Genomic DNA, 144179 nt, shown 5'->3' on the forward strand with positions numbered 1-144179 from the left:
CCAATCACATGCGTGTGTGAGGTAAAAATTGGTGACCCTAAATTGGTCCCAGTGAGTGAATGTGAGAGTGAACTGTCTGTGATGTCCATGTCTCTGTGATGTCCCTGTGACAAGTTGGCCACTGTCCAGGGTGGACCCCGCTTAAAGCCCGAAGTCACTGGGATAGGCTCCAGTCACCTGCGACCCCAAAAGGGAACAATGGATGGATGTATTTATAATAATAATCATCTGTGTTTATCCTCCTGGAAAAGACAAAAGACATATTCTATTTGTCTCATGTTCCACAGGTCAACACTGCCCCCAGCTGGACAAGCACTGACATGACTCAATGTTTTCAATTCAATTTATGTTCCATTGTATCAAGTGCAGTATATATATATATATATATATATATATATATATATATATATATATATATATGGTCCAGGGTTCAGAATAAGCGCCTAAAAGTACTGATCACTCGTCAATCGATCGTCAATAACTACATGACACATGTAGGACGCTGTGAGGACATGACACATGTAGGACGCTGTGTGGACATGACACATGTAGGACGCTGTGAGGACATGACACATGTAGGACGCTGTGTGGACATGAGACATGTAGGACACTGTGTGGACATGACACATGTAGGACACTGTGTGGACATGACACATGTAGGACGCTGTGAGGACATGACACATGTAGGACGCTGTGTGGACATGACACATGTAGGACACTGTGTGGACATGACACATGTAGGACGCTGTGAGGACATGACACATGTAGGACGCTGTGTGGACATGAGACATGTAGGACACTGTGTGGACATGACACATGTAGGACACTGTGTGGACATGACACATGTAGGACGCTGTGAGGACATGACACATGTAGGACGCTGTGTGGACATGACACATGTAGGACGCTGTGAGGACATGACACATGTAGGACGCTGTGTGGACATGAGACATGTAGGACACTGTGTGGACATAACACATGTAGGACGCTGTGTGGACATGACACATGTAGGACACTGTGTGGACATGACACATGTAGGACACTGTGTGGACATAACACATGTAGGACACTGTGTGGACATGACACATGTAGGACGCTGTGTGGACATGACACATGTAGGACGCTGTGTGGACATGACACATGTAGGACGCTGTGAGGACATGACACATGTAGGACGCTGTGTGGACATGAGACATGTAGGACACTGTGTGGACATGACACATGTAGGACGCTGTGAGGACATGACACATGTAGGACGCTGTGAGGACATGACACATGTAGGACGCTGTGTGGACATGACACATGTAGGACGCTGTGAGGACATGACACATGTAGGACGCTGTGAGGACATGACACATGTAGGACGCTGTGTGGACATGACACATGTAGGACACTGTGTGGACATGACACATGTAGGACGCTGTGAGGACATGACACATGTAGGACGCTGTGTGGACATGAGACATGTAGGACACTGTGTGGACATGACACATGTAGGACACTGTGTGGACATGACACATGTAGGACGCTGTGAGGACATGACACATGTAGGACGCTGTGTGGACATGAGACATGTAGGACACTGTGTGGACATAACACATGTAGGACACTGTGTGGACATGACACATGTAGGACACTGTGTGGACATGACACATGTAGGACACTGTGTGGACATAACACATGTAGGACACTGTGTGGACATGACACATGTAGGACGCTGTGTGGACATGACACATGTAGGACGCTGTGTGGACATGACACATGTAGGACGCTGTGAGGACATGACACATGTAGGACGCTGTGTGGACATGACACATGTAGGACGCTGTGAGGACATGACACATGTAGGACGCTGTGTGGACATGAGACATGTAGGACACTGTGTGGACATGACACATGTAGGACGCTGTGAGGACATGACACATGTAGGACGCTGTGAGGACATGACACATGTAGGACGCTGTGTGGACATGACACATGTAGGACGCTGTGAGGACATGACACATGTAGGACGCTGTGAGGACATGACACATGTAGGACGCTGTGTGGACATGACACATGTAGGACGCTGTGAGGACATGACACATGTAGGACGCTGTGTGGACATGACACATGTAGGACGCTGTGTGGACATGACACATGTAGGACGCTGTGAGGACATGACACATGTAGGACGCTGTGTGGACATGAGACATGTAGGACGCTGTGTGGACATGACACATGTAGGACGCTGTGAGGACATGAGACATGTAGGACGCTGTGTGGACATGACACATGTAGGACGCTGTGAGGACATGACACATGTAGGACGCTGTGTGGACATGACACATGTAGGACGCTGTGAGGACATGACACATGTAGGACGCTGTGTGGACATGACACATGTAGGACGCTGTGTGGACATGACACATGTAGGACGCTGTGAGGACATGACACATGTAGGACGCTGTGTGGACATGAGACATGTAGGACGCTGTGTGGACATGACACATGTAGGACGCTGTGAGGACATGAGACATGTAGGACGCTGTGTGGACATGACACATGTAGGACGCTGTGAGGACATGACACATGTAGGACGCTGTGAGGACATGACACATGTAGGACGCTGTGTGGACATGACATATGTAGGACGCTGTGAGGACATGACACATGTAGGACGCTGTGAGGACATGACACATGTAGGACGCTGTGTGGACATGACACATGTAGGACGCTGTGAGGACATGACACATGTAGGACGCTGTGTGGACATGACACATGTAGGACGCTGTGTGGACATGAGACATGTAGGACGCTGTGTGGACATGAGACATGTAGGACGCTGTGTGGACATAACACATGTAGGACGCTGTGTGGACATGACACATGTAGGACACTGTGTGGACATGACACATGTAGGACGCTGTGTGGACATAACACATGTAGGACGCTGTGTGGACATGACACATGTAGGACGCTGTGTGGACATGACACATGTAGGACGCTGTGTGGACATGACACATGTAGGACGCTGTGAGGACATGACACATGTAGGACGCTGTGTGGACATGAGACATGTAGGACACTGTGTGGACATGACACATGTAGGACGCTGTGTGGACATGAGACATGTAGGACACTGTGTGGACATGACACATGTAGGACGCTGTGAGGACATGACACATGTAGGACGCTGTGTGGACATGAGACATGTAGGACACTGTGTGGACATGACACATGTAGGACACTGTGAGGACATGACACATGTAGGACGCTGTGTGGACATGAGACATGTAGGACACTGTGTGGACATGACACATGTAGGACGCTGTGAGGACATGACACATGTAGGACGCTGTGTGGACATGAGACATGTAGGACACTGTGTGGACATGACACATGTAGGACACTGTGTGGACATGACACATGTAGGACGCTGTGAGGACATGACACATGTAGGACGCTGTGTGGACATGACACATGTAGGACACTGTGTGGACATGACACATGTAGGACGCTGTGAGGACATGACACATGTAGGACGCTGTGTGGACATGAGACATGTAGGACACTGTGTGGACATGACACATGTAGGACACTGTGTGGACATGACACATGTAGGACGCTGTGAGGACATGACACATGTAGGACGCTGTGTGGACATGAGACATGTAGGACACTGTGTGGACATAACACATGTAGGACGCTGTGTGGACATGACACATGTAGGACACTGTGTGGACATGACACATGTAGGACACTGTGTGGACATAACACATGTAGGACACTGTGTGGACATGACACATGTAGGACGCTGTGTGGACATGACACATGTAGGACGCTGTGTGGACATGACACATGTAGGACGCTGTGAGGACATGACACATGTAGGACGCTGTGTGGACATGAGACATGTAGGACACTGTGTGGACATGACACATGTAGGACGCTGTGAGGACATGACACATGTAGGACGCTGTGAGGACATGACACATGTAGGACGCTGTGTGGACATGACACATGTAGGACGCTGTGAGGACATGACACATGTAGGACGCTGTGAGGACATGACACATGTAGGACGCTGTGTGGACATGACACATGTAGGACGCTGTGAGGACATGACACATGTAGGACGCTGTGTGGACATGACACATGTAGGACGCTGTGTGGACATGACACATGTAGGACGCTGTGAGGACATGACACATGTAGGACGCTGTGTGGACATGAGACATGTAGGATGCTGTGTGGACATGACACATGTAGGACGCTGTGAGGACATGAGACATGTAGGACGCTGTGTGGACATGACACATGTAGGACGCTGTGAGGACATGACACATGTAGGACGCTGTGAGGACATGACACATGTAGGACGCTGTGTGGACATGACACATGTAGGACGCTGTGAGGACATGACACATGTAGGACGCTGTGAGGACATGACACATGTAGGACGCTGTGTGGACATGACACATGTAGGACGCTGTGAGGACATGACACATGTAGGACGCTGTGTGGACATGACACATGTAGGACGCTGTGTGGACATGACACATGTAGGACGCTGTGTGGACATGAGACATGTAGGACGCTGTGTGGACATGAGACATGTAGGACGCTGTGTGGACATGACACATGTAGGACGCTGTGTGGACATGACACATGTAGGACGCTGTGAGGACATGACACATGTAGGACGCTGTGTGGACATGACACATGTAGGACGCTGTGTGGACATGACACATGTAGGACGCTGTGAGGACATGACACATGTAGGACGCTGTGTGGACATGAGACATGTAGGACGCTGTGTGGACATGACACATGTAGGACGCTGTGAGGACATGAGACATGTAGGACGCTGTGTGGACATGACACATGTAGGACGCTGTGAGGACATGACACATGTAGGACGCTGTGAGGACATGACACATGTAGGACGCTGTGTGGACATGACACATGTAGGACGCTGTGAGGACATGACACATGTAGGACGCTGTGTGGACATGACACATGTAGGACGCTGTGAGGACATGACACATGTAGGACGCTGTGAGGACATGACACATGTAGGACGCTGTGTGGACATGACACATGTAGGACGCTGTGAGGACATGACACATGTAGGACGCTGTGTGGACATGACACATGTAGGACGCTGTGAGGACATGACACATGTAGGACGCTGTGAGGACATGACACATGTAGGACGCTGTGTGGACATGACACATGTAGGACGCTGTGAGGACATGACACATGTAGGACGCTGTGTGGACATGACACATGTAGGACGCTGTGTGGACATGACACATGTAGGACGCTGTGTGGACATGAGACATGTAGGACGCTGTGTGGACATGAGACATGTAGGACGCTGTGTGGACATGACACATGTAGGACGCTGTGTGGACATGACACATGTAGGACGCTGTGTGGACATGACACATGTAGGACGCTGTGAGGACATGACACATGTAGGACGCTGTGAGGACATGACACATGTAGGACGCTGTGTGGACATGACACATGTAGGACGCTGTGAGGACATGACACATGTAGGACGCTGTGTGGACATGACACATGTAGGACGCTGTGTGGACATGAGACATGTAGGACGCTGTGTGGACATGACACATGTAGGACGCTGTGTGGACATGACACATGTAGGACGCTGTGTGGACATGACACATGTAGGACGCTGCTGTCACAGATCGAGTCTGAAAGTGGGAGGAGCCACGTGCGGTAAAGTGTGCGTCACAGATTGGGACTTCTGAGGTCAATAACTCCTAAACACAAAAGTCTTTGCTGATCATTCACAGCCAAAATATTCATCTTTACACTGCAGTGACACGACCTCGTTTTAACAATCAGATACGTATTTTGGGCTCAGCCAATCACACGCTCCGAATGTGAAGCCGGAGCAGAAACGAGTGTAGTTAGGGACCGTCATCAAATAGCAAAACGAAAAATGTAAACGTTTTATAGCTGGAATGGAACGTCAAATCGAGCGGTTCAATGTGAATAACACATAAAATACATCATGATGGAAACACCACAGCAACATTTATCTTTCAATCAGAAACTTAACACATATGTTTTGTGAGTGTAAAGACAATTAATATGTAAATGAGACTCCTGCAAATAGTCATCTGATGATGATGATGTGGAAGAAAGTTGTAAATAAGGCCGTCTGACTTTGTGTTGATTAATTTGTTCAACAACTAATTTTATTTGAAAGTTTTCTGTTTTATTTAAAGAAAAAAATGTTTAAAAAGTTAATTTGTTAACTTTGTTACTATGGACGATTTTTCGACGATTTGAGAACGCAGGCAAAAGTGCTCATGCCACTCCCTCGTGCTCATGCGCACTCCCCCGTGTGGACTGATACAACACACACATGCGTTTGTTTATTAGCGCGACAGAGCGCATCGCATCTCTCGTCTCCCGTAGATTTCTGTCCACTTCTGCGTCAGCTCCAACTGTCTTTCTCCGTCTTCATTTTGCCCCGTACACTGAGAGAACTATATTATGATAGATCCATGCGCTTAGGCACGCGGAAACGTGGGGACGAGCCTGACGTGGCTGCAGGTGAGCGATAGGTGCGTTTTATGATTGACACGTGGCAGGACAAATGATTTATCCACGCCACAAGGAAATATGATAAAAAAATTGCTGGAAAAAATCGTCCATACCACCTTTAAGAGTTTTTTTTTTAAATAGAATGTTTACAAATACATTTTAAATAAATAATCGTGTTATATCAATGGAAACTATTGATTGTTAGTCACTTTGGTGTTTTGCTCTGCAATGATGAAATTGCTATACAAATTTCGAAAAATTAACAGATTGTTTAGCAGCTGCTGCTGCACAAGTGAAAATCCTTCATCTGAGCCCTGTATATATATATATATATATATATATATATATATATATATATATATATATATACAGGGCTCTATATATATATGTATATATATATATATTTATATATAAATATATATATATAGATATATAAATACTAATATATATATAATGTATATATATACACATATATATATATATATACGTGTATATATGTATGTCGTGTGTTGTTGTGTTGTGCTGTTGTGTTGTTGTGTTGTTGTGTTGTTGTGTTGTGTCGTGTTGTGTCGTGTTGTTGTGTCGTGTTGTTGTGTCATGTTGTTGTGTTGTTGTGTTGTTGTGCTGTTGTGTTGTTGTGTTGTTGTGTTGTGTCGTGTTGTTGTGTCGTGTTGTTGTGTTGTGTTGTTGTGCTGTTGTGCTGTTGTGTTGTTCTGTTGTTGTGTTGTGTCGTGTTGTGTCGTGTTGTTGTGTCGTGTTGTTGTGTTGTTGTGCTGTTGTGTCGTGTTGTGTCGTGTTGTTGTGTCGTGTTGTTGTGTTGTTGTGTTGTGTCGTGTTGTTGTGTCGTGTTGTTGTGTCGTGTTGTTGTGCTGTTGTGCTGTTGTGTTGTTGTGTTGTTGTGTCGTGTTGTTGTGCTGTTGTGCTGTTGTGTTGTTGTGTTGTGTCGTGTTGTGTCGTGTTGTTGTGTTGTTGTGTTGTTGTGTTGTTGTGCTGTTGTGTTGTTGTGTTGTGTCGTGTTGTGTCGTGTTGTTGTGTCGTGTTGTTGTGTCGTGTTGTGTCGTGTTGTGTCGTGTTGTTGTGTCGTGTTGTTGTGTCGTGTTGTTGTGTCGTGTTGTGCTGTTGTGCTGTTGTGTCGTGTTGTGTCGTGTTGTGTTGTGTTGTGTCGTGTTGTTGTGTCGTGTTGTTGTGTTGTGTTGTTGTGCTGTTGTGTTGTTGTGTTGTTGTGTTGTGTCGTGTTGTGTCGTGTTGTTGTGTCGTGTTGTTTTGTTGTTGTGTTGTTGTGCTGTTGTGTCGTGTTGTGTCGTGTTGTGTCGTGTTGTTGTGTCGTGTTGTTGTGTCGTGTTGTGCTGTTGTGCTGTTGTGTCGTGTTGTGTCGTGTTGTGTCGTGTTGTGTCGTGTTGTTGTGTCGTGTTGTTGTGTCGTGTTGTGTCGTGTGTTGTGTTGTTGTGTCGTGTTGTTGTGTTGTTGTGTCGTGTTGTTGTGTTGTTGTGCTGTTGTGTTGTTGTGTTGTGTCGTGTTATGTCGTGTTGTTGTGTCGTGTTGTTGTGTTGTGTTGTTGTGCTGTTGTGCTGTTGTGTCGTGTTGTGCTGTTGTGTCGTGTTGTGTCGTGTTGTGTCGTGTTGTGTCGTGTTGTTGTGTCGTGTTGTTGTGTCGTGTTGTTGTGTCGTGTTGTTGTGTCGTGTTGTGCTGTTGTGCTGTTGTGTCGTGTTGTGTCGTGTTGTGTCGTGTTGTGTCGTGTTGTGTCGTGTTGTTGTGTCGTGTTGTTGTGTCGTGTTGTTGTGTCGTGTTGTGCTGTTGTGCTGTTGTGTCGTGTTGTGTCGTGTTGTTGTGTCGTGTTGTTGTGTCGTGTTGTGCTGTTGTGTCGTGTTGTGTCGTGTTGTGTCGTGTTGTGTCGTGTTGTGTCGTGTTGTGTTGTGTTGTGTTGTTGTGTTGTTGTGTTGTGTTGGAGCTGCACACGCGACTGGGCGACTCAGAGATAAAGTGCAATAATTTGATGAAAACATGAAAAGTTCTGAGGAGCAACTGAAAAAACGCTTCAGTAAAAAGTCGCCACTTCATTTGTTTGTCAATATTAAACCCAAAATTCTTTACGGTCGGTTCAGAATTACAGAATAAAATATACATCTTTATGTCTTAAGCTAAACTGTGTAACCGTGCCAACATAAACAGAGAAAACAGCACGGGCCCCCCAGAGAGCCCTGGGGCCCCCCACAGAGCGGCTCTGTGGCAGGGAAATTAAACCTCTTTGTTTCTATCAGTCCTTTAATGGGCCATCAGCCTCATATTGTCCCTGGCTCCCTCTCTCTCCTGTGACTGACGATTTCTCCAGAAGTCTCACTACAGCAGGTTTAAGAGAATCAGGGCCACGAGGGAGGGGCCACGAGGGAGGGGCCACGAGTGAAAGTGTGATGTTTCAGTGTGATTATGTGTGTTTTCATTGTTATTATGATGATTATAGATGATGTGAATATTATTGTGCTTTTCTCTGGTTGAAATGATGATTATGACAGATAAACACTGTAAGAGCTAAAGAAATACAACAATTAGATCTTAAAGTCACATTTACCTTTTTTAACTTGATCATATTTATCATCCTCATGACAAACTTTATCCATCTTTGCTTCATAATTCTAAGTATATTAATAAAGTACTTTAATCATGAAATGTCTTTTGTGTTAAACATGAGATAAACTTCACATGAGCTGAGCTGGCGCCCTCTGCTGGAGAAACTGTGACTCACACAAGCTGAAACAACGACCTCGATCTCTAAATGAGACGTTTAACCATCGATTAGAAAATGAAATCCATCTCAGTGGAGCAGTGACTCCACCTGCAGGTGGAGCAGAGGCAGTGCGTGCGGCTGGGGAAGAATGACACTGGGACTATCGGCACAGGAGTCCACAGGGCCATGTACTTTCCCCCCTGCTCTTCTCCCTGTACACAAACTGCTGCACCTCCAGCCGTGACGACACCACCCACATCACCGTGATGACACCGCCCTCATCGCAGTGACGACACCACCCACATCACCGTGATGACACCACTCTCATCGCCGTGACGACACCACCCTCATCGCCGTGACGACACCACCCTCATCGCCGTGACGACACCACCCTCATCGCCGTGACGACACCACCCTCATCGCAGTGACCACACCACTCTCATCGCCGTGACGACACCACCCTCATCGGGCTCATCTCTGACGGGGATGAGTCTGTTACAGGAGGTGGAGCGGTAACAACCTGGAGTTCAACACCCAGAAGACACAGCCCCCCCCCTCACATCTCAGACTCCTCCCCCCTCACAGACTCCTCCCCCCTCACCATCACAGACTCCTCCCCCCAGCCCCCCCTCACCATCACAGACTCCTCCCCCCAGCCCCCCCCTCACCATCACAGACTCCTCCCACCAGCCCCCCTCACCATCACAGACTCCTCCCCCCAGCCCCCCTCACCATCACAGACTCCTCCCCCCAGCCCCCCCCTCACCATCACAGACTCCTCCCCCCAGCCCCCCCTCGCCATTACAGACTCCTCCCCCCAGCCCCCCCTCACCATCACAGACTACTCCTCCCCCCAGCCCCCCTCACCATCACAGACTCCTCCCCTCACCATCACAGACTCCTCCCCCCAGCCCCCCCCTCACCATCACAGACTCCTCCCCCCAGCCCCCCTCACCATCACAGACTCCTCCCCCCAGCCCCCCCCTCACCATCACAGACTCCTCCCCCCAGCCCCCCCTCGCCATTACAGACTCCTCCCCCCAGCCCCCCCTCACCATCACAGACTACTCCTCCCCCCAGCCCCCCTCACCATCACAGACTCCTCCCCCCAGCCCCCCCTCACCATCACAGACTCCTCCCCCCAGCCCCCCCTCACCATCACAGACTCCTCCCCCCAGCTTTACTCACCATCACCCAGGACCTCAAGTTATTATTATTTTATTTCATTTTTATCGCCCACAAACACCTTAATTTTGACACCTCAAATTTCAATATACATTACAACAATGTCGGGTGCATTTTTCGCCCCGGGATATTTTTTCACATTTTCACACCTCATACTTTTTTCCATCTTGGATTTTCAATCAAAAGGCTTGAAAAACAAAACAAAAATCATTAATTATAAAAATAGGATGAAATATTTTAGTCCACAAAATTTAGCCTGAACTGGAAAAAAAAAATGAACCTTTTCTCTAGAGAAGAGTCACGACATTTAGTCACGCAAACTTATACTTTATGTTTATGGTCTAATTACATTCAAATGTAGATCACTGCGTCAGGCGTTTGTGAGGACCATCGATGAGGACCATCAATGAAGACCAGCGATGAGGACCATCGATGAGGACCATTAATGAAGACCAGCGATGAGGACCATCGATGAGGACCATCAATGAAGACCAGCAATGAGGACCATCAATGAGGACCAGCGATGAGGACCATCAATGAGGACCAGCGATGAGGACCATCAATGAGGACCATCGATGAGGACCATCAATGAGGACCATCGATGATAACCATCAATGAGGACCATCGATGATAACCATCGCTGAAGACCAGCGATAAGGACCATCAATGAGGACCAGCGATGAGGACCATCGATGAGGACCATCAGTGAAGACCAGCGATGAGGACCATCGATGAGGACCATCAATGAAGACCAGCGATGAGGACCATCGATAAGGACCATCAATGAAGACCAGCGATGAGGACCATCAATGAAGACCAGCGATGAGGACCAGCGATGAGGACCAGCGGCAGACAAACCTGGGGCGTGGCGTCGAAGTAAAGCACCTTCAGCGCCACCTGCAGGCTGTACTCGGTCTTTATGAGTGAACAGTTGTGGATGGTCAGCGCTGCGTTTGGCGGGAGAAGCATCGGACACTCCTGCTCCAGCTCCGTGTGCGGTTTGACCATTTCCCCTGTGTCAGTTTTCAGCACATGTGACGTGGGCGCTGACCCTGACCCTGACCCATAAACGACCTCCCTCGTCAGGCTGAAATACGGCCGGACAATGTGGTTGGAAGAATTGGTGATTTTTGCCACAATCTTCACGACTTCGCCCGGAGCAAATGCGTTTCCCTCCAGCAGGACGACGTCCAGCTCGACCAAACCGCTCCTGTACGTCCCAATGTCCGCTTTGGCGAGTGCCCTTTGGGGCCTCGTGAGGACACATTTGGGGACCGACTTTGAGTGGAAAATGAACTCCTCCTGGATTCGTTCAGGTTCCTTGATTCTGCGGCGGAGTTTAGCCTCGAGCTGGTACTTTATCGAGCCGAATTGGCAGCTGAAACTCGAGGGCAGGAATTTGGTCGGCATCCGAAGGTTGAACGGAAACGAGTGAGATCCGAAGGAAGGACGGTGTCTTTGAGTCCCATTGGAACAATGGAGTGTCTTTTCTTAAACAGCCTGCAGTGCTTGCTGTTTTCACGGTCTCCGTCATCAGTCTGTACTGTCCACCAAATGTCAGCATCGCCTTTAGCTTTCACGCTCAGGCTCAGGACCTTGGTGTCTCTGAGCAGCTCGAGGGAGACTTGTCCTTTGATGGTGTCTCCCTCTGAAAACGTCCCAGAATCATTTGTTTTGTCAAAAGAGAGGGAGAAGTGTGCGATGGACAGCATGTCTCCGTCTGAGCGAGACACAGAATGAGGAAAAGCAGAAAGTCTGAACGTGCGGAGCGTCTGGTGAATGTGGACGAACCGGTCGGATGGACGACATTAACGGGACGTCTAACATGTGAGACACGTCTCTGCAAATGTCCTGAACTATTGAAAGTGGATCTACTGCTTCTCGCTCGTTTGCATGTGCTGGGAGGAGCAACGGGTTTGGACATTACAGACTGGGAGGAGCTACGTGTTTGGACATTACAGACTGGGAGGAGCTACGTGTTTGGACATTACAGACTGGGAGGAGCTACACAGACACTGTGACGTACATTCTGTGAGGAGCATTAAACCATCACACACCAAAGTCACCTTCAACAATGACAAACCCTGGCAGCGCACAGGGCCGGAGCTAGAGGGCAGCGCACAGGGCCGGAGCTAGAGGGCAGCGCACAGGGGCGGAGCTAGAGGGCAGAGCACAGGGGCGGAGCTAGAGGGCAGCTGTTACGAACCTAGGGGTTCTGTAGGGGGGTCAGCTCCCTGGGCAGTGGGAGTCAGCACCCTCTCCTGGTTGCCAGGTGATTCTCTCCACTGCAGGTCCCTCCTAACACACCTGAGGATGGTTTGGCCCGAGTGGAGCCAGCCTGGATAGAAGGGAGGCTGGTGGGAGCAGTCTCCCTCCCTCTCTCTCGCCGCGCCCCAAGACTGGTTGCTGTGCTGTGTGGCAGCACAGTTTTACTTCTGTCTATTTTTGCACATTTTCATTGTAACAATACATATCACACTACACTTAGTTAGTTGCCATCTACACTGATACTTTAGTTTCTTTTGTCAGGGCCTGACTATTTATAATAGATAGATTATTGAGTGCTGTGTGGACTCCCCTCTTTGTTTGGCTGCCGTTGAGCCAGGTGGTCGTAACACAGGGGCGGAGCTAGAGGGCAGCGCACACAAAGAGGCAAAGTACAGATTTAGCAGGAGGTGTCGAGAGCTAGAGCCCAGTACAGACTGGATCCTGGTCCGAGGCGCAAACACTGGAGGTCCAAACGTTGGATCGGACCTTTTCAAGTCCTTCTCATCACCGACACCGCAGTGAAAGTAGCAGAACGGGGCCCCTGGGTTCACGCATCACACTGCAGAGCCATCTTCAGCTTCACCTGTGGAGATCAACAACGGGGCTGTCGGTCACTCATGGGTCAGACACAAGGGCCGACCACTGAGGATGTCGTGGGACTTTTGAATTGCAACGATCTCAAGTGCGAGAGAGCGGGGCCCGAGCAGGTCGTGAGGCTGGACCCGCACCACCAGAGCGGTCTGATCGGGTGCTCCGAGCACGTGGCACTTTGCCTCCCCCCACAGACTCCTCCCCCCTCACATCACAGACTCCTCCCCCCCTCACATCACAGACTCCTCCCCCCTCACCATCAGACTCCTCCCCCCTCACCATCACAGACTCCTCCCCCCTCACATCACAGACTCCTCCCCCCTCACATCAGACTCCTCCCCCCTCACCATCAGACTCCTCCCCCCTCACCATCACAGACTCCTCCCCCTCACATCACAGACTCCTCCCCCCCTCACATCTCCTCCCCCCTCACATCACAGACTCCTCCCCCCTCACATCACAGACTCCTCCCCCCTCACCATCACAGACTCCTCCCCCCCTCACCATCACAGACTCCTCCCCCCCTCACCATCACAGACTCCTCCCCCCCTCACCATCACAGACTCCTCCCCCCCTCACCATCACAGACTCCTCCCCCCCTCACCATCACAGACTCCTCCCCCCTCACCATCACAGACTCCTCATCAAGAAGGTCCAGCAGAGGATGTACTTCCTGCAGCAGATGGTGCAGTTCTACACGGCCGTCACCACCTCCTCCATCACCTCCTCCATCACCTCCTCCATCACCTCCTCCATCACCTCCTCCTCCGTGTGGTACGCTGGAGCCAGGGACACATGATTTACAAGATTTATGACATTCTTTATTCTCAATATTCAACTGTAGTTTTATTTCATGTGTCAGAACAAAATCAGAGGTCCTGGTCCTGATCCTGGTCCTGATCCTGGTCCTGATCCTGATCCTGGTCCTGATCCTGATCCTGGTCCTGGTTCTAAAAACAGCACAACAGAAAGTCAATGGAAGAGTCTGAGTTTTTACTTTCTCGTGCGTCAAGAGAAGAACATCTGATCACAGTTTTGAAGTACTTTTGTGTAACACCCAGAACCAGAACCAGAACCCACAACAGGAACAAGCGGCAGAAGATTAACCTGCCTGTAGTACATGTAGTACTTGTAGTACCTGTAGTACCTGTAGTACCTGTAGTACCTGTAGTACCTGTAGTACCTGTAGTACTTGTAGTACATGTAGTACATGTAGTACTTGTAGTACCTGTAGTACCTGTAGTACTTGTAGTACATGTAGTACATGTAGTACTTGTAGTACTTGTAGTACCTGTAGTACCTGTAGTACTTGTAGTACATGTAGTACATGTAGTACATGTACTACATGTAGTACTTGTAGTACTTGTAGTACCTGTAGTACCTGTAGTACCTGTAGTACCTGTAGTACCTGTAGTACTTGTAGTACATGTAGTACTTGTAGTACCTGTAGTACTTGTAGTACTTGTAGTACCTGTAGTACTTGTAGTACATGTAGTACATGTAGTACTTGTAGTACTTGTAGTACTTGTAGTACTTGTAGTACCTGTAGTACCTGTAGTACCTGTAGTACTTGTAGTACTTGTAGTACATGTAGTACATGTAGTACTTGTAGTACTTGTAGTACCTGTAGTACTTGTAGTACATGTAGTACATGTAGTACTTGTAGTACTTGTAGTACTTGTAGTACCTGTAGTACCTGTAGTACCTGTAGTACTTGTAGTACTTGTAGTACATGTAGTACATGTAGTACTTGTAGTACTTGTAGTACCTGTAGTACCTGTAGTACTTGTAGTACATGTAGTACATGTAGTACTTGTAGTACTTGTAGTACCTGTAGTACTTGTAGTACTTGTAGTACATGTAGTACATGTAGTACTTGTAGTACTTGTAGTACTTGTAGTACCTGTAGTACCTGTAGTACCTGTAGTACTTGTAGTACTTGTAGTACTTGTAGTACTTGTAGTACATGTAGTACTTGTAGTACTTGTAGTACTTGTAGTACTTGTATTACCTGTAGTACTCTGGTGCAGTGCTGTTTTTGAGCTGAAGTTTCTCTGAAGAAGAATTTGTGACACAAACGACAGAAGAATCCCGTTACCGCGACGACGTGATGTCCTCCTGCAACAGAGCAAAGTACAAGTACTACAAACAGACCAGAGCAAAATCATCTGAGACGACGAGAACGTGAACGCACTCGACAAACAGAGTGAATCATGCAGAGGCTTCAGTTACCGTGGCGACTGTGGGGGTCCTCCTCCTTTTCCACCTCCTCCTCCTTCAGGAAACAAACAAACTCAACAAACAAGTTTATTTTTATGATTTTATTCTTGGTCGTTACCGTCACGTCTGCCTCCATCGGCTCCTCTGCGTCTCCTACATCGTCTCCTCCGCCCTCGTCTACTCCGGCCTCGTCTACTCCGCCCTCGTCTACTCCGCCCTCGTCTACTCCGCCCTCGTCTACTCCGCCCTCGTCTACTCCGCCCTCGTCCCCTTCTTCTTTCTTGTCTCCTCGTTTTGGTCCCTTAACTACGTCCTCGTTAACTACGTCCTCGTCTCCTTCATCCTCGTTTCCTCTGTCCTGGTCTCGACTCGGTTCAAACTTGGTCCTTCCCAGTTTCTCTCCCGGTCGTGCATCCTCGTCTCCTCTCCCCTCGTCTCCTCTCCCCTCGTCTCCTCTCCCCTCGTCTCCTCTCCCCTCGTCTCCTCTCCCCTCGTCTCCTCTCCCCTCGTCTCCTCTCCCCTCGTCTCCTCTCTCCTCGTCTCCTCTCCCCTCGTCTCCTCTCCCCTCGTCTCCTCTGTCCTCGTCTTCACATTCGAAGCAGCCCACAGCGTCCACAGTGATCATTTCTTCTTCCTGTGATTTCTCCAGCTGAACCTGGAAAACAAATGGCCCAGAACGACTGACCTTCTGCCGTCGTACTGACCGCAGCGTCGTACTGACCGCAGCGTCGTACTGACCGCAGCAACGTACTGACCACGGCGCATGGTCAGTACGACGCCGCGGTCAGTAGCGGTCAGTGGCAGTCAGTAGCGGTCAGTGGCAGTGAATAGTGGTCAGTAGCGGTCAGTGGCAGTGAGTAGTGGTCAGTAGCGGGCAGTGAGTAGTGGTCAGTAGTGGTCAGTGGCAGTCAGTGGCGGTCAGTAGTGGTCAGTGGCAGTCAGTAGTGGTCAGTGGCAGTCAGTAGTGGTCAGTGGCAGTCAGTAGTGGTCAGTGGCAGTCAGTGGCTGTCAGTGGCAGTCAGTAGCAGTCAGTAGCGGCCAGTGGCGGTCAGTAATGGTCAGTAGTGGTCAGTAGTGGTCAGTGGCGGTCAGTAGTGGTCAGTGGCAGTCAGTAGTGGTCAGTGGCAGTCAGTGGCTGTCAGTGGCAGTCAGTAGCAGTCAGTAGCGGCCAGTGGCGGTCAGTAATGGTCAGTAGTGGTCAGTGGCGGTCAGTAGTGGTCAGTGGCAGTCAGTAGTAGTCAGTGGCAGTCAGTGGCTGTCAGTGGTGGTCAGTGGCAGTGAGTAGTGGTCAGTAGCGGGCAGTGAGTAGTGGTCAGTAGTGGTCAGTGGCAGTCAGTGGCGGTCAGTAGTGGTCAGTGGCAGTCAGTAGTGGTCAGTAGCGGTCAGTGGCAGTCAGTAGTGGTCAGTGGCGGTCAGTAGTGGTCAGTGGCAGTCAGTAGTGGTCAGTGGCAGTCAGTAGTGGTCAGTGGCAGTCAGTAATGGTCAGTAGTGGTCAGTGGCAGTCAGTAATGGTCAGTAGTGGTCAGTGGCGGTCAGTGGTGTGAGATGGTCCTCACCTGGTACTTGTGCTCTGGACTCTTCATGTGCTCCACAAACTTCCTCGGCGTCCGAAAGTGTCTGTGACACACGGAGCAGAACGGACGAGAAGACTTCTTACACTCCTGCAACACAGTACTTATACTTATACTTCTTACACTCCTGCAACACAGTACTTATACTTATACTTCTTACACTCCTGCAACACAGTACTTATACTTATACTTCTTACACTCCTGCAACACAGTACTTATACTTATACTTCTTACACTCCTGCAACACAGTACTTATACTTCTTACACTCCTGCAACACAGTACTTATACTTCTTACACTCTTACACTCCTGCAACACAGTACTTATACTTCTTACACTCCTGCAACACAGTACTTATACTTATACTTCTTACACTCCTGCAACACAGTACTTATACTTCTTACACTCCTGCAACACAGTACTTATACTTTATACTCCTGCAACACAGTACCTATACTTTATACTTCATACTCCTGCAACACAGTACTTATTGTGATAAAATGTAAATATAGGATTATATTTCTGTGATGTATTTTATCTGCATAATAGTGATATATTATCTGCATCATTAGTCTAAGAGAAAAACGGCATGTGACAAACTGCATTTGTGAAGGTGTCGTAAAGATGGGCCGGAGGAATGTTTACTCTAGGGAGGGATGTAACACCCCAGGGGGGGAGTTGCACCCCCTCTTGCATGCTTTATCTCTAAGGAAAATACCAGCTGTTGTGAAAGACAAGTGCCTTGATGTGAAGCTGACCAATGAGAAATGTGACCCGCCTATTCCATTCATGTCTAATAAAACCAACCTGCATGAGAAAAAACGTCGTGAGACCAAGGAGGGTCACAGGCTGCTTACAACAGCCTGTGACCCGGCCCGGCGTTTTCTCCCATGCAGCTACACAAACGTCTGATGTTTCTGTGTCGTTTCATATTCTAAGTTGAATTGTGTTCTCTGTGTGTAAAGGAATAGCATCGGTGTATGTCTCATTCCCTGACACTTATACTTCATACTCCTGCAACACACAGTACTTATACTTATTATTTACTTCAGACATAGTCCCTCCAGCGTGTCTTGGGTCTTCCCGGTGGGACATGCTTGAAACCACTCCCCAAGGAGGAGCAGCAGCTCTACTCCGAGCTCTCCCCCTATCTCTAAGAGCCCTGCCACCCGGCGGAGGAAACTCATTTCGACCGCTTGTATCTGCGATCTTGTCCTTTGGGTCATTAAAGCTCATGACCATAGGTGAGGTCAGAACGTAGAGTGACCCATAAATCCAGAGCTTTGTCTTTGGACTCAGCTCCTTCTTCACCACAACAGGACCCCCCACCCACCTGGAGAGAACAAGGACCCCCCACCCACCTGGAGAGAACAAGGACCCCCCACCCACCTGGAGAGAACAAGGACCCCCCACCCACCTGGAGAGGACAAGACACCTCCGGTTGAGAACTATGACCTCTGATCTGGAGCTGATTCTCATCCCAGACGCTTCACACTTGGCTCAAACCATCCCAGTGCATTTTGCAGGTCCAGGTTTGATGGAGACATCAGGACATCGTCTGCAAACAGCAAACCGGACACCCTCTGACCCCTGACCACACCCTCTGACTCCTGACCACGCCTAGAAATTCTGTCCATAAACTATGAACAGAACCGGTGACAAAGCACAGCCCTGAGGAGTCCCTCATGAACTGGGAACAGGTCTGACTTACTGCAGTGAACACAGCTCCGGACAGGAACCGGACCCCGTACTCCCGGAGCACCCCCCAAAGGACACCCCCCAAAGGACACCCCCCAAAGGACACCCCCCAAAGGACACCCCCCAAAGGACACCCCGAGGGACGAAAGCCTTCTCAGGATCCACAAAGCACATGTGGACTGTGCAAACTCCCATGAACCTTTGAGCATCAGATGGAGGGTATAGAGCCTTGAAATGAAACCTCAGAATTTTGCCACATTCAAGTCCCCAGCAGATGGCGGTATTCGGAGGCTTCGTTCCCGTGATGTGAAGCCTCATTGGTTCAGAGCGGGAGGGCATCTGACCTTGTGTGACCTGGAGCGGCGGTGCAGGACCACGTCTCCGGAGAAGTGGCTCCGACACGAGTCACACCAGCGCTCGGAGGCTCCGCGGCGCCACCTGCAGGACAAAAGATGATTAAACCAGAGGAAACGTTTGAAGAATGAACCAAACCACGAGTGAAATTAAACTAATGTTAGTAAAAAAAAGCAAGACTAAAAGTGTCAGAAGAGCAAACGACTTGAATAAAAGAGCCAGAACATGTGACTCAGCTGTTCCTCCAGTGAACAGGAAGTACACACAGTATTAAGTATATTTCAGAACATTTGTTGCCATGGAAACTCTTTTGGTGAACAGTTTAGAGCTGGTAAACAAACAGTTTAGAGCTGTGAACAGTTTAGAGCTGTGAACAGTTTAGAGCTGTGAACAGTTTAGAGCAGGTGAACAGTTTAGAGCAAGTGAACAGTTTAGAGCAGGTGAACAGTTTAGAGCAGGTGAACAGTTTAGAGCTGGTGAACAGTTTAGAGCTGTGAACAGTTTAGAGCAGGTGAACAGTTTAGAGCAGGTGAACAGTTTAGAGCAGTGAACAGTTTAGAGCAGGTGAACAGTTTAGAGCTGTGAACAGTTTAGAGCAGGTGAACAGTTTAGAGCAGGTGAACAGTTTAGAGCTGGTGAACAGTTTAGAGCAGGTGAACAGTTTAGAGCAGGTGAACAGTTTAGAGCTGTGAACAGTTTAGAGCAGGTGAACAGTTTAGAGCAGGTGAACAGTTTAGAGCAGGTGAACAGTTTAGAGCTGTGAACAGTTTAGAGCTGTGAACAGTTTAAAGCAGGTGAACAGTTTAGAGCTGTGAACAGTTCAGAGCTGTGAACAGTTTAGAGCTGGTGAACAGTTTAGAGCTGTGAACAGTTTAGAGCAGGTGAACAGTTTAGAGCAGGTGAACAGTTTAGAGCAGGTGAACAGTTTAGAGCAGGTGAACAGTTTAGAGCAGGTGAACAGTTTAGAGCAGGTGAACAGTTTAGAGCTGTGAACAGTTTAGAGCTGTGAACAGTTTAGAGCTGTGAACAGTTTAGAGCAGGTGAACAGTTTAGAGCTGGTGAATAGTTTAGAGCAGGTGAACAGTTTAGAGCAGGTGAACAGTTTAGAGCAGTGAACAGTTTAGAGCAGGTGAACAGTTTAGAGCTGTGAACAGTTTAGAGCTGGTGAACAGTTTAGAGCTGTGAACAGTTTAGAGCTGGTGAACAGTTTAGAACAGGTGAACAGTTTAGAGCAGGTGAACAGTTTAGAGCTGTGAACAGTTTAGAGCTGGTGAACAGTTTAGAGCTGTGAACAGTTTAGAGCTGGTGAACAGTTTAGAGCAGGTGAACAGTTTAGAGCTGGTGAACAGTTTAGAGCAGGTGAACAGTTTAGAACAGGTGAACAGTTTAGAGCAGGTGAACAGTTTAGAGCTGTGAACAGTTTAGAGCTGGTGAACAGTTTAGAGCTGTGAACAGTTTAGAGCTGTGAACAGTTTAGAGCTGGTGAACAGTTTAGAACAGGTGAACAGTTTAGAGCAGGTGAACAGTTTAGAGCTGTGAACAGTTTAGAGCTGGTGAACAGTTTAGAGCAGGTGAACAGTTTAGAGCTGGTGAACAGTTTAGAGCAGGTGAACAGTTTAGAGCTGTGAACAGTTTAGAGCTGTGAACAGTTTAGAGCTGGTGAACAGTTTAGAGCAGGTGAACAGTTTAGAGCAGTGAACAGTTTAGAGCAGGTGAACAGTTTAGAGCAGGTGAACAGTTTAGAACAGGTGAACAGTTTAGAGCAGGTGAACAGTTTAGAGCTGTGAACAGTTTAGAGCTGGTGAACAGTTTAGAGCAGGTGAACAGTTTAGAGCTGGTGAACAGTTTAGAGCAGGTGAACAGTTTAGAGCTGTGAACAGTTTAGAGCTGATGAACAGTTTAGAGCTGTGAACAGTTTAGAGCAGGTGAACAGTTTTACCCTGACTGTGCCACGGCGACGCTCTGAGTGATCTGCTGAAGTCTGTGCTGATGGTCCATGGAAACCATGTGCATCTGGAACGCCTGAGGAGGCAAGCAGAGGAAGAGTCAGAGGAAGAGTCAGAGAAAGAGTCAGAGGAAGAGTCAGAGGAAGGGTCAGAGGAAGAGCCAGAGGAAGAGTCAGAGGAACAGCCAGAGGAAGAGCCAGAGGAAGAGTCAGAGGAAGAGCCAGAGGAAGAGTCAGAGTGTTACCTGTGCAGAGAGGCAGGTGCAGTGGCAGATGTGGCAGGTGAAACGCTCTGACGTCAGGTCTTTCTCTCCAAATTCTCGACTCTCGCTGCTCCTCTGGATCGTCACCTTCAGAGAACCTGCAGAGGCCAACTACAAGACCAGAACCAGAACTGAAACCAGAACTGAGACCAGGACCGAGACCAGGACCGAGACCAGGACTGAGACCAGGACCGAGACCAGGACCAGGACTGAGACCAGGACCAGGACTGAGACCAGGACCAGGACCAGGACCGAGACCAGGACCGAGACCAGGACCAGGACCAGGACTGAGACCAGGACCAGGACCAGGACTGAGACCAGGACCAGGACTGAGACCAGGACTGAGACCAGGATAAGAACCAGGACCAGAATTAGGACCAGGACTGAGACCAGGACTGAGACCAGGACTGAGACCAGGACTGAGACCAGGACTGAGACCAGGACTGAGACCAGGATCAGGACCAGGACTGAGACCAGGACCAGGACTGAGACCAGGACCAGGACCAGGACTGAGACCAGGACTGAGACCAGGATTGAGACCAGGATAAGAACCAGGACCAGAACCAGAACCAGGACCAGGACCAGGACTGTACCTCTGATGCTCTCTTGTCCTCGCAGCTCTCTGGCGCCTCCTGCTGGACTCCATCTGGACTCTGAGCATCTGAAGCTCCTTCCAAAGAGCACTTAGCACTTCCTGCTTGGTCACATGACTCTGGAGCTGTCTCTGGATTGGTCAGAGTCTCCTCGGCGCTGCCACACACACAAATGCAGAGTTTGATTCACTGAACATGTTCATGAGGAGCAGTTAAATGTGCAGAGATGTTCTTACGTGGAAATGCACCTCCTTTTGGCCTCAGTCGCTCCCTCGCCGCCCGGCGTTTCCCTGACCGCCGTCTGAAAAACACCGACCTAAATCCTCCTGCACACATCGCTATAATCATGACTTTGTGCTTCTGATGTGAGGGAGGTGCTTCATGTTTGTACCTGATGTGAGGGAGGTGCTTCATGATGTGAGGGAGTTGCTTCATGTGTGTGCCTGATGTGAGGGAGGTGCTTCATGTGTGTACCTGATGTGAGGGAGGTGCTTCATGTGTGTGCCTGAAGTGAGGGAGGTGCTTCAAGTGTGTACCTGATGTGAGGGAGGTGCTTCATGTTTGTACCTGATGTGAGGAAGGTGCTTCATGATGTGTGCCTGATGTGAGGGAGGTGCTTCATGACGTGAGGGAGGTGCTGCATGTGTGTGCCTGATGTGAGGGAGGTGCTTCATGTGTGTACCTGATGTGAGGGAGGTGCTTCATGATGTGTGCCTGATGTGAGGGAGGTGCTTCATGTGTGTACCTGATGTGAGGGAGGTGCTTCATGATGTGTACCTGATCTGAAGGAGGTGCTTCATGATGTGAGGGAGGAACTTCATGATGTGAGGGAGGTGCTTCATGTGTGTACCTGATGTGAGGGAGGTCCTTCATGATGTGAGGGAGGTGCTTCATGTTTGTACCTGATGTGAGGGAGGTGCTTCATGATGTGAGGGAGGTGTTTCATGTTTGAACCTGATGTGAGGGAGGTGCTTCATGATGTGAGGGAGGTGCTTAATGTGTGTACCTGATGTGAGGGAGGTGCTTAGTGTGTACCTGATGTGAGGGAGGTGCTTAATGTGTGTACCTGATGTGAGGGAGGTGCTTAATGTTTGTACCTGATGTGAGGGAGGTGCTTCATGTGTGTACCTGATGTGAGGGAGGTGCTTCATGTGTGTACCTGATGTGAGGGAGGTGTTTCATGTGTGTACCTGATGTGAGGGAGGTGCTTCATGTGTGTATCTGATGTGAGGGAGGTGCTTAATGTGTGTACCTGATGTGAGGGAGGTGCTTCATGTGTGTCCTTGATGTGAGGGAGGTGCTTCATGTGTGTACCTGATGTGAGGGAGGTGTTTCATGTGTGTACCTGATGTGAGGGAGGTGCTTCATGTGTGTACCTGATGTGAGGGAGGTCCTTCATGATGTGAGGGAGGTGCTTCATGTTTGTACCTGATGTGAGGGAGGTGCTTCATGATGTGAGGGAGGTGTTTCATGTTTGTACCTGATGTGAGGGAGGTGCTTCATGATGTGAGGGAGGTGCTTAATGTGTGTACCTGATGTGAGGGAGGTGCTTAGTGTGTACCTGATGTGAGGGAGGTGCTTAATGTGTGTACCTGATGTGAGGGAGGTGCTTAATGTGTGTACCTGATGTGAGGGAGGTGCTTCATGTGTGTACCTGATGTGAGGGAGGTGCTTCATGTGTGTACCTGATGTGAGGGAGGTGTTTCATGTGTGTACCTGATGTGAGGGAGGTGCTTCATGTGTGTATCTGATGTGAGGGAGGTGCTTAATGTGTGTACCTGATGTGAGAGAGGTGCTTCATGTGTGTACCTGATGTGAGGGAGGTGCTTCATGTGTGTACCTGATGTGAGGGAGGTGCTTCATGTGTGTACCTGATGTGAGGGAGGTCCTTCATGATGTGAGGGAGGTGCTTCATGTTTGTACCTGATGTGAGGGAGGTGCTTAATGTGTGTACCTGATGTGAGGGAGGTGCTTCATGTGTGTACCTGATGTGAGGGAGGTGCTTCATGTGTGTACCTGATGTGAGGGAGGTGTTTCATGTGTGTACCTGATGTGAGGGAGGTGCTTCATGTGTGTATCTGATGTGAGGGAGGTGCTTCATGATGTGAGGGAGGTACTTCATGTGTGTTCTGATGTGAGGGAGGTGCTTCATGATGTGAGGGAGGTGCTTCATGTGTACCTGATGTGAGGGAGGTGCTTCATGATGAGGGAGGTGCTTAATGTGTGTACCTGATGTGAGAGAGGTGCTTCATGATGTGAGGGAGGTGCTTCATGATGAGTTAGGTGCTTCATGTGTGTACCTGATCTGAAGGAGGTGCTTCATGATGTGAGGGAGGAACTTCATGATGTGAGGGAGGAACTTCATGATGTGAGGGAGGTGCTTCATGTGTGTACCTGCTGTGAGGGAGGTGCTTCATGTGTGTACCTGATGTGAGGGAGGTGCTTCATGTGTGTACCTGATGTGAGGGAGGTGTTTCATGTGTGTACCTGATGTGAGGGAGGTGCTTCATGTGTGTATCTGATGTGAGGGAGGTGCTTCATGATGTGAGGGAGGTGCTTCATGTGTACCTGATGTGAGGGAGGTGCTTCATGATGAGGGAGGTGCTTAATGTGTGTACCTGATGTGAGAGAGGTGCTTCATGATGTGAGGGAGGTGCTTCATGTTTGTACCTGATGTGAGGGAGGTGCTTCATGATGAGTTAGGTGCTTCATGTGTGTACCTGATCTGAAGGAGGTGCTTCATGATGTGAGGGAGGAACTTCATGATGTGAGGGAGGAACTTCATGATGTGAGGGAGGTGCTTCATGTGTGTACCTGCTGTGAGGGAGGTGCTTCATGTGTGTACCTGATGTGAGGGAGGTGCTTCATGTGTGTACCTGATGTGAGGGAGGTGCTTCATGTGTGTACCTGATGTGAGGGAGGTGTTTCATGTGTGTACCTGATGTGAGGGAGGTGCTTCATGTGTGTATCTGATGTGAGGGAGGTGCTTCATGATGTGAGGGAGGTGCTTCATGTGTACCTGATGTGAGGGAGGTGCTTCATGATGAGGGAGGTGCTTAATATGTGTACCTGATGTGAGGGAGGTGCTTCATGATGTGAGGGAGGTGCTTCATGATGTGAGGGAGGTGCTTTATGTTTGTACCTGATGTGAGGGAGGTGCTTCATGTTTGTACCTGATGTGAGGGAGGTGCTTCATGATGTGAGGGAGGTGCTTCATGATGTGAGGGAGGTGCTTCATGTTTGTACCTGATGTGAGGGAGGTGCTTCATGATGTGAGGGAGGTGCTTCATGTTTGTACCTGATGTGAGGGAGGTGCTTCATGATGTGAGGGAGGTGCTTCATGATGTGAGGGAGGTGCTTCATGTTTGCACCTGATGTGAGGGAGTTGCTTCATGATGTGAGGGAGGTGCTTCATGTTTGTACCTGATGTGAGGGAGGTGCTTCATGATGTGAGGGAGGTGCTTCATGTGTACCTGATGTGAGGGAGGTGCTTCATGATGAGGGAGGTGCTTAATGTGTGTACCTGATGTGAGAGAGGTGCTTCATGATGTGAGGGAGGTGCTTCATGTTTGTACCTGATGTGAGGGAGGTGCTTCATGATGAGTTAGGTGCTTCATGTGTGTACCTGATCTGAAGGAGGTGCTTCATGATGTGAGGGGGGAACTTCATGATGTGAGGGAGGAACTTCATGATGTGAGGGAGGTGCTTCATGTGTGTACCTGCTGTGAGGGAGGTGCTTCATGTGTGTACCTGATGTGAGGGAGGTGCTTCATGTGTGTACCTGATGTCAGGGAGGTGCTTCATGTGTGTACCTGATGTGAGGGAGGTGCTTCATGTGTGTATCTGATGTGAGGGAGGTGCTTCATGATGTGAGGGAGGTGCTTCATGTGTACCTGATGTGAGGGAGGTGCTTCATGATGAGGGAGGTGCTTAATGTGTGTACCTGATGTGAGGGAGGTGCTTCATGATGTGAGGGAGGTGCTTCATGATGTGAGGGAGGTGCTTTATGTTTGTACCTGATGTGAGGGAGGTGCTTCATGTTTGTACCTGATGTGAGGGAGGTGCTTCATGATGTGAGGGAGGTGCTTCATGATGTGAGGGAGGTGCTTCATGTTTGCACCTGATGTGAGGGAGTTGCTTCATGATGTGAGGGAGGTGCTTCATGTTTGTACCTGATGTGAGGGAGTTGCTTCATGAGGTACTTCCTGTCGTCTCTGAGGTGAGGCAGGTGCTTCCTGTCGTCTCTGAGGTGAGGCAGGTGCTTCCTGTCGTCTCTGAGGTGAGGCAGGTGCTTCCTGTCGTCTCTGAGGTGAGGCAGGTGCTTCCTGTCGTCTCTGAGGTGAGGCAGGTGCTTCCTGTCGTCTCTGAGGTGAGGCAGGTGCTTCCTGTCGTCTCTGAGGTGAGGCAGGTGCTTCCTGTCGTCTCTGAGGTGAGGCAGGTGCTTCCTGTCGTCTCTGAGGTGAGGCAGGTGCTTCCTGTCGTCTCTGAGGTGAGGCAGGTGCTTCCAGGAGGACGAGTGTCACGTTGTTGCTTCCGACAGGTAAAAACCTCCTGAAGAAACAAGAACGAGTCAAAACTTCAGATTCATCAAGACGATTTAACGTGAGACGAGACGAGACCTGTGCTGCTGCTTCACCATCAGGGCCCCGAGTGTGGGCCCCGAGTGTGGGCCCCGAGTGTGGACTGTGGCCCCCGAGTGTGGACAGTGGACCCAGAGTGTGGGCCCCGAGTGTGGACTGTGGCCCCCGAGTGTGGACAGTGGACCCAGAGTGTGGGCCCCGAGTGTGGACTGTGGCCCCCGAGTGTGGACAGTGGACCCAGAGTGTGGGCCCCGAGTGTGGACTGTGGCCCCCGAGTGTGGACAGTGGACCCAGAGTGTGGGCCCCGAGTGTGGACTGTGGCCCCCGAGTGTGGACAGTGGACCCAGAGTGTGGGCCCCGAGTGTGGACTGTGGCCCCCGAGTGTGGACAGTGGACCCAGAGTGTGGGCCCCGAGTGTGGACTGTGGCCCCCGAGTGTGGACTGTGGCCCCCGAGTGTGGACTGTGGCCCCCGACTGAAACAGAGAAGCAAAATGTCAATAAACAGCAGAAATGTTTCACTTTAACTGTTGAATTCTCTCATTTGGTCACGTGGGTTGGAGCTTCTTTAGTTTAGTTTTTTACTTCCGGTGAAACTGTGACGTCATGATTTGAGATAAAGATTTAAATCTGATTCTGCGTCACGTGTTTGAAGTGAACAATAATGACGTCATGACGAACTCCTTTGACGGCTCAGCACATTTAAGCGCGTCGCCGATGACACTAAGCAGCGGGTCATCTCCAAAAGAACGAGTCACAAATGCAATAATATTAACTTTAATTCAATTAATTCTTAAGCCGAACTAAATATAAAGTCACCAACACGTATAAACAGAAGAAATACAATGTTTGTGGAGTCGAGATCTAAATGTAAAACAGCAAAACATCTGAAATGGAATGTTTTTTGTACGGGGTTCGGCTCCTTCTTTAACCTGATCAAACGCGGCCTTTACAACGCGTCAAAATGTCTGATCACGTGATTGATTAAACCAGAAGAAAGACGTGAAATAAAAAGTCACGTTATTGTTTGAAAGACTTACCAGAGTGAGTGAGGAGAGGCTTGAGCTAATGCTAATGCTAAGCCTGTTTGTTTATGTCACCACTGAAGCCGCGCGGACGGTCGCGCGCGCCCTCTGCTGGACTGGCGGGAACATGAGAGGAAATAACGTTTAAGAGAGATCAGATTTATTGTACGATTTTTAAAATAAACTTTTGTGTTTTTCAAAAATTACGAAATAAATATTGTTATAAACCCACAGATTTTTATCCAATCAATATTTGAACCTTTATTTGATTCCAAGACGAGTCGCTTCTGTTTCCAGCCGGACACATTCAGCTGATGGACCGTTACTATGGGAACAGCAGCGGCTAATGAAGCTACGGGAGCTAATATGAGGCAAAAGAGAGAAAGAAACATCTAAAAGGCTCTTTCAGGCTCCGGGGTCGGGACCGGGACTGGACCGGGACCGGGACTGGACCGGGACCGGACCGGGACCGGGACCGGGACCGGTGTTTGCAGGTGAGTCTCTGGAGCTGCGGTTTATGTTCAATATGAGATTCAGAAGGATGAGCGATTAAGACCGTTGCCATAGCGATTAACAACGGAAAACACAAACTCTCCAAAGACACACAAACAAACAACAAGGATATTTAGAGTTATTTGACTGAACGTGTACTCTGTGTACTCTGTGTACTCTGTGTACTCGAGTACTGCAGCCACATCCATCATAAGTACTCAAGAAAAAAAATACAGGATACTTTTTAATCCTGTTTCAATTTAATTTTATATTTTTTAACATAAACATAATTCAGCGTCAATTTAAACTCTGATTTTTGTAAATGTGTTCACAAACTGACATTTAACTGACATTTAACAGAAGTAAAGGTGTGATACACATTTAGCACAGATGCCCTCCCACCAGAGTCAGAACAAACAGGAGCTTCAGATGGACTTTAGTCTAAGTCATTACAAATACACAGATAAAATGATACTCAAATACAAGTATCCATCCATCTTCTACCGCTTTATCCGGGGCCGGGTTGCGGGGGCCGCAGGCTAAGCAGGAACTCCCAGACTTCCTTCTCCCCAGACACTTCCTCCAGCTCCTCCTCCTCCCGAGGCGTTCCCAGGCCAGCCGAGAGACATAGTCCCTCCAGCGTGTCCTGGGTCTTCCCCGGGGCCTCTTCCCGGTGGGACATGCCCGAAACACCTCCCGAGGGAGGCGCCCAGGAGGCATCCGGAACAGATGCCCGAGCCACCTCAGCTGGAGGAGCAGCGGCTCTACTCCGAGCTCCCCCCGTGTGACCGAGCCAAGCCCCCAGCAGCCAAGATGGCCGCCCATTCAAGTCAATGGCAGCTGCTCAGTAGCGCATGTCGCCAGTTAGTCTTTAGCTCTTTAGCCTTTAGCTCTTTAGCCTTTAGCTCTTTGGACACTGCAGCCCAGAAGTGAGGTAGGTTAGCGTACCATGTGATCGTACTGACCAATCAGAGAGAATTACTAGAGCAGAGCAGAGCGTGAGATAAAGCCAAATATTAAAGTACTGGTTTAAGAAAACTGAAGGATTTTGAACCGGAAAAAATTAAATGGTCCTCAGATCCGCGGCCCTCAGACCCGCGGCCCTCAGATCCGTGGCTCTCAGACCCGCGGCCCTCAGACCCGCGGCCCTCAGACCCGCTGCCCTCAGATCCGTGGCCCTCAGACCCGCGGCCCTCAGATCCATGGCTCTCAGACCCGCGGCCCTCAGATCCGTGGCCCTCAGATCCGTGGCCCTCAGATCCGTGGCCCTCAGACCCGCGGCCCTCAGACCTCAGATCCGTGGCCCTCAGACCCGCGGCCCTCAGATCCGTGGCCCTCAGACCCGCGGCCCTCAGATCCGTGGCCCTCAGATCCGTGGCCCTCAGACCTCAGATCCGTGGCCCTCAGACCCGCGGCCCTCAGATCCGTGGCCCTCAGACCCGCGGCCCTCAGACCTCAGATCCGCGGTCCTCAGACCCGCACGCGGTCCTCAGACCCGCGGCCCTCAGACCCGCGGCCCTCAGATCCGTGGCCCTCAGACCCGCGGCCCTCAGATCCGTGGCCCTCAGACCTCAGATCCGTGGCCCTCAGATCCGTGGCCCTCAGACCCGCGGCCCTCAGACCTCAGATCCGTGGCCCTCAGACCCGCGGCCCTCAGATCCGTGGCCCTCAGACCCGCGGCCCTCAGATCCGTGGCCCTCAGATCCGTGGCCCTCAGACCTCAGATCCGTGGCCCTCAGACCCGCGGCCCTCAGATCCGTGGCCCTCAGACCCGCGGCCCTCAGACCTCAGATCCGCGGTCCTCAGACCCGCACGCGGTCCTCAGACCCGCGGCCCTCAGACCCGCGGCCCTCAGATCCGTGGCCCTCAGACCCGCGGCCCTCAGATCCGTGGCCCTCAGACCTCAGATCCGTGGCCCTCAGACCTCAGATCCGTGGCCCTCAGACCCGCGGCCCTCAGATCCGTGGCCCTCAGACCCGTGGCCCTCAGACCCGCGGCCCTCAGACCCGCGGCCCTCAGACCTCAGATCCGTGGCCCTCAGACCCGCGGTCCTCAGACCCGCGGCCCTCAGATCCGTGGCCCTCAGACCCGCGGCCCTCAGACCTCAGATCCGTGGCCCTCAGACCCGCGGCCCTCAGATCCGTGGTGGTCATTACTTTGATGATTTGTTCAGTTATTAAACTCATGGATAGTTTTACGCCTGTAGCTCATTCGTGGCATCTCGGCCCGTTCACTTCACCTACTCGCGCTCTGATTGGTCTAGACGGTCACGAGCTGGCCTAGAGCGACGCTAGAGCGACGCTGAAGCTACAGCTTAAAATGCGTTTTTAAAGACAACTGAAGAATCTTAAAATTAGAAAAAGTCAATGACCCATAAATAGGTAAGAATTTCCGCTATATCCGACATTTCTGAAAGCTCTAGGTGCTCTAGGTGCTCTAGGTGCTCTAGGTGCTCTAGGTGCTCTAGGTGCTCCAGGTGCTCCAGGTGCTCCAGGTGCTCCAGGTGCTCCAGGTGCTCCAGGTGCTCCAGGTGCTCCAGGTGCTCTAGGTGCTCTAGGTGCTCTAGGTGCTCTAGGTGCTCTAGGTGCTCCAGGTGCTCCAGGTGCTCCAGGTGCTCCAGGTGCTGTAGGTGCTGTAGGTGCTCCAGGTGCTCTAGGTGCTCCAGGTGCTCTAGGTGCTCTAGGTTCTCTAGGTGCTCCAGGTGCTCCAGGTGCTCTAGGTGCTCTTTCAGCCGAACACGAGCAGTTTTTCATTACATTGCTCTCTAGGTAAAAAAGCTTTCTGGGCTGCACGGTTTCTTTGGCTGCAGTACCAATGGAGTGGCCACTGGGGGAGTCTGCGACATGCTGCGGCGAGCCACGCCCTATCCAGATATTATAACAGATCCATGGGCCGAGCTCCTCCCATTATCTCTAAGGGAGCGCCCAGCCACCCGGCGGAGGAATCCGTGATCTTGTCCTTTGGGTCATTAAAGCTCATGACCATAGGTGAGGTCAGAACGTGAGTGACCCATAAATCCAGAGCTTTGTCTTTGGACTCAGCTCCTTCTGCACCACAACGGGACCCCCCACCCACCTGGAGAGAACAAGGACCCCCCACCCACCTGGAGAGAACAAGGACCCCCCACCCACCTGGAGAGAACAAGGACCCCCCACCCACCTGGAGAGGACAAGGACCCCCCCACCCACCTGGAGAGAACAAGGACCCCCCACCCACCTGGAGAGGACAAGGACCCCCCACCCACCTGGAGAGAACAAGGACCCCCCACCCACCTGGAGAGAACAAGGACCCCCCACCCACCTGGAGAGAACAAGGACCCCCCACCCACCTGGAGAGAACAAGGACCCCCCCACCCACCTGGAGAACCATGACCTCTAATTTGGAGCTGATTCTCATCCCAGACGCTTCCCTCTCGTCCCAGTGCAGCTGCAGGTCCTGGTTTGATGGAGCCTCAGGACAACATCGTCTGCAGCAGAGATGAGATCCTGTGGTCCCCAAACCGGACACCCTCTGAGCCCTGACCACACCCTCTGACCCTTGACTGCGCCTAGAAATTCTGTCCATAAAAACTATGAACAGAATCGGTGACAAAGGGCAGCCCTGAGGTGTCCCTCGTGCACTGAGACACTGACTTACTGCCGGCAATGCGAACACAGCTCCAAAGGGCCCCGTACTCCCGGAGCACCCCCCAAAGGACACCCCGAGGGACACGGTCGAAAGCCTTCTCCACATCCACAAAGCACATGTGGACTGGTTGGGCAAACTCCCATGAACCCTCGAGCACCCGATGGAGAGTCTAGAGCTGGTCCAGTGTTCCACGTCCAGGACGAAAACCGCTCTGCTCCTCCTGAATCCGAGGTTCGACTATCGGTCGGATTCTCCTCTCCAGTACCTGGAATAGACTTTAGCGGAGGCTGAGGAGTGTGATCCCTCTGTAGTTGGAACACACCCTCTGGTCCCCCTTCTTGAACACCGCGGTCTGCCAGTCCAGAGGCACTGTCCCCGACCGCCACGCAGTGTTGTAGGGACGTGTCAGCCAAGACAGTCCTACAACATCCAGAGACTTTAGGTCCTCAGGGCGGATCTCATCCACCCCCGGACCCACTGAGGAGTTTGCCAACAACCTCAGTGACTTCAGGTGATGGACGAGTCAGCTTCTGAGTCCCCGGTCTCTGCTTCCTCTTCAGAAGACGTGACTGAGGGATTAAGGAGGTCCTCAAAGTCCTTCCACCGTCCGACGACCTCCCCAGTCGAGGTCAGCAGGTCTCCACCTGCATCGTAAACGGTGTTGGTGAAGCACTGCTTCCCCCTTCTGAGGCGCCGGACGGTTTGCCAGAATTTCTTTGGGGCCGACCGATAGTCCTCCTCCATGGCCTCCCCAAACTCCTCCCCAAACTCCTCCCAGCCCCGGGTTTTTGCCTCTGCGACAGCACGAGCTGCGGCCCGCTTGGCCTGCCGATACCTGTCGATGACCTCCGGAGACCTACAAGACAAAGAGGCCTGATCGGCCTCCTTCTTCAGTCTGACCACATCCCTTACTTCCGGTATCCACCACCGGGTTTGGGCGTTGCCGCCACGACAGGCACCGGAGACCTTGCAACCTCAACAATGGAGGCCGAGAACATGGTCCACTCGGACTCAATGTCCCCAGCCTCCCCCGGGGTCTGGGAGAAGCTCTCCTGGAGGTGTGAGTTGAAGACCCTCCTGACAGAGGGCTCCGCAAGACGTTCCCAACAGACCCCCACAATGCACTTGGGTCTGCCAAGTCTGTCAGGTTTCTTCCTCTGCCAGCGCATCCAACTCACCACCAGGTGGTGCTCTACAGCTCTGCCCATCTCTTCACCCGAGTGTCCAAGACACAAGGCCGGAGGTCGGAGGTCGGAGGTCAGATGACACGACAACAAAGTCGATCATTGACCTCCTGTGTCCTGGTGCCACGTGCACTGATGGACCTTGTGCTTGAACATGGTGTTCGTTCTGGACGATCCGTGGCACAGAAGTCCAATAACTGAACACCGCTCGGGCTCAGATCGGGGAAGCCGTTCTTCCCGATCACCCCTCCCCAGGTGCCACGTGGGCGTTGAAGTCCCCCAGCAGAACAACGTAGTCCCCGGTCGGTGCACTATCCAGTTCCCCTCCCAAGGACTCCAAGAAGGCCGGGTACTCTGCACTGCTGTTCGTCCCGTAGGCCGCCACAATAGTGAGAGACCTGTCCCCCACCCGAAGGCGGAGGGACGCGACCCTCTTGTTCACCGGGGTAAACTCCAACACGTGGCGGCTGAGCTGAGGGACTATAAGCCCACACCAGCCCCGCCCACACCAGCCCCGCCTCTCCCCGCGGGCAACTCCAGAGAAGTGGAGCGTCCAGTCCCTCTCGAGGAGATGGTTCCAGAGCCCAAACTGTGCTGGAGGTGAGGCCGACTATATCTAGTCGGAATCGCTCAACCTCCCTCACAAGCTCAGGCCCCTCCCCCCAGCGAGGTGACGTTCCATGTCCCCAGTCTCTATGTCCGGAGATCTGGTCGCCGAGGCCCCTGCCGTCGACTGCCGCCCAGATCTCTCTGCACCGGCCCCTTATGGCTCCTCCTGCGGGTGGTGGGCCCACTGGAGGGCGGCCCCACTTCGCTCTTTCGGGCCCCATGGGGAAAGACCCGGCCACCAGGCGCTCGCCGACGAGCACCCATCCTAGGACTGGCTCCAGGATGGGGCCCCAGTGACGCCGATCCGGGCGACGTAACTGGCCTTGATTTTCTTGTCGTCATAAAAGGCTTCTGAACCGCTCCAGGTCTGACCCATCACCTAGGACTTGTTTGCCTTGGGAGACTCTACCAGGGGCTTAAAGCCCCCGACAACATAGCTCCTGGGATCATTCGGGCGCTCAAACCCCTCCACCACGTTAAGGTCTCTGTTGAATGAGTCAAAAAATGATCAAAGTAACGTGAGTATTTGTTTCTCCTCAGGTTGGATCATGTCTGACTGGTCTGTGGGCCTGGATCTGTTCCCATGGCGACTCCTGACCCCTCGGTGACTCCTGACCCCTCGGTGACCCCGCAGCGCCCCCCTCTGGCCGCTAAAGCCCTGAGCGAGGCCTCGGTTGGCCTGAGATACCGCGACACGTCGTTCCTGATCTGGAGTCAGCAGCAGCTCCAGGCCACGCCCCCTCACTCCTACCTGAGCCGCTCACAGCACACCTGGTTCAGTAACCACGGCAACCAGCCCGTCCTGGTCCCAGAGACGGCCCAGAGGGTCCAGAGGCCGCAGGCCGAGTCCAGGATCTGCAGCGTCCAGTGAAACCACCGGAGCATGTGGCACTTGTAGTTTATTCTGTCCAATGCAGTGAAGAAAGAGAGCCACTTAGTGAGACTAAAGAGCCACATACTGGGACTAAAGAGCCACATAGTGGGACTAAAGAGCCACATAGTGAGACTAAAGAGCCACATAGTGGGACTAAAGAGCCACATAGTGGGACTAAAGAGCCACATAGTGAGACTAAAGAGCCACATAGTGGGACTAAAGAGCCACATAGTGGGACTAAAGAGCCACATAGTGAGACTAAAGAGCCACATAGTGGGACTAAAGAGCCACATAGTGGGACTAAAGAGCCACATAGTGGGACTAAAGAGCCACATAGTGGGACTAAAGAGCCACATAGTGGGACTAAAGAGCCACATAGTGGGACTAAAGAGCCACATAGTGAGACTAAAGAGCCACATAGTGGGACTAAAGAGCCACATAGTGAGACTAAAGAGCCACATAGTGAGACTAAAGAGCCACATAGTGGGACTAAAGAGCCACATAGTGAGACTAAAGAGCCACATAGTGAGACTAAAGAGCCACATAGTGAGACTAAAGAGCCACATAGTGAGACTAAAGAGCCACATAGTGAGACTAAAGAGCCACATAGTGAGACTAAAGAGCCACATAGTGAGACTAAAGAGCCATGTCATCAGTTCCACAGGAGGAGAGAGAGTGACAGGGACAATAGGAGGCTGATGGCCCATTAAAGGACTGATGGTAACAAAGAGGGTTAGTTTCTGGTGAAACCAATAACACCCTGTATCAGGAGGTCCAGTGGGCGGGGCCTACTCCGAGCAGGATAAATATCTTGAGTCAGTCCAGATGAAACAACTGACTCTTTTCCCCTCCTGGACGAATGAGGCATTACACCGACATGTTCCTCTGGTGCTCCTCCGTGTTTTCAAAGTGACTTCCTTCAGTCCTGATAACCAGCTCTGATGATGCTTCAGACATGAGACTGTTGAGCTCTAACTCCAGCGCCCGACACAGTGTGAACTCATTTGACCCGTGCAGCACCCGCGCAGCAATCGCGCAGCACCCTGGGACTCAAACCTCTGACCTCCTCGTGTTTGCTCCACTGCAGTATTAAAGTAAATAAATATGAAGTGATTCTTGTTCTTGTTTTTCTTCACGTGACTTTGTTTCACCAGATTTTTAGTTTAACATTTCTGTTTGAATTTATTTTTATTTAGTTTAAACTTCATGAGGGTTTTTCTGTTTCAAAATGAATCCGGGGCCGAGTCGCGGGGGCAGCAGTCCAGACTTCCCTCTCCCCAGACACGTCCACCAGCTCCTCCAGGAGGATCCTGAGCTGTTCCCAGCCGAGAGACATAGTCCCTCCAGTGTGTCCTGGGTCTCCCCTGGGGCCTCTTCCCGGTGGGACATGCCCAAAACTCCTCCCCTGGGAGGAGCCCAGGAGGAGAAGCGGCTCAACTCAGAGCTCCTCCCATGTGACTGAGCTCCTCCCCCTATCTCTAAGAGAGCGCCCAGCCACCCGGAGGAGGAAACTCATTTCGACCACTTGTATCCTCGATCTTGTCCTTTGGGTCATTAAAGCTCATGACCATAGGTGAGGGTAGGAACAAGACTCCTCCCCCTCTCACCATCACAGACTCCTCCTCCCCCTCTCACCATCGCAGACTCCTCCTCCCCCCTCACCATCACAGACTCCTCCCCCCCTCACCATCGCAGACTCCTCCTCCCCCTCTCACCATCGCAGACTCCTCCTCCCCTCACCATCACAGACTCCTCCCCCCCTCACCATCACAGACTCCTCCCCCCCTCACCATCGCAGACTCCTCCCCCCCTCACCATCACAGACTCCTCCCCCCCTCACCATCGCAGACTCCTCCTCCCCCCTCACCATCACAGACTCCTCCCCCCCTCTCACCATCGCAGACTCCTCCTCCCCCCTCACCATCACAGACTCCTCCCCCCCTCACCATCGCAGACTCCTCCTCCCCCCTCACCATCGCAGACTCCTCCTCCCCCTCTCACCATCGCAGACTCCTCCTCCCCCCTCCCCATCGCAGACTCCTCCTCCCCCCTCACCATCACAGACTCCTCCCCCCCTCCCCATCGCAGACTCCTCCTCCCACCGTTCTTCTTGGACAGAAATGGTAAGTAACGACAGCACTTTTTTTTCTTCTTGTTTATGAGTTTATTTATGAAAACAAAGGAACTCAGAAAATAATCCATCAGTAATTTTACATCTAGTCAGAGTTTGCAGCTCTGGCCACGTCCACACTTTGTGCACCCGCGGGTCACTTTTTAAAACCATTTCCCATCGTCCTGTCGTCTCCGTGCGTCTAAACTAGGGATGTCACCGTAGAAACCGATCAGAGAGTTCCTCCGGACAGTTACCAAGGCCGAGAGTTCATCCGGACAGTTGCAGAGAGTTCATCCGGACAGTTACCGAGGCCGCGGTCGTGTGTTTGAGAAGCACTCGTTTTGTTCGCCCGTTTGTTTCTCCGACGCAGTGACGTCGTGACATCCCTAATGTAGACCCGGCTCGGTTCTGGGACCGAATCGTGAACGTGCGTTTTTTCTGGAGAGCGTTTGTGTTTTTGGTGGACGCGGCGTCGCTCGGAGCCCGTTCCCGTCTCTACGTACAGCTACTATACAGTGCTCAAACATCGGAAAGAACAAACGGCCGCAGTGCATGCAGTACATAAACTCACTTTTTTCGTTTTTCTTATTAAAATACAAAAAACATTATTATTAACTATTATTATGCATCGACCTCAACTAAAGACAAATAAAATAAAAAACAGAGAGGGAAAAACCGTGACGCGCTGTTCGCCCGTCGCTCTGAATTAAACAGACTTTTTAAAACCGCGCGTCCACAAGAAACCAGCGTCACGACGACGACGACGGACCCGACTCGTACGTTTTACAGGTCAAACTTTCAGGATTTTCTAGAATTTACCGTCAAGATGACAGATGAAGGGCGTTTGTCTGTAGCGCAACGGCTAAAGCATGATTCGGGTGGGAAAAAAAACAGATGGGAGTTCCACCTACCCCCTAGCCCCGCCCACGTCCCTGTACTTACTGTGATTATCTGGAGGATTAAGACTGAGCGACACATGGCGAGTTCTAGAATGTCAAAGATATTTATATATGTACAATAAAAACGTGGAAATGACACTGCGAAGAGGCGGGGCTTGCAGTACGAAGAAGCGGGGCTTTAACAGGAAGTCAATAGTTTGTATTATTAAGCCGTTTTAGATGAATATTACAGTTAAAACAAATGTAAAATAATGATCTGATGTTGTAAAACTTGGTACTTTTGTTTCTTGTGGAAAGAACGAGTAATTAAAAAGAATAAACCAGGACCAAATATCTGCTGCATTTTGACAGTTTAGTTTGTGTAATTGTACAGTGACTCGAAACGCGGCTCAAACTGTAAATTTCTGGAAAATCTGCTCAGAACAAATAAAAAATGAAAGCCTTGAAGCATAAATATAAATCGGAAATAAAAAGTACAAAAATGTCTTTATTCTGAAGAAATTAGGCCCGACTCGACTTCCAAACGGTTTTTGATTTAAAAAAAAAAAAAAATCTTAAAAAATATAAAAACTTAAAGCTGTAATAAGCGAGTTTCTCTCAAAAAGACGTGACTGAAGGAAACGCCCATTTTTTACAGCTCTGAGATATAAATAACGTAAAAACACGGAGTAAGATAAAAATTTGTTTAAAAATCTAAAGGGAAAAGTAAAAAGTTCTTCCAAAAAAAAAAAGGCCATTTAATGGAAACAATTTTCACTTTTATCAAAAAACTCCACATTCATCCAGTTTTTGCCACCAACGCGTCCGAAACATGGCACGGGCGAATTCGAAAAACGTTTTTGTTTGAGAAAATAAAGTCGTCTTCGTACGATCGAAACGTGGACGAATTTAAGCGGGAGGAATTTGAAAAAAAACGAAGGCGGGGCCGGAGGAAAGACGCTGGTTTCGTTTGGACATCCTGACCTCGCGCCCGTCCCCGCGGCCCGTCCGTCGAGCGTTTGGAATAAAATGTGAGGGTGGAACATGTAGACAGCGGCACGAGGACACACGGCACAGCAGAGAACTCATGTAGTGTAGTTTACAAAAGAAAAAACACATTTTTTTCTCATTTTGATTTTTACAGACGATTGGAAAAAAAAAAAAGGGGGGGAAAAAACCCTCTGAACCCCCGGCGAGAGGAGGCGGACCACCACGGCGAGAGGAGGCGGACCACCACGGCGAGAGGAGGCGGACCACCACGGCGAGAGGAGGCGGACCACCACGGCGAGAGGAGGCGGACCACCACGGCGAGAGGAGGCGGACCACCACGGCTCGGACGCCCGACGCTCCGGGGCACGTTCCCGGTCGGAACACATTTTAAACGCCGGCAAATATCTCGCTTTAGGTTAAAAAATTGTCTGGAGATTAAAAACGCGGCGGTTTAAAACTCTGCGCGCATCGGTCGAGGCGTCGGTCGGTCTTGGCGTCAAGTTGAGGCGTCGGTCGCTCGAGGCGTCGGGTCGAGGGCGTCGGTCGAAGCGTGGTGGTCCGCCTTTAGTCCGTTTAGCGTTCTTTTTTTCCGTTTGTGGGGTTTGTCGTAAAGAGCCCGTAACGTTGGAGCGAGCGCGGCCTGAACCCGACCGCCCGTAGGTGGCGCTGCAGGGCTGGGCGACACACGGAGGGGGAGAGACATGAGGCAAAGGCACAAAAGGAACCACTCGGGAGACACGGCTGCACGATGAGTCGCGGCGTTAGCGGGATATTCGGCGTGAAAAGATGGCCACGACATACGCATCGTTTTGACTTTACGTTTACACGACTTTGTTTACATGGCAACCGCTCAGGAAAAGGCATCATTCGTTGCCACGTGATCTGCATTTAGATGTAAACGATGGTGCGAACAGATTCATGGTCAGGTCACACGGATCCTGAATCGTTTTGAGAGCTTTTGCCCTTTAACACGGCAGGGCAGCGCTTGGTCGCCCATCAATTTCTTTAGTCGCCCACACTCTCACTTTGCCTTGACCTCCTTCTTCTTCTAGACATACGTATGAGGCTCCAATGTTCCGTGTTTCGCTTCAGAGAGCGGATTGATGCTCAGACCGGGGTCGTGTCGTCAATCCGCCGCGACAAACTCAATAGGCGCTCCGATCGGCCTCCCGTCTCCAAAGAAACGACCTTTCTGAGCGTTTTCAGCGTGGAGTGGCTCGAGACACATTTCGAAACGGCGAATTAGTGAAACTTGTTGCAGTGTAAACGAGGCCTCGAGTCAGAGTACAACCTCGCGACTCGCCGGTGTCGCCGTGTCGGGCGTGAAACACAATTCGGTTTGCCAGATGTCTCCTCCCATTTCTTGTGATAATGTCCCGTCAAATAAAGCATAAGGGTCAAAATATAAAATAAAATATATAGAATGAAAAGAGTTGGTGAATGGCCCAGCCCTGGAGTAGGACTCGCACGCTCTGATGTATTCCATGACTCGGCAGATATAATCCAGCTTTGCCCACGTTTCCATCATGGAGCTCCATGGCGTCCGTCGGGCTCCATGGGGCGTCGGGCTCCATGGCGTCCGTCGGGCACCATGGCGTCCGTCCGTCGGGCACCATGGCGTCCGTCCGTCGGGCACCATGGCGTCCGTCTTCGGGCTCCACGGGCTCCATGGCGTCCGTCTTCGGGCTCCATGGCGTCCGTCTTCGGGCTCCATGGCGTCCGTCTTCGGGCTCCATGGCGTCCGTCTTCGGGCTCCATGGCGTCCGTCGGGCACCATGGCGTCCGTCTTCGGGCTCCATGGCGTCCGTCTTCGGGCTCCATGGCGTCCGTCTTCGGGCTCCATGGCGTCCGTCTTCGGGCTCCATGGCGTCCGTCTTCGGGCACCATGGCGTCCGTCGGGCACCATGGCGTCCGTCTTCGGGCACCATGGCGTCCGTCTTCGGGCACCATGGCGTCCGTCTTCGGGCACCATGGCGTCCGTCTTCGGGCTCCATGGCGTCCGTCGGGCTCCATGGCTTCCGTCGGGCTCCATGGCGTCCGTCGGGCTCGTCGGGCTCCATGGCGTCCGTCGGGCTCGTCGGGCTCCATGGCGTCCGTCGGGCTCGTCGGGCTCCATGGCGTCCGTCGGGCTCCATGGCGTCCGTCGGGCTCGTCGGGCTCCATGGCGTCCGTCGGGCTCGTCGGGCTCCATGGCGTCCGTCGGGCTCCATGGCGGCCGTCGGGCTCCATGGCGTCCGTCGGGCTCCATGGCGTCCGTCGGGCTCCATGGCGTCCGTCGGGCTCCATGGCGTCCGTCGGGCTCCATGGCGTTGGGGGTTTGGGCGCCTGCTTGCAGTGGAATGTGGTGCGTTCGGGGGTCCGGGCCCGAGGCGGGAGAGAACACTACTCTAAAAACGGGGCGTATGTACAGAGTCTGTTCAGTCTGTGTCGGAGGAGGAGGAGCTTCCCGTGGATGAGCTGTCGTCGGAGGAAGACGATGAGCTGCCACTCAATCTACTGGCCCCGCCCCCTGCGCCCGAGGCCGCGCCCCCGGCCGCTTTCTCTGCAACGACACAAAAGAAAACAAGGTTAGCATGAGCTGGCGGAGGTCAGCCAAACACTAGAGTTAGATGATCGATGAGTGTGTTTAGTGTTAGCCTAGCCTAGCCTAGCGCTCAGTACTCACGCATGAGCTTCCTCTGCTTCTTCTGCAGACAGGACTTGACGTATCTCTCCAGCTCTCGCAGCGTGGAGGGTTTGAGCGTCTCAAAGTCGATCTCGATCTCGTCGGGGTTGGAGTCTCGCAGCGACGGCTCTCGGGATTGGATGATGTGCACCACGCGGCCCAGCTTCTCGCCCGGCAAGCGGTTGATGTCCAGGCTCAGCTGCCGCTTCTCGTCGTACGTCATGGGCAGAGAGGACTCCTCCCCTTCCTCTCCGTTCGCCGAGCCGCCAGATTTACCGCCCTTTTTTGGTTGTCTGAGGAAAGGAACCGAACGGGTCAGATTTAGTTGGACTAACACAACGTGAACGAGGTGGAACGTGTGGAAAGAGTCAAAGACCTCGTGGCGGTGACTGTGCTGTTGGCCTTCCTGGCTGGAGCTTTCTTCTGATTGGCCGGTTTTGGCTGAGCGGCGGCGGCGGCGGGCTTCTTCTTCTCCTCCTCCAGTTTGTTGGCCTTGTTCCCCTTGTCCTTCTTCTCCTTGTCCTTCTTCTCTTTCTTCTTCTTTGGTTTGGAGACGGGCGCCTGCGAGAGCACGGCCAGCTGCTCGTGCACTGCCTTCAGCTGAAAGAAGAGCGGCCCTTAGTCCAACCCGAGGACGCCGCAGAGGACAAAACAGAGGACAAAGGACATAACAGAGGACACCAGAGAGGACAAAGGACACCACAGAGGACACAGTAGGACAGGACAGAGTGGGACAGGACGGGACAGAGTGGGACAGGACACGGTGGGACGTGACACGGTGGGAGACGACAGAGGGAATGGACACGGTGGGACGGGACAGAGAGGAACACAGTGGGACAGGACACGGTGGGACACAGAGGGACGGGACAGAGTGGGACGGGACACAGAGGGACAGGACGGGACAGAGTGGGACAGGACAGAGCTACAGCTGCAGGTTAACGTCGTCATGTTTGCATTTTCACTCACACACACGTCACTCAAACAGCCTCAAAGAAATAATGTTCAGAATTCCAGAAATTAAGGAGGCCATTAATATTTTTCAACATTTAACTGACAGGTCCAAATTTAACAGACAATTTTGAATTTCCAGAGTAGAAATGTCACTTCCTGTCACGAGTAATGGAACAAAACAAAACAAATCCAAAAGAGTTGGATCTGAGCTTCACAAAAGGTATAATTAGTGGTAAAGAACGTGTGAATAAAATCAAGACCAAGAGCTCAGATATTTATCCTGCTCGGAGTGGGCCCCGCCCACTGGACCTCCTGATACAGGGTGTTATTGGTTTCACCAGAAACTAACCCTCTTTGTTACCATCAGTCCTTTAATGGGCCATCAGCCTCCTATTGTCCCTGTCACTCTCTCTCCTCCTGTGGAACTGATGACATCAGAATGCTCTGGGCGTCGACCTCTTCAGAGTTTCAACACACGGTTATAAACAACAGGAAGGTTGAATCGTTCATATTTAATGTTTCTTTTTGAACAGTTTGTCTCTTTAAGTCTTTCTCTTCCATCTTTTGTCCTGCTCAGAATCTTCTGTCTTTGATCCAGTGTTTTGTGTCTTTAAGATGAAGCTGCACGACGCTCTGTGGTCCTGAACTCTAGTGTCTGACGTGTGAGAGAGCCTCTGCTGCAGTGGCTCTTTAGTCTCACTATGTGGCTCTCTTTAGTCTCACGCTGTGGCTCTCTTTAGTCTCACTATGTGGCTCTCTTTAGTCCCACTATGTGGCTCTTTTGTCCTTAGGATGAACCAGTTTGGATCTTAAAGTGTTTCCTGGTGTGAAATAAACAGGGATTTCATGTGGTTCTATCCCTTATGTCTCGGTGCCGTCAATCAATTTTAGCAGAGGCTCTCTCACACGTCAGACACTGGAGTTCAGGACCACAGAGCGTCGTGCAGCTTCATCTTAAAGACACAAAACACTGGATCAAAGACAGAAGATTCTGAGCAGGACAAAAGATGGAGAAAGACTTAAAGAGACAAACTGTTCAAAAAGAAACATTAAATATGAACGATTCAACCTTCCTGTTGTTTATAATGGAAATTTGAATCCCACGAGGTCGAAGCCCAGAGCATTCTGATGTCATCAGTTACACAGGAGGAGAGAGAGTGACAGGGAAAATAGGAGGCTGAGGGCCCATTAACCTCCATCCGCCTATTTGACCTGTGCACACGGGTCAGACCCAGATGTCGTTGCTTGATTAGAGGATTTTACGTTCCACATGTGAGTGTGATGCATCATGGGAAAGCTTAGGCCTTCTAGTTTCTGCAGATGTGCAGAACTCACACTACAGAAGCACAAACATACTAAATACATCCTTTTTAGTCTCGCCTGAATATTGTCCATTTGTTGCAGGTCCTAAGCAGGACATACTTCATTGTGTGCTTATGCTGTTCACTGTACATGCTGTTGTCATGACAACTGTGTCACGTTTCACATCTCTAGGAACAGGAGCATTTTGGTGCTTTGACCTTTTCGTATCAAAAAGTATATTCGGAACAAGTGATACAAATATGTGCCAAACTGTCTTCATACAATTTTACCTCCTTTATGATCATAAAAATTACATCTTGATGTTTTGTAGACCAGAAGTACCCATTATAACTGCTAAAAACAATGAATGTGAAAATGTGTAAATATGAGTTTACCATGAATTTCCCATAAAGAGGTGAAAAAAAATATATATAATTTTATTGGTATAATGATATATATCTAACAAAAGATCAGAAAACATGGTGTAAAATCTTGTCAGCGCGCACAGAAAACACTGGCTCTTCTGCTTGTGCGCATAAGCCGAGTGGACACTCGCTTAGGCCGTTTCCTAAACCCACCGTTCAAAAGCTTGGCTCATTGGCTAGAATAATATGTCAATCAAAATGTTCGACGTCACTGTTTTAGCGCGACAGGAACGCGGAAACGACAAGGCGTGCATTAAAAAAAGCGACATGTTTTTCCCCCGAGGGCCGTGAACATAAAACCTGGTGCATGATGGTCTCATTCTGCAGCTGAAAGTGAGAAAACACAGACCAAACACCAACATCTGTCCTTTTGTTATGGACAGAAATGCTCCAGACCAGCTTTAGAAAAGGCTATTTCCCATTTCTTCAAATGGGAAAACTTCAGGAAAAATACAAGTGGATATTGTTTTTCTGTGGATTATTACGGACTGAACTCCGTTGAGTCCGTCATAAACCGGAAAACAGGCAAGAAATGTGTTATGAAAAGTTGAGACTTTATCACAAACTATTGGTAATTGCTTATTATTCAATGTAAAATGTTTAGTTGAGAAAATCATCCCAACCCTAAAATGATGTCCAGCTGGTATTGAGGAAAAAAAGAGCAATGATGCAATAGAACTCCTTAAAGTTGGGTTTTCGCCTGCGCTGGCAGCAGTGAACAGGTTAAAGGGCTGCAGAGGGTTAAAGAGGTTTAGTTTCTGGTGAAACCAATAACACCTTCTCATCAGGGCCTTCCCAGAGTAGGATAAATATCTGAGCTCCCCGTCTTGATTCACAGATTGAGAATGACTCTTGGATGAAAGTCCAAACGTTTAAAAAAAACAATAGTCCAGATGAAACAACTGAATTGTTTTCTACAAAATGAAAAACTATTGTGTGCTCAACTTTACTGTGAGTGTTTGTCCAGAACAATAAAATATTGTAAAGCCCAAATGCACACGAGTGGTTTCCTCGCAGAGCTGGACAGTCATTGGTCAATATCAGAAGCAGATTAACCAATGATCAGAGGAACTGTCCCAGAGCGCCCCCTGTCTGCAGGGCCTCCTTCTGCAGGGAAAAATGAAAAAAAAAAAAAAAAACTTTGATATTCACGTTCAAAATAATGGTAAATGTGTTTAAAGCAGCTCTGTGACTCTCAAGTCGCGTCTGAGACCTTCACTTTGACTAAAACGCTCGGATGTGTCGTATTTTGTGACATTCTGAGGTTAACCTGTTACCACCCACCTGTCCGCCGGCGAACATTTTCTATATCTCAAATATTCTCTTACATCATCACTTTTATTTCCGTGGTCAATACCAGCAAGCCATACATCATCTTAAAGCTTATTTTCTCAACAAAACGAATACGTCATTGATTTACATTGAAAAATATGCCCCAAGAAGCAATTGCCAATAGTTTGTGAGAAAGTCTCAACTTTTACAAACGCATGTCCTGTTTGCTGTTTATGATGGACGAAACGGCTTTAATTCTGTTCATCCTTGTGCTCAGTCTGTCCGTAAGGAATCATTGAAAAACAATATCCACTTGTATTTTTCCTGAAGTTATCTGATTTCGAGATATTGTCAAGTAAACAAACTTCTCTTCGTTTCTCACCGGACGAGAATGCGCTTGTCCGGCGCATTTCTCCGTCCATAACAAATTACCTGTTTGACTTATAAGATAGTGTTTGACATCGATCTCTTCCTTAGACTGTTACCTACAGAATGAGACCATCCACGGTTTGTTTGCTACAGCCTCCGGAGGAAAAAAATTCGGCGCTTCCGAAGCGCGCGTCCATCTTTGTTTTTAGCCTTTAGCTTCTGCTAACAAGCACGCAGGAGGCTTTGAGTGACATATTATTCTAGCCAATGAGGAGAGCTTTCTCCTGGTAGGCGGGACAAAGGGTTTATTTACACAGAATTCTCCCTGTTCACGTGCGTAAGGCTGTCAGAGCCTAGATTTTTCTGCATTTTGCGACTAGATTTTACGCATCACGTTTTCTGATTTTATTAGCCTTTGGGACGCGTATTTTGTTAGATATATGTATTATTATATCAATACAAAAGTAAAATAAAAGTTATAATTTTTTTTTTTTTTTCATCTTTATATGGGAAATTCATGGGTAAACTCATAAATACACATTTTCACATTCATTGTTTTTAGCAGATATAATAGGTATTAGTGGCCTACAAAACATCAAAATGTATGTTTTATGATCATAGAGGAGCTAAAATTGTAATAAAACAGTTTGGCACAGTTGGCACATATTTGGATCACTTGTTCCGAATATACTTTTTGATACAAAAAGGTCAACAGCACCAAAATGCCTGTTCCTAGAGATCTGAAACTTTACACAGTTGTTTTCAACAAGATAAACATCATGTACAGTGAACAGCATAAACACACAATGAAGTATGTCACGCTCAGGACCATTACAAATTGACAATATTCAGGTGAGACTAAAAAAGGATGTTTTGTTTATGTTTGGGCCTCTGTAGTGTAAGTTCTGAAGCCCTGACAGTGTGTGTACATGTACATGTGCACATCTGCAGAAACTAGAAGGCCTAAGCTTTCTAATGATGCATCACACTTGCATGTGGGCTGTAAGATCCTCTTTTAATAAGCAATGCCATTTGGGTCCAACCATTGTGCACAGGGCGAAAATAGGTGGGTGGTAACAGGTTAATCCCAGTTTGTCCAGAGAAATCACAAGTTCCACTCAAACTCTAGCTCCTTTCTGGAATTCACATCTAGTTTAGGAACTTTTAAAGGCTTTATTAGATCTGCCTTGTGGTGGTCAGACGCCATAGCCGCCCTGGGACAGAGCGACACCTCTGACCACCACACGCACGCACACGCACGCGCGCACACAGACACACGCGCGCACACAGACACACGCGCGCACACAGACACACGCGCGCACACAGACACACGCACGCACACGCAGCTGGAGTGTCTCTTCTGGATGGATCTGGCACCAGGTTAACACATGGAGAAAAAACGTTAACACAGCATTCACATGGAAAACTAAACATTGTATTTAACCATTTGTTTTTCAAGGTTTTCAAAAGGTCCAATATTATGCTCATGGTCGGCTTTTTAATCCACGTTTGGTCACTCCCCCCTGGGGCTTTAGGGATGGGACAATAAACTCTGAAGTCGCTACAAAAAGGCTGGACAATCGCCGTCTAAGAGAATCGTTTTCCCGCCGGATTGTGCAGGAAAAAGCCGACGATTGTCAAAGTACAAATCCACAATAGTGTGTTTCATGTGAGACCTGCGATTCCTCGATGTTACAATGCAGGTCAGAATGTGAACAACGGTCACATGATTGCGGTCAATCGTGGTCATTTCGGCCGCGATGAGCCGGACGTGAGGTAAGTATCGTCCCATGCCTACAGTCAGGGGCTCCAGAGTTGGAAAATACATTCATGAATTCAACTGACGCACTGAAATGATGAGGGTGAATGGGCTTTAAAAACACGAAACAGTTCTGGGATAGCCTGGTTTAAAGGGGCTGTACCTGGTGTTTATCATGTGATCAAGTCAAACTAACGCAGCCTGCGTTTCTATTGGACGCCAACCAGGAAGTGCGAGCGCTGTTAGCATGCTAGTTAGTGTTAGCAGCGACATGGCCTCTGAACTGGATATAGATAAGATAAGATAAGATAATCCTTTATTGTCCCACATGGAGAAATTCCATTGATGCAACGCAGGTAGATACAGAGATAGATACAGAAGAAAAGAACAAATAACTTATAGGAAGTTTGAAAAACGCTCTCAGTAGAAGATCTCTTATAAAAATCTTAGGATGTCCGCCGGGATAACGTGACGATCTCCGGGTAAGACGACTGTTCTCCGCAGTTTCATGAGTTCCTCCTTTGTGTAAACGCGGTACGGCGCCGGCCGGGGGGGCGCAGGGGGGCCGGGGGGGCTCGGAGCCAGGGCACATCGCGATGACACGAAAACACTCAATCCAGCCAAACAAAGTCAAAACAAGTTGAATTAAAAGAAAAGCTTCTAAAGATCGTGGTCATTTTAGTCTTAAGTGTATATATTTTACTTTTTAAATACATTTTAGACCAAATAAAAGTTGAAATATGGTGACGAGATGAAGAGAACTTACGGATAAAGTGACATTTTGATATAAAAACGCTGCAGTTTGTGTTATAAATGTTAAAACTCTTCTTACTCCAGTTTAATTTAGTCTGAAATTAGACCAAACTCGATCGAGGATTCTGTGGATTCCCATGTTTGTAACAAGGTCGTTTTCAGTCCAAAAACTCGTACAATTCAAATAAATGTCTTAATAACTTTAATGACAAAGTTTATACATTTTAAGCTAAACTTATGGGTTTCGTAAAATGATGTTTATTCAGATTTTGAATTGAATAAATACAGGTAAATTTATCTAAAAAAAATGTATTTGTATTTAAGGGTTGAGGGTGAATTTAAACTTGAAACTCTAAGCATTGAATATTTAAAAACCTAGATTATTTTGAATTTTGAAACTGAAAAACGCTGTAAAATTCAGCAGCTGATATTTACAATAAAAACAATTCAAACTTTTTTTTTTTTTTTAGGGTTAAAGATTCGCCAGCATTTACAATCCAAAGTGTGAAGGGGCGGATCCAAGGTGAGAGGGGGCGGATCCAAAGTGTGAAGGGGCGGATCCAAGGTGAGAGGGGGCGGAGCGGATCCAAAGTGTGAGGGGGCGGATCCAAAGTGAGAGGGGGCGGAGCGGATCCAAAGTGTGGGGGGGCGGAGCAGATCCAAAGTGTGAGGGGGCAGATCCAAAGTGAGAGAGGGGGAGCGGATCCAAAGTGTGAGGGGGCGGGCCGGATCCAAAGTGTGAGGGGGCGGGCCGGATCCAAAGTGTGAGGGGGCGGGCCGGATCCAAAGCGTGAGGGGGCAGAGCCAAAGCGTGAGGGGGCAGAGCCAAAGCGTGAGGGGGGCCGGATCTAAAGTGTGAGGGGGCGGAGCCAAAGTGTGAGGGGGCGGATCCAAAGCGTGAGGGGGCGGATCCAAAGCGTGAGGGGGCGGATCCAAAGCGTGAGGGGGCCGGATCCAAAGTGAGAGAGGGGGAGCGGATCCAAAGTGTGAGGGGGCGGGCCGGATCCAAAGTGTGAGGGGGCGGGCCGGATCCAAAGTGTGAGGGGGCGGGCCGGATCCAAAGTGTGAGGGGGCGGGCCGGATCCAAAGTGTGAGGGGGCGGGCCGGATCCAAAGTGTGAGGGGGCGGGCCGGATCCAAAGTGTGAGGGGGCGGGCCGGATCCAAAGTGTGAGGGGGCGGGCCGGATCCAAAGTGTGAGGGGGCGGGCCGGATCCAAAGTGTGAGGGGGCGGGCCGGATCCAAAGTGTGAGGGGGCGGGCCGGATCCAAAGTGTGAGGGGGCGGATCCAAAGTGTGAGGGGGCGGATCCAAAGTGTGAGGGGCCGGATCCAAAGTGTGAGGGGGCGGATCCAAAGTGTGAGGGGCCGGATCCAAAGTGTGAGGGGGCGGATCCAAAGTGTGAGGGGGCGGATCCAAAGTGTGAGGGGCCGGATCCAAAGTGTGAGGGGGCGGGCCGGATCCAAAGTGTGAGGGGGCGGGCCGGATCCAAAGTGTGAGGGGGCGGGCCGGATCCAAAGCGTGAGGGGGCAGAGCCAAAGCGTGAGGGGGCAGAGCCAAAGCGTGAGGGGGGCCGGATCTAAAGTGTGAGGGGGCGGAGCCAAAGTGTGAGGGGGCGGATCCAAAGCGTGAGGGGGCGGATCCAAAGCGTGAGGGGGCGGATCCAAAGCGTGAGGGGGCCGGATCCAAAGTGAGAGAGGGGGAGCGGATCCAAAGTGTGAGGGGGCGGGCCGGATCCAAAGTGTGAGGGGGCGGGCCGGATCCAAAGTGTGAGGGGGCGGGCCGGATCCAAAGTGTGAGGGGGCGGGCCGGATCCAAAGTGTGAGGGGGCGGGCCGGATCCAAAGTGTGAGGGGGCGGGCCGGATCCAAAGTGTGAGGGGGCGGGCCGGATCCAAAGTGTGAGGGGGCGGGCCGGATCCAAAGTGTGAGGGGGCGGGCCGGATCCAAAGTGTGAGGGGGCGGGCCGGATCCAAAGTGTGAGGGGGCGGATCCAAAGTGTGAGGGGGCGGATCCAAAGTGTGAGGGGGGGGGGCGGATCCAAAGTGTGAGGGGGCGGGGCGGATCCAAAGCGTGAGGGGGCAGAGCCAAAGCGTGAGGGGGCAGAGCCAAAGCGTGAGGGGGGCCGGATCTAAAGCGTGAGGGGGCGGAGCCAAAGTGTGAGGGGGCGGATCCAAAGCGTGAGGGGGCGGATCCAAAGCGTGAGGGGGCGGATCCAAAGCGTGAGGGGGCCGGATCCAAAGCGTGAGGGGGCGGATCCAAAGTGTGTGTGGGCGGATCCAAAGTGTGTGTGGGCGGATCCAAAGTGTGAGGGGGCGGATCCAAAGCGTGAGGGGGCCGGATCCAAAGCGTGAGGGGGCGGAACCAAAGTGTGTGTGGGCGGATCCAAAGTGTGCGGGGGCGGATCATCTTCCATCAGCAGCTTTCAAACATTTCATGCATGTGTTTTAGAGCGGTTACGCCCTGACCGAGCGGTGAGAGCGCGTCATGGTTACGTTAGCGTATATAAGCGTTTAAATGAACTCGTCTTCATGTTTTCAGGCGGTCAGACTCGGGTACAGGCGGTCGGACTCGGGTACAGGCGGTCGGACTCGGGTACAGGCGGTCGGACTCGGGTACAGGCGGTCGGACTCGGGTACAGCCCCTTTAGCGGCTCAGCGTGACGCCAGCAGAATAGAGGACCTTTCAAAACTGTTCAGGCCAATCTCAGAGTTCCCGTCTACACGTCTAACCCCGTCTACTCCCGCTAAAGCCCCATTCAAACTGTGTCCTACCCTGTGATTGGATGGTCTGTGATTGGGCCCTCTGCGATTGGCCGGTTCACCCACCTGCTCCTGGAGCTCGGCCAATCGCGTGGCTCGCTCCTCCTCGGAGTCGGAGGATTCGTCGGAGGAGGAGTTGTTGCTGCTGTCGGAGGAGGCGGTGGATTTACTGACCACAGGAGTCGTGGAGGGCACAGACGCCTCCAGGCCCTCGTCAGGGATCTTAGCAAAACGCATCTCAAACACGTCCTGGAACAGAGACACGGGAGGGTCAGGAGGGTCAAGGGGGGTCAGGAGGGTCAAGGGGAGTCGGGAGGGTCGAGGGGAGTCGGGAGGGTCGAGGGGAGTCGGGAGGGTCGAGGGGAGTCGGGAGGGTCGAGGGAGTCGGGAGGGTCGAGGGAGTCGGGAGGGTCGAGGGAGTCAAGGGAGTCGGGGGGGGGTCAAGGGAGTCGGGGGGGGGGGTCAAGGGAGTCGGGGAGGGTCAAGGGAGTCGGGGGGGGTCGGTCGGGGGAGTCGAGGAGGGTCGGTCGGGGGAGTCAGGAGGGTCGGGAGGGTCGGGGGAGTCAGGAGCGTCGGGGGAGTCAGGAGCGTCGGGGGAGTCAGGAGCGTCGGGGGAGTCAGGAGCGTCGGGGGAGTCAGGAGCGTCGGGGGAGTCAGGAGCGTCGGGGGAGTCAGGAGCGTCGGGGGAGTCAGGAGCGTCGGGGGAGTCAGGAGCGTCGGGGGAGTCAGGAGCGTCGGGGGAGTCAGGAGCGTCGGGGGAGTCAGGAGCGTCGGGGGAGTCAGGAGCGTCGGGGGAGTCAGGAGCGTCGGGGGAGTCAGGAGCGTCGGGTGAGGGTCGGGGGAGTCAGGAGGGTCGGGGGAGTCAGGAGGGTCATGGGAGGGGCATGGCAAAAGCTAGTGTGTGTGAGGAGCGTGGCTAGAGGCGTGGCTAAATCGAGGGTGCACAGGAAGAGTTTTGCCTCATTTCTTTGACTTCTCTCAAAGCCTCTACGCCACGTTTGAACAAATCTTTATGTCATGCTAATGCTAATGCTAACGTCAGACGCATTATGAGCTGGAAATATAAGATTGTGGCTCTTGACAAAGCGAGTGCCGTGCGCCCAACAGGAAACGGCTGTTGCTAACGTGCTTTGCTAGCTTCGCGTTGCTAATTGTGAGACTCACCTGTAGCTTGCGGGCCATGGCCACCACCTCGTGATCTGGAGGGTTGTACTTGTAGCAGTTGGAAAACATTAACCTCACGTCTGTGGCGAAACTCTGCGGGTCGGTGTACTCGCTTTTGTCCATCTTTTTCTGTTTGAACAAAATAAAAGAAAGACTCAAGTTGAAGAAGGAGCTTTAAAGTTCACACATTCTGCATTATTTTCTCCTTTGGCGTCGTAAACTGTGTGAGTCGTGTTGTTCTCGGTACGATTCCTTTGCGCTAGCGCTCCATCTAGTGGCAGCAGGCGGAATTACCACAGGGAGATGAACAATGCCCTTTACTTTTGTTTTAGATACGAATATTTCAGGTGTAGTTAAGACTTAAATATAGTGGTTGTGGTTCCCCTGGTGGACAAAAGTGTAACTACATTTAATTCGATAATTGTGGATCTTTCATAACCAGAACAGCAGCGTGTGTTCATGTGACGACGCAACGTTGTAGAATCTGTATTTTAAACTTTCAGTGGTTCAGGTCAGAATCCTCAGTAGAACTCTCAGTGTCAGAGGTCAGATTTGTTGACCTGGTTTTATGGTTCAAGGTTCAACAGCCTCAGAAACTCCAAAAGACGTGATTGTGTCAGAGAAAGGACTTTAAGAGAGAAGCTGAATGAGGTCAAACGTTGGTGTGTTCCTATGACCTATGACCTCACCCGGACGGTGCTGAGGTCCATGGGGTGCTTGATGATGTCGTGATAGTCGTGCAGCTCCAGCGCCTCGGCGTCCACCGGCTTGTAGAAGGGCCAGGCGTACGCCGCGTGCTTCTTCGACAGCATCTCTTTCAAAATGGCGTCGCAGTGTTTCATCTGCTCACCCAGCTTCCCGGCGCCGACCCGTTTGGCCCCGGCCCCTGGCGCCGGGGCCCCGCCCACCGCCTCGGCCGCCCCCGGCTCCTCCCTGGACTTGGCGGAGGGGCGGCGCGACGGCTTGGTTTTGGGTTCGGGGCCCGAGGGCGAGTCGGCGCGGCTGGATGAGATGGCGGAGGTGGTGGGCGTGGTCGTGTCCGCTTTCCTCTTCACGCCCTTCTTCTGCTGAGGAGAGAGAGACGGAGGGTAAAACAAGGGAACGGTCTACAAACAGAGCCTGTGCTGAGCCAAGAGCAGCAGCGCCCCCTGCAGTCAACCTTCAAAGAGTCTCCACCATTTAACCACTTTATTACATCGTTACCATAGAGACCCCCCGTAAACAACCTCGCACAATCAGCCCTAAAACACCAGCACAGGCCGATGTTTAGTTCGGTGCCTGATTTTGGTCATTTATTACAGTAAATCTGTTTTGCTCCGGTACAAATGTAAAAGCATCTGTCAAAATAAGACACTGCATTTGATGATAGTTTTATTTTCTACAAAACAGGAAGTGTGTCACTGGCTAAACATCTTTCTGGAGTCCTGTTCAGCTTTATTCGTTATTAAATCACAAAAAGCGCTCAAATCACCTTCATTACAACTGTGTCTTTACATTAGCATTAGCTCGTTTCCCCCAGTGTAATACCCTCTGCAGCCAGTAGATGGAGCGCTAACACAAACCGTGAGGAGGGAACGCCCGACGTGTGGTTTTCAGTGCAAACAAAACTAATCCTTAGGGATAAGTTCAAGTAGCCATGATTTCAGTTTTGTAGTGGTGTTACCTTGACGACGGGCTGGGCGGAGGGCATGATGGTGGCTGGTGGCGGCTGGGGGGCCGAGGCCGGGGGCGTGGCCTGTAGGGCTGTGGGCGTGGCTGAGATGACGGGCGTCTGAGTGGGGGAGGGGGAGGAGGACTCGGCCTGCTGCTGGTTCACTGTGAGGACACAAAGTTCAGAGGTTAGTCACGACAACAAAGTCTGACGCGTATTACGACAGCAGATACCATGACGACACCATGACAACACGCGACAACACGCGACAACACGCGACAACACACGACTCTAAATGAGCGCTATAAATAACTACACAATGAAGTAGTCCAGGATGACGGTGTGATAACCTTGAATAAAAACACTGGTATGATAGTGTAATGTAGAGTTATGGATTTTAGACCAACTCTCGGAGCGGTCCACTAAACACGCGTGTTTCAGGCGTGTTGTACATGTCTGAACTGAACAGGCGTGTGTTTCAGGCGTGTTGTACATGTCTGAACTGAACAGGCGTGTGTTTCAGGCGTGTTGTACATGTCTGAACTGAACAGGCGTGTGTTTCAGGCGTGTTGTACCTGTCTGAACTGAACAGGCGTGTGTTTCAGGCGTGTTGTACCTGTCTGAACTGAACAGGCGTGTGTTTCAGGCGTGTTGTACCTGTCTGAACAGGCGTGTGTTTCAGGCGTGTTGTACCTGTCTGAACTGAACAGGCGTGTGTTTCAGGTGTGTTGTACCTGTCTGAACAGGCGTGTGTTTCAGGTGTGTTGTACCTGTCTGAACAGGCGTGTGTTTCAGGCGTGTTGTACATGTCTGAACTGAACAGGCGTGTGTTTCAGGTGTGTTGTACCTGTCTGAACTGAACAGCCGTGTGTTTCAGGCATGTTGTACCTGTCTGAACAGGCGTGTGTTTCAGGTGTGTTGTACCTGTCTGAACAGGCGTGTGTTTCAGGTGTGTTGTACCTGTCTGAACAGGCGTGTGTTTCAGGTGTGTTGTACCTGTCTGAACTGAACAGGCGTGTGTTTCAGGCGTGTTGTACCTGTCTGAACTGAACAGGCGTGTGTTTCAGGTGTGTTGTACCTGTCTGAACTGAACAGGCGTGTGTTTCAGGCGTGTTGTACATGTCTGAACTGAACAGGCGTGTGTTTCAGGCGTGTTGTACCTGTCTGAACAGGCGTGTGTTTCAGGTGTGTTGTACCTGTCTGAACTGAACAGGCGTGTGTTTCAGGCGTGTTGTACCTGTCTGAACAGGCGTGTGTTTCAGGTGTGTTGTACCTGTCTGAACTGAACAGGCGTGTGTTTCAGGCGTGTTGTACATGTCTGAACTGAACAGGCGTGTGTTTCAGGCGTGTTGTACATGTCTGAACTGAACAGGCGTGTGTTTCAGGCGTGTTGTACATGTCTGAACTGAACAGGCGTGTGTTTCAGGTGTGTTGTACCTGTCTGAACAGGCGTGTGTTTCAGGTGTGTTGTACCTGTCTGAACAGGCGTGTGTTTCAGGTGTGTTGTACCTGTCTGAACAGGCGTGTGTTTCAGGCGTGTTGTACATGTCTGAACTGAACAGGCGTGTGTTTCAGGCGTGTTGTACCTGTCTGAACAGGCGTGTGTTTCAGGCGTGTTGTACCTGTCTGAACAGGCGTGTGTTTCAGGCGTGTTGTACCTGTCTGAACTGAACAGGCGTGTGTTTCAGGTGTGTTGTACCTGTCTGAACAGGCGTGTGTTTCAGGTGTGTTGTACCTGTCTGAACAGGCGTGTGTTTCAGGCGTGTTGTACATGTCTGAACTGAACAGGCGTGTGTTTCAGGCGTGTTGTACCTGTCTGAACAGGCGTGTGTTTCAGGTGTGTTGTACCTGTCTGAACAGGCGTGTGTTTCAGGTGTGTTGTACCTGTCTGAACTGAACAGGCGTGTGTTTCAGGCGTGTTGTACCTGTCTGAACTGAACAGGCGTGTGTTTCAGGTGTGTTGTACCTGTCTGAACTGAACAGGCGTGTGTTTCAGGCGTGTTGTACATGTCTGAACTGAACAGGCGTGTGTTTCAGGCGTGTTGTACCTGTCTGAACAGGCGTGTGTTTCAGGCGTGTTGTACATGTCTGAACTGAACAGGCGTGTGTTTCAGGTGTGTTGTACCTGTCTGAACTGAACAGGCGTGTGTTTCAGGCGTGTTGTACCTGTCTGAACTGAACAGGCGTGTGTTTCAGGCGTGTTGTACCTGTCTGAACAGGCGTGTGTTTCAGGTGTGTTGTACCTGTCTGAACTGAACAGGCGTGTGTTTCAGGCGTGTTGTACCTGTCTGAACAGGCGTGTGTTTCAGGTGTGTTGTACCTGTCTGAACTGAACAGGCGTGTGTTTCAGGCGTGTTGTACATGTCTGAACTGAACAGGCGTGTGTTTCAGGCGTGTTGTACATGTCTGAACTGAACAGGCGTGTGTTTCAGGCGTGTTGTACATGTCTGAACTGAACAGGCGTGTGTTTCAGGTGTGTTGTACCTGTCTGAACAGGCGTGTGTTTCAGGTGTGTTGTACCTGTCTGAACAGGCGTGTGTTTCAGGTGTGTTGTACCTGTCTGAACAGGCGTGTGTTTCAGGCGTGTTGTACATGTCTGAACTGAACAGGCGTGTGTTTCAGGCGTGTTGTACCTGTCTGAACAGGCGTGTGTTTCAGGCGTGTTGTACCTGTCTGAACAGGCGTGTGTTTCAGGCGTGTTGTACCTGTCTGAACAGGCGTGTGTTTCAGGCGTGTTGTACCTGTCTGAACAGGCGTGTGTTTCAGGCGTGTTGTACCTGTCTGAACAGGCGTGTGTTTCAGGCGTGTTGTACCTGTCTGAACAGGCGTGTGTTTCAGGCGTGTTGTACCTGTCTGAACAGGCGTGCGTTTCAGGCGTGTTGTACCTGTGGGCGTGGTCGGCTGCTTGCTCTGCTTCTTCCCTTTTGGAGCTGGAGGGAGCAGAGCCACTTCTTCTTGTGGCATCTGAGCCACTTTCTGCAGAAAGATCTTCTCCAAGGCCTGAGCCATGAGCACTATGTCGTCTGTGGGCTGGAAACACAACAACACAAATCAACAACTGCACAACTTTTCAAACCTTTTGTAAAGCTTCAGTGACAGATTGAAAGAGCGTGGCTCTTTCAATCTGTTAGGTTTTAGGTAAGGTTGTGAACGTGAGGCAGAAATGCTCAGAATGAGTCTTTATGGACTTAGGAGGAGACTTGAGTCATGTCATAGATAGAATATGACATCACAGTTTAGAATCAAATTTAAAATCCTCCTCCTGATTTACAAAGCCATAAATGACATGGCCCCTCCCACCTCAAAGATGCTATAGAACCATCTCATCCAATCAGAGCTCTTCACTCTCAGAATGCCGGCCTTCTGGTGGTGCCAAGAGTCTCTAAAAGTACTGTAGGAGGTAGAGTGTTTAGCTACCAAGCTCCTGTGTTATGGAATCAGCTCCCGACCCATGTTAAATATGCTGACACAGTCTCTTCATTTAAGTCCAGGCTTAAAACGTTCCTCTTTGAAATGACTTATGGTCAGACTAGTTAAGAACAGAAATATAAAGAGTGGGTCCAGCTCGACTGTCGGTCCCTCATCTGCCTGAAGAGTGGCTCCAGCTCCAGTCTCCCTCGCGTCTGTGAGAGTCAGATCTCTCCTTCACTGGAACTCCTCCAGGTTTATACTTTTTCCCCAAGGAGGTTTTTTGTAGTTTTTCCTGGCCGAGAAGGAGAGTCTAAGGACAGAGGACTCTGGGACATCGTCCCTCGCCACCACAGACACTGTTGATTCATTTCTCACTGTCGCCCTCAGGAGGAAACTGTTGTGATTTTGGGCCTTACAAAAATAAATTGAATTGAATTGAATCACACATCGAGGAGATTGTTTTTGATGCTCGGAGGACGAATGAACCCTAACGAGTGCGAATGAACCCTAACGAGTGCGAATGAACCCTAACGAGTGCGAATGAACCCTAACGAGTGCGAATGAACCCTAACGAGTGCGAATGAACCCTAACGAGTGCGAATGAACCCTAACGAGTGCGAATGAACCCTAACGAGTGCGAATGAACCCTAACGAGTGCGAAAGAACCCTAACGAGTGCGAATGAACCCTAACGAGTGCGAAAGAACCCTAACGAGTGCGAATGAACCCTAACGAGTGCGAATGAACCCTAACGAGTGCGAATGAACCCTAACTAGTGCGATTGAACCCTAACGAGTGCGATTGAACCCTAACGAGTGCGAATGGACCCTAACTAGTGTGAATGGACCTTAACGAGTGTGAATGAAGCTAAACACAACTCCAGCTAAGTTTTGATGAAAAACCAGGTCAGAACAGGGTTAAAAGGAGAAATAACGTGTTCTTTAAATTAAAAAAAAGCCTGTGCTTTGTTTGATGTAAATACCGTGATCCCTGTGACTGATGAAAGGCTGGATGTGCAGTTTAAATGGGGTTAAACACAGCTCAGATGCTTCACCTTGTTGTAGATGTAGCAGTTGGTGAACATGGTGTTGAAGTCCTGCATGGCTTCACTGGCGCTCCAGTAATAGTTGCTCTCCAGGCGTTTCTTTATGGTGCCCATGTCCATCGGGTTCTTGATCACTTTGTGGTAATCCTAAAAACACAATCATGCACCGAGTCAGAACAGACGCCCGACGAGACGAGAGGGAGTCAAATCCATAAATGAGACACACCCTTGAAACGAGCGCAGGGCTCATAGCGGCTTGAATTCCTATAAGTACGATACATGTAGTTCCTTCTGTGAGCAAACAGGAGCTTGTGATTCGATATGCTTTGACCATCCATGATATTATTGTGAGACATTGTTGCAAACGTCTTAGGACATTTGGGCTCTTGTTACATTTGGGTCTGGAATTTCCCCATTGCGGGACAAATAAATGTAATCTTATCTTATTTGGGCTCTTGTTAAACACATTTGAGGACATTTGGGCTCTTGTTATACAGGTCTGAGGACATTTGGGCTCTTGTTATACAGGTCTGAGGACATTTGGGCTCTTGTTATACAGGTCTGAGGACATTTGGGCTCTCGTTATACAGGTCTGAGGACATTTGGGCTCTTGTTATACAGGTCTGAGGACATTTGGGCTCTTGTTATACAGGTCCGAGGACATTTGGGCTCTTGTTATACAGGTCCGAGGACATTTGGGCTCTTGTTATACAGGTCTGAGGACATTTGGGCTCTCGTTATACAGGTCTGAGGACATTTGGGCTCTTGTTATACAGGTCTGAGGACATTTGGGCTCTCGTTACACACGTCCGAGAACACTTGTCGCGGGTGCTTGACTCACAGCGAGGCAGAGCTTGATGGCGTCCACAGGCTGGTAGAAAGGCCAGGCGAACTGGTGCTTCCAGAGCGTCTTGACCACCACGTTCTGCATGTACTGGAGCTGGTTGGTCTTCCGGCCCGGCTTGCTGGGGTTGGTGACCTCTGGGGGCGGTGGGTTGGTGATGGCCGGGGGGCTCGGGGGCGCCGTCTCCGGGGCGTCCGACATGATGCTGGGTCGACACGCAGCAATGCACCCTGGGACTGCAGTGTCCACCTGCCCAGAAGAAGATGCACAGATGGTTGACTTTTTAAACTAGTTTTTTTATGCTAAATGTGTGCTAAATGTATGCTAAATGTGTGCTAAATGTGTGCTAAATGCTAAATGATGAAGAACAATGTTAACCGGGTTAAGAGAGAGAAAAGGGACGTTTAGAATACAAATCCGATCATCGTATTTCCCTCCTAAAGGCGATGGGAAAACAGAAGTCCAGATCTGGCTCCTGGAAGATGACTCACCGCTTGTGGAGCGTCGAGAGCCACACACTCGTTTGAGGAGCTTTCGTTCAGTTCAGATCCAAGTTTCTCCCAAAACAACTGTCCATCGCACGACCTGCAAGAGAAGCGCACACGCCGGGTCAGAATCAGAGGCGCGTCAACTGTGAAAACTAAATGTAACCGAGGTCGAAACAGCCGTCGCTGAGGAGAGATTGACAGAAGATATGGATGTGCCCGGACTAAATTTGTAAATCCCGTGGCTTTCCTTCAGGTCAGCGGAAGACGTGTCCAGTACGGCTGCAACCAACGGTCATTTTAACAGTTGAAGTCAAACGATCATTTAAAAATTGTACACAGAGACTTTTAAACACATTTATTACCAATTAAAAAGGAGTAAATAAGGTAAACATATCAATATCACTATCAATGAGGAAAATCTGATTATTTGACATTCTGCTTCAATAATAAAGGTGTTTTCGTGCATTTTAGAGTCAGAGACCACACAACGAGTCACAATCAGCTGATCAATCGCTGCAGCTCCATAATTGATTTGTTGAGCGATTATTCGTTTACAACACAAACGACTTTGACCAGTTTGACCAGATGAAGTGAGGCGTTCGAGGAGCTGGTGGAGCACGTTTTTCAACACAAACCGTCCAACTCAAGTTACACGTTTTCCACATCGTCTTGTTTCGGATCCTGCGCACGGACCAGCTAACGATTATTGTATCATTAAATTAGTCGATTTGTCGCGATTAATGACTTAAATTGTTTGCAGTTTTAAGTAACAGATTATAAGAACCAAACAAATAATAAATGAGAATATCCGGCAGCAACAGTACTTTCAGCTCAATCTAAAACACAAACTACACATGAAGTACCTTTAATCAGTTTATGTGTTTATTCTTCACCAGGTTTGTCTATTTGAGGACGTTTCGTCACGATATGATCAAATCTGGACTGAACACCAGCTTCAGGCAAATGATTCTTTCCCCATTTTAAGACGTTAGCCAGGGCTTTTCCCCGTTCAGAGATAAAACATTTAGATCGTAATTACGCCGTTGCCTTAACGACGTAGGACTGTTGCCGTGTGGAATCGGGCAGGAATCTTTAAGCCTCGAACGCACGGAAGAAGCTTTTAGGACAAAGAACTTCTGATTCACCCGATAACGCACTTTATTCAGACACATTCGCTGCTCCTTCAGTCGCCACATTTCAAAGCTCGTTAATGTTTTAAGTCTCATTGTACGACACACAAAATAGACTAATATACAACATCAAAACTGGTGTGAATTTAAGGGTAAAAAGGGAATAAAAGCAGAAGTTTCCCTCCACTTCCAACACGGCTGCCAAGATCGTACAGTTAAAATCGACAATTATAAGAACTAAAACTAATGATCGTGACGATTTAAGAAGCAAAATTAAGTCATTTCAATTCAGTCTGTGTTTTTATGTGGCCGTTTAAGCCGCAATAACTTTCCTTTTGCCTTCACAAAGTTTGATTTCCTGACGCGGCGCACAGATTACAACAGCGATGATTAAGAACGGAACAAAATGAAGGATTTCCCTTTTGTTTTGTGTGAATAATGTGGTGATTTGAGACAATAATCGTGACACTGAACCACACGGATCAGGACCAACGTCAAAACGCCGTCACTCGGAAAAGAACAGCTCATTTTCACAAACAGTCGGTGGCATTATAACCGTTTACACTTGTGATTCTGCTAAAAGAACACAGGGAACTACATAGACCATGATCCTTTGCTCCATTTCGCTGCAGAAACGCAAAAACAAACAGGAGCTGGAGCACGTTTGCATCTTAACGACTCGTGCAAACACTCGTCGGTGCGTTTTAAGGGTTAAAGTATTGTCTCTACAGTTCTGTTTGCCTCGCCACTAAATCTCACAAATTGAAATGATTGATGGGTGATATTTGATGAGTGAGATGACAGCAGAGTCCTGTGAAGAGGCTTTATGATCCAGACGCAGCAAACGTGAATATTTGGTGTTTTTTTTAGCGTAAACAGACGACATCAGCGCGTCCTCGGGGTTTAACGTTATATTTACAGACACGACATATACATGTTGACCACATAAAAGCTTCAAGATAAAGAATATTTACAAAAAGTGCATTAATAAACAACATAGTTTATTCCTTAAAGCCTCCGAGTTTATGATAAAATATACGTGATTTAGAGGATCTATATTCTATTATTAAAATATGACTTGTTACTTTATTAGTTGATTAATCACGTTTATTCCACTTTATGGCCTAACCACAAAGGAACGTCCCAGACAATAATTCTATCAAGAAAACAATGATTCTTATCATATAATCATCAGTCCAGACGGGACCAAAACAAGCACAAACTTCACATTTCCGGAGCCTCACACTGACCATCACGTCACACTGGCCATCACGTCACACTGGCCATCACGTCACACTGGCCATCACGTCACACTGGCCATCACGTCACACTGGCCATCACGTCACACTGGCCATCACGTCACACTGACCATCACGTCACACTGACCATCACGTCACACTGGCCATCACGTCACACTGACCATCACGTCACACTGACCATCACGTCACACTGGCCATCACGTCACACTGACCATCACGTCAAGTTCATGAGCCAAACACACGTGCGATGTTTGGGCGCAAATCTCTCACTTTGATGACCTGATCAGGGCTTTAACACGCGCCCCCCTGCACCAGACCTGACTCGTAAAACGTGCAGACGACCACGGCACAGGGTCAGAACACCGGGCTCCACGCGCGCCACATTCACGTCATATTTCACCACATAAACTCAGTGAAAGCGTCAGAAGTGTCGCGCGGAGCCGCTGCAGCCCGGGCGTCTGAGCGCGGCTAGCGCCAGCAGCTGCCCGCCTCTCCACTAACCACAAACCCGGTCAAACGCACGCATTTCCCGGCACACGGGGGCTCGGGCGGGTCGGTGGCGCGGCCGCGGGGAGCCCTCGGGCCGAGCACGGGGCAGCACGGCTCGGCCCGGTTCGCCGCGGTCGAACGCACGGCTCGTTTTTCACGCTTTAAAAAGATGGCGGGCAGAACACAGTTAGCATCGTTAGCTCCGCGGCTAAAGCTACCGCTACAGAGCGAAGACGGGGCTGTTTCCAGGACCGAGGGTGCGGTGAAAATCACCCATTCCCGCCGCCGCACGCGCAGTATAGCGTCATAACGGCGTATTATACGATCCACGACGCGATGCAAGGCAGAAAGAGTGCAAACGAGCGGCCGGCGCGTCGCTTCGAGCGAGTAAAAGCGTCTTTGCGTGTGTTTAGCCGTTAGCTCGTTAGCTTTTAGCCATTAGCCCGAGCTTTGTCTAAAGGCGCCGAGTCGAGCTTCCACCCCGCAAAAACAGCGCCGCGATCCGCACGTCTCTCCGCTCTCACCGTGGCGTTATCCGTGCAAACACGTCCCCAAAGGCACAAAAACACGGCTCTGCTTCGCGTGGAGGCGCTGCGCTGGTCCCGTTGGTCCGCGCGCCGTGTTCCGTGGCTTTTGTATTTAGCCGTATAGCATCCGAGTAGCATAAGGAGCTATCAGCTGTCTGCCCAGTGCGCACGCGCAGAGCACAGGGTAACGTCACCGTGTTGTTGTCCTCTCATTGGACGGTCGTGCGGCGGTGCGCTTTGATTTGCCGGGCCCTGCGCGCTGCTGCGATTGGCCGCAAAGAGTTGGTGCTTTGTGATTGGCCGAACGCAGTGTCTGAAGCGCTGTGATTGGTTGAAACTCCGGACACGTCCATCTGCTACGCAATAAATCGAGTTCTTCGCGTCTTCAGACGATTATTTTTGTATTCGACAGCGATTAGTCAACTGTAGTCGGATTATGATAATGACGATGTCAGTTTATTGCACATTAATGTTGAATATGTTTAAACAGACACAACAGATGCAAATCCTGCATAAACTAATATTTAACATGAAGTCAAAACATTATTTCATTGATTTATGACTCTTTTTTTCATCTTTTTACATCTAAACATGTCTAAATTTATCTTTAAGCAAACAGTTCATCCAGATAATTTGTTTTGAATAAAGTAAATAAATGGAAAAAATGCTAAAACGTAATGCTGCTGCGTATAAACTAAAACAAAAATGTATCTTGTTTAAGATATAGAATTACTTGATATAATAACATGTTATTTCACAATTATGTTATAACATAATAATTTCATGGTTTTTATATTTTCAATTAATAAATCACTTGTTGATACTATTCTTATCTTTATTTTATGCCTCGTTTGATATATTTTGCTCTTGTTATGATTGAAACAGACAAACAGAAGAGGGCGGGGCTGTCTCAGAACAGGGCGGGGCTGTCTCAGAAGAGGGCGGGGCTGTCTCAGAACAGGGCGGGGCTGTCTCAGAACAGGGCGGGGCTGTCTCAGAACAGGGCGGGGCTGTCTCAGAAAAGGGCGGGGCTGTCTCAGAACAGGGCGGGGCTGTCTCAGAACAGGGCGGGGCTGTCTCAGAACAGGGCGGGGCTGTCGGTTCTTCTGTTCTTTTCGCAATAATGAGAAGACGACTTTGCTCTAGTTTAAAAAGAAAATAATAATAATCCTGTTGAGGCAGTGCTGAGTTTTGTGTTATTGTGTTTACAGTGTCCAGAGGCATTCATTTTTCATTCATTTATTTATTGTTAATAATGTAAACTCTACATTTTCTGAAACACTGGGTGGAGCTAATGCAGAAAAACTCTTAATAATAATAATAATAAACTCTCCTCAGCGGTTTCCATGACGACGGCGCTTGTTCAAAGCTTTTCTGTTGACGAGGAAATGACATATTTGAACATTGGGGTCGTTACTCTGGAAATGGATTGATTTGTGCCATAAAATATATATATTATATAGTAAACAATAAAAACACAGAATATTACATTGGGATTCGTGTCATTGCGTGTTGTCCCCAGCAGGGGGCGCAGTCAGACCATTAAACCTGCACTTCCACAGCTTTTCACACTTTTATTAAATCTGAATAAAAAACATAATAAACATCGAAAACACATTTTATTAAATCATATTTGCCAAACGTTCCACATGAGGCAGAGTCCAACGTGACAGAAGAAACGAGAATAAATATGTTCATCACAATGTATTTCAAAACATAAAGGCTGAGGAGAGCCAGGGCAGGCACAGAGGGTCCAGGGCACAGAGGGTCCAGGGCGGGCACAAAGGGTCCAGGGCGGGCACAGAGGGTCCAGGGCGGGCACAGAGGGTCCAGGGCGGGCACAGACGGTCCAGGGCGGGCACAGAGGGTCCAGGGCACAGAGGGTCCAGGGCACAGAGGGTCCAGGGCGGGCACAGACGGTCCAGGGCGGGCACAGAGGGTCCAGGGCGGGCACAGAGGGTCCAGGGCGGGCACAGACGGTCCAGGGCGGGCACAGAGGGTCCAGGGCACAGAGGGTCCAGGGCACAGAGGGTCCAGGGCGGGCACAGAGGGTCCAGGGCACAGAGGGTCCAGGGCGGGCACAGAGGGTCCAGGGCACAGAGGGTCCAGGGCACAGAGGGTCCGGTCTTTGGTCTTGAACACAAACGGGCTGTTGTTTGTTTGTTTGTTTTGTTGTTCTTTCACAGTGGTTTGTGGTTTGTGGCGTTCTCAGTCACAGGGGAGCCTCACCTCATGACATCAGCAGGTGGAGCAGCATGTTTGGTGTTGTTTCCGTGTCGTGAGGAGGTCAAACGTCTGATGTTCAGACTCTTCGTCCTCCACATGAACTTTGGCTGAGATCGAGTCAGAAGTGCTGGTCCAGGTCCTGGTCCAGGTCCAGTAGAAGACCCTCTTGTTTAGTCCTGGTCATAGTCCTGGTCATAGTCCTGGTCCAGGAGCTGGTTCATCTCTGAGATGCTGTTTGCCAAATATGACGATAAATCCTCTGCAAAAGAAAAAGCACCAATCAGAGAAGAGTAAAGGGGCCACAGCCAATGAGAAGACAGGCCACGTCCCTCTCTGTGATGCAGATGATGTCATCATGTTCAGACTTTAGCAGCGAGAAGTGAACGACATGTAATCAAAGAAGGTGCTGTTTTCTCATGTTCTGACACTTTTGTCATTCACAGTGTTTTATATTTAAACTTCAGCAGAAAAACATTTAAACTCATTGTTTAATGTTGGATTTAAATATCATTATTATGAAAATCCCCAAAGGTGTTCCTCAAGGCTCTGTCCTTGGACCACCTCTATTTACAATTTATACAAACTCAATTAGTCATAATGTAAAACATCCACATGTGATTCTGTTGGAGCTGCACAAGAGATTCAAATATAATAATCTTGATAAAAACAATAATCATCTTAAAGCCAGAACGTCAAGCTAAACAGGCTAAAGCTAAACCGGCTAAAGCTAAACAGGCTAAAGCTAAACCGGCTAAAGCTAAACAGGCTAAAGCTAAACCGGCTGAAGCTAAACAGGCTAAAGCTAAACCGGCTGAAGCTAAACAGGCTAAAGCTAAACAGGCTAAAGCTAAACAGGCTAAAGCTAAACTGGCTGAAGCTAAACAGGCTAAAGCTAAACTGGCTGAAGCTAAACATTTGACCCGTGAAGTTCATTTGAGCCAAACAAAAATGAGACAAAGCGGCTCATGTTTCCACGGCGATTGTACCTTGGGTCATTATCCGTAGTTGGGCCGACGCCGACGCTGTTCCCACTTTGTTTCGGGCAACGCACTGATAGGTCCCGGCGTTCTGAAGTCCCGCCCCCTCGATCTGCAGCCAACTGGAGAGCTCGAACTTGAGAGGCCCGCCTCGAGCCTGTAACACGCGCCTTAGAGACTTCTTCTGTGAACGTCACGTGTAACGTCACGTGTGAGGCGTTACCTGCACAGAGAGGTGCGGGTCGTCTCCAGGCAGCGCCCCCTCTTGGCCGTCCCGCCTCCACTCGATGGACGCAGCGGGAAACGCATAAACTTCACACAGAAACATGAGCAGCGAACCAGAGGTGTTCACCTGAGTCTGAGGAGGAACCTTTATGAGAGGAACTGTGAGGGGGGAGGGGGGGAGAGAGAGGGGAGAGAAGGGGGGGAGAGGGAGAGAGGGAGAGAGAGGAGAGAGGGAGAGAGGAGAGAGGGAGAGAGGAGAGAGGGAGAGAGGAGAGAGGGAGAGAGGGGGGGAGGGAGAGAGGAGAGAGAGGAGAGAGGGAGAGAGGAGAGAGGGAGAGAGGAGAGAGGGAGAGAGGGGGGGAGGGAGAGAGGGAGAGAGGAGAGAGGGAGAGAGGGGGGGAGGGAGAGAGGGGGGGAGGGGGTGTTTTAGTGACAGTAAAAGCTGTTTAAACTAACTGATGTTTCTGCACCACATTCTAACAGAGACTTCACGGGGACTGGACCAGGTCTTCACGGGGACTGGACCAGGTCTTCACGGGGACTGGACCAGGTCTTTACGTGGACTGGACCAGGTCCTTTTGCTGGTGCGTTCAAACACAGAGTCGTGGAGGTCGCTCGGGCTCAGGACTAAACCAGGACTAAACCAGGACTAAACCAGGACTAAACCAGGACTAAACCAGGTCTAAACCAGGTCTAAACCAGGTCTAAACCAGGACTAAACCAGGACTAAACCAGGTCTAAACCATGACTAAACCAGGTCTAAACCAGGACTAAACCAGGACTAAACCAAGTCTAAATCAGGTCTAAACCAGGTCTAAATCAGGTCTAAACCAGGTCTAAACCAGGTCTAAACCAGGTCCAAATCAGGTCCATACCAGGTCTAAACCAGTTCTAAACCAGGTCTAAACCAGGTCTTGGGGCGGTCCTGTTTGTGACATGTTTACGGGCTGATAAATCCACCCTCGAGCTGTGTTTTTTCAGCCGACTCTTCTTTCGCTCACTTTAACAGACGTTTTCAGAGGCATTTCCTGCAGCAAAGCATGATGGGAATGCGCCCCAGCTGGAGACTCCCATTAAGACCTGAACCATCAAATCCAGACCCGGTTTATGGAGTCCAGAGGAAGACCTGGTCCGGTCTCCGAAGCCTAATGTGAAGCAGGTCTGAGGCTTTATGGACCGTCTCCGTGGTAACGGCCTGTGCTCCAGCTGAAGAGGCTGTGAAGCTGGTCAGTGCTTCATCTCCTCTGACCGCGGGTCCCAAAGAGGGGGCCGGGTCCCAAAGAGGGGGCCGCGGGTCCCAAAGAGGGGGCCGCGGGAGTCCAACCACACAGTGACATCACCTGATGAAACGCCGTCGCTTTTTTGACCGTCTCGTCCGAGTCTCACCTGTTTTACACGGACCTTTCCCTTTGACTTTGAGCAGAGGATTGAAGAAGAGCGCCTCCCTCAGCTCACACCTGAAACACACAACACACAACACACAACACGGACACACAACACACAGACACACAACACAGAACACACAACACACGGACATACAACACAGAACACACAACACACGGACATACAACACAGAACACACAAACACACGGACATACAACACAGAACACACAACACACGGACATACAACACACGGACATACAACACAGAACACACAAACACAAACACACGGACATACAACACAGAACACACAAACACACGGACATACAATACAGAACACACAACACAGAACACACAACACACGGACATACAACACACGGACATACAACACACGGACACACAACACAGAACACACAACACACGGACATACAACACATGGACACACAACACACGGACACACAACACAGAACACACAACACACGGACATACAACACATGGACACACAACACACGGACACGCAACACACGGACATACAACACACGGACACACAACACACAGACACACAACACAGAACACACAACACAGAACACACGGACATACAACACAGAACACACAACACACGGACATACAACACACGGACACACAACACACGGACACACAACACAGAACACACAACACAGAACACACAACACAGAACACACAACACAGAACACACAAACACACAGAACACACAACACAGAACACACAACACACGGACATACAACACAGAACACACAAACACACGGACATACAACACACGGACATACAACACACGGACACACAACACAGAACACACAACACCGAACACACGGACATACAACACAGAACACACAACACACGGACATACAACACACGGACACACAACACACGGACACACAACACAGAACACACAACACAGAACACACAACACAGAACACACAAACACACAGAACACACAACACAGAACACACAACACACGGACATACAACACACGGACACACAACACACGGACACACAACACAGAACACACAACACAGAACACACAACACAGAACACACAAACACACAGAACACACAACACAGAACACACAAACACACGGACATACAACACACGGACATACAACACACGGACACACAACACACGGACACACAACACACGGACATACAACACAGAACACACAACACACAGACATACAACACACGGACACACAACACACGGACACACAACACACGGACATACAACACATGGACACACAACACACGGACACACAACACACGGACACACAACACAGAACACACAAACACACGGACATACAACACAGAACACACAAACACACGGACATACAACACAGAACATACAACACAGAACACACAAACACACAGAACACACACAACATACAACACACAGACAACAATCAGATTGAAGGGCTCATTTAAAGACACATGTCACGTTACATTTTCAGAGCTTTTGACCTTCTCTTTGAGTCATTTATGGCTCTAATCTTTACAATCCGGGGGGAGGAGTTTTCTGAGCGCCACATCCACAGACTCCGCCTCCTACAGGAAGTGTTCAGGTTTAGGGTCTGACTGACACTCTGAACATGAGATCTTTGTTCTGCTCTTCATGCAGCTCGTCAACATTTTATTTTGAAAAGGGGGAGGAGTTTCGTGTGTGTTTGCAGCGCTTTAAAGGACAAACATGATGTGATGGTGTGTGTGGGCGGCGCCCTCTGCTGGCTGTAAGGAGGTGTCACTGACCTGCTCCTGTAGGTGTTTCCGTCACTGCCACACAGCGCCTCCTGCTGGTCACAGACACACAGCAGCTCGTCCTGGTCGTCCACTGAGCGCGCTCCGGGCCGAGGGTCCACGCCGCAGCTGCCACGGCAACGCCACAACACATGGAAGTGTTTAACGGATCGTTAATTAAAATAATCATTAACCGGTTTAGTAACGGAATAATCCAGAACACGAGCCGAGGAAATACGTTTTATGAATCAAATTGAGCCGTAATGCCATGAAAATGACATGAAAACGTATAAATTGTGTGTCTTTGTCCATAAACTACACCATCTCCCCAGACGCTTCATCTCAGTCAGATTCAGTCAAAATCTTTCCTTTTCTAATCAATGAATCGGAAGAATCATCTTTAAGGTTTAGGTTTCAGCATCAGCACCTCCTGCAGGGGGCGTGTCCTCACCTCCTGCAGGGGGCGTGTCCTCACCTCCTGCAGGGGGCGTGTCCTCACCTCATGCAGGGGGCGTGTCCTCACCTCATGCAGGGGGCCGTGTCCTCACCTCATGCAGGGGGCGTGTCCTCACCTCATGCAGGGGGCGTGTCCTCACCTCCTGCATGGGGCGTGTCCTCACCTCATGCAGGGGGCGTGTCCTCACCTCATGCAGGGGGCGTGTCCTCACCTCATGCAGGGGGCGTGTCCTCACCTCATGCAGGGGGCGTGTCCTCACCTCCTGCATGGGGCGTGTCCTCACCTCCTGCATGGAGCGTGTCCTCACCTCATGCAGGGGCCGTGTCCTCACCTACCGCAGGGGGCGTGTCCTCACCTCCTGCATGGGGCGTGTCCTCACCTCATGCAGGGGGCGTGTCCTCACCTACCGCAGGGGCCGTGTCCTCACCTCCTGCATGGGCCGTGTCCTCACCTACCGCAGGGGGCGTGTCCTCACCTCCTGCATGGGGCGTGTCCTCACCTCATGCAGGGGGCGTGTCCTCACCTACCGCAGGGGCCGTGTCCTCACCTCCTGCATGGGGCGTGTCCTCACCTCCTGCATGGGGCGTGTCCTCACCTACCGCAGGGGGCGTGTCCTCACCTCATGCAGGGGCCGTGTCCTCACCTCATGCAGGGGGCGTGTCCTCACCTCATGCAGGGGCCGTGTCCTCACCTCATGCAGGGGGCGTGTCCTCACCTCATGCAGGGGGCCGTGTCCTCACCTCCTGCATGGGCCGTGTCCTCACCTCCTGCATGGAGCGTGTCCTCACCTCCTGCATGGAGCGTGTCCTCACCTCATGCAGGGGGCGTGTCCTCACCTCATGCAGGGGGCGTGTCCTCACCTCCTGCAGGGGCCGTGTCCTCACCTCCTGCAGGGGCCGTGTCCTCACCTCATGCAGGGGGCGTGTCCTCACCTCCTGTAGGGGCCGTGTCCTCACCTCCTGCAGGGGGCGTGTCCTCACCTCCTGCAGGGGCCGTGTCCTCACCTCCTGCAGGGGCCGTGTCCTCACCTCCTGTAGGGGCCGTGTCCTCACCTCATGCCGGGGCCACACAGCCCCCGAGGGCCCGGCTCAGGCCCCGGGTCACAGCTCTGTCCCAGGACGTTCCCACACTCTTCACAGCAGCCACAGACGGCCCGGACCAGCCCCGCCCTGCAGCCCACGGCGGGCGGGCACAGGGCGGGCAGGCAGGGCGGGCAGGGCGGGGCCGAGGGCGGGTCTGAGGGCGGGTCTGAGGGCGGGGCCAAGGAGGGTCCAGGGCTCGGGAACGCCCAGACCAAACGTAGCGTCCAGACCAGGACCAAAGTGGACTTCATGACCTGAACTGGACGAGGAAAATCTGCAACATGTGAATATTCAGTTTAATGTTTAGAGTTTAAAAAAGCTAAAAGAAAAAGAGTCTAAACCAGGACTAAACCAGGACTAAACCAGGACTAAACCAGGACTAAACCAGGACTAAACCAGGTCTAAACCAGGTCTAAACCAGGACTAAACCAGGACTAAACCAGGACTAAACCAGGACTAAACCAGGTCTAAACCAGGACTAAACCAGGACTAAACCAGGACTAAACCAGGACTAAACCAGGTCTAAACCAGGACTAAACCAGGACTAAACCAGGACTAAACCAGGTCTAAACCAGGACTAAACCAGGACTAAACCAGGACTAAACCAGGTCTAAACCAGGTCTAAACCAGGACTAAACCAGGACTAAACCAGGACTAAACCAGGACTAAACCAGGTCTAAACCAGGACTAAACCAGGACTAAACCAGGACTAAACCAGGTCTAAACCAGGACTAAACCAGGACTAAAGCAGGACTAAACCAGGACTAAACCAGGACTAAACCAGGACTAAACCAGGTCTAAACCAGGACTAAACCAGGACTAAAGCAGGACTAAACCAGGTCTAAACCAGGACTAAACCAGGACTAAACCAGGACTAAACCAGGTCTAAACCAGGTCTAAACCAGGACTAAACCAGGACTAAACCAGGACTAAACCAGGTCTAAACCAGGTCTAAACCAGGACTAAACCAGGACTAAACCAGGACTAAACCAGGACTAAACCAGGTCTAAACCAGGACTAAACCAGGACTAAAGCAGGACTAAACCAGGACTAAACCAGGACTAAACCAGGACTAAACCAGGTCTAAACCAGGACTAAACCAGGACTAAAGCAGGACTAAACCAGGTCTAAACCAGGACTAAAGCAGGACTAAACCAGGTCTAAACCAGGACTAAACCAGGACTAAACCAGGACTAAACCAGGTCTAAACCAGGTCTAAACCAGGACTAAACCAGGACTAAACCAGGACTAAACCAGGACTAAACCAGGTCTAAACCAGGACTAAACCAGGACTAAACCAGGACTAAACCAGGACTACAGACTCAGTTTAATGACAGCAGCTGATTCCACAGATTTAAGACAGAATAATTAAATATTTTTAAAACAAACTATTTAAGACACAATTATGAAATATTAGACTTAGAACATGTTTAAGACTTTTAAAACTCTACAATGAAAACAAACCTGTCACTGCTGTAAATGATGGAGTCTTGACAATTCAGGGAAGAAAAAAGGTCAAAATTCTTAAAATGGAGAAAAAAATGTCTTTGAATATAATTTTCTCCCAAGAAAAGTTTTAATCTAAAAAAACAAAAAAAATAAATAAAAATTAAACAAAAACTCTGCAAAAGCACAAAGTTTGAAAGTCCAGTTAAATCCTAAACCAGAGCTGAGTCCTGACCAGTCCTGACCAGAGTCCTGACCAGAGTCTGGAGCTGGAGAGACGCTTGATGGACGTTCGTCAAGATGAGAGAGAAAATACGAAGACATCCGCTCTGTCCTTTCACAATAAAACACCAGATGATGCTCAGCTACAACAATAAGACAAAAGTCATTCACTCAATCGTTGGAGACTTGTTTCACCTTCACTCCTGACAGGGATTTATCATTTTACAACTTTATTTATAATAAATCAATCAAGCGTCAGTTTGAGAAGAAAAACAGAAAAGACATGCATTTCTAATGCAACAAAATAACAGTGTTTTTATCTATTTTCATTTGTCAAATAATAATTAATGTGAATTTAAAGCAGTTTTGTGTCATCGACAATAAACAAAGAGAGAACAAGCAAACAGTGAATAACACAATAAATGATGTTTGTCTTTGACTAAGAAACATCAGCCTCGTCCTGAGGGACGTCAAGAAACACCATTCAGCAGGGACCAGACTTCCCTCTCCCCAGACACTTCCTGCAGCTACTCCTCCTCCCGAGACGTTCCCAGGTGAGAGACATAGTCCCTCCAGCGTGTCTTGGGTGTTCCCTGGGGCTCTTCTCCGAGTCCCTCCCATGTGAGTGGCCCCGCCTCTGTGTGGAGTGGCCCCGCCTCTGTGTGGAGTGGCCCCGCCTCTGTGAGGAGTGGCCCCGCCTCTGTGTGGAGTGGCCCCGCCTCTGTGAGGAGTGGCCCCGCCTCTGTGTGGAGTGGCCCCGCCTCTGTGAGGAGTGGCCCCGCCTCTGTGAGGAGTGGCCCCGCCTCTGTGTGGAGTGGCCTCTTTGTCCTCGTCCTCTCTTGGTCCTCGTCCTCTCTTGGTCCTCGTCCTCTCTTGGTCCTCGTCCTCTCTTGGTCCTCTCTTGGTCCTCGTCCTCTCTTGGTCCTCGTCCTCTCTTGGTCCTCGTCCTCTCTTGGTCCTCGTCCTCGCTTGGTCCTCGTCCTCTCTTGGTCCTCGTCCTCTCTTGGTCCTCTCTTGGTCCTCGTCCTCTCTTGGTCCTCGTCCTCTCTTGGTCCTCTCTTGGTCCTCGTCCTCTCTTGGTCCTCGTCCTCGCTTGGTCCTCTCTTGGTCCTCGTCCTCTCTTGGTCCTCGTCCTCTCTTGGTCCTCTCTTGGTCCTCGTCCTCTCTTGGTCCTCGTCCTCTCTTGGTCCTCTCTTGGTCCTCGTCTTCTCTTGGTCCTCTCTTGGTCCACTCTTGGTCCTCGTCCTCTCTTGGTCCTCGTCCTCTCTTGGTCCTCGTCCTCTCTTGGTCCTCTCTTGGTCCTCGTCCTCTCTTGGTCCTCGTCCTCTCTTGGTCCACTCTTGGTCCTCGTCCTCTCTTGGTCCTCGTCCTCTCTTGGTCCTTGTCCTCTTTTGGTCCTCTTCCTCTCTTGGTCCTCTCTTGGTCCTCGTCCTCTCTTGGTCCTCGTCCTCTCTTGGTCCTCGTCCTCTCTTGGTTCTCTCTTGGTCTTCGTCCTCTCTTGGTCCTCGTCCTCTCTTGGTCCTCGTCCTCTCTTGGTCCTCTCTTGGTCCTCGTCCTCTCTTGGTCCTGGTCCTCTGCTTGGTCCTCTCTTGGTCCTGGTCCTCTCTTGGTCCTCGTCCTCTCTTGGTCCTCTCTTGGTCCTCGTCCTCTCTTGGTCCTCGTTCTCTCTTGGTCCTCTGCTTGGTCCTCTCTTGGTCCTCGGTCCTCTCTTGGTCCTCGTCCTCTCTTGGTCCTCGTCCTCTCTTGGTTCTCTCTTGGTCTTCGTCCTCTCTTGGTCCTCGTCCTCTCTTGGTCCTCTCTTGGTCCTCGTCCTCTCTTGGTCCTCGTCCTCTCTTGGTTCTCTCTTGGTCTTCGTCCTCTCTTGGTCCTCGTCCTCTCTTGGTCCTGGTCCTCTCTTGGTCCTCTCTTGGTCCTCGTCCTCTCTTGGTCCTCGTCCTCTCTTGGTCCTCGTTCTCTCTTGGTCCTCTGCTTGGTCCTCTCTTGGTCCTCGGTCCTCTCTTGGTCCTCGTCCTCTCTTGGTCCTCTCTTGGTCCTCGTCCTCTCTTGGTCCTCGTCCTCGCTTGGTCCTCTCTTGGTCATCGTCCTCTCTTGGTCCTCTCTTGGTCCTCGTCCTCTCTTGGTCCTCGTCCTCGCTTGGTCCTCTCTTGGTCCTCGTCCTCTCTTGGTCCTCGTCTTCTCTTGGTCCTCTCTTGGTCCACTCTTGGTCCTCGTCCTCTCTTGGTCCTCGTCCTCTCTTGGTCCTCGTCCTCTCTTGGTCCTCTCTTGGTCCTCGTCCTCTCTTGGTCCTCGTCCTCTCTTGGTCCACTCTTGGTCCTCGTCCTCTCTTGGTCCTCGTCCTCTCTTGGTCCTCGTCCTCTCTTGGTCCTCGTCTTCTCTTGGTTCTCTCTTGGTCCTCGTCCTCTCTTGGTTCTCTCTTGGTCTTCGTCCTCTCTTGGTCCTCGTCCTCTCTGGGTCCTGGTCCTCTCTTGGTCCTCTCTTGGTCCTCGTCCTCTCTTGGTCCTCGTCCTCTCTTGGTCCTCGTTCTCTCTTGGTCCTCTGCTTGGTCCTCTCTTGGTCCTCGGTCCTCTCTTGGTCCTCGTCCTCTCTTGGTCCTCTCTTGGTCCTCGTCCTCTCTTGGTCCTCGTCCTCGCTTGGTCCTCTCTTGGTCATCGTCCTCTCTTGGTCCTCTCTTGGTCCTCGTCCTCTCTTGGTCCTCGTCCTCGCTTGGTCCTCTCTTGGTCCTCGTCCTCTCTTGGTCCTCGTCTTCTCTTGGTCCTCTCTTGGTCCACTCTTGGTCCTCGTCCTCTCTTGGTCCTCGTCCTCTCTTGGTCCTCGTCCTCTCTTGGTCCTCTCTTGGTCCTCGTCCTCTCTTGGTCCTCGTCCTCTCTTGGTCCACTCTTGGTCCTCGTCCTCTCTTGGTCCTCGTCCTCTCTTGGTCCTTGTCCTCTTTTGGTCCTCTTCCTCTCTTGGTCCTCTCTTGGTCCTCGTCCTCTCTTGGTCCTCGTCTTCTCTTGGTTCTCTCTTGGTCTTCGTCCTCTCTTGGTCCTCGTCCTCTCTTGGTCCTCGTCCTCTCTTGGTCCTCTCTTGGTCCTCGTCCTCTCTTGGTCCTGGTCCTCTGCTTGGTCCTCTCTTGGTCCTGGTCCTCTCTTGGTCCTCGTCCTCTCTTGGTCCTCTCTTGGTCCTCGTCCTCTCTTGGTCCTCGTTCTCTCTTGGTCCTCTGCTTGGTCCTCTCTTGGTCCTCGGCCCTCTCTTGGTCCTCGTCCTCTCTTGGTTCTCTCTTGGTCTTCGTCCTCTCTTGGTCCTCGTCCTCTCTTGGTCCTCTCTTGGTCCTCGTCCTCTCTTGGTCCTCGTCCTCTCTTGGTTCTCTCTTGGTCTTCGTCCTCTCTTGGTCCTCGTCCTCTCTTGGTCCTGGTCCTCTCTTGGTCCTCTCTTGGTCCTCGTCCTCTCTTGGTCCTCGTCCTCTCTTGGTCCTCGTCCTCTCTTGGTCCTCGTCCTCTCTTGGTCCTCTCTTGGTCCTCGTCCTCTCTTGGTCCTCGTCCTCGCTTGGTCCTCTCTTGGTCCTCGTCCTCTCTTGGTCCTCGTCCTCTCTTGGTCCTCTCTTGGTCCTCGTCCTCTCTTGGTCCTCGTCCTCGCTTGGTCCTCTCTTGGTCCTCGTCCTCTCTTGGTCCTGGTTCTGGTCCCGGTTCACTTGGACCTCATGTGGTCAGAGTTATTCTGGTCCAGGTCTAAACCACGTCTGGACCACATCTGGCCCTTGAGCCACATTTAGCTCCAGATGTTTTCATTCTTTTTCTCTTTGTGGTTTTTATTCAACAAAACATGAACTCCACTGTTTCAGCTGCAACTGCAGCACAAATACTACTACTACAAATACTACAAATACTATGAATACTACTACTACAAATACTATGAATACTATTACTACTACTACAAATACTATGAATACTACAAATACTACTACTACAAATACTACAAATACTATGAATACTACTACTACAAACTCTCACTACTATAAATACTACAAATACTACAAATACCACAACTACAAATACTACTACTACAAATGATACTACTACAAACTCTCACTACTACAAATACTACTTCTACAAATACTACTTCTACAAACTCTCACTACTACAAATACTACTTCTACAAATACTATTACTACAAATTCTACTACTACGAATACTACTACTACAAACTCTCACTACTACAAATACTACTACTACAAATACTACTACTACAAACTCTCACTACTACAAATACTACTACTACAAATACTACTACTACAAATACTGCTACTACAAACCCTCACTACTACAAATACTACTACTACAAATACTTCTACTACAAATACTATGACTGCTACTACTACTACTACAAATACTATGAATACTACTACTACTACTACAAATACTACTACTACAAACTCTCACTACTACAAATACTACTACTACAAATACTACTACTACAAATACTATGAATAATAATAATAAATATAGCCGCAAGCGGCAATGATCGGCCCTCGCCACGCCGCCGCCACACCGCCGCCACGCCGCAAGAGGAGGGGGCGCTAACGCGCCCCAATTGTCCTTTTATTACGCCTACTGCTGAATCTGTGACGCTGTCACATCTTCTCCCCTTTGTTTTACCATCAAAAAGCTATTTTATTTTGAATTCTTGGCAAAATGTGCGGCTTTGCCGCACAGACACCGTGACTCTTTGAATGAAAATGTGGATAACTTTTGATGGTCCACCCCTGAAGATGAGTCTCACCAAATTTCAGGTTAATAGGGCTAACGCCCTAAGAGGAGTTTGTGAAAGTATAAAGTGTAAACATGTTCTGGCGATTTCCCCATTGGAATAACATGAAAGGTTTCGGTCATCGTTGGGCAACGCCATAACAATTATGACATGGGTCTCATTGACTTTTTTGATGGGGATGCTAAAATTGAGTTGTGTGTCAAATTTCATATAATTTCGCAAAACTAAACATTTAACCTCCATATAAAATCTGTAGGGGGCGCTGTGGCGCCAAATGAATTTATTTCACTTCAAGTAGGTTTAGGGCAAAGACCACAGAACAGTATTAATATCGGAGTTCTCGACCTAAATTCTGTTATTGACAATGACTCTTGGATGAGAGTCGAAACGTCTATTTTTTCAAACTGAGTCCAGATGACTACAACTGAAGCTTTTTCTACTATTTAGGGCAAAGAGTTTAACAACTGATTCTAATTTGACGCAATTCGGACTTTATCTGCGCAAACGGCAGAAATTTTAAATATGGGAGATTTCTGAAATTCTAGCTACAGTTTGCGGCTTCGCCGCACAGAGACCGTGAGAGGTATCAATGTAATTTGGATAACTTTTGATGTCCCACTCCTCAGTAGCATTTTCACCAAATTTCAGCTTTTTAGGGCCAACGCCCTGGGAGGAGTTCGTAAAAGTACGACGTTTGGAAAAACTCCGAAGTCATGTTTAGCCATTTTTGAAGCAATATGGCCGATATTTGGTTGGGCGGACGGCGTTGCCGTAATAATATTTTTTACTTCTCTTGTCACCATCTACCTCTGCGCCAAATTTCATGATTCTACGATCAGATTTTTTTTGGGTCATTTCCCATCTCTCAATGCATTTTTGGTACATTTGGGGGCGCTGACGCGCCAATTTTTTTTATTTTAGAAAAGGGAAATAGCCAGAATGTAGAGAGGCACGATTTTTAGAGGTGTGAACATTTTTGTGACTTTTCGTCAATGTTCACTGGGTGAAAAATAGGGGGGTTGGTCCCGAGAAGAAGAAGAAGAAAGAAAGAATAATATTCCGATGCGAAAACAATGTTTCCCATTTTTCAAATATCATAAACTATACATTTTCGGAAAGCGCTCGCGCTTTCCTACCTCATGGTGTGGGTCCCTGGTCACTGACGGGTACTTTCGTTAATTTTGAGTGGGCTCCGCCCACTTTGTGTTTTTGGCCCTCTATACAGTAATAATGTTCAATTTTTGCATTACATGTTTATATGCACGGAACATGCAAGAGATGGGGAACGTATTCGTGAGCTACTTAGCGCAAATGAGTGCTTTATATGGGGATGACGACCGCTTTGCGGTCGTCATCTCAATGTAAAGTGCTCGTTTAGTGCGCACTTTTGCACGGGCTTCGCCCGTTTACAACGGTAATGTTCCATTTTCCTACTACTAATTAGTATGCACGGGGCGTGCATGAGTGAAGGAGTGCGTTAGTGAGTGTTTGGAAGTGGGCGAGCGCTTCGCGCTCGATTTCGTGCGCACTACGTGCGCACTTTCGCAGCCGTGCTTCGCACGGCCTTACGAGATTAATAGGCCTCTCGCCAGCTTGTGGCGCTCGGGCCTAATAATAATAACTTTTATTTATATAGCGCTTTTCAGTGACCCAAAGACGCTGAACATAATAAAAAAGGGGGGGGTATTTACAGACAGGGGGGACAACACGTACAGAACACATTAATATACAGATAAAATGAACAAGACAGAAGAAGTAGAGAGAAAAAGATGGGGATGTAACAGGGGGTAGAAGTGTAGACAATGGGGTAGAGGAGGCTAGGGGTAGGGGAGGTCATAGGCTTGGGTGAAGAGGTATGTTTTTAGGCAGGATTTGAATGTTGTGAGTGAGGGAGAGTGGCGGACAGGTTGGGGGAGGGAGTTCCAGAGTCGGGGTGCTGTTCGGGAGAATGCTCTGTCGCCAAAAGTTTTGAGTCGGGATGTTGGTGCAGTCAGGGTGAGAGAGGAGGAGGATCGGAGAGCTCGGGTGGGGCGGTGGGGGATGAGGAGGTCAGACAGGTAGGGGGGGGCAAGGTGGTGAAGAGCTTTGAAGGTGAGGAGGAGTATTTTAAAGTTTATGCGCTGCTTGATGGGGAGCCAGTGGAGAGAGCGGAGAACGGGAGTGATGTGATCACGGGACCGGGTGTGGGTGAGGAGGCGGGTGTGGGTGAGGAGGCGGGTGTGGGTGAGGAGGCGGGTGTGGGTGAGGAGGCGGGCAGCGGAGTTTTGGACCATTTGGAGTCTATGGAGGGAATGGGAGGAGATGCCAGTGAGGAGGGAGTTGCAGTAGTCGAGGCGGGAGGAGATGAAGGCCTGGATGAGGGATTCAGCAGCGGGGAGGGTGAGGCAGTGTTGGATTTTGGCGATGCGGCGGAGGTGGAAGTATGAGGTCTTGACGATGTGGCTGACATGGGGAGTGAAGGAGAGGGTGGGGTCCATGATGACACCGAGATTGCGTACCAGGGTAGAGGGGGTGATGGTCGAGGTGTCGATGCTGAGTGAAAAGGGACCAGTTTTATTGAGAGTGGATTTGGTGCCAATGAGGAGGAGCTCTGTTTTGTCACTGTTCAGTTTGAGGAAGTTGAGAGTGAGCCATGATTTTATTGTAGAGATGCAGGTTTCAATGTGGCTGAGGGGAGGGTTTTGGGTGGATTTGGTGGTGAGGTATATCTGGGTGTCGTCAGCGTAGCAGTGAAAGTCCAGGTTGAGTTGGCGGAGGATGTGACCAAGGGGGAAGATGTAGCAGATGAAGAGGAGGGGGCCGAGGACTGAGCCCTGGGGGACCCCCTGCGTTACTGGGGAGAGGGTGGATGAGTGACCGGAGAGGGAAATGAACTCTTGCCTGTTGGTGAGGTAGGATGTGAGCCAGTCAAGTGCAGAGCCCTCAACACCCAGTTGGAATACTATGAATACTACTACAACTACTATAAATACAACTAATACAAACTCTCACTACTACAAATACTACTACTACAAATACTTCTACTACAAATACTATGACTGCTACTACTACTACTACAAATACTATGAATACTACTACTACTACTACAAATACTACTACTACAAACTCTCACTACTACAAATACTACTACTACAAATACTACTACTACAAATACTATGAATACTATGAATACTACTACAAATACTATGAATACTACTACAACTACTATAAATACAACTAATACAAACTCTCACTACTACAAATACTACTACTACAAATACTACTACTACTACTACAAATACTACTACTACTACTACTACAAATACTATGAATACAAATACTACTACTACAAATACAATGAATATTACTATGAATACTACTACTACTACTACAAATACTATGAATACTAATACTGCTACTACAAATACTACTACTACAAATACTACTAATACTACTACTACTAAAAATACTACTACTAAAAATACTATTACTACAAACTCTCACTACTGCAAATACTACTACTACAAATACTACTACTACAAATACTCACTACTACAAATACTACGAATACTACTACAACAAACTCTCACTACTACAAATACTACTACTACACATACTACTACTACAAATACTCACTACTACAAATACTCACTACTAAAAATACTACGAATACTACTACAACAAACTCTCACTACTACAAATACTACGAATACAAACTCTCACTACTACCAATACTACTACTACAAATACTACTACTACAAACTCTCACTACTACAAATACTACTACTACAAATACTACTACTACAAATACTCACTACTACAAATACTACTACTACAAATACTACTACTAGTATACTACAAATACTACTACTTATAATACTACTACTACAAATACTACTACTACAAATACTCACTACTACAAATACTACTACTACAAATACTCACTACTACAAATACTACTACTACAAACACTCAATACTACATATACTATGAATACTACTTCTACAAATACTACTACAAATACTACTACTACAAACTCTCACTACTACAAATACTATGAATACAACAAATACAAATACTATGTATACTATGAACACAAATACTACCGCTACTACTACTACAAATACTACTACTACAAGTACTATAAATACTACCAATACAAATACTACAGCTACTACGACTACTACTACTACTACTACAGCTACTACTACTACGGCTACTACTACTACATATACTACTACTACAACTACTAAGAATACTACCAATACTACTACTACTACTACTACTACTACTACTACTTCTACCAATACTACCAATACTACTACTACGAATACTACTATGAATACAACCACTGCAATACTACGAATACTACAAACACTACTACTATGAATACTACGAATACTACTACTACGAATACTATGAATACTACTACTATTACTACTAATACTATGAATACTCCAAATACTACTACTACAAATACTTCTATGAATACTACTTCTACAAATACTGCGAATACAACTACTACTACTACTACCACTACCATGAGAGGAACTGATCATAAATACTCATGTTACAGTAAATGAGTAGATTTTTTGGGTAATTGTACTTTTTTTAGTCGATTTTTTAACTTTTACTCGTAACTTAAGTGTAGTTTTAGCGTCATTGAAATGATCAGAAGCTCGGCTCATGAACGTTTCTTTGAAGCGTACGATCTCCATGGCGACCGCACAACACAATAACCCTCTGACTGAATGTTTATTACGGCTTTCAAGGGGATTAATATCTCAAATATATCAGGTCATTAATAATCTGGACAAATACTCCACTAAATATATTAAAAACAAAAGAGAAGCTCATTTTGTTTTGACAGATGAAGAGTGGGAGGAGCTTAAAGTCACATGTTTGAAGGGAATTCTGTTGTAAAAATGTGTCGTGTTAATTCATAACTCCAGGTCAAAGGTCTAATTATTTACAGGGAATGAACTTGGGCCTCAAAACTCCTGCCAGTGACACGATACATGGATACTTTGTATCGTACTTTTGGAATGTACTTTTGGAATGTACTTTTGGAATGTACTTTTGGAATGTACTTTTGGAATGTACTTTTGGAATGTACATTTGGAATGTACTTTTGGAATGTGCACAAAACAACTACATTTCAAACCTTTCCTTTGATTTATCTCAATGTTCTTTACTCTTTACAGTCGTGTTTCCCGCGCTCGCTCTCTCGCGCTGTGATAAAAAATAAGTATAATAAATTAAGTGAGCTTTTATTGTGAAAATCCGTCACTTCCTGTCTGTGTGTGGCTGTAAAAACACTTCCACAATAAAACTGAAAAACAGCTGTTAAAGACATCACATCAACCAGAACAAACACGAGAAAGACCAGGTCTAAACCAGGTCTAAACCAGGACTAAACCAGGTCTAAACCAGGTCTAAACCAGGTCTAAACCAGGACTAAACCAGGACTAAACCAGGACTAAACCAGGTCTAAACCAGGACTAAACCAGGTCTAAACCAGGACTAAACCAGGTCTAAACCAGGTCTAAACCAGGTCTAAACCAGGACTAAACCAGGTCTAAACCAGGTCTAAACCAGGACTAAACCAGGTCTAAACCAGGTCTAAACCAGGTCTAAACCAGGACTAAACCAGGTCTAAACCAGGTCTAAACCAGGTCTAAACCAGGACTAAACCAGGTCTAAACCAGGACTAAACCAGGACTAAACCAGGTCTAAACCAGGACTAAACCAGGACTAAACCAGGTCTAAACCAGGACTAAACCTGGTCTAAACCAGGTCTAAACCAGGTCTAAACCAGGACTAAACCAGGTCTAAACCAGGTCCAAACCAGGTCAAAACCAGGACTAAACCAGGTCTAAACCAGGACTAAACCAGGTCTACACCAGGACTAAACCAGGTCTAAACCAGGTCCAAACCAGGTCTAAACCAGGACTAAACCAGGTCTAAACCAGGTCTAAACCAGGTCTAAACCAGGACTAAACCAGGTCTAAACCAGGTCTAAACCAGGTCTAAACCAGGACTAAACCAGGACTAAACCAGGACTAAACCAGGTCTAAACCAGGTCTACAGCGAAACTGCCAAACAAAGTCACAGAGGACGGTTTCTATTTCTCCCCCTTCAAGCTCGGGTCCTCTACAGAGGCCCCTGGGAGCTTGTATATATACACATATATATTATATATATATACATATATATTATATATAAATATATATTCTATATACACAAATACATATTATATATATATATATATATATATATATATACATATATATTATTTAAATACATATATATATATATATATATATATATATATATATATATATATATATATATATATATATATATATATATATATATCAGGCCTTCTCCAGCTCGTCTCTGAGGACTTTGGTCTGAGCGTCCAATCAGAGCAGGCGATGCAGTGACGTGAGTTAGAAACAGCTGCTTGACATTGATGAGACGGATCAGATCAGAAAAGTTTTATTGTCATCGCCAATGAAGAGAATTCACAAACATCAGAATCAGAATATAATAATAAGAGAAACATAGTAAAACAATGAACGAGGACGACTGAGGATGAGTTGTTCAGTTTTTTTTATTTAAAATGTAATTAACAACAATCAAATGCTAGAATTTATGGCTGCGCAGTGTTGGAAATGATTGTGACGTGCGACATGGTCGTTACGTGCTGTTATTGCAATATATTTAGTTTGTTATCAAATCGATTCTTCAGCTAAAATGACAATATCCATCATTTTGTGAAATATTCCGCAGCTCGAGCACAAAAACCCAAAGAATCTGCTCAGTCACTCCACGTGAGCAGAGTCTTTGAAGCTTTCACAAAACTTTAACTTTTCCCAGCCCTGAGCGGATAAAACGGCGTAAACCTCTGCTTTTTCAAACCCGTTGAAGTGCGTCGCCATGACGACGGTGTACGCTCCCATGTCGTCGCTCAGGAGCCAGTCGCCGACCCGGAGCTTGGGCAGCAGAGCGTCCTGGAGTCTGTCGACGGCGGCGCAGGTCGGGCCCCAGACCACAGCCTGGAACATGGGCTCGCTGCGGTCCACTACCTGTGGAGATATGGACGATGCATTCAGGAAAGCCACGTTTCCACTGGTTCATCTGTTCAAGCCTCCAGAACATCTGCTGTGTTTGGGTGACGACAGTGGCCCACATTGCACACCATTCCAGAAGCAAAAGTGAGCCGGTCTGCGGACCAGTCCAAACGTGGGGACAATTGTCCCTGTGGCTCCTCATGTCACTGAGGAGGTTTCTCACCCTTTGTGGACGCAGAGGATGGATTGATTCAGGGAAAAAATCGAGGCAGCGGAACGCTCCGAAAATCCCTTCAGACACGTAGTACATCATCAATGTGTCGGAGCTCGTCCCATCTGTGAACACAGGTCATGTTAGTGCACGTGGAGGGAGTGTGGAGGGATGGAGTGTGGAGGGAGGGAGGGAGTGTGGAGGGAGGGAGTGTGGAGGGAGGGAGTGTGGAGGGAGGGAGGGAGTGTGGAGGGAGGGAGGGAGTGTGGAGGGAGGGAGTGTGGAGGGAGGGAGTGTGGAGGGAGTGTGGAGGGATGGAGTGTGGAGGGAGGGAGTGTGGAGGGAGGGAGTGTGGAGGGAGGGAGGGAGTGTGGAGGGAGGGAGTGTGGAGGGAGGGAGTGTGGAGGGAGGGAGGGAGTGTGGAGGGAGGGAGTGTGGAGGGAGGGAGGGAGTGTGGAGGGAGGGAGTGTGGAGGGAGGGAGGGAGTGTGGAGGGAGGGAGTGTGGAGGGAGTGTGGAGGGAGGGAGTGTGGAGGGAGGGAGGGAGTGTGGAGGGAGGGAGTGTGGAGGGAGTGTGGAGGGAGGGAGTGTGGAGGGAGGGAGGGAGTGTGGAGGGAGGGAGTGTGGAGGGAAGGAGTGTGGAGGGAGGGAGGGAGTGTGGAGGGAGGGAGTGTGGAGGGAGTGTGGAGGGAGGGAGTGTGGAGGGAGGGAGTGTGGAGGGAGGGAGTGTGGAGGGAGTGTGGAGGGAGGGAGTGTGGAGGGAGGGAGGGAGTGTGGAGGGAGGGAGTGTGGAGGGAGTGTGGAGGGAGGGAGTGTGGAGGGAGGGAGGGAGTGTGGAGGGAGGGAGTGTGGAGGGAAGGAGTGTGTTGAGGCGTGGCTTGTGCGTGGAGGCGTGGCTTGTGCGTGGAGGGTGTGGCTTGTGCGTGGAGGCGTGGCTTGTGCGTGGAGGCGTGGCTTGTGCGTGGAGGGTGTGGCTTGTGCGTGGAGGCGTGGCTTGTGCGTGGAGGCGTGGCTTGTGCGTGGAGGCGTGGCTTGTGCATGGAGGCGTGGCTTGTGTGTAGACGTTGTGTACTTTCTGATGCGTCGTCCTGGTCGACCGGATTCTTGACTTGTCGCGTTGCTATGACGCTGACCGCGAGCGTGAAGGCGGAGTGACAAAGTAACGTCCAGGCTCAGCGATGACCCACACGCCGCCGTCGACCGGGAAGAGGTCGCCCAGCGCCTGGTTTATGTCCTCACACACCTACGACATGTGACCACATCACACGGAGCATTCATGAGTCCTAAAGCTTTTCACCTCGAAATAACTCATCAAATAATGTTTTTATCTTCTTCTGACCCGCTGTACACGTGCTGACCACTGGGGGCAGTCTTAGAGACGACTTAGAGACGACTTAGAGACGACTTAGAGACGACTTAGAGACGACTTAGAGACGACTTAGAGACGACTTAGAGACGACTTAGAGACGACTTAGAGACGACTTAGCGACGACTTAGAGACGACTTAGAGACGACTTAGAGACAACTTAGAGACGACTTAGAGACGACTTAGAGACGACTTAGCGACGACTTAGAGACGACTTAGAGAGGACTTAGAGACGACTTAGCGACATCTTTTTCTTTTTTTTCGATATCAGACACAAACTCAATATTTAGAGTTGTCGACTTTTACTGGTGTTTTGAGCTTTTACAGTGGAACATTTCCTGACTCACCTTTGACTCAGTTCTGCCGCTCACTGCTAAAGTCACAGCTGTTGTTGTTGTTGTTGTTGTTGTTATTGTTGTTTAGTACTTTTATAGTTAACAGGAGCTAAACTGTTCCCCTTTTGTTCATTACCTTTTGAAATTCTTCACGCCCGATGAATCCTCCGCCGATGTCGAGTAGATTCATCCGAAACCCGCTCGAGCTCTAAAGACGTGAGAGATAAGGTCATGTGACGTCGCAGAGGGCGGCGATCATGTGATGCGGCGATTATGTGACGCGGCTGTGACGCGGCGATCATGTGGCGCGGCGATCCTGTGACGCGGGGATCATGTGACCCGGCGATCATGTGACGCGGCGATCATGTGACGCGGCGATCATGTGACGCGGCGATCATATGACGCGGCGATCGTGTGACGTCGCAGAGGGCGGCGATCGTGTGACGCGGCGATCATGTGACGCGGCGATCATGTGACGCGGCGATCGTGTGACGCGGCGATCATGTGACGCGGCGATCATGTGGCGCGGCGATCATGTGGCGCGGCGATCATGTGACGCGGCGATCCTGTGACGCGGGGATCATGTGACCCGGCGATCATGTGACGCGGCGATCATGTGACGCGGCGATCATGTGACGCGGCGATCATGTGACGCGGCGATCGTGTGACGTCGCAGAGGGCGGCGATCGTGTGACGCGGCGATCATGTGACGCGGCGATCATGTGGCGCGGCGATCATGTGGCGCGGCGATCATGTGACGCGGCGATCCTGTGACGCGGGGATCATGTGACCCGGCGATCATGTGACGCGGCGATCCTGTGACGCGGGGATCATGTGACCCGGCGATCATGTGACGCGGCGATCATGTGACGCGGCGATCATGTGACGCGGCGATCATGTGACGCGGCGATCGTGTGACGTCGCAGAGGGCGGCGATCATGTGACGCGGCGATCATGTGATGCGGCGATCATGTGACGCGGCGATCCTGTGACGTCGCAGAGGGCGGCGATCATGTGACGCGGCGATCCTGTGACGTCGCAGAGGGCGGCGATCATGTGACGCGGCGATCATGTGATGCGGCGATCATGTGACGCGGCGATCCTGTGACGCGGCGATCCTGTGACGCGGCGATCATGTGACGCGGCGATCGTGTGACGTCGCAGAGGGCGGCGATCATGTGACGCGGCGATCATGTGACGCGGCGATCATGTGACGCGGCGATCATGTGACGCGGCGATCATGTGGCGCGGCGATCATGTGACGCGGCGATTATGTGACGCGGCGATCATGTGACGCGGCGATCCTGTGACGCGGCGATCCTGTGACGCGGCGATCATGTGACCCGGCGATCATGTGACGCGGCGATCATGTGACGCGGCGATCATGTAATGTGGCGATCATGTGACGTCGCAGAGGGCAGCAATCCTGTGATGCGGCGATCCTGTGACGCGGTGATCATGTGACGCGGCGATCCTGTGACGCGGCGATCATGTGACGCGGCGATCATGTGACGCGGCGATCATGTGACGCGGCGATCCTGTGACGCGGCGATCATGTGACGCGGCGATCATGTGATGTGGCGATCATGTGACGTCGCAGAGGGCGGCGATCATGTGACGCGGCGATCATGTGACGCGGCGATCATGTGACGCGGCGATCATGTGACGCGGCGATCATGTGACGCGGCGATCATGTGGCGCGGCGATCATGTGACGCGGCGATCATGTGACGCGGCGATCATGTGACGCGGCGATCATGTGGCGCGGCGATCCTGTGACGCGGCGATCATGTGACGCGGCGATCGTGTGACGTCGCAGAGGGCGGCGATCATGTGACGTGGCGATCATGTGATGCGGCGATCATGTGACGCGGCGATCCTGTGACGCGGCGATCCTGTGACGCGGCGATCATGTGACGTGGCGATCGTGTGACGTCGCAGAGGGCGGCGATAATGTGACGCGGCGATCATGTGACGCGGCGATCGTGTGACGTGGCGATCATGTGATGCGGCGATCATGTGACGCGGCGATCCTGTGACGCGGCGATCCTGTGACGCGGCGATCCTGTGACGCGACGATCATGTGACCCGGCGATCATGTGATGCGGCGATCATGTGACGCGGCGATCCTGTGACGCGGCGATCATGTGACGCGGCGATCGTGTGACGTCGCAGAGGGCGGCGATCATGTGACGCGGCGATCATGTGACGCGGCGATCATGTGACGCGGCGATCATGTGACGCGGCGATCATGTGATGTGGCAATCCTGTGACGCGGCGATCCTGTGACGCGGCGATCCTGTGATGTGGCGATCATGTGACGTCGCAGAGGGCAGCAATCCTGTGACGCGGCGATCCTGTGACGCGGCGATCCTGTGACGCGGCGATCATGTGACCCGGCGATCATGTGACGCGGCGATCATGTGACGCGACGATCATGTGACGCGGCGATCATGTGACGCGGCGATCATGTGACCCGGCGATCATGTGACGCGCCGATCCTGTGACGCGGCGATCATGTGACGCGGCGATCGTGTGACGTCGCAGAGGGCGGCGATCATGTGACGCGGCGATCATGTGACGCGGCGATCATGTGACGCGGCGATCATGTGACGCGGCGATCATGTGATGTGGCAATCCTGTGACGCGGCGATCCTGTGACGCGGCGATCCTGTGATGTGGCGATCATGTGACGTCGCAGAGGGCAGCAATCCTGTGACGCGGCGATCCTGTGACGCGGCGATCCTGTGACGCGGCGATCATGTGACCCGGCGATCATGTGACGCGGCGATCATGTGACGCGACGATCATGTGACGCGGCGATCATGTGACGCGGCGATCGTGTGACGTCGCAGAGGGCGGCGATCATGTGACGCGGCGATCCTGTGACGCGGCGATCCTGTGACGCGGCGATCATGTGACGCGGCGATCATGTGGCGCGGCGATCATGTGACGCGGCGATCCTGTGACGCGGCGATCATGTGACGCGGCGATCATGTGGCGCGGCGATCATGTGACGCGGCGATCCTGTGACGCGGCGATCATGTGACGCGGCGATCGTGTGACGTCGCAGAGGGCGGCGATCATGTGACGTGGCGATCATGTGATGCGGCGATCATGTGACGCGGCGATCGTGTGACGTCGCAGAGGGCGGCGATAATGTGACGCGGCGATCATGTGACGCGGCGATCGTGTGATGTGGCGATCATTTGACGTCGCAGAGGGCAGCAATCCTGTGACGCGGCGATCCTGTGACGCGGCGATCCTGTGACGCGGCGATCATGTGACCCGGCGATCATGTGACGCGGCGATCATGTGACGCGACGATCATGTGACGCGGCGATCATGTGGCGCGGCGATCATGTGACGCGGCGATCATGTGACGCGGCGATCATGTGACCCGGCGATCATGTGACGCGCCGATCCTGTGACGCGGCGATCATGTGACGCGGCGATCGTGTGACGTCGCAGAGGGCGGCGATCATGTGACGCGGCGATCATGTGACGCGGCGATCATGTGACGCGGCGATCATGTGACGCGGCGATCATGTGATGTGGCAATCCTGTGACGCGGCGATCCTGTGACGCGGCGATCCTGTGACGCGGCGATCATGTGACCCGGCGATCATGTGACGCGGCGATCATGTGACGCGACGATCATGTGACGCGGCGATCATGTGACGCGGCGATCGTGTGACGTCGCAGAGGGCGGCGATCATGTGACGCGGCGATCCTGTGACGCGGCGATCCTGTGACGCGGCGATCATGTGACGCGGCGATCATGTGACGCGGCAATCATGTGATGTGGCGATCATGTGACGTCGCAGAGGGCAGTGATCCTGTGACGCGGCGATCCTGTGACGCGGCGATCATGTGACGCGGCGATCATGTGACGCGGCGATCATGTGACGCGGCGATCATGTGACGCGGCGATCATGTGGCGCGGCGATCATGTGACGCGGCGATCATGTGACGCGGCGATCATGTGACGCGGCGATCATGTGGCGCGGCGATCCTGTGACGCGGCGATCGTGTGACGTCGCAGAGGGCGGCGATCATGTGACGCGGCGATCCTGTGACGCGGCGATCATGTGACGCGGCGATCGTGTGACGTCGCAGAGGGCGGCGATCCTGTGACGCGGCGATCCTGTGGCGCGGCGATCATGTGACGCGGCGATCGTGTGACGTGGCGATCATGTGATGCGGCGATCATGTGACGCGGCGATCATGTGACGCGGCGATCATGTGACGCGGCGATCATGTGACGCGGCGATCATGTGACGCGGCGATCATGTGACGCGGCGATCATGTGACGCGGCGATCATGTGACGCGGCGATCATGTGGCGCGGCGATCATGTGACGCGGCGATTATGTGACGCGGCGATCATGTGACGCGGCGATCATGTGACGCGGCGATCCTGTGACGCGGCGATCATGTGACGCGGCGATCATGTGATGTGGCGATCATGTGACGTCGCAGAGGGCGGCGATCATGTGACGCGGCGATCATGTGACGCGGCGATCATGTGACGCGGCGATCATGTGACGCGGCGATCATGTGACGCGGCGATCATGTGGCGCGGCGATCATGTGACGCGGCGATCATGTGACGCGGCGATCATGTGACGCGGCGATCATGTGGCGCGGCGATCCTGTGACGCGGCGATCATGTGACGCGGCGATCGTGTGACGTCGCAGAGGGCGGCGATCATGTGACGTGGCGATCATGTGATGCGGCGATCATGTGACGCGGCGATCCTGTGACGCGGCGATCCTGTGACGCGGCGATCATGTGACGCGGCGATCGTGTGACGTCGCAGAGGGCGGCGATAATGTGACGCGGCGATCCTGTGACGCGACGATCATGTGACCCGGCGATCATGTGATGCGGCGATCATGTGACGCGGCGATCCTGTGACGCGGCGATCCTGTGACGCGGCGATCATGTGACGCGGCGATCGTGTGACGTCGCAGAGGGCGGCGATCATGTGACGCGGCGATCATGTGACGCGGCGATCATGTGACGCGGCGATCATGTGACGCGGCGATCATGTGGCGCGGCGATCATGTGACGCGGCGATTATGTGACGCGGCGATCATGTGACGCGGCGATCCTGTGACGCGGCGATCCTGTGACGCGGCGATCATGTGACCCGGCGATCATGTGACGCGGCGATCATGTGACGCGGCGATCATGTAATGTGGCGATCATGTGACGTCGCAGAGGGCAGCAATCCTGTGACGCGGCGATCCTGTGACGCGGCGATCATGTGACGCGGCGATCCTGTGACGCGGCGATCATGTGACGCGGCGATCATGTGATGTGGCGATCATGTGACGTCGCAGAGGGCGGCGATCATGTGACGCGGCGATCATGTGACGCGGCGATCATGTGACGCGGCGATCATGTGACGCGGCGATCATGTGACGCGGCGATCCTGTGACGCGACGATCATGTGACCCGGCGATCATGTGACGCGGCGATCATGTGGCGCGGCGATCATGTGACGCGGCGATCCTGTGACGCGGGGATCATGTGACCCGGCGATCATGTGACGCGGCGATCCTGTGACGCGGGGATCATGTGACCCGGCGATCATGTGACGCGGCGATCATGTGACGCGGCGATCATGTGACGCGGCGATCATGTGACGCGGCGATCGTGTGACGTCGCAGAGGGCGGCGATCATGTGACGCGGCGATCATGTGATGCGGCGATCATGTGACGCGGCGATCCTGTGACGTCGCAGAGGGCGGCGATCATGTGACGCGGCGATCCTGTGACGTCGCAGAGGGCGGCGATCATGTGACGCGGCGATCATGTGATGCGGCGATCATGTGACGCGGCGATCCTGTGACGCGGCGATCCTGTGACGCGGCGATCATGTGACGCGGCGATCGTGTGACGTCGCAGAGGGCGGCGATCATGTGACGCGGCGATCATGTGACGCGGCGATCATGTGACGCGGCGATCATGTGACGCGGCAATCATGTGGCGCGGCGATCATGTGACGCGGCGATTATGTGACGCGGCGATCATGTGACGCGGCGATCCTGTGACGCGGCGATCCTGTGACGCGGCGATCATGTGACCCGGCGATCATGTGACGCGGCGATCATGTGACGCGGCGATCATGTAATGTGGCGATCATGTGACGTCGCAGAGGGCAGCAATCCTGTGATGCGGCGATCCTGTGACGCGGTGATCATGTGACGCGGCGATCCTGTGACGCGGCGATCATGTGACGCGGCGATCATGTGACGCGGCGATCATGTGACGCGGCGATCCTGTGACGCGGCGATCATGTGACGCGGCGATCATGTGATGTGGCGATCATGTGACGTCGCAGAGGGCGGCGATCATGTGACGCGGCGATCATGTGACGCGGCGATCATGTGACGCGGCGATCATGTGACGCGGCGATCATGTGACGCGGCGATCATGTGACGCGGCGATCATGTGACGCGGCGATCATGTGGCGCGGCGATCCTGTGACGCGGCGATCATGTGACGCGGCGATCGTGTGACGTCGCAGAGGGCGGCGATCATGTGACGTGGCGATCATGTGATGCGGCGATCATGTGACGCGGCGATCCTGTGACGCGGCGATCCTGTGACGCGGCGATCATGTGACGTGGCGATCGTGTGACGTCGCAGAGGGCGGCGATAATGTGACGCGGCGATCATGTGACGCGGCGATCGTGTGACGTGGCGATCATGTGATGCGGCGATCATGTGACGCGGCGATCCTGTGACGCGGCGATCCTGTGACGCGGCGATCCTGTGACGCGACGATCATGTGACCCGGCGATCATGTGATGCGGCGATCATGTGACGCGGCGATCCTGTGACGCGGCGATCATGTGACGCGGCGATCGTGTGACGTCGCAGAGGGCGGCGATCATGTGACGCGGCGATCATGTGACGCGGCGATCATGTGACGCGGCGATCATGTGACGCGGCGATCATGTGATGTGGCAATCCTGTGACGCGGCGATCCTGTGACGCGGCGATCCTGTGATGTGGCGATCATGTGACGTCGCAGAGGGCAGCAATCCTGTGACGCGGCGATCCTGTGACGCGGCGATCCTGTGACGCGGCGATCATGTGACCCGGCGATCATGTGACGCGGCGATCATGTGACGCGACGATCATGTGACGCGGCGATCATGTGGCGCGGCGATCATGTGACGCGGCGATCATGTGACGCGGCGATCATGTGACCCGGCGATCATGTGACGCGCCGATCCTGTGACGCGGCGATCATGTGACGCGGCGATCGTGTGACGTCGCAGAGGGCGGCGATCATGTGACGCGGCGATCATGTGACGCGGCGATCATGTGACGCGGCGATCATGTGACGCGGCGATCATGTGATGTGGCAATCCTGTGACGCGGCGATCCTGTGACGCGGCGATCCTGTGATGTGGCGATCATGTGACGTCGCAGAGGGCAGCAATCCTGTGACGCGGCGATCCTGTGACGCGGCGATCCTGTGACGCGGCGATCATGTGACCCGGCGATCATGTGACGCGGCGATCATGTGACGCGACGATCATGTGACGCGGCGATCATGTGACGCGGCGATCGTGTGACGTCGCAGAGGGCGGCGATCATGTGACGCGGCGATCCTGTGACGCGGCGATCCTGTGACGCGGCGATCATGTGACGCGGCGATCATGTGGCGCGGCGATCATGTGACGCGGCGATCCTGTGACGCGGCGATCATGTGACGCGGCGATCATGTGGCGCGGCGATCATGTGACGCGGCGATCCTGTGACGCGGCGATCATGTGACGCGGCGATCGTGTGACGTCGCAGAGGGCGGCGATCATGTGACGTGGCGATCATGTGATGCGGCGATCATGTGACGCGGCGATCGTGTGACGTCGCAGAGGGCGGCGATAATGTGACGCGGCGATCATGTGACGCGGCGATCGTGTGATGTGGCGATCATTTGACGTCGCAGAGGGCAGCAATCCTGTGACGCGGCGATCCTGTGACGCGGCGATCCTGTGACGCGGCGATCATGTGACCCGGCGATCATGTGACGCGGCGATCATGTGACGCGACGATCATGTGACGCGGCGATCATGTGGCGCGGCGATCATGTGACGCGGCGATCATGTGACGCGGCGATCATGTGACCCGGCGATCATGTGACGCGCCGATCCTGTGACGCGGCGATCATGTGACGTCGCAGAGGGCGGCGATCATGTGACGCGGCGATCATGTGACGCGGCGATCATGTGACGCGGCGATCGTGTGACGTCGCAGAGGGCGGCGATCATGTGACGCGGCGATCATGTGACGCGGCGATCATGTGACGCGGCGATCATGTGACGCGGCGATCATGTGATGTGGCAATCCTGTGACGCGGCGATCCTGTGACGCGGCGATCCTGTGACGCGGCGATCATGTGACCCGGCGATCATGTGACGCGGCGATCATGTGACGCGACGATCATGTGACGCGGCGATCATGTGACGCGGCGATCGTGTGACGTCGCAGAGGGCGGCGATCATGTGACGCGGCGATCCTGTGACGCGGCGATCCTGTGACGCGGCGATCATGTGACGCGGCGATCATGTGACGCGGCAATCATGTGATGTGGCGATCATGTGACGTCGCAGAGGGCAGTGATCCTGTGACGCGGCGATCCTGTGACGCGGCGATCATGTGACGCGGCGATCATGTGACGCGGCGATCATGTGACGCGGCGATCATGTGACGCGGCGATCATGTGGCGCGGCGATCATGTGACGCGGCGATCATGTGACGCGGCGATCATGTGACGCGGCGATCATGTGGCGCGGCGATCCTGTGACGCGGCGATCGTGTGACGTCGCAGAGGGCGGCGATCATGTGACGCGGCGATCCTGTGACGCGGCGATCATGTGACGCGGCGATCGTGTGACGTCGCAGAGGGCGGCGATCCTGTGACGCGGCGATCCTGTGGCGCGGCGATCATGTGACGCGGCGATCGTGTGACGTGGCGATCATGTGATGCGGCGATCATGTGACGCGGCGATCATGTGACGCGGCGATCATGTGACGCGGCGATCATGTGACGCGGCGATCATGTGACGCGGCGATCATGTGACGCGGCGATCATGTGACGCGGCGATCATGTGGCGCGGCGATCCTGTGACGCGGCGATCATGTGACGCGGCGATCGTGTGACGTCGCAGAGGGCGGCGATCATGTGACGTGGCGATCATGTGATGCGGCGATCATGTGACGCGGCGATCCTGTGACGCGGCGATCCTGTGACGCGGCGATCATGTGACGCGGCGATCGTGTGACGTCGCAGAGGGCGGCGATAATGTGACGCGGCGATCCTGTGACGCGACGATCATGTGACCCGGCGATCATGTGATGCGGCGATCATGTGACGCGGCGATCCTGTGACGCGGCGATCCTGTGACGCGGCGATCATGTGACGCGGCGATCGTGTGACGTCGCAGAGGGCGGCGATAATGTGACGCGGCGATCATGTGACGCGGCGATCGTGTGACGTCGCAGAGGGCGGCGATCATGTGACGCGGCGATCATGTGGCGCGGCGATCATGTGACGCGGCGATCATGTGACGCGGCGATCATGTGACCCGGCGATCATGTGACGCGCCGATCCTGTGACGCGGCGATCCTGTGACGCGGCGATCATGTGACGCGGCGATCGTGTGACGTCGCAGAGGGCGGCGATCATGTGACGCGGCGATCATGTGACGCGGCGACCATGTGACGCGGCGATCATGTGACGCGGCGATCATGTGACGCGGCGATCCTGTGACGCGGCGATCATGTGACGCGGCGATCATGTGGCGCGGCGATCATGTGACGCGGCGATCATGTGACGCGGCGATCATGTGGCGCGGCGATCCTGTGACGCGGCGATCATGTGACGTGGCGATCATGTGACGTCGCAGAGGGCGGCGATCATGTGACGCGGCGATCATGTGACGCGGCGATCATGTGACGCGGCGATCATGTGACGCGGCGATCATGTGACGCGGCGATCATGTGGCGCGGCGATCATGTGACGCGGCGATCATGTGACGCGGCGATCATGTGGCGCGGCGATCCTGTGACGCGGCGATCATGTGACGCGGCGATCGTGTGACGTCGCAGAGGGCGGCGATCATGTGACGTGGCGATCATGTGATGCGGCGATCATGTGACGCGGCGATCCTGTGACGCGGCGATCCTGTGACGCGGCGATCATGTGACGCGGCGATCGTGTGACGTCGCAGAGGGCGGCGATAATGTGACGCGGCGATCCTGTGACGCGACGATCATGTGACCCGGCGATCATGTGATGCGGCGATCATGTGACGCGGCGATCCTGTGACGCGGCGATCGTGTGACGTGGCGATCATGTGATGCGGCGATCATGTGACGCGGCGATCATGTGACGCGGCGATCATGTGACGCGGCGATCATGTGACGCGGCGATCATGTGACGCGGCGATCATGTGACGCGGCGATCATGTGACGCGGCGATCATGTGGCGCGGCGATCCTGTGACGCGGCGATCATGTGACGCGGCGATCGTGTGACGTCGCAGAGGGCGGCGATCATGTGACGTGGCGATCATGTGATGCGGCGATCATGTGACGCGGCGATCCTGTGACGCGGCGATCCTGTGACGCGGCGATCATGTGACGCGGCGATCGTGTGACGTCGCAGAGGGCGGCGATAATGTGACGCGGCGATCCTGTGACGCGACGATCATGTGACCCGGCGATCATGTGATGCGGCGATCATGTGACGCGGCGATCCTGTGACGCGGCGATCCTGTGACGCGGCGATCATGTGACGCGGCGATCGTGTGACGTCGCAGAGGGCGGCGATAATGTGACGCGGCGATCATGTGACGCGGCGATCGTGTGACGTCGCAGAGGGCGGCGATCATGTGACGCGGCGATCATGTGGCGCGGCGATCATGTGACGCGGCGATCATGTGACGCGGCGATCATGTGACCCGGCGATCATGTGACGCGCCGATCCTGTGACGCGGCGATCCTGTGACGCGGCGATCATGTGACGCGGCGATCGTGTGACGTCGCAGAGGGCGGCGATCATGTGACGCGGCGATCATGTGACGCGGCGATCATGTGACGCGGCGATCATGTGACGCGGCGATCATGTGACGCGGCGATCCTGTGACGCGGCGATCATGTGACGCGGCGATCATGTGGCGCGGCGATCATGTGACGCGGCGATCATGTGACGCGGCGATCATGTGGCGCGGCGATCCTGTGACGCGGCGATCATGTGACGTGGCGATCATGTGACGTCGCAGAGGGCGGCGATCATGTGACGCGGCGATCATGTGACGCGGCGATCATGTGACGCGGCGATCATGTGACGCGGCGATCATGTGACGCGGCGATCATGTGGCGCGGCGATCATGTGACGCGGCGATCATGTGACGCGGCGATCATGTGGCGCGGCGATCCTGTGACGCGGCGATCATGTGACGCGGCGATCGTGTGACGTCGCAGAGGGCGGCGATCATGTGACGTGGCGATCATGTGATGCGGCGATCATGTGACGCGGCGATCCTGTGACGCGGCGATCCTGTGACGCGGCGATCATGTGACGCGGCGATCGTGTGACGTCGCAGAGGGCGGCGATAATGTGACGCGGCGATCCTGTGACGCGACGATCATGTGACCCGGCGATCATGTGATGCGGCGATCATGTGACGCGGCGATCCTGTGACGCGGCGATCCTGTGACGCGGCGATCATGTGACGCGGCGATCGTGTGACGTCGCAGAGGGCGGCGATAATGTGACGCGGCGATCATGTGACGCGGCGATCGTGTGACGTCGCAGAGGGCGGCGATCATGTGACGCGGCGATCATGTGGCGCGGCGATCATGTGACGCGGCGATCATGTGACGCGGCGATCATGTGACCCGGCGATCATGTGACGCGCCGATCCTGTGACGCGGCGATCCTGTGACGCGGCGATCATGTGACGCGGCGATCGTGTGACGTCGCAGAGGGCGGCGATCATGTGACGCGGCGATCATGTGACGCGGCGATCATGTGACGCGGCGATCATGTGACGCGGCGATCATGTGGCGCGGCGATCATGTGACGCGGCGATTATGTGACGCGGCGATCATGTGACGCGGCGATCCTGTGACGCGGCGATCCTGTGACGCGGCGATCATGTGACCCGGCGATCATGTGACGCGGCGATCATGTGACGCGGCGATCATGTAATGTGGCGATCATGTGACGTCGCAGAGGGCAGCAATCCTGTGACGCGGCGATCCTGTGACGCGGCGATCATGTGACGCGGCGATCCTGTGACGCGGCGATCATGTGACGCGGCGATCATGTGATGTGGCGATCATGTGACGTCGCAGAGGGCGGCGATCATGTGACGCGGCGATCATGTGACGCGGCGATCATGTGACGCGGCGATCATGTGACGCGGCGATCATGTGACGCGGCGATCATGTGACGCGGCGATCATGTGGCGCTGCGATCATGTGACGCGGCGATTATGTGACGCGGCGATCATGTGACGCGGCGATCCTGTGACGCGGCGATCCTGTGACGCGACGATCATGTGACCCGGCGATCATGTGACGCGGCGATCATGTGACGCGGCGATCATGTGATGTGGCGATCATGTGACGTCGCAGAGGGCAGCAATCCTGTGACGCGGCGATCCTGTGACGCGGCGATCATGTGACGCGGCGATCATGTGACGCGGCGATCATGTGACGCGGCGATCATGTGACCCGGCGATCATGTGACGCGGCGATCATGTGACGCGGCGATCATGTGATGTGGCGATCATGTGACGTCGCAGAGGGCAGCAATCCTGTGACGCGGCGATCCTGTGACGCGGCGATCCTGTGACGGCGATCATGTGACCCGGCGATCATGTGACGCGGCGATCATGTGACGCGGCGATCATGTGACGCGGCGATCATGTGACGCGGCGATCGTGTGACGTCGCAGAGGGCGGCGATCATGTGACGCGGCGATCCTGTGACGCGGCGATCCTGTGACGCGGCGATCCTGTGACGCGGCGATCATGTGACGCGGCGATCATGTGACGCGGCGATCCTGTGACGCGGCGATCCTGTGACGCGGCGATCATGTGACCCGGCGATCATGTGACGCGGCGATCATGTGACGCGGCGATCATGTGACGCGGCGATCATGTGACGCGGCGATCGTGTGACGTCGCAGAGGGCGGCGATCCTGTGACGCGGCGATCATGTGACGCGGCGATCATGTGGCGCGGCGATCATGTGACGCGGCGATCATGTGACGCGGCGATCATGTGGCGCGGCGATCCTGTGACGCGGCGATCATGTGACGTGGCGATCATGTGACGTCGCAGAGGGCGGCGATCATGTGACGCGGCGATCATGTGACGCGGCGATCATGTGACGCGGCGATCATGTGACGCGGCGATCATGTGACGCGGCGATCATGTGGCGCGGCGATCATGTGACGCGGCGATCATGTGACGCGGCGATCATGTGGCGCGGCGATCCTGTGACGCGGCGATCATGTGACGCGGCGATCGTGTGACGTCGCAGAGGGCGGCGATCATGTGACGTGGCGATCATGTGATGCGGCGATCATGTGACGCGGCGATCCTGTGACGCGGCGATCCTGTGACGCGGCGATCATGTGACGCGGCGATCGTGTGACGTCGCAGAGGGCGGCGATAATGTGACGCGGCGATCCTGTGACGCGACGATCATGTGACCCGGCGATCATGTGATGCGGCGATCATGTGACGCGGCGATCCTGTGACGCGGCGATCCTGTGACGCGGCGATCATGTGACGCGGCGATCGTGTGACGTCGCAGAGGGCGGCGATAATGTGACGCGGCGATCATGTGACGCGGCGATCGTGTGACGTCGCAGAGGGCGGCGATCATGTGACGCGGCGATCATGTGGCGCGGCGATCATGTGACGCGGCGATCATGTGACGCGGCGATCATGTGACCCGGCGATCATGTGACGCGCCGATCCTGTGACGCGGCGATCCTGTGACGCGGCGATCATGTGACGCGGCGATCGTGTGACGTCGCAGAGGGCGGCGATCATGTGACGCGGCGATCATGTGACGCGGCGATCATGTGACGCGGCGATCATGTGACGCGGCGATCATGTGGCGCGGCGATCATGTGACGCGGCGATTATGTGACGCGGCGATCATGTGACGCGGCGATCCTGTGACGCGGCGATCCTGTGACGCGGCGATCATGTGACCCGGCGATCATGTGACGCGGCGATCATGTGACGCGGCGATCATGTAATGTGGCGATCATGTGACGTCGCAGAGGGCAGCAATCCTGTGACGCGGCGATCCTGTGACGCGGCGATCATGTGACGCGGCGATCCTGTGACGCGGCGATCATGTGACGCGGCGATCATGTGATGTGGCGATCATGTGACGTCGCAGAGGGCGGCGATCATGTGACGCGGCGATCATGTGACGCGGCGATCATGTGACGCGGCGATCATGTGACGCGGCGATCATGTGACGCGGCGATCATGTGACGCGGCGATCATGTGGCGCGGCGATCATGTGACGCGGCGATTATGTGACGCGGCGATCATGTGACGCGGCGATCCTGTGACGCGGCGATCCTGTGACGCGACGATCATGTGACCCGGCGATCATGTGACGCGGCGATCATGTGACGCGGCGATCATGTGATGTGGCGATCATGTGACGTCGCAGAGGGCAGCAATCCTGTGACGCGGCGATCCTGTGACGCGGCGATCATGTGACGCGGCGATCATGTGACGCGGCGATCATGTGACGCGGCGATCATGTGACCCGGCGATCATGTGACGCGGCGATCATGTGACGCGGCGATCATGTGATGTGGCGATCATGTGACGTCGCAGAGGGCAGCAATCCTGTGACGCGGCGATCCTGTGACGCGGCGATCCTGTGACGGCGATCATGTGACCCGGCGATCATGTGACGCGGCGATCATGTGACGCGGCGATCATGTGACGCGGCGATCATGTGACGCGGCGATCGTGTGACGTCGCAGAGGGCGGCGATCATGTGACGCGGCGATCCTGTGACGCGGCGATCCTGTGACGCGGCGATCCTGTGACGCGGCGATCATGTGACGCGGCGATCATGTGACGCGGCGATCCTGTGACGCGGCGATCCTGTGACGCGGCGATCATGTGACCCGGCGATCATGTGACGCGGCGATCATGTGACGCGGCGATCATGTGACGCGGCGATCATGTGACGCGGCGATCGTGTGACGTCGCAGAGGGCGGCGATCATGTGACGCGGCGATCCTGTGACGCGGCGATCCTGTGACGCGGCGATCATGTGACGCGGCGATCATGTGACGCGGCGATCATGTGATGTGGCGATCATGTGACGTCGCAGAGGGCAGTGATCCTGTGACGCGGCGATCATGTGACGCGGCGATCATGTGACGCGGCGATCATGTGATGTGGCGATCATGTGACGTCGCAGAGGGCAGTGATCCTGTGACGCGGCGATCCTGTGACGCGGCGATCATGTGACGCGGCGATCATGTGACGCGGCGATCATGTGGCGCGGCGATCATGTGACGCGGCGATCATGTGACGCGGCGATCCTGTGACGCGGCGATCATGTGACGCGGCGACCGTGTGACGTCGCAGAGGGCGGCGATCATGTGACGTGACGATCATGTGATGCGGCGATCATGTGACGCGGCGATCCTGTGACGCGGCGATCCTGTGGCGCGGCGATCATGTGACGCGGCGATCGTGTGACGTCGCAGAGGGCGGCGATAATGTGACGCGGCGATCATGTGACGCGGCGATCGTGTGACGTGGCGATCATGTGATGCGGCGATCATGTGACGTCGCAGAGGGCGGCGATCATGTGACGCGGCGATCATGTGACGCGGCGATCATGTGACGCGGCGATCATGTGACGCGGCGATCATGTGACGCGGCGATCATGTGGCGCGGCGATCATGTGACGCGGCGATTATGTGACGCGGCGATCATGTGACGCGGCGATCCTGTGACGCGGCGATCCTGTGACGCTGCGATCCTGTGACGCGACGATCATGTGACCCGGCGATCATGTGATGCGGCGATCATGTGACGCGGCGATCCTGTGACGCGGCGATCCTGTGACGCGGCGATCATGTGACGCGGCGATCGTGTGACGTCGCAGAGGGCGGCGATAATGTGACGCGGCGATCATGTGACGCGGCGATCGTGTGACGTCGCAGAGGGCGGCGATCATGTGACGCGGCGATCATGTGACGCGGCGATCATGTGACGCGGCGATCATGTGACCCGGCGATCATGTGACGCGCCGATCCTGTGACGCGGCGATCATGTGACGCGGCGATCGTGTGACGCGGCGATCATGTGACGCGGCGATCATGTGATGTGGCGATCATGTGACGTCGCAGAGGGCAGTGATCCTGTGACGCGGCGATCCTGTGACGCGGCGATCATGTGACGCGGCGATCATGTGACGCGGCGATCATGTGGCGCGGCGATCATGTGACGCGGCGATCATGTGACGCGGCGATCCTGTGACGCGGCGATCATGTGACGCGGCGACCGTGTGACGTCGCAGAGGGCGGCGATCATGTGACGTGGCGATCATGTGATGCGGCGATCATGTGACGCGGCGATCCTGTGACGCGGCGATCCTGTGGCGCGGCGATCATGTGACGCGGCGATCGTGTGACGTCGCAGAGGGCGGCGATAATGTGACGCGGCGATCATGTGACGCGGCGATCGTGTGACGTGGCGATCATGTGATGCGGCGATCATGTGACGTCGCAGAGGGCGGCGATCATGTGACGCGGCGATCATGTGACGCGGCGATCATGTGACGCGGCGATCATGTGACGCGGCGATCATGTGACGCGGCGATCATGTGACGCGGCGATCATGTGACGCGGCGATCATGTGGCGCGGCGATCATGTGACGCGGCGATTATGTGACGCGGCGATCATGTGACGCGGCGATCCTGTGACGCGGCGATCCTGTGACGCGGCGATCCTGTGACGCGACGATCATGTGACCCGGCGATCATGTGATGCGGCGATCATGTGACGCGGCGATCCTGTGACGCGGCGATCCTGTGACGCGGCGATCATGTGACGCGGCGATCGTGTGACGTCGCAGAGGGCGGCGATAATGTGACGCGGCGATCATGTGACGCGGCGATCGTGTGACGTCGCAGAGGGCGGCGATCATGTGACGCGGCGATCATGTGACGCGGCGATCATGTGACGCGGCGATCATGTGACCCGGCGATCATGTGACGCGCCGATCCTGTGACGCGGCGATCATGTGACGCGGCGATCGTGTGACGTCGCAGAGGGCGGCGATCATGTGACGCGGCGATCATGTGACGCGGCGATCATGTGACGCGGCGATCATGTGACGCGGCGATCATGTGGCGCGGCGATCATGTGACGCGGCGATTATGTGACGCGGCGATCATGTGACGCGGCGATCCTGTGACGCGGCGATCCTGTGACGCGGCGATCATGTGACCCGGCGATCATGTGACGCGGCGATCATGTGACGCGGCGATCATGTAATGTGGCGATCATGTGACGTCGCAGAGGGCAGCAATCCTGTGACGCGGCGATCCTGTGACGCGGCGATCATGTGACGCGGCGATCCTGTGACGCGGCGATCATGTGACGCGGCGATCATGTGATGTGGCGATCATGTGACGTCGCAGAGGGCGGCGATCATGTGACGCGGCGATCATGTGACGCGGCGATCATGTGACGCGGCGATCATGTGACGCGGCGATCATGTGACGCGGCGATCATGTGACGCGGCGATCATGTGGCGCGGCGATCATGTGACGCGGCGATCATGTGACGCGGCGATCCTGTGACGCGGCGATCCTGTGACGCGACGATCATGTGACCCGGCGATCATGTGACGCGGCGATCATGTGACGCGGCGATCATGTGATGTGGCGATCATGTGACGTCGCAGAGGGCAGCAATCCTGTGACGCGGCGATCCTGTGACGCGGCGATCCTGTGACGCGGCGATCATGTGACGCGGCGATCATGTGACGCGGCGATCATGTGACGCGGCGATCATGTGACCCGGCGATCATGTGACGCGGCGATCATGTGACGCGGCGATCATGTGATGTGGCGATCATGTGACGTCGCAGAGGGCAGCAATCCTGTGACGCGGCGATCCTGTGACGCGGCGATCCTGTGACGGCGATCATGTGACCCGGCGATCATGTGACGCGGCGATCATGTGACGCGGCGATCATGTGACGCGGCGATCATGTGACGCGGCGATCGTGTGACGTCGCAGAGGGCGGCGATCATGTGACGCGGCGATCCTGTGACGCGGCGATCCTGTGACGCGGCGATCATGTGACGCGGCGATCATGTGACGCGGCGATCCTGTGACGCGGCGATCCTGTGACGCGGCGATCATGTGACCCGGCGATCATGTGACGCGGCGATCATGTGACGCGGCGATCATGTGACGCGGCGATCATGTGACGCGGCGATCGTGTGACGTCGCAGAGGGCGGCGATCATGTGACGCGGCGATCCTGTGACGCGGCGATCCTGTGACGCGGCGATCATGTGACGCGGCGATCATGTGACGCGGCGATCATGTGATGTGGCGATCATGTGACGTCGCAGAGGGCAGTGATCCTGTGACGCGGCGATCATGTGACGCGGCGATCATGTGACGCGGCGATCATGTGATGTGGCGATCATGTGACGTCGCAGAGGGCAGTGATCCTGTGACGCGGCGATCCTGTGACGCGGCGATCATGTGACGCGGCGATCATGTGACGCGGCGATCATGTGGCGCGGCGATCATGTGACGCGGCGATCATGTGACGCGGCGATCCTGTGACGCGGCGATCATGTGACGCGGCGATCGTGTGACGTCGCAGAGGGCGGCGATCATGTGACGTGGCGATCATGTGATGCGGCGATCATGTGACGCGGCGATCCTGTGACGCGGCGATCCTGTGGCGCGGCGATCATGTGACGCGGCGATCGTGTGACGTCGCAGAGGGCGGCGATAATGTGACGCGGCGATCATGTGACGCGGCGATCGTGTGACGTGGCGATCATGTGATGCGGCGATCATGTGACGTCGCAGAGGGCGGCGATCATGTGACGCGGCGATCATGTGACGCGGCGATCATGTGACGCGGCGATCATGTGACGCGGCGATCATGTGACGCGGCGATCATGTGACGCGGCGATCATGTGACGCGGCGATCATGTGACGCGGCGATCATGTGGCGCGGCGATCATGTGACGCGGCGATTATGTGACGCGGCGATCATGTGACGCGGCGATCCTGTGACGCGGCGATCCTGTGACGCGGCGATCCTGTGACGCGACGATCATGTGACCCGGCGATCATGTGATGCGGCGATCATGTGACGCGGCGATCCTGTGACGCGGCGATCCTGTGACGCGGCGATCATGTGACGCGGCGATCGTGTGACGTCGCAGAGGGCGGCGATAATGTGACGCGGCGATCATGTGACGCGGCGATCGTGTGACGTCGCAGAGGGCGGCGATCATGTGACGCGGCGATCATGTGACGCGGCGATCATGTGACGCGGCGATCATGTGACCCGGCGATCATGTGACGCGCCGATCCTGTGACGCGGCGATCATGTGACGCGGCGATCGTGTGACGTCGCAGAGGGCGGCGATCATGTGACGCGGCGATCATGTGACGCGGCGATCATGTGACGCGGCGATCATGTGACGCGGCGATCATGTGACGCGGCGATCATGTGACGCGGCGATCATGTGACGCGGCGATCATGTGACGCGGCGATCATGTGACGCGGCGATCATGTGACGCGGCGATCATGTGACGCGGCGATCATGTGGCGCGGCGATCATGTGACGCGGCGATTATGTGACGCGGCGATCATGTGACGCGGCGATCCTGTGACGCGGCGATCCTGTGACGCGGCGATCCTGTGACGCGACGATCATGTGACCCGGCGATCATGTGATGCGGCGATCATGTGACGCGGCGATCCTGTGACGCGGCGATCCTGTGACGCGGCGATCATGTGACGCGGCGATCGTGTGACGTCGCAGAGGGCGGCGATAATGTGACGCGGCGATCATGTGACGCGGCGATCGTGTGACGTCGCAGAGGGCGGCGATCATGTGACGCGGCGATCATGTGACGCGGCGATCATGTGACGCGGCGATCATGTGACCCGGCGATCATGTGACGCGCCGATCCTGTGACGCGGCGATCATGTGACGCGGCGATCGTGTGACGTCGCAGAGGGCGGCGATCATGTGACGCGGCGATCATGTGACGCGGCGATCATGTGACGCGGCGATCATGTGACGCGGCGATCATGTGGCGCGGCGATCATGTGACGCGGCGATTATGTGACGCGGCGATCATGTGACGCGGCGATCCTGTGACGCGGCGATCCTGTGACGCGGCGATCATGTGACCCGGCGATCATGTGACGCGGCGATCATGTGACGCGGCGATCATGTAATGTGGCGATCATGTGACGTCGCAGAGGGCAGCAATCCTGTGACGCGGCGATCCTGTGACGCGGCGATCATGTGACGCGGCGATCCTGTGACGCGGCGATCATGTGACGCGGCGATCATGTGATGTGGCGATCATGTGACGTCGCAGAGGGCGGCGATCATGTGACGCGGCGATCATGTGACGCGGCGATCATGTGACGCGGCGATCATGTGACGCGGCGATCATGTGACGCGGCGATCATGTGACGCGGCGATCATGTGACGCGGCGATCATGTGGCGCGGCGATCATGTGACGTGGCGATTATGTGACGCGGCGATCCTGTGACGCGGCGATCCTGTGACGCGACGATCATGTGACCCGGCGATCATGTGACGCGGCGATCATGTGACGCGGCGATCATGTGATGTGGCGATCATGTGACGTCGCAGAGGGCAGCAATCCTTTGACGCGGCGATCCTGTGACGCGGCGATCCTGTGACGCGGCGATCATGTGACGCGGCGATCATGTGACGCGGCGATCATGTGACGCGGCGATCATGTGACCCGGCGATCATGTGACGCGGCGATCATGTGACGCGGCGATCATGTGATGTGGCGATCATGTGACGTCGCAGAGGGCAGCAATCCTGTGACGCGGCGATCCTGTGACGCGGCGATCCTGTGACGGCGATCATGTGACCCGGCGATCATGTGACGCGGCGATCATGTGACGCGGCGATCATGTGACGCGGCGATCATGTGACGCGGCGATCATGTGACGCGGCGATCGTGTGACGTCGCAGAGGGCGGCGATCATGTGACGCGGCGATCCTGTGACGCGGCGATCATGTGACGCGGCGATCATGTGACGCGGCGATCCTGTGACGCGGCGATCCTGTGACGCGGCGATCATGTGACCCGGCGATCATGTGACGCGGCGATCATGTGACGCGGCGATCATGTGACGCGGCGATCATGTGACGCGGCGATCGTGTGACGTCGCAGAGGGCGGCGATCATGTGACGCGGCGATCCTGTGACGCGGCGATCATGTGACGCGGCGATCATGTGACGCGGCGATCATGTGATGTGGCGATCATGTGACGTCGCAGAGGGCATTGATCCTGTGACGCGGCGATCATGTGACGCGGCGATCATGTGACGCGGCGATCATGTGATGTGGCGATCATGTGACGTCGCAGAGGGCAGTGATCCTGTGACGCGGCGATCCTGTGACGCGGCGATCATGTGACGCGGCGATCATGTGACGCGGCGATCATGTGACGCGGCGATCGTGTGACGTCGCAGAGGGCGGCGATCATGTGACGCGGCGATCATGTGACGCGGCGATCATGTGACGCGGCGATCATGTGACCCGGCGATCATGTGACGCGCCGATCCTGTGACGCGGCGATCATGTGACGCGGCGATCGTGTGACGTCGCAGAGGGCGGCGATCATGTGACGCGGCGATCATGTGACGCGGCGATCATGTGACGCGGCGATCATGTGACGCGGCGATCATGTGGCGCGGCGATCATGTGACGCGGCGATTATGTGACGCGGCGATCATGTGACGCGGCGATCCTGTGACGCGGCGATCCTGTGACGCGGCGATCATGTGACCCGGCGATCATGTGACGCGGCGATCATGTGACGCGGCGATCATGTAATGTGGCGATCATGTGACGTCGCAGAGGGCAGCAATCCTGTGACGCGGCGATCCTGTGACGCGGCGATCATGTGACGCGGCGATCCTGTGACGCGGCGATCATGTGACGCGGCGATCATGTGATGTGGCGATCATGTGACGTCGCAGAGGGCGGCGATCATGTGACGCGGCGATCATGTGACGCGGCGATCATGTGACGCGGCGATCATGTGACGCGGCGATCATGTGACGCGGCGATCATGTGACGCGGCGATCATGTGACGCGGCGATCATGTGGCGCGGCGATCATGTGACGTGGCGATTATGTGACGCGGCGATCCTGTGACGCGGCGATCCTGTGACGCGACGATCATGTGACCCGGCGATCATGTGACGCGGCGATCATGTGACGCGGCGATCATGTGATGTGGCGATCATGTGACGTCGCAGAGGGCAGCAATCCTTTGACGCGGCGATCCTGTGACGCGGCGATCCTGTGACGCGGCGATCATGTGACGCGGCGATCATGTGACGCGGCGATCATGTGACGCGGCGATCATGTGACCCGGCGATCATGTGACGCGGCGATCATGTGACGCGGCGATCATGTGATGTGGCGATCATGTGACGTCGCAGAGGGCAGCAATCCTGTGACGCGGCGATCCTGTGACGCGGCGATCCTGTGACGGCGATCATGTGACCCGGCGATCATGTGACGCGGCGATCATGTGACGCGGCGATCATGTGACGCGGCGATCATGTGACGCGGCGATCATGTGACGCGGCGATCGTGTGACGTCGCAGAGGGCGGCGATCATGTGACGCGGCGATCCTGTGACGCGGCGATCATGTGACGCGGCGATCATGTGACGCGGCGATCCTGTGACGCGGCGATCCTGTGACGCGGCGATCATGTGACCCGGCGATCATGTGACGCGGCGATCATGTGACGCGGCGATCATGTGACGCGGCGATCATGTGACGCGGCGATCGTGTGACGTCGCAGAGGGCGGCGATCATGTGACGCGGCGATCCTGTGACGCGGCGATCATGTGACGCGGCGATCATGTGACGCGGCGATCATGTGATGTGGCGATCATGTGACGTCGCAGAGGGCATTGATCCTGTGACGCGGCGATCATGTGACGCGGCGATCATGTGACGCGGCGATCATGTGATGTGGCGATCATGTGACGTCGCAGAGGGCAGTGATCCTGTGACGCGGCGATCCTGTGACGCGGCGATCATGTGACGCGGCGATCATGTGACGCGGCGATCATGTGGCGCAGCGATCATGTGACGCGGCGATCATGTGACGCGGCGATCATGTGGCGCGGCGATCATGTGGCGCGGCGATCATGTGACGCGGCGATCATGTGACGCGGCGATCATGTGACGCGGCGATCATGTGGCGCGGCGATCATGTGACGCAGCGATCCTGTGACGCGGCGATCCTGTGACGCGGCGATCATGTGACGCGGCGATCATGTGACGCGGCGATCATGTGGCGCGGCGATCATGTGACGCGGCGATCATGTGACGCGGCGATCATGTGGCGCGGCGATCATGTGGCGCGGCGATCATGTGACGCGGCGATCATGTGACGCGGCGATCATGTGACGCGGCGATCATGTGGCGCGGCGATCATGTGACGCGGCGATCATGTGACGCGGCGATCATGTGACGCGGCGATCGTGTGACGTCGCAGAGGGCGGCGATCATGTGACGTGGCGATCATGTGATGCGGCGATCATGTGACGCGGCGATCCTGTGACGCGGCGATCCTGTGACGCGGCGATCATGTGACGCGGCGATCGTGTGACGTCGCAGACGGCGGCGATAATGTGACGCGGCGATCATGTGACGCGGCGATCGTGTGACGTCGCAGAGGGCGGCGATCATGTGACGCGGCGATCATGTGGCGCGGCGATCATGTGACGCGGCGATCATGTGACGCAGCGATCATGTGACACGGCGATCCTGTGACGCGGCGATCATGTGACGCGGCGATCATGTGACGCGGCGATCATGTGATGTGGCGATCATGTGACGTCGCAGAGGGCGGCGATCATGTGACGCGGCAATCATGTGGCGCGGCGATCATGTGACGCGGCGATCATGTGACGCGGCGATCATGTGACGCGGCGATCATGTGACGCGGCGATCATGTGACGCGGCGTCGTAGATCGCACTCACGGCTCGATCGAAGACTCGCCGAGCGTCGGCAATGGCCGCCTTGTACGACTCGCCGTGGCTGTTACAACTCCCCACGTGGAAACTGACGCCGACGACGTTCAGGCGCAGCTCCCGAGCTCGCTCCAGCAGGTCGCCAACGTCCTGCGGTTTGGCCCCGAACTTGGCCCCGAGTCGCACTAAAGATTTTGAGTCGTCCACGGAAATACGGAGCATGAGTCTGAAAAGAGACGGAAGTAAAGCACAACATTGATCTGAAACGGCTGAATCATAGAAACACGTCCAGGGCCGACAACTGACGTTTCCTTGACAACTGACGTTTCTTTGACAAGTGACGTTTCCTTGACAACTGACGTTTCTTTGACAAGTGACGTTTCCTTGACAACTGACGTTTCACTTTAACAAACTGTCATGTTTTATTTTTGAAAAGCGACAACATGAAAACATAGAGACGACTCAGGGACATGTGACTTTCCCTTACATTTATCAATGTTCTGTGACACATTTAGCCCAGAGAATAGATGGGCGGGGCTAGGGGGTAGGTGAAAACCCTCGAGCCTCAGTTGCAGAACAACAGGATCAACTGAAACATGCGAGAATCACTCAAAATGAAAAATAAAGCTGAGGAAACACTGTAATAATGAGGTTAAAACAACATTAACATTAAACCATTAAAACAGAAGTGTACGTGAGAGAGTCAGAATGTTTACTTTGCTTTGGGGTGAAAGGTGGCGATCTTGTCGAGCTCGTCTTCGCAGTCGAACGTCATCGTGTCCACGCCGGATGCACGGGCGTGTCTGAGGTGCGACGCCGGTTTGGTCGTGTGCGCGTAGATGATTCTGTCCGGACTCACTCCCAAAGACAAGACCAGCTCCATCTCCCTCTGACACAGGTTTAAAAGGACAGTGAGGTGCAGTCCAACGGGGTTATCCAGAGTAACGTCGTGCCGCAGGTTCCTGTGCAGGTCTTACTGGAATCCATGGGTCAAATCTGTGCTTACCACATGGAAGGAGCTGATCAAGACATTCAAACTAAACAAAGATGTTACAATCTTAAACTGGTCGGCTCATGACGAAGGTTTTGTAAGATAAGAAAAGCCTTTGTTGTCTCTGAAATGAGGACATTTGTCTCGGACTCGAGGGCGCGCTGAAAAACTGCACAATCCGTCATCCTGCGACGAGCTGGCTCCTGTCCAGGGTGTACCCCGCCTAAGTCACTGGGACAGGCTCAAGTCACCCGCCTAAGGCCCAAAGTCGCTAGGACAGGCTCAAGTCACCTGCCTTAGGCCCAAAGTCACTGTGACAGGCTCAAGTCACCTGCCTAAGGCCCAAAGTCACTGTGACAGGCTCAAGTCACCTGCCTAAGGCCCAAAGTCACTGTGACAGGCTCAAGTCACCTGCCTAAGGCCCAAAGTCACTATGACAGGCTCCAGTCACCTGCCTAAGGCCCAAAGTCACTGTGACAGGCTCAAGTCACCTGCCTAAGGCCCAAAGTCACTGGGACAGGCTCAAGTCACCCTCCTAAGGCCCAAAGTTACTGGGACAGGCTCAAGTCACCTGCCTAAGGCCCAAAGTCACTGTGACAGGCTCAAGTCACCTGCCTAAGGCCCAAAGTCACTGTGACAGGCTCAAGTCACCCGCCTAAAGCCCAAAGTCACTGGGACAGTTGTTACCTTGCTGGCGCAGTCGAAGCCCGTCCCCAGCGCGGCAAGCGTCCTGAGCACGGCGGGCGTGTCGTTGCACTTCACGGCGTAGAAGGGCGTGGCCCGGGGCAGAAGGTTCCTCCAGCGCAGGTGCTTCTCACACACCTCGTCCAGATCGCACACGTAGAAAGGAACTTGGCTGCCCTGTCAATCACACATGTCATTACCGCACGTTTGACCATGACAAGCGCTCGATTGAAGACGCGTACCGCCATCGCGCGTCCGACGATCTTTTCGCCGATGAACGAATCGATGGTGCCGCTGCCGACCAAGACTTCGATGTCGGAGAAGTCCATCGTGCGAAGACCTTTGACCTTTGACAGAGAGAAGAGTAAATGTGGAAGTCCGTTTGTTTGAGAGTTTAAAGGATTTACAGCAGGGGCGTGTCAAGGGAGGGGCCAGAGGAGGAGCTTAGGTGAGACCAGAGAAGGGGGCGTCGGCTTCTTTTTGTTTTCAAGTCAAAACTTAAAGATACAAAAGTGTTTTATTTGTTTTGTTTGATGTTGGACACAAATGTCACATCTGAAGAGTTTAAAACAGTTTCACCTGCGTCGTCACGGAAACGCTGTGTTTGACTCTGACGACAGAGGAAGACCAGAGTGTTCTTTATCCAGGCTTCACCCGCTCAGTGTGCAGAAAAAAGCCTTAAGGCTGCTCAGAGCTCTATACTGTACAGAGCTCTATACTGCAGAGCTCTATACTGCTCAGAGCTCTATACTGTACAGAGCTCTATACTGCAGAGCTCTATACTGCTCAGAGCTCTATACTGCAGAGAGCTCTATACTGCTCAGAGCTCTATACTGCTCAGAGCTCTATACTGTACAGAGCTCTATACTGCTCAGAGCTCTATACTGTACAGAGCTCTATACTGCTCAGAGCTCTATACTGTACAGAGCTCTATACTGCTCAGAGCTCTATACTGCAGAGCTCTATACTGTACAGAGCTCTATACTGCTCAGAGCTCTATACTGCTCAGAGCTCTATACTGCTCAGAGCTCTATACTGCAGAGCTCTATACTGTACAGAGCTCTATACTGCTCAGAGCTCTATACTGCAGAGCTCTATACTGTACAGAGCTCTATACTGCGCAGCGCTCTATACTGTACAGAGCTCTATACTGCTCAGAGCTCTATACTGCAGAGAGCTCTATACTGCTCAGAGCTCTATACTGCAGAGCTCTATACTGCAGAGCTCTATACTGCCCTCTGGTGGTGCAGTTACAGTAAAGTCGATTCGCTTTGTGCGTCGCTGCTTCCACTTGTTCCAGCGGCTAACGAGCTAACAAGCTAACGACCTTGTTACACCAACACGACGAAAGAACACTAATCAATAAAGTACACTTACAATCAAACATACTTTAGAACATACTTTAGAGCATACTTAAGAGCATACTTTAGAACATTCTTAGAGCATTCTTTAGAGCATACTTTAGAGCTTATTTTCGAACATACTTTAGAGCATACTTTAGAACGTACTTTAGATCATACTTTAGAATATACTTTAGAGCATATTTTAGATCATACTTTAGAACATTCTTAGAGCATTCTTTAGAGCATACTTTAGAGCTTATTTTCGAACATACTTTAGAGCATACTGTAGAACATACTTTAGAACATACTTTAGAGCATACTTTAGAATATACTTTAGATCATACTTTAGAACATACTTTAGATCATACTTTAGAATATACTTCAGAGCATACTTTAGATCATACTTTAGAGCATACTTTAGATCATACTTTAGAGCATACTTTAGAGCATTCTTTAGAGCATACTTTAGAGCATACTTTAGATCATACTTTAGAGCATACTTTAGAGCATACTTTAGATCATACTTTAGAGCATACTTAAGAACATACTTTAGAACATACTTTAGAGCATACTTTAGAATATACTTTAGAGCATACTTTAAAGCATACTTTAGATCATACTTTAGATCATACTTTAGAACATACTTTAGAGCATACTTTAGAGCATACTTTAGATCATACTTTAGAGCATACTTTAGATCATACTTTAGAGCATACTTTAGATCATACTTTAGATCATACTTTAGAGCATACTTTAGATCATACTTTAGAGCATACTTTAGATCATACTTTAGAGCATACTTTAGAGCATACTTTATATCATACTTTAGAGCATACTTTAGATCATACTTTAGAGCATACTTTAGAGCATACTTTAGATCATACTTTAGAGCATACTTTAGATTATACTTTAGAGCATACTTTAGAGCATACTTTATAACATACTTTAGACCATACTTTGGATCATACTTTAGAGCATACTTTATAACATACTTTAGAGCATACTTTAGAGCATACTTTAGATCATACTTTAGATCATACTTTAGAGCATACTTTAGAGCATACTTTAGATCATACTTTAGAGCATACTTTAGATCATACTTTAGAGCCTACTTTAGATCATACTTTATAGCATACTTTAGATCATACTTTAGAGCATACCTTAGATCATACTTTAGAGCATATTTTAGAACATACTTTAGAGCATACTTTAGAATATGCTTTAGAGCATACTTTAGATCATACTTTAGAACATACTTTAGAGCATACTTTAGATCATACTTTAGAGCATACTTTAGAACATATTTTAGAACATACTTTAGAGCATACTTTAGAATATGCTTTAGAGCATACTTTAGAGCATACTTTAGATCATACTTTAGAACATACTTTAGAGCATACTTTAGAGCATACTTTAGAGCATACTTTAGAGCATACTTTAGATCATACTTTAGAACATACTTTAGATCATACTTTAGAGTATACTTTAGAACATACTTTAGAATATACTTTAGAACATACTTTAGAACATGCTTTAGAATATACTTTAGAGCATACTTTAGATCATACTTTAGATCATACTTTAGAACATACTTTATAGCATACTTTAGAGCATACTTTAGATCATACTTTATAGCATACTTTGGAAGATACTTTAGAGCATACTTTAGATCATACTTTAGAGCATACTTTAGATCATACTTTAGATCATACTTTAGAGCATACTTTAGATCATACTTTAGAGCATACTTTAGAACATATTTTAGAACATACTTTAGAGCATACTTTAGAATATGCTTTAGAGCATACTTTAGAGCATACTTTAGATCATACTTTAGAGCATACTTTAGAGCATACTTTAGAGCATACTTTAGAGCATACTTTAGATCATACTTTAGAACATACTTTAGATCATACTTTAGAGTATACTTTAGAACATACTTTAGAATATACTTTAGAACATACTTTAGAACATACTTTAGAATATACTTTAGAGCATACTTTAGATCATACTTTAGATCATACTTTAGAACATACTTTATAGCATACTTTAGAGCATACTTTAGATCATACTTTAGATCATACTTTAGAACATACTTTAGAGCATACTTTAGATCATACTTTAGAGCATACTTTAGATCATACTTTAGATCATACTTTAGAGCATACTTTATATCATACTTTAGAGCATACTTTGGATCATACTTTAGAGCATACTTTAGAGCATACGTTAGATCATACTTTAGAGCATACTTTAGAGCATACTTTAGATCATACTTTAGAGCATACTTTAGAACATACTTTAGAACATACTTTAGAGCATACTTTAGAATATGCTTTAGAGCATACTTTAGAGCATACTTTAGATCATACTTTAGAACATACTTTAGAGCATACTTTAGATCATACTTTAGAGCATACTTTATAACATACTTTAGAGCATACTTTAGAGCATACTTTAGATCATACTTTAGATCATACTTTAGAGCATACTTTAGAGCATACTTTAGATCATACTTTAGAGCATACTTTAGATCATACTTTAGAGCCTACTTTAGATCATACTTCATAGCATACTTTAGATCATACTTTAGAGCATACTTTAGATCATACTTTAGAACATACTTTAGATCATACTTTAGAGTATACTTTAGAACATACTTTAGAATATACTTTAGAACATACTTTAGAACATACTTTAGAATATACTTTAGAGCATACTTTAGATCATACTTTAGATCATACTTTAGAACATACTTTATAGCATACTTTAGAGCATACTTTAGATCATACTTTAGATCATACTTTAGAACATACTTTAGAGCATACTTTAGATCATACTTTAGAGCATACTTTAGATCATACTTTAGATCATACTTTAGAGCATACTTTATATCATACTTTAGAGCATACTTTGGATCATACTTTAGAGCATACTTTAGAGCATACGTTAGATCATACTTTAGAGCATACTTTAGAGCATACTTTAGAGCATACTTTAGAGCATACTTTAGAACATACTTTAGAACATACTTTAGAGCATACTTTAGAATATGCTTTAGAGCATACTTTAGAGCATACTTTAGATCATACTTTAGAACATACTTTAGAGCATACTTTAGAGCATACTTTAGAGCATACTTTAGATCATACTTTAGAGCATACTTTAGAGCATACTTTAGAACATACTTTAGACCATACTTTGGATCATACTTTAGAGCATACTTTATAACATACTTTAGAGCATACTTTAGAGCATACTTTAGATCATACTTTAGAGCATACTTTAGATCATACTTTAGATCATACTTTAGAGCATACTTTAGAGCATACTTTAGATCATACTTTAGAGCATACTTTAGATCATACTTTAGAGCCTACTTTAGATCATACTTCATAGCATACTTTAGATCATACTTTAGAGCATACCTTAGATCATACTTTAGAGCATACTTTAGAGCATACTTTAGATCATACTTTAGAGCATACTTTAGATCATACTTTAGATCATACTTTAGAGCATACTTTAGATCATACTTTAGAACATATTTTAGAGCATACTTTAAAGCATACTTTAGAGCATACTTTGGAGCATACTTTAGAACATACTTTAGAGCATACTTTAGATCATACTTTAGAGCATACTTTAAATCATTCTTTAGAGCATACTTTAGATCATACTTTAGAGCATACTTTAGAGCATACTTTAAAGCATACTTTAGATCATACTTTAGAGCATACTTTAGAACATACTTTAGAGCATACTTTAGAACATACTTTAGAACATACTTTAGAGCATACTTTAGAATATACTTTAGAGCATACTTTAGAGCATACTTTGGATCATACTTTAGAGCATACTTTAGAGCATACTTTAGAGCATACTTTAGAGCATACTTTAGAGCATACTTTAGAGCATAGTTTAGAGCATTCTTTAGAGCATACTTTAGAGCATACTTTAGATCATACTTTAGAGCATACTTTAGAACATACTTTAGAGCATACTTTAGAACAAACTTTAGAGCATACTTTAGAACATTCTTAGAGCATTCTTTAGAGCATACTTTAGAGCTTATTTTCGAACATACTTTAGAGCATACTGTAGAACATACTTTAGAACATACTTTACAGCATACTTTAGAATATACTTTAGATCATACTTTAGAACATACTTTAGATCATACTTTAGAATATACTTCAGAGCATACTTTAGATCATACTTTAGAGCATACTTTAGATCATACTTTAGAGCATACTTTAGAGCATTCTTTAGAGCATACTTTAGAGCATACTTTAGATCATACTTTAGAGCATACTTTAGATCATACTTTAGAGCATACTTAAGAACATACTTTAGAACATACTTTAGAGCATACTTTAGAATATACTTTAGATCATACTTTAAAGCATACTTTAGATCATACTTTAGATCATACTTTAGAACATACTTTAGAGCATACTTTAGAGCATACTTTAGATCATACTTTAGAGCATACTTTAGATCATACTTTAGAGCATACTTTAGATCATACTTTAGAGCATACTTTATATCATACTTTAGAGCATACTTTAGATCATACTTTAGAGCATACTTTAGAGAATACTTTAGATCATACTTTAGAGCATACTTTAGATCATACTTTAGAGCATACTTTAGAACATACTTTAGAACATACTTTAGAGCATACTTTAGAATATGCTTTAGAGCATACTTTAGAGCATACTTTAGAACATACTTTAGACCATACTTTGGATCATACTTTAGAGCATACTTTATAACATACTTTAGAGCATACTTTAGAGCATACTTTAGATCATACTTTAGATCATACTTTAGAGCATACTTTAGAGCATACTTTAGATCATACTTTAGAGCATACTTTAGATCATACCCTAGATCATACTTTAGAGCATACTTTAGAGCATACTTTAGATCATACTTTAATGCATACTTTAGATCATACTTTATAGCATACTTTAGATCATACTTTAGAGCATACCCTAGATCATACTTTATATCATACTTTAGAGCATACTTTAGATCATACTTTAATGCATACTTTAGATCATACTTTAGAGCATACTTTAGATCATACTTTAGATCATACTTTAGAGCATACTTTATATCATACTTTAGAGCATACTTTAGATCATACTTTAGAGCATACTTTAGAGCATACTTTAGAGCATACTTTAGATCATACTTTAGAGCATACTTTAGAACATATTTTAGAACATACTTTAGAGCATACTTTAGAATATGCTTTAGAGCATACTTTAGAGCATACTTTAGATCATACTTTAGAACATACTTTAGAGCATACTTTAGAGCATACTTTAGAGCATACTTTAGATCATACTTTAGAACATACTTTAGATCATACTTTAGAGTATACTTTAGAACATACTTTAGAATATACTTTAGAACATACTTTAGAACATACTTTAGAATATACTTTAGAGCATACTTTAGAGCATACTTTAGATCATACTTTAGATCATACTTTAGAACATACTTTATAGCATACTTTAGAGCATACTTTAGATCATACTTTAGATCATACTTTAGAACATACTTTAGAGCATACTTTAGATCATACTTTAGAGCATACTTTAGATCATACTTTAGATCATACTTTAGAGCATACTTTATATCATACTTTAGAGCATACTTTGGATCATACTTTAGAGCATACTTTAGAGCATACGTTAGATCATACTTTAGAGCATACTTTAGAGCATACTTTAGATCATACTTTAGAGCATACTTTAGATCATTCTTTAGAGCATACTTTAGATCATACTTTAGAGCATACTTTAGAGCATACTTTAGATCATACTTTAGAGCATACTTTAGAACATACTTTAGAGCATACTTTAGAACATACTTTAGAACATACTTTAGAGCATACTTTAGAATATACTTTAGAGCATACTTTAGAGCATACTTTAGAGCATACTTTGGATCATACTTTAGAACATACTTTAGAGCATACTTTAGAGCATACTTTAGATAATACTTTAGATCATACTTTAGAACATACTTTAGAGCATTCTTTAGAGCATACTTTAGAGCATACTTTAGATCATACTTTAGAGCATACTTTAGAGCATACTTTAGATAATACTTTAGATCATACTTTAGAGCATACTTTAGAGCATTCTTTAGAGCATACTTTAGAGCATACTTTAGAGCATACTTTAGAGCATACTTTAGATCATACTTTAGAGCATACTTAAGAACATACTTTAGAACATACTTTAGAGCATACTTTAGAATATACTTTAGAGCATACTTTAGAGCATACTTTAGATCATACTTTAGATCATACTTTAGAACATACTTTAGAGCATACTTTAGAGCATACTTTAGATCATACTTTAGAGCATACTTTAGAACATACTTTAGAGCATACTTTAAATCATTCTTTAGAGCATACTTTAGAACATACTTTAGAGCATACTTTAGTATATGCTTTAGAGCATACTTTAGAGCATACTTTAGATCATACTTTAGAGCATACTTTGGATCATACTTTAGAGCATACTTTAGAGCATACTTTAGAATATGCTTTAGAGCATACTTTAGAGCATACTTTAGATCATACTTTAGAGCATACTTTGGATCATACTTTAGAGCATACTTTAGAGCATACTTTAGATCATACTTTAGAGCATACTTTGGATCATACTTTAGAACATACTTTAGAGCATACTTTAGAATATGCTTTAGAGCATACTTTAGAGCATACTTTAGATCATACTTTAGAACATACTTTAGAGCATACTTTAGAGCATACTTTAGAGCATACTTTAGATCATACTTTAGAGCATACTTTAGAGCATACTTTAGAACATACTTTAGACCATACTTTGGATCATACTTTAGAGCATACTTTATAACATACTTTAGAGCATACTTTAGAGCATACTTTAGATCATACTTTAGAGCATACTTTAGATCATACTTTAGATCATACTTTAGAGCATACTTTAGAGCATACTTTAGATCATACTTTAGAGCATACTTTAGATCATACTTTAGAGCCTACTTTAGATCATACTTCATAGCATACTTTAGATCATACTTTAGAGCATACCTTAGATCATACTTTAGAGCATACTTTAGAGCATACTTTAGATCATACTTTAGAGCATACTTTAGATCATACTTTAGATCATACTTTAGAGCATACTTTAGATCATACTTTAGAACATATTTTAGAGCATACTTTAAAGCATACTTTAGAGCATACTTTGGAGCATACTTTAGAACATACTTTAGAGCATACTTTAGATCATACTTTAGAGCATACTTTAAATCATTCTTTAGAGCATACTTTAGATCATACTTTAGAGCATACTTTAGAGCATACTTTAAAGCATACTTTAGATCATACTTTAGAGCATACTTTAGAACATACTTTAGAGCATACTTTAGAACATACTTTAGAACATACTTTAGAGCATACTTTAGAATATACTTTAGAGCATACTTTAGAGCATACTTTGGATCATACTTTAGAACATACTTTAGAGCATACTTTAGAGCATACTTTAGAGCATACTTTAGATCATACTTTAGAGCATACTTTAGAGCATAGTTTAGAGCATTCTTTAGAGCATACTTTAGAGCATACTTTAGATCATACTTTAGAGCATACTTTAGAACATACTTTAGAGCATACTTTAGAACAAACTTTAGAGCATACTTTAGAACATTCTTAGAGCATTCTTTAGAGCATACTTTAGAGCTTATTTTCGAACATACTTTAGAGCATACTGTAGAACATACTTTAGAACATACTTTACAGCATACTTTAGAATATACTTTAGATCATACTTTAGAACATACTTTAGATCATACTTTAGAATATACTTCAGAGCATACTTTAGATCATACTTTAGAGCATACTTTAGATCATACTTTAGAGCATACTTTAGAGCATTCTTTAGAGCATACTTTAGAGCATACTTTAGATCATACTTTAGAGCATACTTTAGATCATACTTTAGAGCATACTTAAGAACATACTTTAGAACATACTTTAGAGCATACTTTAGATCATACTTTAGAGCATACTTTATATCATACTTTAGAGCATACTTTAGATCATACTTTAGAGCATACTTTAGAGAATACTTTAGATCATACTTTAGAGCATACTTTAGATCATACTTTAGAGCATACTTTAGAACATACTTTAGAACATACTTTAGAGCATACTTTAGAATATGCTTTAGAGCATACTTTAGAGCATACTTTAGAACATACTTTAGACCATACTTTGGATCATACTTTAGAGCATACTTTATAACATACTTTAGAGCATACTTTAGAGCATACTTTAGATCATACTTTAGATCATACTTTAGAGCATACTTTAGAGCATACTTTAGATCATACTTTAGAGCATACTTTAGATCATACTTTAGAGCCTACTTTAGATCATACTTTATAGCATACTTTAGATCATACTTTAGAGCATACCCTAGATCATACTTTAGAGCATACTTTAGAGCATACTTTAGATCATACTTTAGAGCATACTTTAGATCATACTTTAGAGCATACTTTAGAGCATTCTTTAGAGCATACTTTAGAGCATACTTTAGATCATACTTTAGAGCATACTTTAGATCATACTTTAGAGCATACTTAAGAACATACTTTAGAACATACTTTAGAGCATACTTTAGAATATACTTTAGAGCATACTTTAAAGCATACTTTAGATCATACTTTAGATCATACTTTAGAACATACTTTAGAGCATACTTTAGAGCATACTTTAGATCATACTTTAGAGCATACTTTAGATCATACTTTAGAGCATACTTTATATCATACTTTAGAGCATACTTTAGATCATACTTTAGAGCATACTTTAGAGAATACTTTAGATCATACTTTAGAGCATACTTTAGATCATACTTTAGAGCATACTTTAGAACATACTTTAGAACATACTTTAGAGCATACTTTAGAATATGCTTTAGAGCATACTTTAGAGCATACTTTAGAACATACTTTAGACCATACTTTGGATCATACTTTAGAGCATACTTTATAACATACTTTAGAGCATACTTTAGAGCATACTTTAGATCATACTTTAGATCATACTTTAGAGCATACTTTAGAGCATACTTTAGATCATACTTTAGAGCATACTTTAGATCATACTTTAGAGCCTACTTTAGATCATACTTTATAGCATACTTTAGATCATACTTTAGAGCATACCCTAGATCATACTTTAGAGCATACTTTAGAGCATACTTTAGATCATACTTTAATGCATACTTTAGATCATACTTTAGAGCATACTTTAGATCATACTTTAGATCATACTTTAGAGCATACTTTATATCATACTTTAGAGCATACTTTAGATCATACTTTAGAGCATACTTTAGAGCATACTTTAGAGCATACTTTAGATCATACTTTAGAGCATACTTTAGAACATATTTTAGAACATACTTTAGAGCATACTTTAGAATATGCTTTAGAGCATACTTTAGAGCATACTTTAGATCATACTTTAGAACATACTTTAGAGCATACTTTAGAGCATACTTTAGAGCATACTTTAGATCATACTTTAGAACATACTTTAGATCATACTTTAGAGTATACTTTAGAACATACTTTAGAATATACTTTAGAACATACTTTAGAACATACTTTAGAATATACTTTAGAGCATACTTTAGAGCATACTTTAGATCATACTTTAGATCATACTTTAGAACATACTTTATAGCATACTTTAGAGCATACTTTAGATCATACTTTAGATCATACTTTAGAACATACTTTAGAGCATACTTTAGATCATACTTTAGAGCATACTTTAGATCATACTTTAGATCATACTTTAGAGCATACTTTATATCATACTTTAGAGCATACTTTGGATCATACTTTAGAGCATACTTTAGAGCATACGTTAGATCATACTTTAGAGCATACTTTAGAGCATACTTTAGATCATACTTTAGAGCATACTTTAGATCATTCTTTAGAGCATACTTTAGATCATACTTTAGAGCATACTTTAGAGCATACTTTAGATCATACTTTAGAGCATACTTTAGAACATACTTTAGAGCATACTTTAGAACATACTTTAGAACATACTTTAGAGCATACTTTAGAATATACTTTAGAGCATACTTTAGAGCATACTTTAGAGCATACTTTGGATCATACTTTAGAACATACTTTAGAGCATACTTTAGAGCATACTTTAGATAATACTTTAGATCATACTTTAGAACATACTTTAGAGCATTCTTTAGAGCATACTTTAGAGCATACTTTAGATCATACTTTAGAGCATACTTTAGAGCATACTTTAGATAATACTTTAGATCATACTTTAGAGCATACTTTAGAGCATTCTTTAGAGCATACTTTAGAGCATACTTTAGAGCATACTTTAGAGCATACTTTAGATCATACTTTAGAGCATACTTAAGAACATACTTTAGAACATACTTTAGAGCATACTTTAGAATATACTTTAGAGCATACTTTAGAGCATACTTTAGATCATACTTTAGATCATACTTTAGAACATACTTTAGAGCATACTTTAGAGCATACTTTAGATCATACTTTAGAGCATACTTTAGAACATACTTTAGAGCATAATTTAAATCATTCTTTAGAGCATACTTTAGAACATACTTTAGAGCATACTTTAGTATATGCTTTAGAGCATACTTTAGAGCATACTTTAGATCATACTTTAGAGCATACTTTGGATCATACTTTAGAGCATACTTTAGAGCATACTTTAGAATATGCTTTAGAGCATACTTTAGAGCATACTTTAGATCATACTTTAGAGCATACTTTGGATCATACTTTAGAGCATACTTTAGAGCATACTTTAGAGCATACTTTAGAGCATACTTTAGATCATACTTTAGAGCATACTTTAGATCATACTTTAGAACATACTTTAGAGCATACTTTAAAGCATACTTTAGAGCATACTTTGGAGCATACTTTAGAACATACTTTAGAGCATACTTTAGATCATACTTTAGAGCATACTTTAAATCATTCTTTAGAGCATACTTTAGATCATACTTTAGAGCATACTTTAGAGCATACTTTAAAGCATACTTTAGATCATACTTTAGAGCATACTTTAAAGCATACTTTAGATCATACTTTAGAGCATACTTAAGAACATACTTTAGAGCATACTTTCGAACATACTTTAGAACATACTTTAGAGCATACTTTAGAATATACTTTAGAGCATATTTTAGAGCATACTTTAGAGCATACTTTGGATCATACTTTAGAACATACTTTAGAGCATACTTTAGAGCATATTTTAGATCATACTTTAGATCATACTTCAGAGCATACTTTAGATCATACTTTAGAGCATACTTTAGATCATACTTTAGAGCATAGTTTAGAGCATTCTTTAGAGCATACTTTAGAGCATACTTTAGATCATACTTTAGAGCATACTTTAGAACATACTTTAGAGCATACTTTAGAACATACTTTAGAACATACTTTAGAGCATACTTTAGAATATACTTTAGAGCATACTTTAGAGCATACTTTAGATCATACTTTAGATCATACTTTAGAACATACTTTAGAGCATACTTTAGAGCATACTTTAGATCATACTTTAGAGCATACTTTAGATCATACTTTAGAGCATACTTTAGATCATACTTTAGATCATACTTTAGAGCATACTTTAGAGCATACTTCAGAGCATACTTTAGATCATACTTTAGAGCATACTTTAGAGCATACTTTAGAATATACTTTAGATCATACATTGGATCATACTTTAGAGCATACTTTAGAACATACTTTAGAGCATACTTTAGAGCATACTTTAGAGCATACTTCAGAGCATACTTTAGATCATACTTTAGATCATACTTTAGATCATACTTTAGAGCATACTTTAGAGCATACTTTAGATCATACTTTAGAGCATACTTTAGATCATACTTTAGACTATACTTTAGATCATACTTTAGAGCATACTTTAGATCATACTTTATAGCATACTTTAGAGCATACTTTGGATCATACTTTAGAGTATACTTTAGAGCATACTTTAGATCATACTTTAGAGCATACTTTAGAGCATACTTTAGATCATACTTTAGAGCATACTTTAGATCATACTTTAGAGCATACTTTAGAGCATACTTTAGATCATACTTTAGAGCATACTTTAGAGCATACTTTAGAGCATACTTTAGAGCATACTTTAGATCATACTTTAGAGCATACTTTAGAGCATACTTTAGATCATACTTTAGAGCATACTTTAGATCATACTTTAGAACATACTTTAGAGCATACTTTAAAGCATACTTTAAATCATACTTTAGAGCATACTTTAGATCATACTTTAGAGCATACTTTAGATCATACTTTAGAGCATACTTTGGATCATACTTTAGAGCATACTTTAGAGCATACTTTATATCATACTTTAGAGCATACTTTAGATCATACTTTAGAGCATACTTTAGAGCATACTTTAGATCATACTTTAGAGCATACTTTATATCATACTTTAGAGCATACTTTAGATCATACTTTAGAGCATACTTTAGAACATACTTTAGAACATACTTTAGAGCATACTTTAGAATATGCTTTAGAGCATACTTTAGAGCATACTTTAGATTATACTTTAGAACATACTTTAGAGCATACTTTAGAGCATACTTTAGAGCATACTTCAGAGCATACTTTAGATCATACTTTAGAGCATACTTTAGAGCATACTTTAGAACATACTTTAGACCATACTTTGGATCATACTTTAGAGCATACTTTATAACATACTTTAGAGCATACTTTAGAGCATACTTTAGATCATACTTTAGATCATACTTTAGAGCATACTTTAGAGCATACTTTAGATCATACTTTAGAGCATACTTTAGATCATACTTTAGAGCCTACTTTAGATCATACTTTATAGCATACTTTAGATCATACTTTAGAGCATACCTTAGATCATACTTTAGAGCATACTTTAGAGCATACTTTAGATCATACTTTAATGCATACTTTAGATCATACTTTAGAGCATACTTTAGATCATACTTTAGATCATACTTTAGAGCATACTTTATATCATACTTTAGAGCATACTTTAGATCATACTTTAGAGCATACTTTAGAGCATACTTTAGAGCATACTTTAGATCATACTTTAGAGCATACTTTAGAACATATTTTAGAACATACTTTAGATCATACTTTAGAATATGCTTTAGAGCATACTTTAGAGCATACTTTAGATCATACTTTAGAACATACTTTAGAGCATACTTTAGAGCATACTTTAGAGCATACTTTAGAACATACTTTAGATCATACTTTAGAGTATACTTTAGAACATACTTTAGAATATACTTTAGAACATACTTTAGAACATACTTTAGAATATACTTTAGAGCATACTTTAGAGCATACTTTAGATCATACTTTAGATCATACTTTAGAACATACTTTATAGCATACTTTAGAGCATACTTTAGATCATACTTTAGATCATACTTTAGAACATACTTTAGAGCATACTTTAGATCATACTTTAGAGCATACTTTAGATCATACTTTAGATCATACTTTAGAGCATACTTTATATCATACTTTAGAGCATACTTTGGATCATACTTTAGAGCATACTTTAGAGCATACGTTAGATAATACTTTAGAGCATACTTTAGAGCATACTTTAGATCATACTTTAGAGCATACTTTAGAGCATACTTTAGATCATACTTTAGAGCATACTTTAGAGCATACTTTAGAGCATACTTTAGATCATACTTTAGAGCATGCTTAAGAACATATTTTAGAACATACTTTAGAGCATACTTTAGAATATGCTTTAGAGCATACTTTAGAGCATACTTTAGATCATACTTTAGAACATACTTTAGAGCATACTTGAGAGCATACTTTAGAGCATACTTTTGATCATACTTTAGAACATACTTTAGATCATACTTTAGAACATACTTTATAGCATACTTTAGAGCATACTTTAGAACATACTTTAGAACATACTTTAGAGCATACTTTAGAATATACTTTAGAGCATACTTTAGAGCATACTTTAGAGCATACTTTGGATCATACTTTAGAACATACTTTAGAGCATACTTTAGAGCATACTTTAGATAATACTTTAGATCATACTTTAGAGCATACTTTAGAGCATTCTTTAGAGCATACTTTAGAGCATACTTTAGAGCATACTTTAGATCATACTTTAGAGCATACTTTAGATCATACTTTAGAGCATACTTGAGAACATACTTTAGAACATACTTTGGAGCATACTTTAGAATATACTTTAGAGCATACTTTAGAGCATACTTTAGATCATACTTTAGATCATACTTTAGAACATACTTTAGAGCATACTTTAGAGCATACTTTAGATCATACTTTAGAGCATACTTTAGAACATACTTTAGAGCATACTTTAAATCATTCTTTAGAGCATACTTTAGAACATACTTTAGAGCATACTTTAGAATATGCTTTAGAGCATACTTTAGATCATACTTTAGAGCATACTTTGGATCATACTTTAGAGCATACTTTAGAGCATACTTTAGAATATGCTTTAGAGCATACTTTAGAGCATACTTTAGAGCATACTTTAGAGCATACTTTAGATCATACTTTAGAGCATACTTTGGATCATACTTTAGAGCATACTTTAGAGCATACTTTAGAGCATACTTTAGAGCATACTTTAGATCATACTTTAGAGCATACTTTAGATCATACTTTAGAACATACTTTAGAGCATACTTTAAAGCATACTTTAGAGCATACTTTGGAGCATACTTTAGAACATACTTTAGAGCATACTTTAGATCATACTTTAGAGCATACTTTAAATCATTCTTTAGAGCATACTTTAGATCATACTTTAGAGCATACTTTAGAGCATACTTTAAACCATACTTTAGATCATACTTTAGAGTATACTTTAAAGCATACTTTAGATCATACTTTAGAGCATACTTAAGAACATACTTTAGAGCATACTTTCGAACATACTTTAGAACATACTTTAGAGCATACTTTAGAATATACTTTAGAGCATATTTTAGAGCATACTTTAGAGCATACTTTGGATCATACTTTAGAACATACTTTAGAGCATACTTTAGATCATACTTTAGAGCATAGTTTAGAGCATTCTTTAGAGCATACTTTAGAGCATACTTTAGATCATACTTTAGAGCATACTTTAGAACATACTTTAGAGCATACTTTAGAACATACTTTAGAACATACTTTAGAGCATACTTTAGAATATACTTTAGAGCATACTTTAGAGCATACTTTAGATCATACTTTAGATCATACTTTAGAACATACTTTAGAGCATACTTTAGAGCATACTTTAGATCATACTTTAGAGCATACTTTAGATCATACTTTAGAGCATACTTTAGATCATACTTTAGATCATACTTTAGAGCATACTTTAGAGCATACTTCAGAGCATACTTTAGATCATATTTTAGAGCATACTTTAGAGCATACTTTAGAACATACTTTAGATCATACATTGGATCATACTTTAGAGCATACTTTAGAACATACTTTAGAGCATACTTTAGAGCATACTTTAGAGCATACTTCAGAGCATACTTTAGATCATACTTTAGATCATACTTTAGATCATACTTTAGAGCATACTTTAGAGCATACTTTAGATCATACTTTAGAGCATACTTTAGATCATACTTTAGACTATACTTTAGATCATACTTTAGAGCATACTTTAGATCATACTTTATAGCATACTTTAGAGCATACTTTGGATCATACTTTAGAGTATATTTTAGAGCATACTTTAGATCATACTTTAGAGCATACTTTAGAGCATACTTTAGATCATACTTTAGAGCATACTTTAGATCATACTTTAGAGCATACTTTAGAGCATACTTTAGATCATACTTTAGAACATACTTTAGAGCATACTTTAAAGCATACTTTAGAGCATACTTTAGAGCATACTTTAGAACATACTTTAGAGCATACTTTAGAACATACTTTAGAGCATACTTTAGAAAATACTTTAGATCATACTTTGGATCATACTTTAGAGCATACTTTATAACATACTTTAGAGCATACTTTAGAGCATACTTTAGATCATACTTTAGAGCATACTTTAGAGCATACTTTAGAGCATACTTTAGATCATACTTTAGAGCATACTTTAGATCATACTTTAGATCATACTTTAGAGCATACTTTAGATCATACTTTAGAACATACTTTAGAGCATACTTTAAAGCATACTTTAAATCATACTTTAGAGCATACTTTAGATCATACTTTAGAACATACTTTAGAGCAAACTTTAAAGCATACTTTAGAGCATACATTAGAGCATACTTTAGAACATACTTTAGAGCATACTTTAGAACATACTTTAGAGCATACTTTAGAAAATCCTTTAGATCATACTTTGGATCATACTTTAGAGCATACTTTATAACATACTTTAGAGCATACTTTAGAGCATACTTTAGATCATACTTTAGAGCATACTTTAGAGCATCCTTTAGATCATACTTTAGAGCATACTTTAGATCATACTTTAGAGCATACTTTAGAGCATACTTTAGATCATACTTTAGAGCATACTTTAGAGCATCCTTTAGATCATACTTTAGAGCATACTTTAGATCATACTTTAGAGCATACTTTAGAGCATACTTTAGATCATACTTTAGAGCATACTTTAGAGCATACTTTAGAACATACTTTAGACCATACCTTAGATCATACTTTAGAGCATACTTTAGAGCATACTTTAGATCATACTTTAGAGCATACTTTAGATCATACTTTAGAGCATACTTTGGATCATACTTTAGAGCATACTTTAGAGCATACTTTATATCATACTTTAGAGCATACTTTAGATCATACTTTAGAGCATACTTTAGAGCATACTTTAGATCATACTTTAGAGCATACTTTATATCATACTTTAGAGCATACTTTAGATCATACTTTAGAGCATACTTTAGAACATACTTTAGAACATACTTTAGAGCATACTTTAGAATATGCTTTAGAGCATACTTTAGAGCATACTTTAGATTATACTTTAGAACATACTTTAGAGCATACTTTAGAGCATACTTTAGAGCATACTTCAGAGCATACTTTAGATCATACTTTAGAGCATACTTTAGAGCATACTTTAGAACATACTTTAGACCATACTTTGGATCATACTTTAGAGCATACTTTATAACATACTTTAGAGCATACTTTAGAGCATACTTTAGATCATACTTTAGATCATACTTTAGAGCATACTTTAGAGCATACTTTAGATCATACTTTAGAGCATACTTTAGATCATACTTTAGAGCCTACTTTAGATCATACTTTATAGCATACTTTAGATCATACTTTAGAGCATACCTTAGATCATACTTTAGAGCATACTTTAGAGCATACTTTAGATCATACTTTAATGCATACTTTAGATCATACTTTAGAGCATACTTTAGATCATACTTTAGATCATACTTTAGAGCATACTTTATATCATACTTTAGAGCATACTTTAGATCATACTTTAGAGCATACTTTAGAGCATACTTTAGAGCATACTTTAGATCATACTTTAGAGCATACTTTAGAACATATTTTAGAACATACTTTAGATCATACTTTAGAATATGCTTTAGAGCATACTTTAGAGCATACTTTAGATCATACTTTAGAACATACTTTAGAGCATACTTTAGAGCATACTTTAGAGCATACTTTAGATCATACTTTAGAGCATACTTTAGAGCATACTTTAGAGCATACTTTAGATCATACTTTAGAGCATACTTTAGATCATACTTTAGATCATACTTTAGAGCATACTTTAGATCATACTTTAGAACATACTTTAGAGCATACTTTAAAGCATACTTTAAATCATACTTTAGAGCATACTTTAGATCATACTTTAGAACATACTTTAGAGCAAACTTTAAAGCATACTTTAGAGCATACATTAGAGCATACTTTAGAACATACTTTAGAGCATACTTTAGAACATACTTTAGAGCATACTTTAGAAAATCCTTTAGATCATACTTTGGATCATACTTTAGAGCATACTTTATAACATACTTTAGAGCATACTTTAGAGCATACTTTAGATCATACTTTAGAGCATACTTTAGAGCATCCTTTAGATCATACTTTAGAGCATACTTTAGATCATACTTTAGAGCATACTTTAGAGCATACTTTAGATCATACTTTAGAGCATACTTTAGAGCATCCTTTAGATCATACTTTAGAGCATACTTTAGATCATACTTTAGAGCATACTTTAGAGCATACTTTAGATCATACTTTAGAGCATACTTTAGAGCATACTTTAGAACATACTTTAGACCATACCTTAGATCATACTTTAGAGCATACTTTAGAGCATACTTTAGATCATACTTTAGAGCATACTTTAGATCATACTTTAGAGCATACTTTGGATCATACTTTAGAGCATACTTTAGAGCATACTTTATATCATACTTTAGAGCATACTTTAGATCATACTTTAGAGCATACTTTAGAGCATACTTTAGATCATACTTTAGAGCATACTTTATATCATACTTTAGAGCATACTTTAGATCATACTTTAGAGCATACTTTAGAACATACTTTAGAACATACTTTAGAGCATACTTTAGAATATGCTTTAGAGCATACTTTAGAGCATACTTTAGATTATACTTTAGAACATACTTTAGAGCATACTTTAGAGCATACTTTAGAGCATACTTCAGAGCATACTTTAGATCATACTTTAGAGCATACTTTAGAGCATACTTTAGAACATACTTTAGACCATACTTTGGATCATACTTTAGAGCATACTTTATAACATACTTTAGAGCATACTTTAGAGCATACTTTAGATCATACTTTAGATCATACTTTAGAGCATACTTTAGAGCATACTTTAGATCATACTTTAGAGCATACTTTAGATCATACTTTAGAGCCTACTTTAGATCATACTTTATAGCATACTTTAGATCATACTTTAGAGCATACCTTAGATCATACTTTAGAGCATACTTTAGAGCATACTTTAGATCATACTTTAATGCATACTTTAGATCATACTTTAGAGCATACTTTAGATCATACTTTAGATCATACTTTAGAGCATACTTTATATCATACTTTAGAGCATACTTTAGATCATACTTTAGAGCATACTTTAGAGCATACTTTAGAGCATACTTTAGATCATACTTTAGAGCATACTTTAGAACATATTTTAGAACATACTTTAGATCATACTTTAGAATATGCTTTAGAGCATACTTTAGAGCATACTTTAGATCATACTTTAGAACATACTTTAGAGCATACTTTAGAGCATACTTTAGAGCATACTTTAGAACATACTTTAGATCATACTTTAGAGTATACTTTAGAACATACTTTAGAATATACTTTAGAACATACTTTAGAACATACTTTAGAATATACTTTAGAGCATACTTTAGAGCATACTTTAGATCATACTTTAGATCATACTTTAGAACATACTTTATAGCATACTTTAGAGCATACTTTAGATCATACTTTAGATCATACTTTAGAACATACTTTAGAGCATACTTTAGATCATACTTTAGAGCATACTTTAGATCATACTTTAGATCATACTTTAGAGCATACTTTAAATCATACTTTAGAGCATACTTTGGATCATACTTTAGAGCATACTTTAGAGCATACGTTAGATAATACTTTAGAGCATACTTTAGAGCATACTTTAGATCATACTTTAGAGCATACTTTAGATCATTCTTTAGAGCATACTTTAGATCATACTTTAGAGCATACTTTAGAGCATACTTTAGATCATACTTTAGAGCATACTTTAGAGCATACTTTAGAGCATACTTTAGATCATACTTTAGAGCATGCTTAAGAACATATTTTAGAACATACTTTAGAGCATACTTTAGAATATGCTTTAGAGCATACTTTAGAGCATACTTTAGATCATACTTTAGAACATACTTTAGAGCATACTTGAGAGCATACTTTAGAGCATACTTTTGATCATACTTTAGAACATACTTTAGATCATACTTTAGAACATACTTTATAGCATACTTCAGAGCATACTTTAGATCATACTTTAGATCATACTTTAGAACATACTTTAGAGCATACTTTAGATCATACTTTAGAGCATATTTTAGATCATACTTTAGATCATACTTTAGAGCATACTTTATATCATACTTTAGAGCATACTTTGGATCATACTTTAGAGCATACTTTAGAGCATACTTTAGAGCATACTTTATATCATACTTTAGAGCATACTTTGGATCATACTTTAGAGCATACTTTAGAGCATACGTTGGATCATACTTTAGAGCATACTTTAGATCATACTTTAGAGCATACTTTAGATCATTCTTTAGAGCATACTTTAGATCATACTTTAGAGTAACTTTAGAGCATACTTTAGATCATACTTTAGAGCATACTTTAGAACATACTTTAGAGCATACTTTAGAACATACTTTAGAACATACTTTAGAGCATACTTTAGAATATACTTTAGAGCATACTTTAGAGCATACTTTAGAGCATACTTTGGATCATACTTTAGAACATACTTTAGAGCATACTTTAGAGCATACTTTAGATAATACTTTAGATCATACTTTAGAGCATACTTTAGAGCATTCTTTAGAGCATACTTTAGAGCATACTTTAGATCATACTTTAGAGCATACTTTAGAGCATACTTTAGATAATACTTTAGATCATACTTTAGAGCATACTTTAGAGCATTCTTTAGAGCATACTTTAGAGCATACTTTAGATCATACTTTAGAGCATACTTTAGAGCATACTTTAAATCATACTTTAGAGCATACTTTGGATCATACTTTAGAGCATACTTTAGAGCATACGTTAGATAATACTTTAGAGCATACTTTAGAGCATACTTTAGATCATACTTTAGAGCATACTTTAGATCATTCTTTAGAGCATACTTTAGATCATACTTTAGAGCATACTTTAGAGCATACTTTAGATCATACTTTAGAGCATACTTTAGAGCATACTTTAGAGCATACTTTAGATCATACTTTAGAGCATGCTTAAGAACATATTTTAGAACATACTTTAGAGCATACTTTAGAATATGCTTTAGAGCATACTTTAGAGCATACTTTAGATCATACTTTAGAACATACTTTAGAGCATACTTGAGAGCATACTTTAGAGCATACTTTTGATCATACTTTAGAACATACTTTAGATCATACTTTAGAACATACTTTATAGCATACTTCAGAGCATACTTTAGATCATACTTTAGATCATACTTTAGAACATACTTTAGAGCATACTTTAGATCATACTTTAGAGCATATTTTAGATCATACTTTAGATCATACTTTAGAGCATACTTTATATCATACTTTAGAGCATACTTTGGATCATACTTTAGAGCATACTTTAGAGCATACTTTAGAGCATACTTTATATCATACTTTGGAGCATACTTTGGATCATACTTTAGAGCATACTTTAGAGCATACGTTGGATCATACTTTAGAGCATACTTTAGATCATACTTTAGAGCATACTTTAGATCATTCTTTAGAGCATACTTTAGATCATACTTTAGAGTAACTTTAGAGCATACTTTAGATCATACTTTAGAGCATACTTTAGAACATACTTTAGAGCATACTTTAGAACATACTTTAGAACATACTTTAGAGCATACTTTAGAATATACTTTAGAGCATACTTTAGAGCATACTTTAGAGCATACTTTGGATCATACTTTAGAACATACTTTAGAGCATACTTTAGAGCATACTTTAGAAAATACTTTAGATCATACTTTAGAGCATACTTTAGAGCATTCTTTAGAGCATACTTTAGAGCATACTTTAGATCATACTTTAGAGCATACTTTAGAGCATACTTTAGATAATACTTTAGATCATACTTTAGAGCATACTTTAGAGCATTCTTTAGAGCATACTTTAGAGCATACTTTAGATCATACTTTAGAGCATACTTTAGATCATACTGTAGAGCATACTTAAGAACATACTTTAGAACATACTTTAGAGCATACTTTAGAATATACTTTAGAGCATACCTTAGAGCATACTTTAGAACATACTTTAGAGCATACTTTAGAGCATACTTTAGATCATACTTTAGAGCATACTTTAGAACATACTTTAGAGCATACTTTAAATCATACTTTAGAGCATACTTTAGAACATACTTTAGAGCATACTTTAGAATATGCTTTAGAGCATACTTTAGAGCATACTTTAGAGCATACTTTAGATCATACTTTAGAGCATACTTTGGATCATACTTTAGAGCATACTTTAGAGCATACTTTAGAGCATACTTTAGAATATGCTTTAGAGCATACTTCAGAGCATACTTTAGATCATACTTTAGAGCATACTTTAGAGCATACTTTAGAACATACTTTAGACCATACTTTGGATCATACTTTAGAGCATACTTTATAACATACTTTAGAGCATACTTTAGAGCATACTTTAGATCATACTTTAGATCATACTTTAGAGCATACTTTAGAGCATACTTTAGATCATACTTTAGAGCATACTTTAGATCATACTTTAGAGCCTACTTTTGATAATACTTTATAGCATACTTTAGATCATACTTTAGATCATACTTTAGAGCATACTTTAGAGCATACTTTAGATCATACTTTAGAGCATACTTGAGATCATACTTTAGAGCCTACTTTAGATCATACTTTATAGCATACTTTAGATCATACTTTAGAGCATACCCTAGATCATACTTTAGAGCATACTTTAGAGCATACTTTAGATCATACTTTAATGCATACTTTAGATCATACTTTAGATCATACTTTAGAGCATACTTTATATCATACTTTAGAGCATACTTTAGATCATACTTTAGAGCATACTTTAGAGCATACTTTAGAGCATACTTTAGATCATACTTTAGAGCATACTTTAGAACATATTATAGAACATACTTTAGAGCATACTTTAGAATATGCTTTAGCGCATACTTTAGAGCATACTTTAGATCATACTTTAGAACATACTTTAGAGCATACTTTAGAGCATACTTTAGAGCATACTTTAGATCATACTTTAGAACATACTTTAGATCATACTTTAGAGTATACTTTAGAACATACTTTAGAATATACTTTAGAACATACTTTAGAACATACTTTAGAATATACTTTAGAGCATACTTTAGAGCATATTTAGATCATACTTTAGATCATACTTTAGAACATACTTTATAGCATACTTTAGAGCATACTTTAGATCATACTTTAGATCATACTTTAGAACATACTTTAGAGCATACTTTAGATCATACTTTAGAGCATACTTTAGATCATACTTTAGATCATACTTTAGAGCATACTTTATATCATACTTTAGAGCATACTTTGGATCATACTTTAGAGCATACTTTAGAGCATACGTTAGATCATACTTTAGAGCATACTTTAGAGCATACTTTAGATCATACTTTAGAGCATACTTTAGATCATTCTTTAGAGCATACTTTAGATCATACTTTAGAGCATACTTTAGAGCATACTTTAGATCACACTTTAGAGCATACTTTAGAACATACTTTAGAGCATACTTTAGAACATACTTTAGAACATACTTTAGAGCATACTTTAGAATATACTTTAGAGCATACTTTAGAGCATACTTTAGAGCATACTTTGGATCATACTTTAGAACATACTTTAGAGCATACTTTAGAGCATACTTTAGATAATACTTTAGATCATACTTTAGAGCATACTTTAGAGCATTCTTTAGAGCATACTTTAGAGCATACTTTAGAGCATACTTTAGATCATACTTTAGAGCATACTTTAGATCATACTTTAGAGCATACTTAAGAACATACTTTAGAACATACTTTAGAGCATACTTTAGAATATACTTTAGAGCATACTTTAGAGCATACTTTAGATCATACTTTAGATCATACTTTAGAACATACTTTAGAGCATACTTTAGAGCATACTTTAGATCATACTTTAGAGCATACTTTAGAACATACTTTAGAGCATACTTTAAATCATTCTTTAGAGCATACTTTAGAACATACTTTAGAGCATACTTTAGAATATGCTTTAGAGCATACTTTAGATCATACTTTAGAGCATACTTTGGATCATACTTTAGAGCATACTTTAGAGCATACTTTAGAATATGCTTTAGAGCATACTTTAGAGCATACTTTAGAGCATACTTTAGAGCATACTTTAGAGCATACTTTAGATCATACTTTAGAGCATACTTTGGATCATACTTTAGAGCATACTTTAGAGCATACTTTAGAGCATACTTTAGAGTATACTTTAGATCATACTTTAGAGCATACTTTAGATCATACTTTAGAACATACTTTAGAGCATACTTTAAAGCATACTTTAGAGCATACTTTGGAGCATACTTTAGAACATACTTTAGAGCATACTTTAGATCATACTTTAGAGCATACTTTAAATCATTCTTTAGAGCATACTTTAGATCATACTTTAGAGCATACTTTAGAGCATACTTTAAACCATACTTTAGATCATACTTTAGAGTATACTTTAAAGCATACTTTAGATCATACTTTAGAGCATACTTAAGAACATACTTTAGAGCATACTTTCGAACATACTTTAGAACATACTTTAGAGCATACTTTAGAATATACTTTAGAGCATATTTTAGAGCATACTTTAGAGCATACTTTGGATCATACTTTAGAACATACTTTAGAGCATACTTTAGAGCATATTTTAGATCATACTTTAGATCATACTTCAGAGCATACTTTAGATCATACTTTAGAGCATACTTTAGATCATACTTTAGAGCATAGTTTAGAGCATTCTTTAGAGCATACTTTAGAGCATACTTTAGATCATACTTTAGAGCATACTTTAGAACATACTTTAGAGCATACTTTAGAACATACTTTAGAACATACTTTAGAGCATACTTTAGAATATACTTTAGAGCATACTTTAGAGCATACTTTAGATCATACTTTAGAACATACTTTAGAGCATACTTTAGAGCATACTTTAGATCATACTTTAGAGCATACTTTAGATCATACTTTAGAGCATACTTTAGATCATACTTTAGATCATACTTTAGAGCATACTTTAGAGCATACTTCAGAGCATACTTTAGATCATATTTTAGAGCATACTTTAGAGCATACTTTAGAACATACTTTAGATCATACATTGGATCATACTTTAGAGCATACTTTAGAACATACTTTAGAGCATACTTTAGAGCATACTTTAGAGCATACTTCAGAGCATACTTTAGATCATACTTTAGATCATACTTTAGATCATACTTTAGAGCATACTTTAGAGCATACTTTAGATCATACTTTAGAGCATACTTTAGATCATACTTTAGACTATACTTTAGATCATACTTTAGAGCATACTTTAGATCATACTTTATAGCATACTTTAGAGCATACTTTGGATCATACTTTAGAGTATATTTTAGAGCATACTTTAGATCATACTTTAGAGCATACTTTAGAGCATACTTTAGATCATACTTTAGAGCATACTTTAGATCATACTTTAGAGCATACTTTAGAGCATACTTTAGATCATACTTTAGAACATACTTTAGAGCATACTTTAAAGCATACTTTAGAGCATACTTTAGAGCATACTTTAGAACATACTTTAGAGCATACTTTAGAACATACTTTAGAGCATACTTTAGAAAATACTTTAGATCATACTTTGGATCATACTTTAGAGCATACTTTATAACATACTTTAGAGCATACTTTAGAGCATACTTTAGATCATACTTTAGAGCATACTTTAGAGCATACTTTAGAGCATACTTTAGATCATACTTTAGAGCATACTTTAGATCATACTTTAGATCATACTTTAGAGCATACTTTAGATCATACTTTAGAACATACTTTAGAGCATACTTTAAAGCATACTTTAAATCATACTTTAGAGCATACTTTAGATCATACTTTAGAACATACTTTAGAGCAAACTTTAAAGCATACTTTAGAGCATACATTAGAGCATACTTTAGAACATACTTTAGAGCATACTTTAGAACATACTTTAGAGCATACTTTAGAAAATCCTTTAGATCATACTTTGGATCATACTTTAGAGCATACTTTATAACATACTTTAGAGCATACTTTAGAGCATACTTTAGATCATACTTTAGAGCATACTTTAGAGCATCCTTTAGATCATACTTTAGAGCATACTTTAGATCATACTTTAGAGCATACTTTAGAGCATACTTTAGATCATACTTTAGAGCATACTTTAGAGCATCCTTTAGATCATACTTTAGAGCATACTTTAGATCATACTTTAGAGCATACTTTAGAGCATACTTTAGATCATACTTTAGAACATACTTTAGAGCATACTTTAGAACATACTTTAGAGCATACTTTAGAAAATCCTTTAGATCATACTTTGGATCATACTTTAGAGCATACTTTATAACATACTTTAGAGCATACTTTAGAGCATACTTTAGATCATACTTTAGAGCATACTTTAGAGCATCCTTTAGATCATACTTTAGAGCATACTTTAGATCATACTTTAGAGCATACTTTAGAGCATACTTTAGATCATACTTTAGAGCATACTTTAGAGCATCCTTTAGATCATACTTTAGAGCATACTTTAGATCATACTTTAGAGCATACTTTAGAGCATACTTTAGATCATACTTTAGAGCATACTTTAGAGCATACTTTAGAACATACTTTAGACCATACCTTAGATCATACTTTAGAGCATACTTTAGAGCATACTTTAGATCATACTTTAGAGCATACTTTAGATCATACTTTAGAGCATACTTTGGATCATACTTTAGAGCATACTTTAGAGCATACTTTATATCATACTTTAGAGCATACTTTAGATCATACTTTAGAGCATACTTTAGAGCATTCTTTAGATCATACTTTAGAGCATACTTTATATCATACTTTAGAGCATACTTTAGATCATACTTTAGAGCATACTTTAGAACATACTTTAGAGCATACTTTAGAATATGCTTTAGAGCATACTTTAGAGCATACTTTAGATTATACTTTAGAACATACTTTAGAGCATACTTTAGAGCATACTTTAGAGCATACTTCAGAGCATACTTTAGATCATACTTTAGAGCATACTTTAGAGCATACTTTAGAACATACTTTAGACCATACTTTGGATCATACTTTAGAGCATACTTTATAACATACTTTAGAGCATACTTTAGAGCATACTTTAGATCATACTTTAGATCATACTTTAGAGCATACTTTAGAGCATACTTTAGATCATACTTTAGAGCATACTTTAGATCATACTTTAGAGCCTACTTTAGATCATACTTTATAGCATACTTTAGATCATACTTTAGAGCATACCTTAGATCATACTTTAGAGCATACTTTAGAGCATACTTTAGATCATACTTTAATGCATACTTTAGATCATACTTTAGAGCATACTTTAGATCATACTTTAGATCATACTTTAGAGCATACTTTATATCATACTTTAGAGCATACTTTAGATCATACTTTAGAGCATACTTTAGAGCATACTTTAGAGCATACTTTAGATCATACTTTAGAGCATACTTTAGAACATATTTTAGAACATACTTTAGATCATACTTTAGAATATGCTTTAGAGCATACTTTAGAGCATACTTTAGATCATACTTTAGAACATACTTTAGAGCATACTTTAGAGCATACTTTAGAGCATACTTTAGAACATACTTTAGATCATACTTTAGAGTATACTTTAGAACATACTTTAGAATATACTTTAGAACATACTTTAGAACATACTCTAGAATATACTTTAGAGCATACTTTAGAGCATACTTTAGATCATACTTTAGATCATACTTTAGAACATACTTTATAGCATACTTTAGAGCATACTTTAGATCATACTTTAGATCATACTTTAGAACATACTTTAGAGCATACTTTAGATCATACTTTAGAGCATACTTTAGATCATACTTTAGATCATACTTTAGAGCATACTTTATATCATACTTTAGAGCATACTTTGGATCATACTTTAGAGCATACTTTAGAGCATACGTTAGATAATACTTTAGAGCATACTTTAGAGCATACTTTAGATCATACTTTAGAGCATACTTTAGATCATTCTTTAGAGCATACTTTAGATCATACTTTAGAGCATACTTTAGAGCATACTTTAGATCATACTTTAGAGCATACTTAAGAGCATACTTTAGAGCATACTTTAGATCATACTTTAGAGCAAGCTTAAGAAAATATTTTAGAACATACTTTAGAGCATACTTTAGAATATGCTTTAGAGCATACTTTAGAGCATACTTTAGATCATACTTTAGAACATACTTTAGAGCATACTTGAGAGCATACTTTAGAGCATACTTTTGATCATACTTTAGAACATACTTTAGATCATACTTTAGAACATACTTTATAGCATACTTCAGAGCATACTTTAGATCATACTTTAGATCATACTTTAGAACATACTTTAGAGCATACTTTAGATCATACTTTAGAGCATATTTTAGATCATACTTTAGATCATACTTTAGAGCATACTTTATATCATACTTTAGAGCATACTTTGGATCATACTTTAGAGCATACTTTAGAGCATACTTTAGAGCATACTTTATATCATACTTTAGAGCATACTTTGGATCATACTTTAGAGCATACTTTAGAGCATACGTTGGATCATACTTTAGAGCATACTTTAGATCATACTTTAGAGCATACTTTAGATCATTCTTTAGAGCATACTTTAGATCATACTTTAGAGTAACTTTAGAGCATACTTTAGATCATACTTTAGAGCATACTTTAGAACATACTTTAGAGCATACTTTAGAACATACTTTAGAACATACTTTAGAGCATACTTTAGAATATACTTTAGAGCATACTTTAGAGCATACTTTAGAGCATACTTTGGATCATACTTTAGAACATACTTTAGAGCATACTTTAGAGCATACTTTAGATAATACTTTAGATCATACTTTAGAGCATACTTTAGAGCATTCTTTAGAGCATACTTTAGAGCATACTTTAGATCATACTTTAGAGCATACTTTAGAGCATACTTTAGATAATACTTTAGATCATACTTTAGAGCATACTTTAGAGCATTCTTTAGAGCATACTTTAGAGCATACTTTAGATCATACTTTAGAGCATACTTTAGATCATACTGTAGAGCATACTTAAGAACATACTTTAGAACATACTTTAGAGCATACTTTAGAATATACTTTAGAGCATACCTTAGAGCATACTTTAGAACATACTTTAGAGCATACTTTAGAGCATACTTTAGATCATACTTTAGAGCATACTTTAGAACATACTTTAGAGCATACTTTAAATCATACTTTAGAGCATACTTTAGAACATACTTTAGAGCATACTTTAGAATATGCTTTAGAGCATACTTTAGAGCATACTTTAGAGCATACTTTAGATCATACTTTAGAGCATACTTTGGATCATACTTTAGAGCATACTTTAGAGCATACTTTAGAGCATACTTTAGAATATGCTTTAGAGCATACTTCAGAGCATACTTTAGATCATACTTTAGAGCATACTTTAGAGCATACTTTAGAACATACTTTAGACCATACTTTGGATCATACTTTAGAGCATACTTTATAACATACTTTAGAGCATACTTTAGAGCATACTTTAGATCATACTTTAGATCATACTTTAGAGCATACTTTAGAGCATACTTTAGATCATACTTTAGAGCATACTTTAGAGCATACTTTAGATCATACTTTAGAGCATACTTGAGATCATACTTTAGAGCCTACTTTAGATCATACTTTATAGCATACTTTAGATCATACTTTAGAGCATACCCTAGATCATACTTTAGAGCATACTTTAGAGCATACTTTAGATCATACTTTAATGCATACTTTAGATCATACTTTAGATCATACTTTAGAGCATACTTTATATCATACTTTAGAGCATACTTTAGATCATACTTTAGAGCATACTTTAGAGCATACTTTAGAGCATACTTTAGATCATACTTTAGAGCATACTTTAGAACATATTATAGAACATACTTTAGAGCATACTTTAGAATATGCTTTAGAGCATACTTTAGAGCATACTTTAGATCATACTTTAGAACATACTTTAGAGCATACTTTAGAGCATACTTTAGAGCATACTTTAGAACATACTTTAGAGCATACTTTAGAATATACTTTAGAGCATACTTTAGAGCATACTTTAGAGCATACTTTGGATCATACTTTAGAACATACTTTAGAGCATACTTTAGAGCATACTTTAGATAATACTTTAGATCATACTTTAGAGCATACTTTAGAGCATTCTTTAGAGCATACTTTAGAGCATACTTTAGATCATACTTTAGAGCATACTTTAGAGCATACTTTAGATAATACTTTAGATCATACTTTAGAGCA

General features: G+C 47.6%; 5 protein-coding genes across 8 annotated transcripts; 1 reads left to right on the forward strand and 4 right to left on the reverse strand.

Moving 5' to 3' along the window:
- Nucleotides 1–14155: 14155 nt before the first annotated feature.
- On the reverse strand, nt 14156–27665 carry ciz1b (cdkn1a interacting zinc finger protein 1b). Of its 2 annotated transcripts, XM_072433423.1 has the most exons (13): nt 27595–27665; nt 26596–27030; nt 26149–26527; nt 22213–22277; nt 21977–22133; nt 21366–21494; nt 21115–21197; nt 19166–19259; nt 17110–17214; nt 15672–16208; nt 15566–15608; nt 15345–15451; nt 14156–14283 (listed from the first exon to the last, which is right to left on the reverse strand). In XM_072433423.1, exons 2-13 carry the CDS (start codon nt 26613–26615, stop codon nt 14203–14205), a joined length of 1800 nt encoding a protein of 599 aa, XP_072289524.1. In that variant the 5' UTR covers nt 26616–27030; nt 27595–27665; the 3' UTR covers nt 14156–14202. The 2 variants fall into 2 exon arrangements, with proteins under 2 accessions (XP_072289524.1, XP_072289525.1); XM_072433424.1 differs by lacking the exon at nt 14156–14283 and having other exon boundaries at nt 15360–15451; nt 15528–15608.
- Nucleotides 27666–27938: 273 nt separating this feature from the next.
- LOC140347099 (putative uncharacterized protein BRD3OS) lies at nt 27939–34513 on the forward strand. The gene is made up of 2 exons (XM_072433439.1): nt 27939–28073; nt 34032–34513. Exon 2 carries the CDS (start codon nt 34075–34077, stop codon nt 34360–34362), a length of 288 nt encoding a protein of 95 aa, XP_072289540.1. The 5' UTR covers nt 27939–28073; nt 34032–34074; the 3' UTR covers nt 34363–34513.
- A 6139-nt stretch (nt 34514–40652) lies between these two features.
- brd3b (bromodomain containing 3b) lies at nt 40653–62764 on the reverse strand. 3 transcript variants are annotated; one of them, XM_072433420.1, is made up of 12 exons: nt 62604–62764; nt 59205–59298; nt 58711–58962; nt 57879–58016; nt 56300–56444; nt 53427–53578; nt 52453–52830; nt 51764–51892; nt 50612–50848; nt 41388–41611; nt 41012–41304; nt 40653–40888 (listed from the first exon to the last, which is right to left on the reverse strand). In XM_072433420.1, the coding sequence occupies exons 3-12, from the start codon at nt 58912–58914 to the stop codon at nt 40764–40766; spliced, it is 2025 nt and encodes a 674-aa protein (XP_072289521.1). In that variant the 5' UTR covers nt 58915–58962; nt 59205–59298; nt 62604–62764; the 3' UTR covers nt 40653–40763. The 3 variants fall into 3 exon arrangements, with proteins under 3 accessions (XP_072289521.1, XP_072289523.1, XP_072289522.1); XM_072433422.1 differs by having other exon boundaries at nt 40655–40888; nt 50666–50848; nt 52453–52827; XM_072433421.1 differs by having other exon boundaries at nt 40656–40888; nt 50666–50848.
- Nucleotides 62765–64230: 1466 nt separating this feature from the next.
- Nucleotides 64231–70967, reverse strand: LOC140347095 (kazal-type serine protease inhibitor domain-containing protein 1-like). The gene is made up of 6 exons (XM_072433435.1): nt 70687–70967; nt 69190–69306; nt 67421–67491; nt 66033–66193; nt 65819–65966; nt 64231–65091 (listed from the first exon to the last, which is right to left on the reverse strand). Exons 1-6 carry the CDS (start codon nt 70965–70967, stop codon nt 65003–65005), a joined length of 867 nt encoding a protein of 288 aa, XP_072289536.1. The 3' UTR covers nt 64231–65002.
- Nucleotides 70968–83933: 12966 nt separating this feature from the next.
- Nucleotides 83934–112458, reverse strand: LOC140346780 (ornithine decarboxylase-like). The gene is made up of 8 exons (XM_072432975.1): nt 112372–112458; nt 112133–112306; nt 111171–111343; nt 110464–110680; nt 86230–86301; nt 85526–85635; nt 84491–84518; nt 83934–84197 (listed from the first exon to the last, which is right to left on the reverse strand). The coding sequence occupies exons 1-8, from the start codon at nt 112456–112458 to the stop codon at nt 83934–83936; spliced, it is 1125 nt and encodes a 374-aa protein (XP_072289076.1).
- Between the last annotated feature and the right edge of the window lie 31721 nt (nt 112459–144179).

The sequence above is a fragment of the Eucyclogobius newberryi genome, unplaced genomic scaffold, assembly GCF_026437365.1.
Source record: "Eucyclogobius newberryi isolate DKJ021-1_F unplaced genomic scaffold, fEucNew1.0.hap1 SCAF_6, whole genome shotgun sequence".
NCBI lineage: Eukaryota > Metazoa > Chordata > Actinopteri > Gobiiformes > Gobiidae > Eucyclogobius > Eucyclogobius newberryi.

Excerpts from the sequence above, each read along its gene's own strand:
- LOC140347095 (XM_072433435.1), bottom strand. The coding sequence starts at position 70,967 with ATGAAGTCCACTTTGGTCCTGGTCTGGACGCTACGTTTGGTCTGGGCG. Across the intron at positions 66,194-67,420 it reads GAAAGGTCCGTGTAAAACAG|TTCCTCTCATAAAGGTTCCT; the intron begins GTGAGACTCGGA and ends CCCCCCTCACAG. Across the intron at positions 65,967-66,032 it reads ACCCGCACCTCTCTGTGCAG|GCTCGAGGCGGGCCTCTCAA; the intron begins GTAACGCCTCAC and ends CGCGTGTTACAG.
- ciz1b (XM_072433423.1), bottom strand. The coding sequence starts at position 26,615 with ATGGTGAAGCAGCAGCACAG. Across the intron at positions 21,495-21,976 it reads AGGACAAGAGAGCATCAGAG|TTGGCCTCTGCAGGTTCTCT; the intron begins GTACAGTCCTGG and ends CTGGTCTTGTAG. Across the intron at positions 15,452-15,565 it reads GGACCCCCACAGTCGCCACG|GAGGACATCACGTCGTCGCG; the intron begins GTAACTGAAGCC and ends GCTCTGTTGCAG.
- LOC140346780 (XM_072432975.1), bottom strand. The coding sequence starts at position 112,458 with ATGGACTTCTCCGACATCGAAGTCTTGGTCGGCAGCGGCACCATCGAT. Across the intron at positions 112,307-112,371 it reads TCGTCGGACGCGCGATGGCG|GGCAGCCAAGTTCCTTTCTA; the intron begins GTACGCGTCTTC and ends TGTGATTGACAG. Across the intron at positions 84,519-85,525 it reads ACTCCGCCTTCACGCTCGCG|ATGGGACGAGCTCCGACACA; the intron begins GTCAGCGTCATA and ends CTGTGTTCACAG.
- LOC140347099 (XM_072433439.1), top strand. The coding sequence starts at position 34,075 with ATGGCGACTCCTGACCCCTCGGTGACTCCTGACCCCTCGGTGACCCCG.
- brd3b (XM_072433420.1), bottom strand. The coding sequence starts at position 58,914 with ATGTCGGACGCCCCGGAGACGGCGCCCCCGAGCCCCCCGGCCATCACC. Across the intron at positions 51,893-52,452 it reads TGGACCTCAGCACCGTCCGG|AAAAAGATGGACAAAAGCGA; the intron begins GTGAGGTCATAG and ends TTGTTCAAACAG. Across the intron at positions 40,889-41,011 it reads GAAGCAGAGGAAGCTCATGC|AGAAAGCGGCCGGGGGCGCG; the intron begins GTGAGTACTGAG and ends GTGTCGTTGCAG.